We start from the raw sequence: 130,221 nt of genomic DNA, 5'->3' as shown, positions 1-130,221 counted from the left end.
ACCGAACCATCCGAGATATGGAATTATTGTCTACGGTCCTAGCGTTTCTCGGCTCGTTCGCATCCAAACGTGCTTACAGATTTTCCTTTCTACAATCTCAATTGTATTTACTATTATTTTATCGAATTATTAATTTGAAAATTTTTAGATAATTCGTTTTCTGCAATCTGATTTATAGATAATATACAATTATTTTGGTAAATTTGGTATTTGAAGATTGTTAGATAATTTGTTTTGTTCAATCTGAAATATATTTAGATGTTCTAAAATTATTTTTGTGAAGATTAATTTGAAGGACAGTTGATATGTTTATGGGGGATGAGGTAGGTCTAAGGGATGTAAAATAAAGAGGGTTGTAAAATGCTGTGTAAAATGGGATATAGAAAGGAGGACCATACTTGAGAGTGTGGACTCAATACTGTGTTATGTGCACGAGTTACAACCCTCAAGACATACCACATATTCAGAAAAGAGTACCGTACCTGACAGTGTAGACTCCACATGCTCCTCACACGAATTACAACCCCAAAGCAAAAACTCCATACATCCAGAAGAGAACGATACCCGACAGTGTGGATTCCACATGCTCCTCACACGAATTACAACCCCAAAGCAAAAACTCCATACATCCAGAAGAGTACCATACCCGACAGTGTGGATTCCACATGCTCCACACACGAATTGCAACCCCAAAGCAAAAACTCCACACATCCAAAAAGAAGTACCATATCTAACAGTGTAGACTCCACATGCTCCTCACACGAATTACAATCCCAAAGCCAAAAGTCCACACCTCCAGAAGAGTACCATACCTAACAGTGTACCATACCCGACTCCACACGCTCGCACGAATTACAACCTGACAGCAAAAAGTCCAGACCTCCAGAAGAGTACTATACCAGTGTGTTCCACGCATAAATTACAATCGGAAAGAAAGAAGTGCCCATATCCAGTAAGAGGCATGGACCTCTTTATCCGTCGAAAAAGTAGTCTGGCAGACGGTGGTGTTTCTTTCAGACGACGAAAAAGAAGAGTACTGAAAGGCGGCTGGTTTCATTGGTGGAAACACGTGTCTAGGCGACATCAAACAACCGGACTCGCGTCTGAATAAAATTGCCGCGATCTTTCGCGTTGTTACTGGCAAGGGTGCGAGTGGTTGGTGATCCGTGGCGGGTCTTTGTTTGTCTAGCGAAAGGGCGCGAGAGGGTGAGAAAGAGGAGCACTCCGTTAATCATTATCCAAGGGTAAGTCGAGAGGCGAAGGAGAAGCCTCCTTTGAGGCCGGACCACGGTTGCTCTGCCCGGAATTCCAGGGCCTCGGATTACAATTTGGCGAGTCCAGGGCGAAGGGAGAGTAAAATGGCCGCCGGCGGTAGGGTAGTTTTGCCGGTCGTGGGGTGGCTACGAGGGTGGCTAACTGGGTGGTCGACAAGGACTGGAAGGAGTAGGAAGAGAAGCTGGAGGTCGGTAAAGGGGATAGCGGTGGCTGAGCACTGGGGAGGTAAAGGGGGGAGGCTGATGCTAGCCACAACCCCTTAAGGGTCGAACGAACCCTTGCACTACCACACGGAGGTCCAACAACTCTCTCCCTCTACCCGGTGTTCTGAAATATTGCATCTTTCAAATTATTACCTATCACATTTCTAATTATTACTTAAATTTTATTTACTCAAATCATTACTTTGATGTTTATGCAAGGATTTTCATACAGAAGACAGATGGTGACTGTTTTAAATATTTATTATGAGGCGAACCCCTTCTTACTTTAGTGTTTTGCATGTTATCTTTCAAATTTGAGAATTAGCACTAAAATCAGAGGATGTTTATGCAAGTATTTATTTTTATATCGAATGTAGATGAAATTAAGTTGTTTCAAATATTTGATACAAGACGACCAACAACCTCTTGACCCTTTATTGGCCATATTGCATTTATTTTGAAGAGCCTTTAATTAATACTAAACTTCTTCATAATTATTCCATATCAAATTCCAACACTTCCATCTTTTCTCTCGAACCACGTATCCACACTTCGCCATTTTAACCCTCTATCGTCGGCTCGTTCGTATGCGCGCTTAACGACGCATTTATGCGTCATCCATTTCCAGTACGTTAACACTAAATCTACCATAATATATACTTAACACAAAATTAGAAATATTGTAGACAAATAGACGACAAAATATATACGCATTAATTATGTCGATAAAATTGAACAAAGACTTCAAGAATACTATCTCAACAACCTCTGGAGCTACTGAATTTTAATATACTCACTTTTTGAATAGTAAAATGATAAACTAAAATGTTGAGATAAATACTGTAGTATCAATTAATTTAGAGAATCATGATTAACCTTAATAAAATATGATAGACATTTGCATAGAATCACAGCAATAAAATTTTGTGATAAAAATCTGAAATCTGAAACTAACCATCTTAAGCATCCCTCAAGTAATACCATTTGGTATTGGTTCATGTTATTCTTCCCAGGTTAAAATATATTAAAACAGGCAAAGAAAGTTGAAATATTATGTTAATCTAATATTGTGAAATAATTGACTATGTGCATGATTGGACTTGAACTCCAAATCAGCGTTTTGAAAATTCGAGTAAAATTGACCACAGCTGAAGTGCGTCACGGGTGCGTCACCAGTGCGTCACGAGACTAGTCAAATTATTGCAAGGGGTTAAAATAAGAAATTTGCAAAACACTTGATCAGATAATTTTAGTACGAAAGACCCAGAATAGTTGAACTCCAAATCAGCGTATTGAAAATTTGAGTAAAATTGGCCACAGCCGAAGTGCGTCACGAGTGCGTCACGCATTCGTCAATATAGTGGAAGGGGTTAAAATAAGAAATTTGCAAAACCTTTGATCACATAATTTTAGTACGAAAGACCCAGAATAGTTGAACTCCAAATCAGCGTATTGAAGATTTGAGTAAAATTGGCCACAGCCGAAGTGCGTCACGAGTGCGTCACGCATTCGTCAAAATAGTGGAAGGGGTTAAAATAAAAAACTTGCAAAACCCTTGATCAGGTAATTTTAGTACGAAAGCCCCAGAATAGTAGCACGAGACACCCAGTATGCTTTCCCATCCCAGTTCCACTTGTCGTTTCTCTATCCCTTTCGGGTTTCTCCACATCCGTGTCCTCCTCTCTTTCCGTTTTCCACCGTTCGCCAAAGCCTCTCCTCCTCGCTCCCTCTATTCGTCTCGTTCTCTTTCACCCTCCCTTGCCCCTCGTGTCCCTTGCCCCTCGAACAACCATCATATCTACAGCCACTATACCCACCACCATCACCGCCACCACGGTACGAACACCTACCACGGTTACTCGCGTGTCCCAGAGAGAGAGAGAGAGAAAGAGAGAGAGGTCCGCGAAGGGAGTGGTATCGGAGAGAGACCGAAAGAGAAAGATGCGAACGGGTAGAGGTGGAAGAGCGAGAAAGAGGGTCAACGAGGGTGCACGAGAGAAAGGAGATCTCCTCACCCTCCGTAGGGTGGGCGCACACGGTAAGGGTGGAATTTTAGAGACGGGGATAGCCTTAAAATACACGCAGTGCGAAATACCGGGCGTGAATTAGAGTCCGCGAGTATACACGCCGCTGTGGCGAACGAACGGACGAACCTTCGGAATTTTCGCCAGCCGCAAACCGAGCGAAACATCCCCGAAAGCGCGGACCAACCTTGTATCGCGACTGAATTCCAACAACGTTGATTGTCACACATTCCAAGTCACACGATTATCAGACGTCATCGCTCCCTTTTTCGCGAAACGTTTGATGCATTTTAAGGGTTCTGAAGATGCAGTTGCAAATGAGGAACGTTCTAACGATTCATAAATCTCTTATACATAATCACAAGTTATTATCTCTTACGTAGAATACAAGATATTGTCAAATGTATATAAAATTTGTTTGAGACGTTTCACCACCAATTTGCGAGAATCAAGATAGAAGTCGCTATAGCATAATAATTAGACTCTTAACGAGGATACGAAAATCGTAAACGCTATTAAACGTATAAACGCGGTTTACGGCGAGGCGTTAAACATCAGAAAATGTCAGCTTTGCTTGCGAAAGTTCAAGGAAGCAGATTTTAAAGTTCCAGTGAAAGGTCTATTAAATTCACCGCCAGGAATTTGAGTGCGGAGATTCGAAACATTGCGAAAGAAGTTTCGTATGATACACAAATCATGAAGATTATCTTCTGTGATTAACTATGATGATTATCTATAAAGATTATCTGTTGTGATTGACTATGATGATTATTTATAAAGATTATCTAATGTGGTTAACTATGATGATTATCTATAAAGATTATCTGTTGTGATTGACTATGATGATTATCTATAAACATTATCTGTTGTGATTAACTATGATGATTATCTACAAAGACTATCTGTAAAGACTATCTGTGAAGATTGTGTATGAAGATTGTTGATAAAGATTGTCTATGAAGATTATTTGTAAAGATTGTTCTTAAAGATTATTTATGAAGATTGTCTACAAAGATAATTTATAAAGATCATTCATATAGAATATCTACAAAGGTTATATAGGAAGATTATTTTTAAAGATTATCTATGAAGATTATTCATAAAGACCATTCATATTGAATATCTATAAAGATTATATAAGAAGATTATTTTTAAAGATTATCTATGAAGATTATTCATAAAGATCATTCATATAGAATATCAATAAAGGTTATATAGGAAGATTATTTTTGAAGATTATCTATGAAGATTGTTCATAAAGATCATTCATATAGAATATCTATAAAGATTATATAAGAAGATTATTTGTGAAGATTATCCATGAAGATTGTTCATAAAGATCATTCATATAGAATATCTATAAAGATTATATAAGAAGATTATTTTTGAAGATTATCTACGAAGATTATTCATAAAGATCATTCATATAGAATATCTATAAAGATTATATAAGAAGATTATTTGTGAAGATTATCTATGAAGATTATTCATAAAGATCATTCCTATAAAATATCTATAAAGATTGTATAGGAAGATTATTTGTAAAAATTATCCACAAAGATTATTAATGAAGATTATCTACAAAGATTATTCTTAAAGATCATCCATACAGAATATTTACAAAGATTATCTATGAAATCCGTATACAAAGATTATTCGTAAAGATTATCCACAAAGATTATTTATGAAGATTATCCACAAAGATTATTTGTAAAGATTATTTACAAAGATTATTCACGAAGACTGTAAATAGAGATTTTCAGTAAAATAGAATACCGGAAGGTTGTGATATTCGTAATCTCATGCGAGGTTAGAAATTGTTCGATCGAAACACGTAGGTCATGGAGACAAATAGGGCACGTCAGGTATCAAAAGCGTAGTTTGAATTTTAACGCGTTCGATAGAAACGAATCAATGCCGGTATCAAGATTTTTAGCGAAGGAAAGTTCCAACCAACTTCTCATTCAATTATAAAGATTTCCATCGTGATATCGTTATTAATCGCGTTTACAATATCGAGCTCCGTGCAACTGTTTGGAAGCGAAAAGTACTGGAACTTTCGAGACAAATGCAAATGTTCTCCTTCAAGGAGCCAACCCCGAAGAAAAAGTTGCGAATAATTACTTGTTCGGGCTACGATGTCGATTAAATCAATGGTTTATTTTACTCGGTAATTTCGTTCACTTTTATTTGCCGCTTTTATTACTTCGTTGATAAGTCACGAATTATGGTGAACTTTGATGGAAAAGTTCAATTTTTTGAGGTTAACCATTCGTTCTTCTTTAAGTAGGATTTTACTGATCGATTTTTGAAAATTAATTCATGTTTTGTCTTACTTTGATTTATTATATTTTTAAATAGTTGTCTAATCTGGTATATTTTATACTTTACAATAGTTTATTATTGTAATAATTCTGGATTATTAATATACATTTTATGACAGAAAGGAAATGATAGAATTCAAATGATAGAATATTTTATCCCCTCAGAAATTTTAATATTAATACAAGTAATGTAATATTTACACTTGAATTAATAATACAAGTATCAAATTTGTATCACGTTAACTTAAAAATACTACCAAAATTTATATACTTATATGCTTATAATTTTTATAAGCTGTAATTTTAATTTTTCCTAGAACATAGACATAATCATCAAAGAACATGAGAACTCATCATCCGAGTACTAATTACTAAAAATATTTCCCTAATTAAATAATTAATATACAATAAGAAGTGTAAAATGCGTGAAAAGAATGTAGCACAATGTTCTCAAGTAAAAGCGTCCTCGTCGAAGTTGAAAATTCGAAAGCAACTCCTTTCATTCGAGACGTTCGAACGAGCCGTGCACGCAACGGTATACCGGAAACGTGGGAGGAAGCGAAAGGCGGTATATTTTTTTTCTTTCTTTCGGTGTCCCGTCGTCACGAGTCAGCTACGATACCGCACGGATTTAACTAATAAGAGCAATTAGCGCCGAGGGTAGTAACTAGAGGTGGTTTGCCCGCCATGGCATGTCTCTCGCCTGGCGGTCGCCTCGGTCAATACCCACCGGACAAGATGGCCGACGCCCACTCCAACACAAACTCAAAGTTACATACATTTATGTACTCAAATGTATAACCCACCCCCTCCGGACGGAGGTTGCCTTTCTCCTTCCGCCGGTTCAACCCTCCCGGTCGGTCTCGCCATCCACTCGGGCTACACGGACACCGAACTTCATCATTATTATCTCGCTGGCCTGCTGCTTGCTATCTAAGCTTTCCCGGGGTACGTGAATTTTGCAAAACCCACCACTACTTTGGACCCGTTGACGACGACGTCGATGCGGAACACCTGCAGCTCGACCATGGAAGATTAACGAGTCGATTGGCTCACCGTCAAATGGAATCGTTACAACCTCCTCGAACGACATTTTCCTTATTTCATTTTCCGTTATATCAACATTTCATTCTTCATTCCATTATGCCTTCTGACGGCCGATTGGAATATGCAGATCACCTTTTTCGGCGATGACAATTTTATGAGGTGCGGTACGTTATTACTCGCGTTATATTGCCACGCGTTGTAATCGCCGCGCGTTATATCACCACGCGTTGTAATCGCCACGCGTTGTATCGCCACGCGTGGTATTACCGCGCATTGTATCGCTACGCGTTATATCACCACGCGTTATATCGCCACGCGTTGTAATCGCCACGCGCTATATCACCACGCGTTGTATCGCCACGTGTTGTAATCGCCACGCGTTGTAATCGCAACGCGTTGTATCGCCACGCGTTGTTATCGCCACGCACTGTAATCGCCACGCGTTATATCACTACGCGTTGTAATCGCCACGCGTTATATCACCACGCGTTATATCGCCACGCGCTATATCAGCACGCGTTGTAATCGCCACGCGTTGTATCACCACGCGTTGTATCGCCACGCGTTGTATCGCCACGCGTTGTTATTGCCACGCGTTGTAATCGCCACGCGTTATATCACCACGCGTTGTATCGCCACGCGTTGTAATCGCCACGCGTTATATCGCCACGCACTGTAATCGCCACGCGTTGTAATCGCCACGCGTTATATCACCACGCGTTGTAATCACCACGCGTTATATCGCCACGCGCTCTAATTAACATCGCTGTAATCGCAAAGTTTTCTAATTAGTACGCGCTATAATCTCGACGCGTTTGATACTCCTGTGCTGTAATCACAACACGTGTAAAAGAATACTGTATTGCGCATTAGATCGTTACATTGTATGTAATGTATGTTGTGCATTGTATATGTTGTGTTATGGCGTGATCGGTGGCGGGCATCGAGGCCAACCGAAATTCCGAGCGACGATCGGCAGTTGTCATCGACGTTGTCGGTGGCAATAACGGTGAGAAAAAAGACATTCGATAAAAACGTGTTACGACGTGCACATCGTGCACATTGCCTTCCGTTACTTTTTCTTTATTAAAATATATATACAATTTATTAACCGTCTATAACGAGTAACGCCTTTTTTATTCATCCTGACAAGACTATTACAATTTCAGAAGTGGGATCGTGCTCGTATAGAACTTCCGTGTGTGGTTAATATATGTATATGTGTATATAAAGTTTATTGTTTGTTGAATCGAGTTATTTGTGACGATAATTAATAGTGTGGATTGTGCTGGTGTAAAGTGATCGACAAAATGGTGAATCCCAACGATTTAAAAGTGGTACAGTTGAAGAAGGTATTGCTTAAGCGGGGATTATCCACTTCCGGAGCAAAAGTTGAACTAATTAATAGATTGCACCAAGCAGATCCGAGTGGCGATTGGATAAAAGACGCTAGTTTATTGCCGGTTGAGGACATAGGACAAACCGAAATTATGGAAGATGATGTAGTAAACGCGTCTGCGTGCGAGAGTCACAATCCTCGCGAGAGTAATGAAAGAATATCCGAAGAAAATCTTCTTTTACGGGAGCTTAGATTGTTGCGACGTGAAAATGAACTTTTGAGAGGTTCGCCAAGGTCTACTACTTCCGCAACAGAGACAAAAATCAGCATAAAAGCTGTTAGTGATTTATTAAGTGACTTTGACGGCCTCAGCGAACTTTTCTGTAATTGGGAAAGGCAAGTTAGACTATTGTGTACAGCCTACAATCTTGAAGATAGTGCGGCGAAAATTTTGATCGGTACAAGACTGAAAGGGCAAGCTCTAAAATGGTTCCATTCGCGGCCAGAGCACATCGAGATGGATACTAATAAATTGCTGGAGGAGATGAAGAAGATGTTCGGAAGACGGGAAAGCAAATTAGTGCTAAGAAAAAAATTCGAAGACAGAGTTTGGAAGCCAAATGAACTTTTCAGTGTTTATTATCACGAGAAAATTATTCTCGGTAACCATGTGCCCGTTTCTGAAGAGGAAATGGTTGACTATCTAGTGGAAGGGATACCGGATAGGCAACTCCGAAACCAAGCCAGGATCCAGAATTTTCCATCAGCGCAGGACTTATTGGCGGCATTTGAAGTCATAACATTAACAGATGGAAGAAATCGGCTGCCTCGTGAGCCGGCGTCGGCGAGCAAAGCGGAAACGAAGGAGAGCAGACCGTCGTTCACGCCGAGCAGGAGCAGTTTTCCTCGGGAGGACAACACGTGGCAGACAAAGCCGAGGTGCTACAATTGCAGCAGGTACGGGCATTTATCCAAGGACTGCAGAGAACCCCGAAGAGAGAAAGGTTCGTGTTTTCGATGTGGTGAAATGGGACATACGTACAATGAATGCAAAGGTAAATCCGAACATAAACAAGTAGCTTGTGTGGACAGTATTCGTAAGTCGAGCGATGACGAATTTATGAAAACCGCTATTTTTGAATTAGGAGATTCGAGAATGCAATCTGTAGTACAGTTAGATAGTCGTATTGATACCGGCAGTCCGATTAGTTTTATTAAAGATTCATTTGTTCCGCGATATTTGATAAATGTTACAGATATTACGAATAAGACGTTTTGCGGGCTTAACGGTAGTAAATTAGAAATAGCCGGGATCGTAACGGCGAATATTAAACTTGGTGCAAATAGGCAAGACGGAGTAAATTTATATGTCGTACCGGAAAATACTATGGCGGCTTCAGTAGTGTTGGGCAGGGATGCTATTAAAAAATTCGATTTAAAATTGACGGTACCTTCGGCAGGCGGGGTGGATGAGATAATTTCCGAAATTTTAAATATCGATACGCAAGAAACTCTTACGGAGAATACTGACACTTTATTGATAAATTCAGCTGCATTACAAATTGACCAGTTACGTTTGAAAAATCTATTTACGGCAGAATACGTACAACCTAAACGTCCTGAAGAAGTGAAAGTCAAAACTGAGCTAAAATTAGTAGTAAAAGATCTAAAGCCATTTAGTTTTTCTCCTCGTAGATTATCATATGCCGAAAGAAATAGTTTACGTGCAATTTTGGATAAATTATTGGCAGAAGGGGTGATTCGCGTGAGTGAATCGGAATATGTATCACCCATTGTACTAGTAAAGAAGAAAAATGGTGAATTTAGAATGTGCATTGATTATCGTAAATTGAATAAACATCTTGCTAGAGATAATTATCCGATTCCACTTATTGAGGATCAGCTGAGTGTCTTAAAGGGAAAGAGGTATTTTAGTTTGCTTGATTTGAAGGATGGATTTCACCATATACCAATTGCCGAAGAGTCCGTCAAATATACCTCATTTATTACTCCGTTTGGCCAATTTGAATTTACGAAAATGCCTTTTGGGTTGAAACCGGCACCGACAAAATTTCAGAGATACGTGAGCGAAGTACTCGATGAATTAATTCGAGCCGGTGATGTAGTAGTGTATATAGACGACTTCCTTATCGCGACGCAGACTTTGGAGCATCATTTTGTTATTTTAAAGCATGTGTTTAAACTATTAGTAGAAAATAAGCTTAAGTTAAGAATTGATAAATGTAAGTTTTTATTTACCGAGATTGAATATTTAGGTTACTTGATTAATGAGAAGGGAATTAAACCCACCGATAAGGGTATTGACGCAGTGCTGAGATTTCCGATGCCTAAAGTTACTCGCGATGTACAGAGTTTTCTTGGTTTGTGCTCGTATTTTCGAAAATTCATAGAAGGTTTTTCAGTAATAGCAAAACCGTTGTACGATTTGTTAAAAAAGGATGTCAAGTTTAAATTTGCGGAGGTAGAACTTCGGGCATTCGAGACTTTGAAATCGAGGTTAGTCGCAGCTCCAATTTTGGCAATCTACGATCCGCGTGATTTGACGGAATTGCATTGCGATGCTAGCGCATTGGGTTTTGGCGCGGTACTTATGCAAAGAAAAAATGACTTGAAATTGCATCCTGTATTTTATTTCTCTAAGCGAACGACCGAGGTAGAGAGTAAGTATCACAGTTTTGAGCTTGAAACTTTAGCCATCGTATACGCACTCAAACGGTTTCGAATATATTTACAAGGAATTCAATTCAAAATAGTTACCGATTGTAATTCACTAAAGTTAACGCTACAGAAAAAAGATATTAATCCGAGAATTGCAAGATGGGCGTTGGAATTGGCTGCTTACGATTATACGGTAGAGCACAGACCAGGAGAGAAAATGAAACATGTAGATGCATTGAGTAGATCGGTTGGAATTTTAATTGTAGAGGATAATTCGTTTGAGCATAAATTAGCTATTTGTCAGGCCCGGGATAAAAAAATAAAAGAGTTAATGGATAAATTGAGCAAGAATGAAAATTCGTTTTACGAAATGAGACACGGATTAGTGTATCGGAAAAAAGATGCGGCATTACTTTTTTATGTACCGGAGGAAATGGAGAAAAGTGTCATGTTTCGATATCATGATGAAATGGGTCATTTGGGGGTGGAGAAAACACAAGACACAATATTTAAAAATTATTGGTTTCCTAATGCGAAACAAAAAATCCAAGATCACATAAGAAATTGCATGAAGTGTGTTGTGTATTCTCCAACAGCGGGCAAAACCGAAGCTGTGTTGCATGCAATACCGAAGGAGGACATTCCGTTTGTTACTTTGCACATCGATCATTTTGGCCCAGTCGATAAGCGACACTTGATAAAGCGATACGTATTTCTTGTAGTTGATGCGTTCACCAAGTTTGTAAAGTTGTATGCGACGAAAACAACTGCTACTTCCGAAGCAGTAAAGTGTCTTTCTGATTATTTTAATAATTATAGTAAGCCGAAATATATTGTGTCGGACCGTGGGTCGTGTTTTACATCTCAGGAATTTAATGATTTTTTGAACGAGTGTAATGTCAAACATGTATTAGTAGCGACGGGTTCACCACAAGCAAACGGGCAAGTGGAAAGATTTAACCGAACAATAGCACCTATGTTGAGTAAATTGACTGATAACGACACTGGGAAATACTGGTACAAAATACTATCAGATGTTGAATATTGTATTAATAATACTGTTTGTAAATCTACGGGCGAAACCCCAAGCAAATTGTTATTCGGCATATCTCAGCGCGGTAAAATTGACGATGAAATTAAAGATTATTTAGACAAGTTCGAGATTGATAAAAATAGGGATTTTGAAGACGTAAGAAGCAAAGCGGCTCATAAAATTACTGCGTCACAAAATTATAATATACAGTATTTTAACAAGAGGCATAAAAGTCCTCATGAGTATCGTGAGGGTGATTATGTAATGTTGCGCAATTTTGACACTACTGCGGGGGCATCAAAGAAATTGATTCCGCAATTTAAAGGCCCGTACGTTGTTACGAAAAAACTTAGAAACGATAGATATGTTGTGGCAGATATAGACGGTTTTCAAAATACACAGAAAAAATATCAAGGTGTATGGGAACCTAAAAACATGCGACCGTGGATAAATGTAAATACATATGTCAAATAATGTTAGTAATTAGAATTAGATTAATGCATGTGTTTATATAATTTCGTTTAATGTTAAGGTTCTTCTTTTTAGTGTAGCGTAGCCCGAGGACGGTCTATCATCAGGATAGCCGAACTGTAAAAGAATACTGTATTGCGCATTAGATCGTTACATTGTATGTAATGTATGTTGTGCATTGTATATGTTGTGTTATGGCGTGATCGGTGGCGGGCATCGAGGCCAACCGAAATTCCGAGCGACGATCGGCAGTTGTCATCGACGTTGTCGGTGGCAATAACGGTGAGAAAAAAGACATTCGATAAAAACGTGTTACGACGTGCACATCGTGCACATTGCCTTCCGTTACTTTTTCTTTATTAAAATATATATACAATTTATTAACCGTCTATAACGAGTAACGCCTTTTTTATTCATCCTGACAAGACTATTACACACGTAGTAACTGTCCCGCGCTATATCGCCACGCATTGTATTGCCATGCATAGTAATCATCGCGTGCTATATAGCCACGCATTATAACTATTAAACGAATGATCACGCGTTATTCCTACGTGTCATTACCACCCGTTATATTGCCACTTACTGCATGAAAAATGATGTCTAACAAAATTTAAATATTCGTCCAAAAATATAATTAGTACTGCAGTCTCATTAGAGAACTCTTAATAGCCTTAAAGAAACTTCAAAATTTGATGAAAGTTCAGGTAATGACATCTAAAAAATTTCTTTAAATTCTACAATTTCCTGCTTCTTTCAATTGCAAAGATTTCTTACAAAATTCGTCCTCGTTAAGCATGTACAGTTATACATACAGAATATATACACCGTGTAATGCAAGTAAATTACACGTTTTCCCAGTAAATTGCAAGTGGATTCGAAAGGAAAAATTTTTAACGAACATGCAAGTAACGGGGGGATAGGGTACCTCGTTAGGGTTAGATGTGTCCATAAAGAGAGCCGTCGACCAAGCACGTCGAAGCGGTCCTCGATTGGTCAGCAGAAAGGGGTGGCAAGCCCACGCGTGCTATTGGTCAAAGCCACCCTTCTAACAGGCGAATACTGACCCTTCGGGGGTGGATTTCTCTCCCTTGAAAAATATCGGCAATCTTTTGCACCCCTGGTAAACGAGCGGAAAGTAAACGCTCGGCTAAGTTCGTGAAACGTATGCGGATACTTTAGCTGCTCAAAACTGATTCGTTTCGCTTTCCATATTTTTCTTTTTTCCCTTCCTTTAAGTCGGTATAATTTAGTATGAAGACGTTGAATTCGACGCGATTCAATTCTGAGAAATTCAATTTTATAGCATTCAATTTTTCACAGTTCAAATAAACGCGATGCAATTTCATGCGATTCAATTTGGTATAATTCAATTTGACGTGATGGAATTTTATGTGATTCAATTTTACACAATTTAATTTTAGTTTATTCAATTATAGTTGGTTCAATTCAATGTATATGTTATATTGCCACATGTTACATTGTCACACATTATATTGCCATATGTTACATTGTTACACACTATATATCGCCACGCGTTATATTGCCATGTCGCACATTACTACGCGTTACGTCGCTACACCTTATATTACTACTCTTAATATCATCTCACGTTATATTGCCACGCTTTATATTATCACACGTTATATCGCCATGTCTTATATCGCCACCAATTGCATTGTTATGTGTTATAAGACATATGTTATATTGTCATAAGTTTTATTGTTACACGTTACATCATCACATGTTATATTGCCACTCGTTATATCATCACGTCTTATATTGCCACTCGTTATATCACCACGTCTTGTATCGCCACGAGTTGTATTATTATGTGTGATGTCGTCATATGTTACAGTGTCACAAGTTTTATTGTTACACGTTACATCGCCACACCTTATATTGCCACTCGTTATATCACCACGTCTTATATCGCCACTCGTTATATCACCACGTCTTGTATCGCCACGAGTTGTTATTATGTGTGATGTCGTCATATGTTACAGTGTCACAAGTTTTATTGTTACACGTTACATCGCCACACCTTATATTGCCACTCGTTATATCACCACGTCTTATATCGCCACTCGTTATATCACCACGTCTTGTATCGCCACGAGTTGTATTATTATGTGTGATGTCGTCATATGTTACAGTGTCACAAGTTTTATTGTTACACGTTACATCGCCACACCTTATATTGCCACTCGATATATCACCACGTCTTATATCGCCACTAGTTAAATTATTATGTGCTATCTTGTCATATGTTATATTGTTACAAGTCGTATTATTACACATTGCATCACAACACCTTATATTGCCACTCGTCATATCACCATGTCTTATATCACCACGAATTGTATTATGTGTGATGTCCTCATATGTTATATTATCACAAGTTTTATTCTTACACGTTACAACACTACACCTTATATTGCCACTAGTTATATCACCACGTCTTATATTGCCACGAGGCAATATTATTAAGCGTTACATCGTGACACGTTATATCGCCATTATATCATTACGTGTAGTATTATAATTCATTTAATAACCAGGACATAATTATTTTATGAATATCCACTTAATTAGGCGGACGTGGCAAAAGAACGAGGCGTCCGATCAACAGCCAGGTACGACAACACTTTCCCAGTTTCTTTATCGGAAAAACGGGAAGTGGGTGCCGCGAACGACGGAGTATCGGCAATAATGAGATTGAAATTAATTCGACGTGGCTGCTGGTCGACGAGATATTCGACGATAAGATAATTCAACAAATTTGCCCAACTAAGCCTCGGATTTTCGTTTCGCGGCCGCGTTACCGTTCCATGAAATATTACCCTCTTCAGCTTTTTTCCTATCCCCTGCACACCATCGTTCCCTTTTTTCTTCTCAACGAAGATGTTTAACGCTTCATCGCGAAAATGATTCCGGAATCAGAATCACCGAGAGTAACACCGGGTTTCGTCGTCGAGACGAATGAACATCGTTTAATCTTTTACACCGGGGAAACGAGACAGCCTCGTGAACGCAGCCGAACTAATCCAGCGCAATTGTTTTCGTCCATGTTGACTGCTTATCTGGCTTAACAGCCGACTAATTCCACGATCTAACGAACTTGGAGTTTCGTGACTCCTCCACGGTAGTTAACCCCCTCTGGTTCCAGAGTTTTTCAGCCCGCGCCCCCGGGCACCGGGAAATGAACACCGGACATTTAGATACAACGGGAACAACGCTAATCGCTTCACGCTCGCGAGATCATACGTGTCTACCTTAGATAGAGTAACGCTCGCTGCTTAAAGGGAAATAATCGAGCTAAGCGCTAGCTGCGATCTTGGAGAGTAATGTTCACAGATAAATCTTTGGCCGTCTCTGAAATTGTTGGGATCGCGCCGAAATCGGTTAATTCTCGTCTCGTTCTTTTGCATGATCTAATTTTAGCTTTGGTACGTGCGAATTGTCAAAATTATTATAATTTTTTTATTATAGTTAAATAACATTTAATATTATAGTTAGTTCACTTTAACATTTAACATTATAGTTAACATTTAACTAAACATTATAGTTTCCTAAATTTTTTTTAAATTTTAACTAATGCAAATTGTCATTCTTCTAATTCTGACAACTCAAAATTTTTTTAACAAGTTTTTACAAGTTTATACATTTTTATATTTAGGACAATAGCGAAATAAATTGCAGAAAATTGTCTTTTAGAAAAATTTAAAAAAGTAACAAATTGTAACACTGTGAAATAAAAATTGTAGAATCGATCGATAATAAAATTGCGAGAATAGAATCGGAGTTCCGATGGAAATGTCTCTACCGATGCAGGGGTTCTAGGTTCCAGCCCTAAAACCGGATCGCAAGGGCGTAAGTTTTGTGAGGTAGTGTACCACCTATTAGTAGGCAACCGTGTGTTACATCGTCGCCATGAGAGTTCAGGTAGCTCAGGTGCGAGCTGCAAAGAGAAAATCTACTTCACAATTTTAAAGTTACTTTTAGCAACACCATTATAGTATCGACTGAACGATACACTCGAAATTCGGGTAGAACATCCAAGATTATTCCAAGGCGAAAATCGATAGTTTAATTCGAGCACGGATCTGGTTTGGTTAGTTTCGGGATGCATAATGTATAATTAATTAACGGATACATTCATTACAGAATAATTTAGTTTGTTTAACTCGTGATAATTTCAGGTGGTAGATATTTCTTGGTATCTTATCTAATTTAATTTTGGGGACTGTTTAAAATTTTAGTTGATGTGCGATTGTAGGGGAATATTTTAAATTTTAGTTTATTAGGATTAATTGCGAGTAAGTTTTGATATGTGTTAAATTATTTGAGGAATTATTGATCGATTAGGTGAGATTCTTTGTGAAAAGGAAAATAAAATTGCAAGTAATTTTTTAGTCATTTGTAGTTCGTCTTAAAATATTTGTGAGATAGTTTAGAAGATGATTCATAGGAAAATTCATTAGATGATTCATAGAAAAATTCATAAAATAATTCATGACATGAATCATAGAAAAATTCATAAAACAATTCATTAGATGATTCATAGAAAAAATCATAAAATAATTCATGAGATAATTCATAGAAAAATTCATAAGATAATTCATGAAATAATTCATAGAAAAATTCATAGAAAAATTTATAAGATAATTCATGAGGTAATTCATAGGAAAACTCATAAAATAATTCATTAACTGATTTATAGAAAAATTCATAAAACAATTCATTAGATGATTCATAGAAAAAATCATAAAATAATTCATGAGATTATTCATAGAAAAATAAATAAGATAATTCATGAAATAATTCATAGAAAAATTCATAAAATAATTTATGAGATGATTCATAGAAAAATTCATAAAATAATTCATGAGATGATTCATACAAAAATTCATAAAATAATTGATGAGATGATTCATAGAAAAATTCATAAAATAATTCATAAGATGATTCATAGAAAAAATCATAAAATAATTCATGAGATTATTCATAGAAAAATAAATAAGATAATTCATGAAATAATTCATAGAAAAATTCATAAAATAATTTATGAGATGATTCATAGAAAAATTCATAAAATAATTCATGAGATGATTCATACAAAAATTCATAAAATAATTGATGAGATGATTCATAGAAAAATTCATAAAATAATTCATAAGATGATTCATAGAAAAATTCATAAAATAATTCATTAGATGATTCATACAAAAATTCATAAGATACTTCATAAGTTACATCAAATATAAATTCATCTTATAGTTTGTCTTTTAAGATTTTTTAAAGATGGCGGTCATTCTGCAATCCATTCAAAAAAATTCATAAAAGAATTTCTAAATATCTATACAAATATTTAATTTCAATGTCCCAGACATAAAAAGCAATTTAAAAAATTCCTACATCGGAACCTCCCTTTCCACTCCCACATCACATTCCCTAAAAAGTTCAGCCACATCTGCAAGTTTATACTTTTGCCGCCCCGATCAAAAATTCCTCATCAAAAATCCAAAGGCTACACCAGCGCGCGACGCTATCAACACATCAACCCTATAACCCGTGGAAAAGTGTGTCACGATTCTGCAACAAAATGTATACCCACTAACCATGAAGCAAAATCCAGAGCCCGAAAAGGTCGTTTCATGCGAGGATCAAAGAAGACTGTTCCAAAAGGAACGTACAGGTTCAATCTTAAAAATTCGCCAAAACCTGAACCACGAATAGTTAGCGAAACGTTTGAATGACAAAGAGAAAAACCGTAGAGGGTGTTCTTTTTTATCGCGACAACCTCGCGCTTCTACGCTCGCCGGATGCGGACGAAACGACGCCGGAAACGTGGCGGGGGTAGCGTTTGACATATTTTGTCCGGAAAACCGACAGATCAGGGACGAAAGCGGCACACGAGAAAGGGTAGGGTTGGGAGACCGAGTACAGGGCACCTCTGCTTCTGACGTGGAGATTAGTGTCCGCCATTGTGGTGACGTCACCATAGTTAACACGCATTCAAAGCAAACCGTCGGTGAAACTATTGACCCGCGAAACAGCCGGCGTTTTGTGTCCGATTTCGCGATTTTCTTTCGATTCGATGTCGAACGAGGGTCGAATCGACGTTGACAAGATGGCCGGTTGACCGGAAACGAAGAAACGACTCGTCAGTCGTTTACGGCGGTTGGAGGCTGCAACGTGGCAGAAGTCGGTACCGGTTGACAGATGAATGTGCACGGAGAACAATGGGGTCGGCCAAAAATTAACGGCATTGTCTTAACTTCGAATTCGCATGGCGGCGGGTGTTTGCTCGCGCCGAGTCGATTACCACGAAACAGGGAGGCGTGCATTCAGAAGAGAGCTTTCCGGGCTTTCGATTACACGACCCACCACGATGGATTGTCCTCTGTGTTACTGCCGGATTTCGAACTTTATGACGTGTAATTTTCGCTTTGACGTGATGGGGATGTACGGGTTTATGGCTTGTACCCCAAAAATATATGTACTGCTCTAGTTAGATGATTTGGAGTATTTTATTTTTTGGGGGTAACTCTGTTGTATGGTATGATCAATTTAGGTGAAGTTAATTAACATGATTAATTTTATTATTGACTGTGTCAGGACTTTTGCATATTATTCTTAAGGAATTTAATTTTTGATACGTATACACATGTGGATACATTCTTGAAGATCTTTTAACATAAATTAAAATCAGTTTTTTAGTTGAGTCAGATGAACATATGTGAACTTGATATCTTTTAAATACATGTATTTGTAAGCTTGATAAAATGTATATATAAATTAGCATTTTTAAAAAATTCATATGTGAAAAAATCCTTATATGTGAAATATATGCAATGCACCCTTAATGCAAAATAATTGAAATATTATAAGTATTTGTTAAGTACAAAATACATGTAATGTTAGCACTCTTAATGAATGCAATATTAGCACCCTTAGATAATGCAAAATAAATGTAACGTTATCACCCTTAATAAATGAGAAATAAATTTAACATTGACACTTTTAATAAGAGCAAAATAAATGCAATATTGCCACCCTTAATAAATGTAAAATAAATATAATATTGACAGCTATAACAAATGTAAAAATAAATATAATATTAGCACCCTTAATAAGTGCAAAATAAATGCAATATTTCCACCCTTAATAAATGTAAAATAAATATAATGTCGACAATCATGACAAATAAAAAATAAATATAATATTAGTACCCTTAATAAATGCAATATTTGCATCCTTAATAAGTGCAGAATAAATGCAATATTAGCACCCTTAATAATTGAAAAATGAACGCAAATAGCACTCCTAATAAATGCAAAATAAATATAATATTAAAACCCACAATAATAATAAAAAAAATGTCCCCACCCTAAAAATTTTAACAGAATACGTCAGCACCCTTAATAAATATGTCAGCTAAATATATCAGCTCTAAATAAATACAAACTAAATAAGTAAGCACCCTTCCTGAATGCAACCAGAAATACACGACAGCATTTCATTCGAAACCCAAAGGTGATCATTTTTACCTGAGCCGCATCCGTAGTTGCCCAACAGTAACGTAAGATGGCGTAGCGTATTTCTAACGAGGGTTCCACACACATCTTCCAATAAATTTAACGAACGTCCTAGGGAATCGAGCAATGAAAGAAAAGAACCAGAATAATAGCTCGATTATCCAAACGGAGGAAAGGTGAACGATAGTTGTCGGTCTTCGCACACGCGAGATGCGTTGCGAAAGACATTATGCAATAAACGTAATAAGCGTCCAATAGCAATGCCTTGGAACGAGTTAAACAATTTATATAACGAGCTTTCTATAGCCTACAGAGGTGTGTCGAGATCTAACGAGAAATAAACCGTCGATCTCCGCGATAAACGATCGATTGATGTTCAAAAATCAATTATTTGAAGCGGTCGCATTTGTCGTATTGAAATTGGAGGGACAAATTTGTGGGAGAGTAATTGGTTTTTGGTGATAATTGATTCGGTTATTTTGGGATTTTGGGAATTTTGGGAATTTGGGGATTTTGGAAATTTGGGGATTTTGGAAATTTGGAAATTTTGGGAATTTTGGGATTTTGGGAATTTTGGGAATTTTGGGATTTGGGGATTTAGGGATTTACGGATTTACGGATTTGGAAATTTAGGAATTTAGAAATTTGGGAATTTAGTGATTTGGCAATTTAGGGATTTGGAAATTTAGGAATTTGGGAATTTAGAGATTTGGTAATTTAGGGATTTGGCAATTTGAGAATTTGGAAATTTAGGAATTTGGGAATTTAGTGATTTGGCAATTTAGGGATTTGGAAACTTAGGAATTTGGGAATTTAGAGATTTGGTAATTTAGGGATTTGGCAATTTAAGAATTTGGAAATTTTGGAATTTGGGAATTTAGAAATTTGGGAATTTAGTGATTTGGAAATTTAGAAATTTGGGAATTTAGGGATTTGGCAATTTAAGGATTTGGAAATTTAGGAATTTGGAAATTTAAGGATTTGGGAATTTAGTGATTTGGTAATTTAGGGATTTGGTAATTTAGGGATTTGGAAATTTAGGAATTTAGAGATTTGGGACTTTACAAATTTAAGGCCATAGAAATTTGGGGATCTAGTGATTTCTGGACCAAGTAATTTGTGATACAAGTATTTGGGTATTTAGAAATATAGAAATGTTGGTATTTGGTGATCTAGAAATACACGAACGTACTTGGGAATCTAGGAATATAGGAACATATCTATTTGTTAATCTAGGGATTTCTGATCACACTAGTTAATCTATAGATTTGCTATTATAATAATTTAGAGACACAGAAATTTCAAAATCTGAAAATTCACGAATTTAAAAAATTTGAAGTTATCAAAATTGAAAAATGGAAAAATTGAAAAATTAAAAATTCTACAAATTCCATTTCAAAAATTAAGAAATTTGAAAATATAGAAACTTGACAACTTGAAAACCCAAAACCTCGAAAACCTAAAAATTAAAAAATTGCTGAACAAGTATTCTCGAAAGAGGACGATGAAGGGTACTTTCAATAAAGAGTCGATATTATTTAAAAACAATGTGGTTTATTTGAATCGCACAAGACATACACCGTATCTGCTATGTTTAATAATTACGGACATCCCGGTGGTAAAGTTGGCAAAACGCGAACGTCCTAATTTCTCCAGACTTTGCCCCCGGGGACGCCTTGCTCTTTTTTTATTTTTATTCGTATTGCCTTAATGTCGATCTTCGGTTTGTTCTTTTCGTTTCGTTTTCTTAAAATTGCTCGAAACCAGGAGCCAGATCGAAACCCAGCGAGATACTGCCTCTAGAAACCGAGCTTCGGATTATTTTACCCTGGATCAGAAGATTTTGTTTCGCTAAAAATCCAATTTCCCTGCTACCGACACCTCGCTACCTTTCCTTTCGAATCTCGCGTCTTCTCTCACTTCCTGTCGCTTACTATATATTATAGGAAATACTTCGTATTACTTTTTTTCATCTTTTATTTACCTTTATTTTATTTAACTGTCTAGATACTTCAATTCGCTATACTTCCGACACGCTTGTCTCTCTTTTTATTATTTTTTCCTCTGGGATTATCTTCATTTTTTTTTAACGCGGTTTACCCTGTGTAGAAACGTCAGAAATCGAACACGGAAGCGGTCGAACGAAACGACGGGTCGATGCTCGTTTTATCACTTGGATTCGAGAGATGAATTCTAATTTTCGTATGAAATTTTCGCCGTTTCGTTCGACGGCTTCCCGAGTCGATCGCCCGTCGCGAGATTTGCGTGTGTCATCGAGTGTTTTCTATTTTTTTGTTCTTTTTCTTTTTAATATTTTATCCGCTTCGTGAGGCAGGGAACTTGGTCCTGTGTGGGATGAGTTCGAATAAGAAAGACGAGAGATACTTTTGGAACCGAACGTGCCTTCGTTCCGTACAGCTTTCTTCTTTGCTATATTTGCAAGCTCTCTTTCCTTCGGTTTTTGGGGGGACTCGTACGGATAGACTGCGTGGTGCGTTTAGTTGAAGTTGAAATTAAGAGAGAGGGAGGGAAATGATTTAGTGATATCGAGGATTAGTGAGACGAGGATTGGGGAATTTTTGAATTTGAGAATTTGGGAGTGTAGAAATGTGGAAATGTAGGAGTATGACAATTTAGGAAGAAAATGTAGAAGTATGAAACGAGAAAGTAGGAATTTAGGAATGTGGGAATTTGAGAATGTAAAACTTTTAGAATGTGAGAATTTCAGCATGTGTAAATATGGAAATTTGGGAATGTTGAATATGGGAGTATGACAATTTGGGAATGTGTGAATATGGGAGTATGACAATTTGGGAATGTGTAAATATGGGAGTATGACAATTTGGAAGTGTGAAAATTTGGGTATGTGGGAATTTGGGAATGTGGAAATTGGGGAATATGGGAATTGGGGAATGTGGGAACTGGGAAATGTAGGAATTGGGACATGTGGGAATTGGGAAATATGGAAATTTGGGAGCGTAGGAATTAGAGAATGTGGGAATTGGGAAATGTAGGAATTGGGAAATGTGGGGATTGGGGAGGGTGGAATTGGGGAATGTGAAAATTTGGGAATGTGGGAATTGGGGAATTTGGGAATTGGGAAATGTGGAATTGAGGATGTGGGAATTGGGGAATGTGGCAATTTGGAAATGTGGGAATTGGGGAATGTGGAAATTTGGGAGTGTGGAATTGGGGAATGTGAAAATTTGGGAGTTTGGAATTGGGGAATGTGGAATTGGGGAATGTGGAAATTTGGGAGTGTGGAATTGGGGAATGTGAAAATTTGGAAGTATGGAATTGGGGAATGTAAGAATTTGGGAATGTGGAATTGGGAAAGATGGAATTGGGGAATGTGGAATTGGGAAATGTGGAAATTTAGGAATGTGGAATTGGGAAATGTGAAAATTTGTGAAATTGTAATCCTAAAAATTCCAAAATTTCCATACTTTAAAATTTATAAATTCAAAGTTTCAGTTCTCCCATAATAATTTCCCATATTCAGTCTATCTGTACAAATCCATCTACATATTTTATTTCCATAATAATTATTCATGGATTAAACGTTCAAAAAGTTCTCCGGAAGAATGAAAATTCCATCTGTCGATTGTACCATACAGTAAACTCTCCTTATATTACCAAATTAACAAGACTTCTCTTTACCCTTTACTTTCCCAACTATATTACTTTACTTTCCCCATTCATGTAGTACTCCAACCCATTATAATTCAATTACAAGAATTTCGCACCCCTTCATCCCTTTCCATGGCGATATAACAAGAGACTCTTTTTAAACCCTCTACTCATTAGTCACCCATTATACACTTCTCAAACTGTATTTATTTCATAATAATTGAATTATAAGAATTATCTACCCCTTGCCATATACGGCGATATAACGAGAGATCCACGCACCTCAACCCACACCATAATATTCTCAGAATATTAATCTGAAATGTTCATCCACATTAATTTCATATTTATGAAATATGGAATATTTATGAAATATGGAATTCTATTCCGAAAAATTGTCAACCCTCAATGGCGATATAAGAAGAGTAAACCGTCCCGACAAAATGGACGTAAAAGTTGGTCACGATTAAAACGTACGCATGAAAAAAGATTGGATACGATTGTTAGTATGATTTATTTTATTTCTCGTTCGAATGATGACGATATTCGTCTGCCTTATTCTCCGCCCGGTCCACCTCCCTGTAATTCATTTCTGTGTTTCGTTTTCTCTTTTGCTACGGGCAGTGCCATTATTTACAATAATATCGTATAAACGGAGCCTGGCCATGTACGTATTTCGGAATCGATCTAACAAACTTTTCATCATTAACTAGATAACGAGATTTCAGTGTTTTTTTTTTTCTTTATCTAGAGCCGTACACGTCTAACACCGAGACAACTATCTTGATATGAGTTTTTCATTTCTCTCCTCTCTCGCGGATACATTCTTTCTCTTCATTGTCACTCGCACCGGGAAAAAATCTTTAAACTCTCGTTTATTTGCCGCACGCACACGCACACACGCACACGGTTTTAACGAAAAAGAGTCGAGGGACACAGACACACATCTCGCTCGAGTTACTCGTTAAATCTTATTGCCTAGATCATCATCAAAAATTTTTTTTTTGTTTAGGAACAGTCCCCTTCGAAAAACGTTTACAACGAGGCGTTTAGGAAAACGAAGCAAGGAGAAGAATAATAGAGTAAAGAAACGGAAATTATGTACGATTTTTTTTAATATTTAATGGAACGCAAAAAAATAAGGAAATGTTTCGACAATGGTCGCTCGCGAATACAAAATATACCTCAGTCTCTTCGGCTTTCTAAAACGGAAAGGAAAATAATAATAATATTAAATCGATCAACCATCATGGCGCCTCGTTGATGGACGCGACGAGTTTCGCGGGATCGATGGATCCTTCGTCTCGATCCTGCGAAATCCGATCGCGATCCTCGGCGACGACAATAAATACATATAACCAACGAACAAACTCGCTATAATAGCGTCGGGACGCTATCGTGCCCGCTCGCGCGATGAACGACGTCACAGGGCCGGCGAAATACTTGGACGAAATTATTGGAAGGCAACGAAATTAAATTTTTATATTTTTGAATAAATGAATTATGCCGCGTGAGACTTCTGTAAGAGAGAAAAATTTACAAATTCCATAATTCGATAATTTAGAAAATTCACAATATAAAAATTTAAAAAGTTGTATCGCAAAATTTAAAAACTCAAAGAATTACAAAAATTGAAAAATTTGAAAAATCTGACAGATTTGAAGAATCTAAAATATAATTTTTCTTACTCTCCCTCGCAGAAGTTCAATAAAAACTAAACGAGAAAATGGCGGCAACTTCGTCCAATCACAATAAGTCGACTCTGCGTGTCGCGATTTTCTCGCCGTTCGAAATTCGCTTTTGACACCGTTTCCGTGGTGGTTGTTCAAAACGTCTCCATCGAAAACGAGTTCAAAAGCCTCGAACAAATCGAGGAACACTCGATGCGCGCGAGCGCGCAACGATACAGCGATCGCCGATAAACCTAAACAACTTTGGCATTTTCTTAACCGTTTAAAACATCTTCTCGATTAATAATTTAATAATAGCGGGATAAAATAATGAAGACGGCGTTTGCAGTCGCTGCAATCGCTCGGATAATAGTGACAATGAATAATAGTAATAATAATAGCAATAATAATAATAAAGTCAATAATAATGACAATAAAGACAATAATAATAATAAGCAATAATAGAAATGGTAATAGATAATAGGTAATAAAGAGAATAATAAATGTATTATTATACAATTTTTTTTATATAGGATCGAGCTAGAGCTTAGAATCTATAACGCAGAGCCGTTGTCGGCCATTCGCTGTACACATCAACGTACATCGAGTACTATTATCGATACGTAACGACGGGGGGGAGTTGAGGGTTGATTTCGAGTATCGATACTCGCGTATGTACACACAGGATATCGACGAAGTCGCTGGTTATTCTTTCCCTCCGCGAAACAAAAATGTAACGTTTTTTTTTTCTTCTATCCTTCCGGCGTCTTTTTTTTAAACAAAAAAGACGCCATCATCGATCGACGCAATGCGGCATCTCGGGATAACGTACAAAAAGGATTCTGCCTTCGTTTCCTGTTTTCTCCTCTCGTTATTAAATTACGTACAGAGTGGTTGCAGCTGTTTCATATCATATAACGTAATGTACATATATATACACACGCGCACATACACCTTTCATACACACACATATATACATATATTACGTTATACAGTATGCACGTATATAATACATCTATAGTTATTAAATAAATAATCTTCAGATGCGATAATAAAGTCACTATGTTCATTATCCTGTATATATAATATATATATGCATGTATATATATTATATACTATATTTATATTCTGTATAATTCTCTTCTGTATTTATATTTATATTTATATTTATATTCATATTTATATCTTTATATATATATATATTTATATATTTATACTCTTTATTTATGTATACATATATGTATATTCAGTATTTATAGCGTCTTTATTTATAACTATTTATAAGGATTAATAGTTTAAATAGCTGTGCTGAGACTCGCAAAGTGGTAACCATTCGTTTCGAGCAGCACCCTGCTCGTCATCTTCCTCCATCTTGGCCGAACCTTCCGGTTCGTTGATCGATAGGACCCTCGTGGTTTTCATCCAATTTCTCGAGGTCCGTTTCGTCGTTGCTCGTGTTCCTGCTGCTGGGACCGTTTCCAGGTCTCTCGGTCGACTGTCTGCACCGACCTACCACCTCTCCTGGTCGCGAGAGGACGACCGTGGACGTTTCAGGGAGATCCTCCAGAGTACGCGTGCCTCGGACGACGGCATCGTCCTCCAACGGTACGTTTAAGATCGTTCCTGGTCAATTTAGGATTCGCCTTTCGCTTAACTCTGCCTCTGTTTCTCTCCCGAAGAAGATCCCCTCTTCAGTAGACTGGGTAGGGTGGCCTGTGTGGCCACAGTGGCGGGATCGGCGGTAGGCTTCCGTTCCAAGATCAAGTGTCCTTGGTACTCAACGAAGAGTCCTCGTCCTGGCTACCAGGGTACGGCATGCCCAACTTGGGGCCCTGCTGCACTACCACGACACATTTCCTCATGTGCTTCTCTAATGTGCTGGGCACCGAGAACGGCATCTCGCAGAAACGACACTTGTACGTGTCCTTGCCGTGTCGACCGTGCGTCTTCATGTGCCTCGTCAGCTTCGAACTCTGGGCACACGCGTACGAGCACAACTCGCACTTGTACGGTTTTTCACCCGTATGCGACCGCCTGTGTACTGTCAGATTCGAACAGTTCTTGAACACTTTACCGCAGTACTCGCACGTGTCGTTCCTGCCGCTGCGCTCCTTCTTTAGCAGCGGGCTGGGCAGACCCTGAAGAGCGAGACTGGAGGTGGTGGCCTTCGACGCCTTACGGAATTCGTTGTTCTCGAGATAATGGGGATTCGGTAGCCACAGACCGCCAAAGTCCGGCCCCGAAGACCTTGGAAAACCCTGGCCGGAGAATATGTTGGGCGTGGTCGAGGAGTTGAAGTTCGTAGGTGACAGGGCGCTGTCCTTCTCCTTGTTGTTGTTCAAAGAGTTGGTCAAGTTGGACGGTGGCTCGGTCTTGATGAAACCTCCTCGATGGTTCTCCTGCAACGCCTGTCTGTAAGCTTCAGAGTACTGAGCGATGTTGCTCAACCCGAACTTCTCCATCAGGTCACCGACCAGGCTGGCAGGCTTCTGCTCCACGCGACCGCCGCTCTCCTCTCCGCTTTGACCTTGAGTGGTGCTGAGATCCTCCGGGGTGTTCTCCTCGGTGTCCTCCCGGTCGGCCTTCTGTTCGTTCTCGTCCGCTTCATCAAGGTCCATGTTCTCGTCGCAGCTGGAGCCATCGTCGGGCACGGTCTCCACGCTCCCTTGAGGACTGGCCGCGTTCAGATTCTCCTGATGCTCTTTCCTCATGTGTTTCCTGAGCTCCGCGTAACTCGCCACCTCCATTTCACAGATCTCACACCTGGTGGGCGTCGTCTGGCCGTCCTGCGTGTTGTCCTGCTGGTACTGTCTCTCCTTGTCCCGGTGACTCCTTCGGTGCACGATCAGGTTCGACTGGAAGCGAAACTTCTTATCGCACACCTCGCACGAGTAGATGGTCTCCGACGCGGAGTCGGCGATGATAGGCGTGGACGCCACCGGCGGACTCGTCTTCTCGCTGTCCGTCGAGTTGTTGTTGTTGTGGTGACCGACCGGGCTCTGGTTGTAGCAGGGCGGCGAATTCTCCTTCTGGTGATTGTTGTGCGTCAAGATCGTAGGGTTGTTCGAGGCTGGGCTAGGTGGTTGCACGGGTTGAGCATGGTTCTGGACCGGCGGTTGTTGCTGTTGCGACTGCTGCTGCTGCTGGACGGTACTCGCCACGGGCACGGCCGGTACCGGGGCAGGTGGGTTCGAATTCGTCGTGGAGTTCCCGCTACTTGGAGGAGCCGCGCCTAAGGACGGATTAGCGAGGCTCCTTAGGCGCGCCGAGTAAAAATCCAGGTTGGCCTCGAGTGGTGGAGGATGCGCCTGACTGGCGAGTGCGCGGCCGTGCGACAATTCGGCCAGGTTCGCCAGGTTACGGGCATTGTTCAGGGAATCCAACGAGCTACGAACAAGCGGATCCCCGAGATTCAGACCGTCCATGCCTCGAAGAGGATCGCCCAGGTTCTGGATGTTCCTGGTCGCGGTCTGCAGCTCCTGCAGCCCTCTGTACCCGGCCAGCGGATTCAGGGCTAGGAAGTCCGGCCTGAACATCGGCGGGAAACTTCGTTCCAGGTGCTGAGGTAGCCTTAGAAAACTGTGCAGCGGATCACCGACCAACGAAGCGGACGATTGGAGTTGCTGTCGTCCCCCGCTGCTGCCGCTCGACGTCGTCCCACCGGACGAGTTGGCAGCCGACGAACTTCCGGTTGACTTACTGCTCAGATTCAAGTGGTTCGGAGGACTTAGGTGGTGAGCGTGCGTCGGCGTCGGCGTCGGAGGACTCGGCGCCGGTGTGTTCGACGAGGAGTTCGTCGACGACGACGGGGAGGTGTACAGTCTCGCGCCGTGGACGCTCTGCACGTGCTGCAGCAGCTCCCATGCCGAGGATAACCTTCTGGAACACTGCGAACACTGTAGCCATCTTGGTTCTGTAACAGATAAATATTCTTGCGATTAGATTGCTGTTTAGGGTTTTAACTTGTATAAGATATATAATATGTCATGTGTTGGATGTCATATGTGATTATTTTGTGATGTCTGGATCCTTGTAGGATTTCCAGGTTATAGAGTTCTCAGGTATGAGTAGTTGGTACTCTACCTGAGTAGAGTCTACTCTAAGACTGTCTACTTTAAGAGTAGATAGGTCTAAAAATTGTTAGGCTTTAAGGTAGCCACATCAAATGTTATTAGACTTTGAAGTATCTAGTCTGAAGTATCGAGTCTACAGTTACATATGGGTCTGATATCGATCTACATTTTCTATAAGTCCTCGATCCCACAATTTTCAAGTCTTGTGATTTCTGGGGAATGGTTCCGTATTTATAAACTTCGAGCACAGGGGTGAATTCGCACGACACCCCAGAACAACACGGTTCTAGACGATTACGCGGGCGATAAGTTGCCACAGCCTGTGGACGTTCCACATGATCTTTCGCCGGATGATATATGGCGACGCAATAAAAAGATTTCTCGTCAAAGCCCCGAGGGACGACGTTGCGGGGTCGCACGTATTCGCGTGCCGCCCTGCCGTCAATTTTCGATGGCCGCCTTAATTTCGCGGAATCGGGATAGAAATCGGCTCCGTCGATTGAATTCGGAATTCAAACGGCGCGGCTGTGTCAAATTGCGGGGGCTTAAAATATAATATCCCCTAGACTAGACGGGATGGAAGAAGGTGGAGGCGATGGGGTGGATCGTTTGCCGCCGCAGCCCGGCTGAAACTGACCCTTAACGACTTCTCGACCCTCGCGATGTTGCTGCGGGAACGACGGGTTTTGAATTTCAATGTTTTTAATCCGGAATATCAGATTTTCGGCCATTTTTCACGCTCCGCGGAGCTGGGGTGTCCGTGGGACTTTTTTCTCTTTTATTAATTCAAACACCCTCTCGGTCACATTGCAATGGTCTCAGCATGTGCTTCTTGCGGAACACCCTTAGGTCTTGAAAACTTCGTGAACACAAGATGTCTTTGGGAAGCATATTGTGGATGCGACGATTAAGGACGTTTGTGAAATTTAGGGGTTCCCTAATTTATTTTGAGGAGTTGCGAGCTATGGTTTTACAGAATTACTACTTTTGGTGTAGTCTATAAATGTACAAAGTTTGAGTCAAATTGACAGTTCCAACCTTGTGATGTCCTCTTGTTAATATAAAATGCTTCCTAAGCTAAGGTATATTCTAAGATATATTTCCAACTGGACGTTCTTATTTAAATTGATGAAAAATAGACACGAAACAATTTAGAACATCTCTGATCCAAAGTGAGCTGTCGATGAACCACAATTTGTTATATTACATCAATTATATCAACAACTTCACCAATATTTTGAGGGTATTTTACGTAACAAGCCACCCAGAATGTCTGTTTTATTTAACCCATGTACCAATCACGTTGCTAAAATTGTCCTATTCTCTATTTAAAACCATAATCACATTTCCGATATGTGGAGACATTTGGTTAAGCGATGCGATATAATAAACGTTCCACGTCTGCAACGAAATGAGAGACCGCGACGAGTCTGAACATTCGGGAGTATCTTTCTTTTTGACTGTCGCGTTTATGGCAACCATGTTTGCGGTTTAGAAAGGAAAGAGTGTGTGTGATTTGTAGCTGAGAGATTGTGTCTTGTGGTCTGCTTGAGAGCCGCTTTGATCGTGGGCGATTTGTTCTTTAGCCGGTTTGATTGAGTTGTTAATTTTCTTTGAGATTAAAAGTTTCCCATATTGCTTTCGAAAGTTGCAAATGAGTTATTAGAACGTGGTCTCTCAATTTCTAGGTTTAATTTATCAATTAATGTCACGTACAAAATCAACGCAAATCAACGCTCGTATATCAAAGTTCATTTATGCAATATAGTATGATGTATTTGAAAGTTGGCTATTGAGACTGTTTACATTGTTCCTAAATGACGAGTCAACGTCTTGAATACAAAGTATGCGCAGTAGTTAACCGTTCGTAATAACCGTGCGCAGTTGAGCAATTATATTTTATTTGACAATATTTATCGTCTGAACTTTACTGCGCATGTTTATTGCTTTCCATTATCGACTGCGCATATGTTTAACGTTCAAGGTCACAGTCAAAACACTGGTGACTTCAGTAAATCTAACGTCAGAATACTGTCCCTACTGAACCACATCAAAATTACAAATTAGGATATTTGTTATCATTTTTTTTTTGTCAAAAACTATCTTATACATTTAATATTTAAAAATACATGATATGTTTATAAAAGTTCAAGAGTTGTATAAAGAAGTGAAGGTAATCTTTCGAAGAAAACGTCGAAAGATTTCATAGTTTTAAATAAAACGGCAAATCGAGCAACATTTCCCTGATTGAAAGAAGAAACTCGAAAGTATTGTTGAAAAGAAAAACTTTCCAGTCAGGATCGAGCATCAGGTGGCGGGGTAAGAGATTAAAAGGTTCGAGATCGTCTCTCCCATATTATGCCGTTTCAGAATGATTTAGCAACGAGAAGAAAAGTCAAACGGAGACAAAAGGCCATGGAAAAATAAAGCGGTCCTAATTAAACGGCTGTTCGAGATAAGGGGAGATCTTTGTCACGAAGAAAGTCTGGCAGAGAGTTTTAAAGCCGAACCTTCGCTAAATAAGTCTTCGCATTTTACGAAACTTCGACGCACCTCTACGTTGGATTGCACGAAATTATTATGGTGAACGCGGTGTTTCGATCGATTTGAGAATTTTGGGAATTTTGGGAATTTTGGGATTTGGGAATTTTGGGATTTGAGAATTGTGGGATTTGGGAAATTTGGGAGTTGGGACATTTGGAGTTTGGGAAATTTGGGATTTGGGACATTTGGAGTTTGGGAAATTTGGGAGTTGGGACATTTGGAGTTTGGGAAATTTGGGATTTGGGACATTTGGAGTTTGGGAAATCTGGAGTTTTGGAAATTTGGGATTTGGGAAATTTGGGATTTGGGAAATTTGGGATTTGGGAAATTTGGGATTTGGGAAATTTGGGATTTGGGAAATTTGGGATTTGGGAAATTTAGGATTTGGGAATTTTGGAATTTTGGAATTTGGGAAATTTGGGAGTTGGGAAATTTGGGATTTGGGAAATTTAGGATTTGGGAAATTTGGGATTTGGGAAATTAGGGATTTGGGAAATTAAGGATTTGGGAAATTAAGGATTTGGGAAATTTGGGATTTGGGAAATTTGGGAGTTGGGAAATTTGGGATTTGGGAAACTTGGGATTTGGGAAATTTGGGATTTGGGAAATTTGGGATTTGGGAAATTTGGGATTTGGGAAATTTAGGATTTGGGAAATTTGGGAGTTGGGACATTTAGGATTTGGGAATTTTGGAATTTGGGAAATATGGGATCTGGGAAATTTGGTATTTGAGAAATTTGGGAGTTGGGACATTTGATTTAATTTGTGCAGATTTAGAATATAGAGATCGGGTAATACAGAAATGTTACTACATAGAAATTTACAAATATAGAATTTACTAATCTAGAATTTTAATTTCATAACATTTACAACACAATACCATGATAAACCTTCATTCAAACAAAATAATACATCACTAAAACTTGCTATTGACAACAACCAACGTCTCTCCCTTAAAATTCATTTAAATTTCGCGGTACTTACGCCGAAAAATGGCGGCCGTCAATCGATATCGTTATTTCCTCATTCGCGGTTCCCTAACGAGCCCTATTTCTATATACCAATCAGAAGCAAAGTTTTCAGCGAATGTTATTATTCTCTGAATTCCCGGAAAAAAGTTGATCAACGATCATTAGATTTCGAAGTATCGATAACTGTAAGGAACGAGGTTATCCGCGAGGGATCACGGAATTTCCCTCTTTCATTCCGCGAGCGTTTGTTAGCATAAACGCAAGCGTAATCGTGGTGAAAGGTCAGCGAGGCGGAGAAGAAAAATCTGTCGCCCACCGGCAGCCTCGTTATTCTACTTAGCACCTTGTTACACACGGCGATATGTGTTCCATTGTGTTATTGTCGCGTGGTATCCTATCGCTTATGAGCTTGACGTACCTCCGCTTCGTTTCTAATTTAATTTAGGATTCATTGTTTACGTGTCCTATTGTCGCTGGCATCCACGTGAACGTGATTCGTTTATTGGACATCGCTGATATTCATGTACCACGCAGCTTGCATCACCGTCTTTGCTTTTAGACACTTTTTGGAACCTCGTTCACCAAAGAGATTTTCCTCTAATCGATATTTTTTCTGATTTTATTATTAGCTTTATTGTATCACTGTTAAATCGGTTAGAATTTTTTAATGATTAGGTTACTCCTTCAGGAATTATTATGGAGCTCCAAATTCATTAAAAGCAGAAATATAGTTAATTTTATCTGTGTAAAGGCAATTTTTTTACTGTGAATTTCTTACTACAATTTCATTACAAGATTCTTTTCATTAACACAAAATTTTCCACTAATAATTCAAAAGTCGAAAAACCCTTAATTTGAGAATTAAAAGAAAATTAAAAGAGGGGTTGAAAGAAGGCATAAAAAAGAACGAACACAAGCAGGAACAAAAGAACCGTAATTTACAGCGTGTCGAAATTAGAAAATGGGAAAAAAGGGGCGAGTCACGCAAACGAGGGGTCAAACCGTGAAGATTCGGCATATTGTTTCGCGGCTCGGTTTCCTTTATGCCCGGAAGTGGAAAATATTGCCGAGTTCCCCCGAGTTTCTAGAAAGAAGGGGACCGACATCGCCAAGAGATAAGCAAGTGCCCCGGCATAATAATAAAGGTGTATCGATTCACAGTCGAACGCCTTTCATATGCAAACGTCGCGGCTGGCCATCCGTTAGGATTATTTCTTTAGATTTCCACGATCCTCTCATACGAGAGAGATGGCTAGCGTCCTCCGGGAGACGCTCGCGATATAGCGCCATTGATCATGATTTAAAGAATCGACTATGCGGCTCGGTTTAAAGGAAACGTGGAAAAAGGCGGGTGTAGGGAGAATAATTGTGGTGGGTTTTGAGTGGAAATTTGGGAATTAATTCTGTTTTTTTAGGGAGACTTAATATGTATATATTAAGGTACGTTTAGTATGGTGATTATGTTTAATGGAATTGTTTAGTATTTTTGTAGGGAATTCTTAATTTTTGAAATTTTATATTTTTGAATTTCAATGCTCCCAAATTCCCTCATTCTCAAATCCCAAAATTTGCAAATCTCAAATTTTCTAAATTCCAAATTTCCCAAATCCCGAATTTCCCAAATCCCTAATTCTCCAAATCTCAAATTTTCCAAATCCCAAATTTCCCAAATCCCAAATTTCCCAAATCCCAAATTTCCCAAATCCCAAATTTCCGAAACCCCAAATGTTCCAACTCCCAAATTTTCCAAATCGCAAATTACCAAAATCCCAAATTTCCCAAATCCCAAATTTCCCAAATCCCAAATTTCCCAAATCCCAAATTTCCCAAATCCCAAATTTCCCAAATCCCAAGTTTCCCAAATCCCAAGTTTCCCAAATCCCAAATTTCCGAAACCCCAAATGTTCCAACTCCCAAATTTTCCAAAATCCCAAATTTCCAAAATCCCAAATTTCCCAAATCCCAAATTTCCCAAATCCCAAATTTCCCAAATCCCAAGTTTCCCAAATCCCAAGTTTCCCAAATCCCAAGTTTCCCAAATCCCAAATTTCCCAAATCCCAAATTTCCCAAATCCCAAATTTCCCAAATCCCAAATTTCCCAAATCCCAAATTTCCCAAATCCCAAATTTCCCAAATCCCAAATTTCCCAAATCCCAAATTTCCCAAATCCCAAAATTCCCAAAATTCCCAAAATTCCTAAAATTCCCAAAATTCCCAAAATTCCCAAAATTCCCAAATTCCCTTCCAAACTAACACCGCCAAAAAATTCGTCAAAATCACACCAATGTCAAAAGACCATAAATTGTACATCACAAGATGAAATAAAAAAAAAGAAGTATAAATCTCCCCATCTATCCACGACGGAAGGTTAGATTCCGAGTATCATGGGATCAAACGAACAATATGGCCGTGCACGAATCTTGGTCCTTGGTTCGCGATAGTGACCGAACGATTTTCCTCAGAAATTGCTCGACAAATTGGCCCACGCGACGTTTACGGGCAAATCGTTCGGAATGCCATTGTTTAACGACGAGACAGGCCCTGGTCATCCTACGAATACTTCCTTTCAACCCTTTCACGGAAGATTTCACACGAAACTTACCTACCCTTGTCCACCGGGGTGCAGACACTTTTCGCAAAATAATTTTACCTATGCAACCTTCTTTATACGCTTCTCTTATCGATTTATTTTTATTCGACTTATTCTTGATTTTTGAGAATCGGTTAAACTTAATGAAATTTTAATTTCAATTTTTAACTTTGTGAATTTTTTTTTATTTTTGACTTTGTGAAATTTTATGAAATTACTGTTTCAGTTCTTGATGCAGTTTTGGGGGGTTGTTATTAAAATTGAAATTTTTAGAGGTTGAATCGTGTAATCAATTTTAAAGTTAAAAGTGCCAACTCCAGACTTGCAAGTTCGTTATTTCGCAAATATTTCTCATGTTCATTTTATTGCATAGGCCGAATAATAAAATATTTCCATAATTTTGCAATAAATATAACGAGAAATGTCTGAAATCGGTGTCCCGGAATGAAACCGTGTTTCTTTCGAATGATGCATAATCCGGCTGACGATACTGATTAAAATCGCCCACAATCTATCTACCTGGATACGATCCGGCGCACGTTGCCCCTTTTAAGTGCAACCCTTGTACGTAGGACAAAGTGCATACGCCGCATACGTTGGCTAATCGATATTTTAATATTGTCACACGCCATTCTGGATTAAAGGCCTTTGTGTGTGTCGTGACGTCACGGGTGGCAGATGTGCTCCGCAGTTTCAAAAGCTAAAAGATTTTCTCCGCCAAACACTATACGCATGTTTTAATAAACCTTCTCTCGCTTTTCATCAACATTTTTTATTAACTAATTTTTCTTGTTATCTTAATTTTCAAATTTTCAAATTTCTATGTTTTCAAGTTTCTAAATTTTTATATTTCAATATTTTCACATTTCTACATCCCTAAATCCACCCCCAAAATTTTCCTATTTGCTATCTAGCAATTCTTGATTGCTAGAAATCCAAATGTCCCTTTTTCCAATTCCTAAGTTTCTCAATTGTAGTTCCTAAATTTCTAAATTCCTAAATTCCAGCTTCCCAAATTTCCTTATGTGCAAATCCCTAAATCCCCAAATCCCCAAGTTCCCATAACTTCAAATCTCAAAGTCTCTAAATTCCCCTATCTTCCAAATCTCTAAATTTCCAAATTCCTAAACTCTTAAATTTCCAAATCCTCAAGTCCCAAAACACCAAATCTCAAAATCCCTATATTCCCAAATCCTAAAATTTCAAAATTCCAAAATTCCAAAATCTCCAAATTCCAATATCCCAAAATCCCTATATCCCCAAATCCCCAAATCCTCAAATCCCCAAATCCCCAAATCCCCAAATTCCAAAATCCTCAAATTCCAAAACACCAAATCTCAAAATCCCTATATTCCCAAATCCTAAAATTTCAAAATTGCAAAATTCCAAAATTCCAAAATCTCCAAATTCCAATATCCCAAAATCCCTATATCCCCAAATCCCCAAATCCCCAAATCCCCAAATCCCCAAATCCCCAAATCCCCAAATTCCAAAATCCTCAAATTCCAAAATCCCAAAATCCCTAAAATCCTTCAGTCCCAAAATCCCCAAATCTCCAAATCCCCAAATCTCAAGTCCGAAAATCCCCAAAACCCCAAATCCCAAAATCTCCAAATCCCCCAACTTCCAAACCCTCAAATTCCCCCAAAATCCTCAAACCCCAAATCCCCTAAAAACCCTCACACCTCAAAAAATCCCCCCAACGTGTCCCTAGAATACACTTTCTGTGGTCACTAAAATTTCACTACGAATCCTCTCGTACGTTTATGTCTCCCGTTCCTTCGCCCGACCGCAGACGTCAAGAAGGACCCCGTCCATTAATTCCGGTCTCTAATAAACGAACAAAAAGAACAACCACCAGTCGCCAACGTTCTTTCGCGACAGCGAAGCTTTCAATACTTGCGAGTCACGAAAATATTGCTCCTCTAACGCTTATCCCTTTTGCAAACTCGCGCGTTATTGCATGTTGCTTGCTCGACTTCGCCAACAGTTCGAGAAGCAATCTTGCTTGAAACAAGACGAAAGAACAAGCACGTTTATCTTGGCTGTTTCGAGGCGTTTCTTGCACAGGTATATTGAAACATCGCGTCGTTTACTTGTAGAGTCTTTGAGTGACACTTTAATTGTCTTCTTCACGAACTTCTTCAACGAGAAAGAAGACAAATGAACGAGGGAGGTAGTTTTCAAAATATTTTCGCTTCAAGAGAAATAAAATACAGGGTAATGGGTGAAAAATGAAGTTTAGTTTGAAGTTCTGGATTCGCTGAGTAATGTTTAGGGTAGGTTAGGTTGAAGTTGGGGGTGTTTGGTCAGGTTTGAAGTTTCGTTTGATGATTTACTTGGGGGGTGATTTGAGTATTTGGAAGGGGTTGCAAATTTAAGTGTTGGGAAATGAAATTTTTGGGTATGATATGTGACAAGTTTTAAGGGGTTGAAAATTTAGAAGCTGGGAAATAAATTTAGAAACACGACATCTAACTATTTGAAGGGGGTTAAAAATTTAAAACATGGAAAATGAAAGTTTAGAATATGATATCTAACAATTTTTAAGAGGTTGAAAATTTAGAACTTGGAAAATAAATATAGAAACACGACATCCCACAATTTGAAGGGGGTTGAAAATTTAAAAGATGGCAAATAAAAATTTAGAACATAATATCTAATAATTTTGAAGGGGTTGAAAATTTAGAAGTTGGGAAATAAATTTAGAAACGCGACATCTAACAATTTGAAGGGGGTTGAAAAGTTAGAAAAAAAGATAATTTAACGAAGAACCTAAAAAATTTCACGAAGAACCATAAAAAGATGTGAGCAACGAAAAGACTGATCAGAGCAAGGATAAATTGATGAAAAAGCTCGGAAAGAAAGGAGGACGTCTCCGTTGAAAAATCCTTGGCGTTCTTTCGGTATTGGCACCGTCTGTCTCTCCAGTGTATCACTTTTATGTCGCGCTCGTTGACTTCCTTCCGCGGCCCAAGAAGAGGGAAAGGAAACAGCGAAGAAGAGAACGGAAGGGCTGCAGGACCTCGAAACCCTGAGATACAACCAATTCGCAAGCAATTCTCGGTGCGCCTCGGGCGGTCCAAGAGGACGACGCTGGTCGAGAGGGTGCGCGAGAAAGAAAGATATAGAGAAGAAACGTTCGGAAGGGTCGGTGGCAGAAGCACGGAGAAAAGCCGAGGAAAAAGCTCGGCCACGAACGAGAATTAATATTCCAGACAAACGTGACAGATAGATCAAATCTGCATCCCACCGGGAACACCGGTGTCAATTTCGACGGATTATCGCTTCTTGTCTCCGCTTCCTTTTCTTCCACCCTCTGCCACCCCCTTGACGTGCACGCTGACGTCACTTTCGACGAATAGTTTCACCTTATCTTTCGCCGCTGAAAACTTCCTCTTATTTGTTCTGTCGATCTGCTTTTCTACGATTGATCCGTGTGCTGTACTTTGATATCATGCTTCATAGGGGTATTTAAACGTTACCACATATGAGGTTCAAACGTGAGATCACATGAGGTTCAAATAGAGTGTTAATGTTGGTCTGACTCAAATGACAGGTACATCAAAATGGAAGCTGAAGGGAATATTGAAAAAGTACCCACATAAAATATACCCTACTCCACATAAGCATATAATCCACATGTCCATCCAGTACACATATGAGGTTCAAACGTGAGATCACATGAGGTTCACACAGAGTGTTAATGTTGGTCTGACTCAAATGACAGGTACATCAAAATGGAAGTTGAAGGGAATATTGAAAAAGTACCCACATAAAATATACCCTAATCCACATATGTACGTAATTCATACATATGTCCATCCAGTACACATATGAAGTTCAAACGTGAGTTAACATGAGGTTCAAATAGAGTGTTAATGTTGGTCTGACTCAAATAACAGGTACATCAAAATGGAAGCTGAAGAGAATATTGAAAAAGTACCCACATAAAATATACCCTAATCCACATATGTACGTAATTCATACATATGTCCATCCAGTACACATATGAAGTTCAAACGTGAGTTAACATGAGGTTCAAATAGAGTGTTAATGTTGGTCTAACTCAAATGACAGGTACGTCAAAATGGAAGCTGAAGAGAATATTGAAAAAGTACCCACATAAAATATACCCTAATGCACATACATACATGATTCACATATCCATCCAGTACACATGTGACACACCAATATGTATCACCACAAAATTCAAAAAATCAAATAACTAAAGAAAATTACATTTTGTCGGTATGACAAAAATTGTCACAACATAAAAAGAATTAGAACATAAATCATAAATGGACAGCATAAGACACTAAACACGCCATTCGCAGTTGGCATTAAGAGACTTCGAAGGGTTAATCCTGGTCCAAAACCGCATTTCACCGAAACCGAGTGATTAATGCAAACGATCATAATTATGTAACAGCTTGTTGATCCCGACGCACCGGTGTCTCTTTAAAATTTCATCACGGTCCGTGAAACTCGTGGCGGCCCCCCTTCTGGTGGTTGTATCGCGAGAGTTAACCCCATCCTGAGCACGCGAGAGAAAAGCCCGTTCTCTTGCTCATCCCCCGACCCGTTCGCGACAGGGTTGTTCCACGGATAAGCCCCTTCTCGTCGCCGTTTTTGTCCAGGTTTTTTGTCATCGACCGGCCACGTCCAAAAGCCCAATTAGAATCGTCCTATTGTTTGGCCACGTGGTCCGCACGAGCCTACACGTACAGGAAACGCACACGCATGCACGCGTCAATTCGTTCACCGGTGTATCTCGTCAGATTTCGTCGCGCGTGTCCAGGTAAGGATCATCGAACAGATTGTACCTCGGATCGATTTTTATCCGTACCGGGATTTTAGTGGCTTTAAATTGCCGTAAGTGTCGATCGCAGGGGGATAAGTGTGTGAACCTACGATATTGGATACGATTAGGTTATATTAGGTACAATTTAAAAAATTTTAGAATAGAGAATGTTACATTGTAACATTACAACGTAGGAAATATTTTTAATAATCTTGTTAATTATGAAACTAATGATGAAATTGATAAAATTAACAAAATTGACAAAATTGACAAAATTGACAAAATTAATAAAATTGACAAAATTGACAAAATTGACAAAATTAATAAACTTGACAAAATTGACAAAATTAACAAAATTGACAAAATTGACAAAATATTAATAAAATTGACAAAATTGACAAAATTAACAAAATTGACAAAATTGTCAAAATTGACAAAATTGACAAAATTGACAAAATTGACAAAATTAACGAAATTAACGAAATTGACAAAATTGACAAAATTATAAAAATTGAAAAAAGTGATAAGATGGACAAAATATACAAGCTTGAAAAATTTCACAAAAATTGCAAATATTCTTTGTAAAACATATCAGCTCACATGTCACATACGTCACACATGCAACAGAATAAAACCACAAAGATTAAATTTAAAAAAAAAACTGATATCAAGTAATTCCTCTATAATTCCTCTCCAATGAATCAAACTTTAGTAAAGCATTGAACTCCGCACAAATGTTTAGCTGTCTGTCGTAATTGAGACTTACGAGTGTTACATAAGAAACTCCGCATCGTCACACCGAACATAGGCAATATTTGCAAAAGTTAGAACAATGCTAATCACAAGAAAGAAAACAGAGGAGTGTCCAGTGATTCTCATTGAATATCATTTTCCAGTTACACCTTCATCGTCTGTCTATTCGTGTTTTTCTCTGCGATGCAAAGTAGGCGGCCGCAGGTAAGCGTCGAGCTAAGAATCTCAAAGGCAGTGCTTTAGATTCATCAAGGGTGATGAATTTCGCATGAATTTCGTTTGATGCCGTCGCCGTTTCTTTCAATTTAACCGGAGCGAGAAACAACGATCGTGTGGTGTTACGTTGACCAACGAGTGCGAAATTAAAGCTGCATTTTATATCGGGATGATTGTGGAAATGTTGAGTGAAGACGAGTGGGAGGTGTTTGTTATGTTGCAGAGGATGGGGTTTTGGGAGAGGATTTTAAGGGGTTTAAGGAATTTGGAAATTTGGGATTTTGGGAATTTTGGGAATTTGGGAATTTGGGATTTTGGGAATTTGGGATTTTGGAAATTTGGGAATTTGGGATTTTGGGGACCTAGGGATTTGGAGATCACAAAATTTCGATATTTGGATTTTTGGAAATTTAGAGATTGGGGGTTGATAGTTTGGAAATTTAAAAATTCAGAAAATTCCAAAGTTGGGGGATTTAGAGATTTGGGAATTTGGAGAGTTGAGAATTTGCAAATGTGGGAATTAGAAAAAATTGGAATTTGGGGAAATTGGAATTTGGGAAAATTGGAATTTGAGAAAATTTGAATTTGGACAAATTGGAATTTGGGAAAATTGGAATTTAGGAAAATTGAAATTTGGGAAAATTGGAACTTGGGAAAATTGAAATTTGGGAAAAATTGGAATTTGGGAAAATTGAAATTTGGGAAAAATTGAAATTTGGGAAAAATTGGAACTTGGGAAAATTGAAATTTGGGAAAAATTGGAATTTGGGAAAATTGAAATTTGAGAAAATTGGAATTTGGAATTTGGGGGTTTCAGAACTTGGTAACTTGAGAATTTGGGGATTTGAGAATCTGTAACCCTAAAAATTTGGGGGATTTGAAGACTTGAAAATTTGAGAACTTGCAACCCTAAAAAATTGAAAAATTTCAACACCCAAAAATTTTCAAAAGTTTAAAAATTTGAGAATAGCAATAAAAAGATATAAAAAATAAAAGTAATCGACTTTTCGTGATAAACTAGAACATGGAGGCTTCGACAAGCGACAATGTGGCATACGATCAAAATAAGGGGGTCGCTAGGGGTGGTGGTTATGGGGGCAGGTTCACCCCAATCCCCGAGCAGGCTCTTTAAATTCAAAAATCGAATCTACCACAGTATTGTTCGTGCTCGTTGAACCACGATCGACATCACATGGCAACTGTAACTGTATTTTAAAGCTCCCTTTTTCCATTTCTTTCTTTTTTCTCACCCTCTGAGCTCGATTTTCGACGCAGATGATAGTGTTTGACGGTTGACAACTTTGCACTAGATTTTATTACACTGGACTTGTAATTTTATATTGGTTTCACTTATTTTATTTGAAACACTAATCTTTGTGTTTATTTATTTTAGGTGATTTCATAAATAAATAAATTAAAATCATATTCAAATAAGTTAAAATCATATTTAAGAATAGCTTCAATAATTTTATTTGATGAAACCATTTTTGTAAATAATTCTAGAATTTTATTTTATTAGAATAATTTAAAAAATAGTGTCAATTTTATTTGACTCAAATATTAATAAATTGATTTGAAAACAAAATAAAATAATTTTATTCTGAAAATCATGAATCAGCGTTTTAAACATAAAAATTGATATAACACTACAATAATTAAATATTTCACTTATGACAACACCGAACAATGAAATTTATGAAACAATTAATTAGGTTCATCGAATAAGATTAACAGAAAGGTCATAATTCCTTTCCATGTTCCATTTTAATTGACAGGGCAGAATGTGAACGAAACAAGGTTTCATGGTTCGTCACAGTGATTAGAAACCCATATGAAAGTGGCGGTATTTGTTGCCGGAACACATGTGCTTTATTTATAGAGATTACCTTGACTCGAAAGACCTAACTTGTAGCGGAATATGTGAAAACATCACGAGGCCTCTTTGGTAACACGTGCATCGGCTTTTAGTTCGTTCAGTATTACCAACCAATGTTAACTCGATTTCCGTATCAGTTTAGAATGATCTAAACCACTTCGCGACAAACGACTTTCCATTGTGTAATATTCCAGGGAACGTACGTATATATGGAATATTTATGTCTGATAAGTTGGCAGCTGGAGTAGTATGATCAGTATTGCTTTTGACTGCCAACTTATTGGATGCGGTGTACTTCAAGGGTACTCATTGACAAACTATCTCATTTTGTATATTATGTATCAAATTTAATTTAGAGTGAGTTTAAAAAATATTCTATTGTACAAGAATCTACATATGAGTCCCATATAGTACATTCTACATTAGCCTTCAAATTAATTGCAACATATTCATGAGGTTCATTTAAAACAGGTTCTATTTTGTAACTTTACATGAAACTCATTTAGAACGTCTCTCATTTTGTAATTATATATCAAATTTAATTTAGAGTGACTTTAAAAAATATTCTATTGTACAAGTATCTATGTATGACTCCTATAATATGTTCTACATTAGTCTTTAAATTAATTGCAAAATATTCATAAGGTCTATTTAGAACAGGTTCTATTTTGTAACTCTACATGAAACTCAAATTAAGATTCATAATAAATATTCTATTATATAAGTATCTACATATGTCTCCTACTGAAGCATCACTTAATTGTCCTAATTAATTACAAAATATTCATGGTACCCATTTAGACCATGTTCCATTTTGTAAATATACATCAAGTTCAACTTACGATGTCCTTAAGAGATACTCTACTGTATAAGTATCTACATGTATGCTTCATACGAATTTATCATATGCTAACTAGAATACTGTTGTACGACAGACATATTGAATTTAACCTATGCAAACTTGTGGTATGATAGAGAGTACTGTTATATGACAGACATATAGCTAACCTACTCAAACTTGTCATATGATAAATAGAATAATGTTATATGACAGATATATAGCTAACCTACTCAAACTTGTCATATGATAAATAGAATACTGTTATATGGCAGACATATAGTATTTAACCTACTCAAACTTGTCACATGATAACCAGAGTACAGTTATATGCCAGCTATATGTATAGTATCTAATCTACTCAAACTTGTCATATGATAAATAGAGTACTGTTATATGACAGCCATATAGTATTTAACCTACTCAAACTGGTCATATGATAACTAGAGTACTGTTACATAACAGCCATATGTATAGTATCCAATCTACTCAAATTTGTCATATGATAACTAGAGTACTGTTATATAACCGCCATATAGTATCTAACCTACTCAAACTTGTCATATGATAATTAGAGTACTGTTATGTGACAGCCATATGTATAGTATCCAATCTACTCAAACTTGTCATATGATAACTAGAGTACTGTTATGTGACAGCCATATAGTATTTAACCTACTCAAACTTGTCATATGATAAATAGAGTACAGTTATATGACAGTCATATAATAGCCAACCTACTCAAACTTATCTCATAAATAGAATACTGCTATACGACATACAGTACCTAATTCCAACTTCTTTAATTATAAATAAAGTCATTAACAATACCTAATACCTCCAACTTCTTTAATTATAAATAAAGTCATTAACAATACCTAACACCTCCAACTTCTTTAATCATAAATAAAGTCATTAACAACGAAAAATGGGTTTGAATATAAAAATAACAAAGAAACATAAAAATAAACTCACCAGAATTGACAGTATTGGTATCAGCATCGACGGACTCGGTCTTGGGCTTCTTCGGAAGATCTTCTTTATCCTCTTCGGAAGGTTCCGTTCGTCGCTTAGGTGTCGAGCTGGCGCTAGCCTTGAGCTCGATGGGACTTCCGGTATCCGGACCCGAACCCTGAGGCGTCGGAGGACTTTCGAGTCTACCTCCACCTCTTTTATTAATGGGCGCCGAAATACTGGGCACCGAATTCAGCTTCGAGTCCTGATCGACGGTTTTCAATGCGAGCGCGTCCTCAGGGTCTGAGTCTTCCGGCGCCGCTGTCGCCGGTGGACTGTGGCAACCCTGAAGAGTGCTGCGACAGTGGTTCACCTTGTGCTCGATGAACCGTACGATCTCGCCAAGGGGGTACGACACCCTGCAACCCCCGCATTGGACGGTGTCTGGTGATGTGGTGCCTTGCGAGGTTTCCGCTGTAAACAGAACGTTTGGTTTTTGGTTAGATATGGGGGTTGATGGTATATTATTTTTTATTATTTTATGCTTAAGGTATTTTATATTATTGTTACTTTTATTGTTATTATTATAGTAATATTATTGGTGTAGCAATATTATTACTATAGCAAGTGTAGTGAGCACATTTGGTTTTTGGTCAAATATGGGGGTTAATGGTATATTATTTTGCATTATTTTATGTTTAAGGTATTTTATATTATTACTATGGCAATCTTATATTATTATTACGTTTATTATTATTACTATAGTAATATTATTGATATAGAAATATTATTACTATCGCAATTGTTATGACAGTGAGAGCTCATAAATTTATAATAAAAATTACAGTCTCATCTCTGTACATACATCATCCATATTAAAGTTATAAAATAGTACAACAAAAGTTACAGTGTTGTTCACATCATGTGTAGAAATCACATAAAGTATTTTAGGTTATGTTAAAAATCAAGTATTGCAGCAAAATGTAAACGAGGATCGAAAGAAGTTCTTCCATATAAAAAATGTTTGGTTTAGTGTTTTACTCTTTACGACATAGTCCACTAAGTGTCCAGTTTTAAAGTCTTGTTAGCCACATGTTTCAGAGACTAAACAGACCCCTTAAGAATGGACCAAAACTGTAGACACTTCAGGACAACACTTCAAAGTTCTTTTCTTTTGGAGCCCACCTACGAAATTTTGTGTGTTGGTCAGTTCCACACGTGTTTGACATAACCTCGTAATTTGGTGGCGCCACAATACATTTTTTATTATTTTGTAAAATTTAGAATTTTAGTGACTACAAATAGTATTATACTACTACACTTGTAGCATAATAAATCACATTCTTAAATCCTAAAAAATTTCGAAATGTATAAAACAATGTGATAATATAAAAAATTTGTAAGGTCATAATCTTCTTCAGCCTCCCAAAAAATTATAAAATTCATAAGTAAACAATGTTATAATATAAAAATATCACATTCGTAAGCCACATAAGTGACTTTCCACCCTCCCAAAAAAATGAACAAATTTCTAAATAAATGACAATATAATGAAATAAAAAAAATAACTCGTACTGTCATCATTTTCTCTTCAACCCCCCTAAAATTTAAAAATTCATAAACGAATAATAGAATCACCCTCACACCTTCACAATAAATTTCTTCCCTAAAATCCCCAAAATGTACAAAAAATCCCCTAAAAAAAACTTGTAAGGTCATAATTCTCTCCCCCTCCCAAAATAATTAAAACAATTAACAAAATACTAAAAACCCAGTTCAATAAATTCGTCCACGCAAGACAGCCAAGAAGCAATAACTCAAAGGCGTCTTAAACGTTTCCGCAAACGCGAAACGGCAGCACGTTGCTAATCGCGTTTCATAATTAAATCGCGTTCACGCAAATACATCCGCGAGCGGGCATCGTGAATCGTGAGCTTTCGGTGGTTCGCGCGTCGCCGAGGAGGTTAGGTGGGGTTAGGTTAGTTGGAAATTTGGTTAGACCGAGGAAAACGTACGTTCTGATATAGAGATCTAATTTCCTTCTACTCGACTCTTATAATTCACCGTCGTTCGAGGGTCTAAGGTCCCGGGGGTCAGCCGCAGACGTAACAATTCACTTTTAAGTGTCCTCCAGTAGAACCGCTGACAGAATTCCTCTCGCTCTCTCCTGTCTTCTGCTTATACTCTCCATTAACATAGAGATTGGCAGCAGTTTCATACATCGATCTCTCTCACGAGAGGCAACTAGTGTAGGGGATGGAGAGTAGTAAAAATGAGAGAGAGGTTCAACTCTTGTTTTCTATGGTTCTTTTGGATGTGGATTTATTTAATATATTTTTTTTGTTTGGGGAAATGGTATGTTGGACTTGATACTGATCATAGATTATACTGTTGACTAATAGAAGTACAATGGTAATATATTGAAATAGTACTATGGGAGATCAGTGATTAGGTACAATAGTGAAGTTATGAATGTAATGCATTTTTATGGTAGTAAAATAGAAGAATTATGAAGGTCATATGATATTAGGACAATAAAGAGGTTAAAAGGTAAAGTGATAGAGCAGTAGAATAATAAAATAGTGGAATTATTAAAATGATATAGTATGAGGAGAGTAAAGTAGGAAAATTGGAAGATAGTACAGTGAAGTGGCAAAATAGAAAAGTAGCAAATTAGTAAAATAGCAAAATATTAAAATAATAAAATAGTAAAATAGCAAAATAGCAAAATAGCAAAATAGCAAAATAGTAAAATGACAAAGTAGAAAGAAATAGTAAAGTAACAAAAGAAAAAAATAGCAAAATAATAAAATACTAAAGTAGTGAAATAGTAAAATATTAAAATATTGAAATAGTAAAATAGCAAAATAATTAAATAGTTAAATAGTAAAATAGTGAAACAGTGAAATAGTAAAACAGTGAAATAATAAAACAGTGAAATAGTAAAATAGTAAACTAGTAAAATAGTAAAACAGTAAAATAGTAAAACTGTGAAATAGTAAAATAGTAAACTAGTAAAATAGTAAAACAGTAAAATAGTAAAACTGTGAAATAGTAAAACAGTAAAACAGTAAAATAGTAAAACAGTGAAACAGTAAAATAATAAAATAGTAAAATAGTAAAATAGCAAACTAGCAAAATAATAAAACAATAAAACCCTAAAATAATAAAATAATAAAACAGCAAAACAGTGTAATAACAAAATCATAAACCATCAAATTAAAATCGTAAAATCATCAAAACAACATAATAATAGAACATAATAAATAAAACTGGTATTGCCTTAACGTTTACCGCCATTAATTCTAATAATCCCACAAAAAAACAACACCACAGTTCGCGCAAATAAATGTACACCATAGCGCAATAAATTCGTTTAAATTATCGCTTTTGTTCGTTTTCAGTTTCTTTCTTTTATCTAATGGAAGTAACTTCGCGAAGTTTATCGTTTTCTTTTCCCCTCTTTCCGACTATTTTGTTTCGAAAGTTTGTTTGAGGCTGCGGTTCCTGCTTATGAATGTTCTTGTTCTTCTTTTTTCCATGTTTTCATGGGTGCGCGGACACCGTTCGATTCTTTCTGGGCGGAGCTCTGGCTGACCACTGGCCAGCGCGCAAACTCCGATTCTGATTGGACATTCAAACGCAAACATAAATTTTATCGCTTTGATACATTTCCAATATATCTCAAATACCCTCAATCGTAAACAATAAATACTCAGACTTGAACGTTTCACACTTTGAGTCTCTAAAATTATAATACTCTGAACTCTGAATTTTCAAACATTAGTGATAAAAATTCAATTATTCTGAGATTTGATATCCAAATCTTAAATACTCCAAATTTTGAGTACACAAAGCTGTAATACTTTAAGGTCGACATACTCTAAATTTTAAATACATAAAACTTGAGAACTTTAAGGTTGACATACTGTAAATTTTAAATACATAAAACTTGAGAACTCTAAGGTTGACATACTGTAAATTTTAAATACATAAAACTTGAGAACTTTAAGGTTGACATACTGTAAATTTTAAATACATAAAACTTGAGAACTCTAAGTTCCAAATGCTCCAAATTCAAGTTTAACACTCTATCTCCAATATCCTATATTAGTCGTAAAATATTCAAACATGCAAAATATATAAAAAAGTAACGTTTCACAGTAAAGAATTACATCCTCATAAATTACAAATTCAAGTTCAGATGAAAGAACAGATCAACAGCACGAGCATAAAGGCTACCTACACAATGTCCCATGTCGTCAATTACAGTAAATAGCACGGGAAAAGAATTTCAAGTATTTTCCATTGAAAAGCGATTTTACTTCTTCGCGCCAAGATAAGCATCGTGCTGAAAGTACTATACAACATTGTCGCCATCCTTCCAACAAAACTTTTTCACGATTCAAGTTTCCCTGTCGCCGGAAGGACGTATATATACCTGAGGTGCTCAGGAAATGAAACATTCGCGAGATTTTAATCTATGTTACCAGATCGATATCGGATGTAAAAAAGAACTTCGCGATGAATGGATCTATTGATGAACATTCGAAAGGTTCGTACTTAGAAAGATTCGAAAATGTCGAGAAATGTTGAGAGTGTTTTAATGAAATTATAGGGTAGAGTATGTTGATGTTTTGGTAAGTGTGGAGTTATGGAAATTTTGGTATTAAAATTTAGGGGGTTTGAGTTTAGGTTATTTGGGGTTGGGAATAATTTAGGTTAGGTTACTTGGGGTTGGGAGTATTTTAGGTTAGGTTATTTGGGGTGGGAGTAGTTTAGGTTAGGTTATTTGGGATTGGAAGTAATTTAGGTTAGGTTACTTGGGGTTGGGAGTATTTTAGGTTAGGTTATTTGGGGTGGGAGTAGTTTAGGTTAGGTTATTTGGGATTGGAAGTAATTTAGGTTAGGTTATTTGGGGTTGGATGTAATTTAAGTTAGGTTATTTGGTATTCACAGTATTTTAGGTTAGGTTATTTAGGGTTGGGAGTAATTTAGGTTAGATTATTAGGACTTGAAAGTATGTCACTTTAGAATATTTGGACTCTGGAGTATTTCAACTCAGATTATTTGGACTTGAGAGATTTCAGCTCAGATAATTTGGACTTGAGAGAATTTCAGCTCAGATAATTTGGACTTGAGAGAATTTCAATTTAGGTTATTTGGACTTAAGAGAATTTCAGTTCAGATTATTTGGACTTGAGAGAATTTCAATTTCTTGAGAGATTTCAATTACTTGAGAGTAATTCAGTTTAGGTTAGTTGAACTTGAGTGTACTCCAGCTTAGGTTATTTAGACTTGTGAGTATGTCACTTCTCAATATTTGGACTTGAGAGTATTTCAGTTTAGATTATTTGAATTTGAGAGAATTTCAGCTTGAATTATTTGGCCTTGAGAGTATGTCACTTCAAAATATTTGTAATTGAGAGTATTTTATGTTATGCTATCTGGACTTGAAAGTATGTCAGTTTGCATAATTTGAACGTCAGAGTATGTCTGTCACTTCAAAATATTTGTAATTGAGAATATTTTAAGTTATATCATTTGTTCTTAGAAGTATGTATGTTTGGATAATTTGTACTTCAGAGTATGTCTGTCATTGTATTTTCGGTTAGGTTATTTAGACTTGAGAGTATGTCAATTTAAATTATTTGGACTTCAGAGTACATCAATTAAATTATTTGGACTTAAGAATCTCACAGCTTAGAGTATTTGACTTAAAACTACTCGTAGTCTAAAGTATTTTAATTACAAATACGGTTCACGTCCTTAGAACTCACAGTACTTTAATCACAAGAACTCAGAATTCACAGTACTTTAACTCCAAGTGCACCAAGTTTATAATTACAGTTGCCTAGAGTACTCCAACTACTTCAAACTATGCAACTTTTAATAATTTACAAGCCAAACTATACAAAATCCTACCAGATATAAATATAAGAAGTTCCAAGCAACAACATCCCCAAATAAAAATTTCCCTCATCCCCCAAAAGAAACCGTCCGTATCTCAGTAAAAAAAAGAACACAGCAGTAAATTTAAACAGTATAATAATACAGTTAGGATGGTCGCAAGCTCATCGAGAGGCGAAGTTGGAAAGAAACGTCGAAAGAATGGAAGAGGATCGAGCGTGCTTGGATAAAGAACGAGACAGAGCCGGGTTCTGAATGGGCCTCTTCGGGTCCGTTATATTCGCCTACGATTGAAAAGCGGTCGCTTAGAAACAAGAGACGCGCGACCGGTCGTTAACGACAATGGGCTTTTGTTTTTTCGGGGGCAGATGTTGGACCGAAACTCGGTAGCTGCGACGGGTACGATCGTACCCCTACGGGTCCACATAAGACCCCGTGGCTGAAGGTGAGCGAAGGAGGACCGACCGACACGTGTCTCTTCGTCACTTCGTGTATCTCCCTTGTACGTACCTATATACGTAAGCAAACGTATATATACATGTGTGTGTGTCTATCGAACCGCTTGTCTTCCTCTCTTGTAACCTGTCCGCAAACCGGTCGAAAGGAGATCTGGCCGTGTGTCGTCGACTATTTATTCATTTAGCTGCGTCCTGGCACGTTCCGTTTAGGTTTGTTACAATACTGCCGATGACATTCGAAGTGAACTCTATTTACATTATCTGTGTACGCTCGTTGATTTTCTGGGGGTTTTTGTGCGTTTTATTTTGGTGTTGTTAGTCGTTAATGTGATTAGGGTTGAACGCTTCTAGCTTGCATTTGGTTGCTCGTAATTATTTTTATGTATTATTGTGTTGCTGGATTCTTGGATTTTTACGCTCTTAAGTTTCTACATAGTGTAGCTTTAGATTGCTATAACCTCTGCATTTTTAGGTATATTCCTAGATTATGTCAACAGATCTTTGAACACTGAGATGCTTAAAGCTTTAAATTCTATCCCCAGATCTCTACGTCCTCAAATTCTCGAGCACCTATCTAAATTTCTCATGGTTCCTACACCCCTAAATTTCTACATCCCCAAATTTCCACATCCCCAAATTTCTACATCTACAAACTCCAAAATCCCTAAACCTCTATACTCCCAAATTTCCACATCCCCAAATTTCTACATCTACAAACTCCAAAATGCCTAAACCTCTATGCTTCCAAATTTCCACATCCCCAAACATCCTCCACCTGTAAGCTACTATACCCCTACATTACTCTCACACCCCTACGTTCCTCTAAATATCCCAACATATAATATTCCCCTAATATTCCTAAATACTCCTAAATTCCTAATATTCTCTTCACATGCTCTTCTAACTAAACCAAACTCTACATCTCCAAATAAAACTGAACCCAAACCACATAACAATAAAACCAGCAAAAAAGATAATGGACGATTCATCTACAGTTCCACGAAGGTCCTTAATTTCCTTGTTTTCGATCCCACTTGGAAGACGTAGGAAGACACAGTGGCCACAAGTGGGAGGATAGGAGAAGAGTATACCGGGAGAATAGCGGAGAAAAGATAACATAAAAATACAATATTGCCCCGCGAATGTAAGTTGGATTGCTTACAAATTGGCCCATACATCTGTAATGCCTCGATCACCGTATATATATATACATATATATAAGTATATATCTAGTACTGTACCCTGGTGGCTCCCTTATTGCGAGAGACTTGGTAATTTCCATCCAGGAGTGGTAGGGCATAGATACGCGTATGGGAATCACTGTAGGAAACGTTCTGAGCTTATTAGTCGTTCGCATTAATTTTCTTTCTGGCTCCTCGAACGGGGAAGATGAAATGTCCGGAACAGAGTCGCGCGATTACTCACGGCAGATATTAAATCTTACGTCGTTTCTTTTCGTCAAATCTTCCATTTTTTAGTCTCTAATGAAACTTTATTTTCTTGGAAATTTTAGAGATATAGAATTTAATAGAAATCTTAGGATTAGATATATAAGCTTAGACATAGTAGATGCCACAGTCAGTGGTTAGGTTAGGTTAAGTTAGACTAGGGTTAGGTTAGGGATATAGGTATGCAATGTCGAGATGCAGTTTGTGCAAATTTAGATGCACAATCTTTTGAGATGTAGGGGTTTGAGTATGTACACATATGAAGTGCAGAAATTTAGAGACATACAAATTTGAAGATATGAATGAAAGATACATATAAATGAATGAAAGGTACATGAAATCTACAACATAATGTACTACACGATAATACAACATAAATCTATAAAATATAAAAGTACAACAAACGTAAAATAACAAAATACGAAATGATTGAAGTTATTTCAATAGATGCGTGAAATTTAATTGTGAACGTTTTCTATAAATTGTTTCGATAGAATTCGAGAACGGTGCATTTTTCGCGTGTACGCGTCGGGGAACGATACAAACGCGAACACAGATAAACGCGAAGATAACCCGAGGCGGTTTCCTTGTTAGGACATCCGTCCTGTCAAAACGTCCAGAGGACACATCGAAGCAATTGAATTACGATCATCCCCAGGGCGAGTTCCGACCGTAACCAATAATTCCATTATCCATTAGTATTGGGTCGCAGCAATTTCCTTCTGCGAGCGTGGCTGCGTACGTGGCGCTCGAAATACAGAGAGAAGAGAGAGAGACGGGGATCAAGAAACGGATAGATTCCTGGCACACGTCGCGGGAATATCGAACCGCACCGGGATGCAAGGATCCGCGATATCCCCGATAATAGAGTGCCGTCGATGAAGCCGACGTCGACGTTCGCAAAAAGCGAAAACCTTCTTCGTTTATGATTCGGAACGTTCCATCGGAAAATCTTGACAACCATTTCGCGGTGGTTCATGGGTATCGGACTGGTGGGATTTTAGAAATGTGCTAACACGTTGATTATTGAATTTTTAATTTAATTTTACTCTATTAAATTTGTGGCAAATATTATTGCAAACTAGACAATGTTGAAACAAAAAGGAATTTTGAAAAGTGGCTTGTAAATTTTCATAGAACAATTTTATGTGTGCACGAAATTTAGTATAAGCATATGTGTATGAAGTTTAGTATAAGCATATGTGTATGAAGTTTAGTATAAGAATATGTGTATGAAGTTTAGTATAAGCATATGTGTATGAAGTTTAGTATATGCATATGTATGTGTGTGAAGTTTAGTATAAACATATATATGTACACTGAAGTTTATCATATGCATATGTATGTGTATAAAATTTATTACAAGCATATGTATGTGTATGAAGTTTAGTATAAACATATGTATGTGCACCGAAATTTATCATATGCATATGTGTGTGTATGAAATTTATTACAAGCATATGTATATGTAAGAAATTTATTATAAACATATGAATATGTATGAAGTTTAATGTAAGCATATGCATGTGTATGAAATTTAGTGCAAGCATATATATGTGTATGAAATATAGTAGAAGCATATGTATGTATATGAAATTTATTATAAGCGTACGTTGTGTATGAAGTCTAGTAGAAACATATTAATAGGAGTATAATTATAATCTATTACACGTGATAAATATCGTAAACCTCAATAATCATCAATCTACCAAAACTAACCCTACTAAATCTCAAAACGCTCATAAACAAAGAACATCAATTAATTTATCCATATTAATCAACTCAGTTTACTTCAATCCTTTCCACACCACATGACCCTCGACACCTCTAAAAATGATTCAAATAAAAATTACCATGAATACACATCTTCCTCAATATTTCTTCCAGAATCACTTCCCGACGCACTGTTCACACTATCATAGAATTACACAGTTTCTAACAGAAGTCTCAAAAATGAATAATCACGGTTTTCCTCGCGAGCGTTGTTTACGTAGGTTCGCCATTACGCGTACGCCGGCAGTTTCCATGGTGCGTGTCACCATGACCGTAGAGAACGCAGCGACATTCTATCACGCAGTCGACGATCGATTATCGAACGCATCGTTCGATTTTCCGGTAATTGTCTAAGCAAGCGACGGGTAAAATCTCGATCAGCAGGGCGGAGATCTGGTTTCTTCCATGCTCGGATGCTGACTGGAGCATGGGGGCCCGTAAAGGGCCGGCCAAGGGCCCCGACAGGATATATCAAAGGAATAGAAAGGACCTACCGGCGCGTCCTTCGACTGGTGGGGGAAATTTTTATACGAAACCCCCATCTTTTTTATCCTCTTTCTCCTCTTTCTCCGTTGCCTGCCCCGGAAACCCCTTCGACTTTCACGGGGTGAGCCGTTTTTAACCCCTCGAGTTCGTCACGAATTCGCTCTACAAAGAAGCCAAAATGGCGGTACTTTTTTTGCCTTTGGACAACGACCCTTTCGGAGATGAGAAAAAACGCTTTGGATCGATCGAGAAAAAATTGGGTCTCCTCGATTCTGGATCGTTGCGAGAGGATCTGGTTCGCTGTAAGGACCTCCTGTTTCGTCGAAGCTTTTCACCTTCCCCGTATCTTTGATCGCTTTTTCTTTTGAAGGACGCGATGTTCGGGGTCCTCTGAACACCCGGGAACGGGAGCAGACCTAACGGGTACTTGTTTTCGAATGGAATCGAGGTCATCGCTGTGCAGCGGATAAATGCCCCGGGAAAAGGAAATTCGAGGAACAAAAATTGGTTGACGTGGAGGAAAATGCAGCAATTTGAGAGCAAGATGGCGTATAGGGTTTTAACGTCTTCAAGTTCTTACAGTGGTCATTTTGTTGGAACTAAAAATATTTTCTTAAAGACGCTTCTCGTTGAATATTAAGGGATGCAGCTGATTTTTAGGTGGCAGGAATTGTCATGCTTATATGAGAAGTTATATCAAATGGAAATCATGTTTTAAGAAGATGAAGTATTATATTTTTTTAATAACAGTTTGTTAGAATTCTGTAGATATTTTCCTCTTATTTTATGCTTTCGATTAGGATTTAAGGGATGAGGTTGATTTAAGTGACTCAAATTGTCAGGCTTCTTTGAGAAGTTTTATCAAATGGAAATCATGTTTTAAGAAGATGAAGTATTATATTTTTTTTATAATAGTTTGTTAGAATTCTGTAGATATTTTCCTCTTATTTTATGCTTTCGACTAGGATTTAAGGTATGAGGTTGATTTAGGTGACTCAAACTAAAATGCTTTACTGAAAAATTACATCAAACGCAGAAATCATGTTTTAAGAAAATGGAGAACTTCTAAACTTCTATTATAATTTTTGATAGCACATGGTTGTTTAAACTTGTCGAGATATTCGAGAACTCAGTAATCTAGAAAATTTAGCAAGTTCATTTAGCAATCTAATCTCTAAAAATAAAAAATTTGATGTTTGAAGAACCTACTAAATTCGAACATAACCTAAAAATTTGATAGTTCAATAACAAATTAAAAAGTCGATACTTGAACAACTCTATCAATAAAACCCTACAAATGCAAAAATTGGAAAGTTCAGAAAGAAACCACCAAAAGCCCAGAGGTTAAAAACTGAGAAAAGCAAGTTTCTCTAGACGACCTTATCTGATAGTATCCGCCATATCCCGTTCACCATAGTAATCGTAATCATGAACGGTTTCATTGTCTCAGCTAATCAGTCGGTATCTCGGCCGAAAACCTCGAGCTCCGGAAACTCGTCGTTTTCTCACGTATCACGGAACCGCTTTTCCTGCGTCGTCTGCGATCAGATACGCGCGAAAAGAAGTCTTCCCATGCTCCGAATGAGTCGCGCATCCCGTTGACCGCAGGACGCCCGAAAATTGTAAACCGTTCGGAAATCAATCCGTTCATCCAAACGTTCGGGTGTTTTCTTGTCTAGAAAAGTGCGTTCCATCCGTTCCGCGGTCGGCCAGGCGGTTATGAGAAATATGAAATCTGGTTCTCACGGGCCGTGAATGGGTACACGTTGCTTCGTCTTTCTCTTTCCCGCCGGTTTCCCACTCACCGGGTTAGATCCTTCTCTGTATCGTCGCTCCACATGCGTATCGTGGGAGGATCTCTAGTCCCGGGGGTCCTTTGTGTACCGGCAGCAGGACATTGTCCATTGAGCACGGCCAAACAGGTCCTAGAGAGCTGACCTGTCCCCTTTTCAATCGGGCTGCTTCTTTCAAGGAAAACCCCTTTCCTGATTTTTTCTATCAAAATAAATCATGTGGGTACAGTTAGCTGCGGTCCAGCTGGCTGGATGCATATAGACGTGTGTGTTTTGTGGACGCGCGGATTTCGGATTCATACCGACATCCTGTCACCCGTTGCCCTTTCGGAGCCTTCCGGGAAATCGATGATTTTCGATGTGGTTGTTTTATAACGGCGGTTTTTGGATGCGGTTGATGGGTTGTTGGAGATGGATGTGATGTGTGGGATTGAGAGGGAAAATGGGTGAGGAATGGAAGTTTGGGGCAGTTGTGAAGATGTGTGTATGGTCATATGTGAAGTATGAGATGAGAGAATATGTGGTTTTAAAGTTACAAGTTTTCCAGCTGAGCTGGGTGTGGATTTAGGAATTTGGTAATTTGATGGAAAGGAATTTAAAAATTTAGAAATGGTAAGTTTGTTATCAAAATTTGGTAATTTGGTCATTTAGCTGTTTGGTCATTTATGCATTTGATCATTTTGTTAGTTGATCATTTGTGCATTTGATCATTTAGTTATTTGGTCATTTATGCATTTGATCATTTGTTCATATGACCATGTGGTCATGAGGTCATGTGTTCATTTGTTCATATGACCATGTGGTCATGTGGTCATGTGTTCATTTGTTCATTTGTTCATATGATCATTTGGTCATGTGTTCATTTGTTAATATGATCATGTAGTCATGTGTTCATTTGTTCATATGATCATCTGGTCATGTGTTCATTTGTTCATATGGTCATCTGGTCATGTGTTCATTTGTTAATATGATCATGTAGTCATGTGTTCATTTGTTCATATGATCATGTAGTCATGTATTCATTTGTGCATCTAGTCATGTGCACATTTGTTCGTATGGTCATTTACCTATATGTTAATATGGTCATGTGTTAATTTCCCCATATGATCATTTAGTCATTGAATCACTTCTTCATTTCTTCAAAATTTATAAACTTAACAAGTTGTCAATCTGATAATATCTGTTTCTAAATATTTATCATAAATTTCAAACTTTGCATAGAACCTACTACAAAATCTGAATATGCACATACTACTGTGTTAACCAAAAGCTGTTCTTGCACAATTATTCCTCGCTCAAAAGGAATAAAATACAGTAAAAACGATAACTCAATCAATATTGGTACTCCTGCAAGGTCTGCATAAAATAACGTTGCAATCTTCGGTTACCTCCACTTTGCGTCGAATTTTTAACATCAAATCGAGTTTCACGGTAGTTTGTCGAACAAAATCGGTCGAAAGGTGCACCCAGAAAATTTGACGCCGTCAGCTCCTTTTCTTTTACCAAATCTCCTAATGAGCACATTTCTCTGCGAACACGACTGCTTACTACCTTTTATTCCCTCCATTTTTTAAACTACATTCCTACACCTTTCATTTTTATCACATAATCAGCAATTTATCTTCAAATATCAGAATTACTATGAAGTCTAAGAGGCATACAATTCTTATATTCAAAGATATAAAGTCTTAATATAACCACAATCCTATTTTGTTTAAAAAAAAATATTAGACTTCATGTACTATACTATTTCTCAAAGTAGTAAAGTATAAGAAAATTGTATTCTATATTTTTGCCTAATTTTTTTCACGTAAATCCTTGGTTATTCGACCATTTTAAAAATATTCAGTACAGCAGATAATTTCACAACAAATTTCTTTTGTAAGCAATAAATCAATAAATATAAAAGGGTATTATTATTATAAATTTTCAAGAATCAGTCATATAGAATAATTTTGGTAGAAATATCTTCTTAGAGAATGTAACTGTAGCATTAACGCGAGCTCAACGAAAGACGTCCATATTTAAAATTCGTGTCCCCTGTAGGAAACAGCGGAAGAGTGTTCGTATTGTCCGGTAGCTCGAGCGTTCTCCTTCTGTTTTCCCGTTTCTCTAGCAGGCCAACGTCGGTTAATTAGAAAGTTCGGTGGTAAAGAGAGGAAAGAGGCAAGGAGGGGCACGCAGTTTCGTTGTTACATTATTCAGAACGTCCTACCCCGCGAAACTCGCTGCTGCTCGCCGCAAAACATCCGAATGTAAACTTTTGACAACGCGCGAACACGCCAAGTGCCGAAGCGTGTCACGCGAAATAATTAACGATCGTACGAATTTTCGCGGCACGGCGAATTAACACGCCCGGCCACCGTGGCTTTCGTTCGTTGTGCTCTCGTTGTTCCCGAATTTCGTACCGGGATAACTCCCGAAAACGTTACGAGAACTCGACGACGCGTGCGGATCTCGACATTTCAAACACGGTGCGAATTTTTTTCTGGGAAAGATATATTGTTAGTGAACGATCGGGATTGTTGGAAACTTTTGTCAATTGTCGAGTTGAAATTTTGTGATAGGAAATTTTGGGTTAAGGGATGTTTGATGTGTTAAAATGGGGAGCGTTGCAAGGGGATGATATAATATTATTTTGTTAAATTATGTACACATGAGAGGATAATATTTTGTTGTATGATGTGGATATGAGGAGATAATATAATACTTTGTTGCATGATACACATATGAGAGGATGATATAGTATTTTGTTCTATTATGAATACATGAGAATGTGATATAGTTTGTTGCATGATGTACATATGAGAGACAATATTGAATTAAGTTACTGTACTTGTTATGTACATATGAGAGAATGATATTGTGTTATTTTATTCTATTTGATATGTACATATGAGGTATGTACGTTATGTACATATGTTATGATGCATATGTGTATCACATACATATATGATTAAGTTTACATATGCATTACTATGTATATTTTATTATATTATACTTAATGATGTATTTTATCATACACACACATATGTGTATTATGTGTGCACATATGAAGAGATATTGAATTATGTTCATACAGAGAAATGATATTGTATTTTATTGTATCATGCACATATGAGAATGTTTTATTATATGATGCATATGTGTATCACATACATACATGTGTACATATATGATTAGGTTTACATATGCATATTATAATGATGTACTTTATCATATACACACATATGTGTATTATGTCTGCACATATGAGATGATACTATATGTCCTCATATTTTATTATCTGCATATGAGAAGATAATATTGACTCATTTTATTATGTACATATTGGATAATATTACTATGTTGTGCACATATGAGAAGACATTATTTCATACTGTTATAATATGTTATACACACATGAAGATATGATATGGGACTATTTTATTGTACTGTCTAAATGTGACTGTAATATGTATAGTCAAGTATGAATATTCTTTTATATTTAATACATTGACTACCACATTGAAACAATTGATAATTGCAGTAAGAATTATTTTCATGTTTAAGAAGTCTCATAAAATATTTTCATAATCTCCTTACATTTTTCATAGCCACAAGAATATATTCAATTATTCCAATCTCTATAGTAATTTAATTGACATATGCATTAAATTATCCTACATTTACCAAAATCGACCTCCACCTAAAAGTCTCTCCACGACAATCGAGCACAGGAAAAGGAAACTCCGATTCGAGACGCAACTTTTGACCAACAAGGATATCTGCTCGAACGCGACGAGCATCGTAGCGAGCGTGTAAAAAAGTAACGGGCTAGAGGAAGCGTACAATGAGATAAGGTGAGAAAACGAGGGACCCGTAGTCATGTCCGGCCATTGCTTTCGCGTGCTGAATCCGGAAGTGAAACAAGAAGAAGAAAAACCGGCTGGAGGGCCAGTCATCGGCTTCGACCAGTGACGTTCGTCGTTTTCGCTCGCACTCGTTTCATTGGCCAGCCAGGACAAAATCGCTCAGCGGGATAGCTGCTTTTTTTTCGCGAAAAAATCGGGCCCTGCTTCGAACCAGAGTGGGATTGTCCGAGATAATTCATTGTTCAGGGCTGGACCAATTGCCGTGGTCGATCCACGGGGGGCCACGACCGGCTTCGACAACGTTCGCTTCGGCAAAAAGTAATCGGGGGTCAGGTTTTTTTTTCAGATGAATTCATGATCGGTTGTAAAGAGTCGTTGTTGGGAGGTAATGTGTGAGTGGCGCTTTTTGAAGGAGAGGAGGTTTATTAGAGGAGGTTTGTTAGAAGAGGTTCATTAGAGTTTTATGTGGATTCAGGAGAGATTTGGGGAATTTGGGATTTTGGGTGGATGTGGAAATTTGAGGATGTAGGAATTTTTGGAAGGTGGAGTTTTGGGATTTATGGGTAGGAGAGTTTAGGAGATAGAGATTAGAGGGATTTGGGTGATGTGAGAGCTATGGATGTGAGAATGTGGAGTTTAGAGATTTGGGGATATAGGTATTTTGGGAACTTGGAATTTTTTAGGTTTGGGGATCTACACATGTGAGAATCTACGAATTAAAGATTTGGGGACATAGGTAGTTTGGAAGCTTGGAATTTTGAGGTTTGGGGATCTACACATGTGAGAATCCACGAATTAAAGATTTGGGGACATAGGTAGTTTGGAAGCTTGAAATTTTGGGATTTGGGAATCCACATATGTGAGAATTTAAAAACTAGAGATTTGTGGACATAGGTAGTTTGGAAGCTTGGAATTTTGGAATTGGGGGATCTACACATGTGAGAATTTAGAAACTAGTGATTTGGGGACATAGGTATTTGTAAAACCCTAAATTTTAGAATTTGATCATCATATGTTTTACACACATGAGGATTGAGATTTGATGTTTTACACATATGAGGATTGGGACTTCATATTTTACATACATGAGGATTGGGACTTCATGTTTCACACATATGAGAACTGTATTTTGATGTTTCACACATATGAAGTTTGTGATTTGATGCTTTACACATATGAAGATTGAGACTTGATATTTTACATACATGAGGATTGAAACTTCATGTTACACATATATGAGGATTGAGACTTCATGTTTTACACATATGAGGATTGTGATTCGATGTGTTCACACATATGAAGATTGTGATTTGATGTTTTACACATACGAAGATTGGGATTCAATATTTTACACATATGAGGATTGTGATTCGATGTGTTCACACATATGAGAACATAACATCTAACGACTTGACAAAAATACTTTGTAAGTCCTTCAATTTCTACATCCAGAAGTGTATGAACCTTCGAAAGTAACTAAAAATATTGAAGTAAATTATTTCCACGCATCCCACCCGATATAAGCTGTTTGAGAAGCGCGCGTGCGTGTAAACCACGTGGCGCTAAACACGCGGACCTAGACCCTTCTATAAATACGATTTTCTGGAGACCAAGTTCAGGGGAACTGGCAGTAACGTGTTTTTAGATTTTCCAGTCGAGTCAGAGGTTAGGATACCGTGAGCAGGTTATGCGTGATCGAACTCCACTTTGGTGCTATTTCACGCGAAACATGCAATTAACTTTGTGATTGCTGTGGAGATTGTCGGTGATCGGTATCCATTTACTGTTGCATGTTATTATTGTCATTGTGACATTAACTGTAATATTTCCTCTTTAATTATTTTACCGAACTGTGTTATGTCCATAATAGGTGTTGATATGAAGGCATTATGAAGATTAAATTAATATCAATATAGAACATTAATTTTTGTTAATGTTTTAGTAAAAAGTAGTTTGGAATCTTCCGATTATTTTGTTAAGATAAATGAAGGATTTATCAAAAAATTGTAAGACTATTTATCTTTTTATGAAAGTATTTAATGTTAGAAGTACTAAACTTGTTATTTGACCAATTCGTAAATTTTGTTTAAATTACAAAATTTATTAAGATGATTTTCCTCAACGTTTGGTCTTCATCAAAATATAATACAGTACATTAATTGTACATCGACAAGAATGTATTAATTTATATTTTATCCTTTGTTTATATATTTTCCTATTTTACTACATATTTCAAATTACGTGTCCATCAAATGATAGACATAAATTAAATTTGTAAAAAGTGTCTCAAGAAGTCAAAATTCATTTACTTAACACTAAAAGTATTAAAACATAATTCATTCAATCATACAAACAAAGTAGAAAAATTAACACACAGTAAAGTGCAGCAATTAATTATCTACCTCTCCAAAGAACACAGACAACCTCTCCAAAACACAGAAATCCAAAACCACCTCCCCTTTTGCACCTCGAAACAAAACCCCCGTGTCCAACCACCCAGTATTCCCTCTCATAAGTGCACTCCTGCACCCTCTAAATGTCAATAATCCTCGAAGAGTCCCAAATCGTGTCAACAGTCTTCAAAAGGTGTCAACAATCCCCACCGGGCTAATTAGCGTTTAAATCCGCAATAACTGTCCTGAGAAAGCAAAAAAAAAACAGTGACAATAGAATCGTAAGGAGACAGGGCCAGGTTGACCCTCGCACCCTGTCCAGGATGGACCACGGAGGGTTAGGCAAGTGTAAGGCGCTCCGAAGTGACCCTTGGTCAGGTAGCGAAAGAGGAGACTCCCCTAACTGACAAGTGAAACGACCGACAAAGAGTATAATAATGCGAGCAGATTATCGGGACGAAGGGTGTTCGCACCTTGGAAGGTGGCGCTCGGACAATAGTGGACAATGGAGATGGAAACCGACACTGCAAACAACATAAATTTTCTTTGGACGCCTCGCATTATGCCCGCTGCCTCGGACATTTTATGCTCGCCGGTCAGACTGTTTCCTTTTCCTTTTTTGCAGAAGTGCACCGAGGGGACAAATAACGCGGCTTTCTTCGGGAATAAGCCCGTATTCAAAAAGCCTATTCCGGAGTGCTTGTAAGTCCATTATTGGCTGGAAGTCGAGAAGCGTTTGTACCACCCCTGTTTGAGCCCTCTGGTTTTCGTGTTGTGCTACCAGTTACGTACCCTTCCACAATTTCGAGTTGTTTCCCGGTCAAAGGGTATTGTTGGAGCAATATTTGTTTTCGGTACTTGCGCGGAGATTGTGGTGAGAATTTTCGAGTTTGGGGGATTTTGCGGGGTTTGTGCAGGGGTGGGATCTTGTGTGAATGTTTGAATGAATGTTCAAATTTTTTAATTTGTTAAATTTTTGAATTATTAGGTTTCTGAAATTTTATAATTTTCTAGTTAAAAATTTGAAATGACTACCCTTCCGGTTTTCAAATTTCTTTGATTCTCAAAAATAAATTTCTTACACTATTATGTTTGTAGATTTGCAATTTAATGAATTTTTAAATTCCTATATTTCTAACTTCCCAAAAGTACAAATATCTCCAAATCCCCAAATTCTAATAGTTCCCAAAACTTTGCACATCCTAAAATCCCTGAAATCCACAAATCTCCCAAATCCTCAAATTCCCCAAATTCTTCAAAGTTCCCAAATCTAAAAATTTCCTAAATCTCAATAGTTAAAAAAATGTTAAACATTTCCAAATCCCTAAATTCTCCTAAAACCCCAAATCCCCCAAAACCCCTAAATCCCTCAAAACCCCCAAAGCCCCCAAATCCCCAAATCCCAATAATTCCAAAAATTCCCCAAATCCTAGTAATCCCAATAATTTGAAAAATTCCCCAAATCCTAGTAATTCCAATAATTCCAAAAATTCCTCAAACTCCAGAAATCTCAAAATTCCCCAAATCTCAGAAATCCTAAAAATCACAAAATATCCCGAAATCCCAAAAATCCCAAAAATCAGAAAATCCCAAAATACCCAAAATCCCCAAAATCCCCAAAATCCCAAAATCCCAAAATATCCCAAAATTCCCAAATCTCCAAACCTCAAAATATTCAGCCCCAAAAATTCCCAAATTCCCCAACTACATAAACAATATTATTACGTAATTTCACATGAAATATCTAGAATAGACAAAGGATAGAAGTTTTTGCGTTTTGAGTCCCATTTTCGTGGATCCATCGAGCAAGCCAATAATCCAACCGGTCGTCGTTCGCGAAACGAACCCGATGACATCGTATTTCAGCCGAAATTGCCGAACAGCAGATTGGACGGACGATATACAGCCGAGTTCAGGAAAGATAGCGATGCTGTATCGACATCGTCCGTCCTGGGGACAAGGATTTAAGGAGAGCCACAGCTCGATGGCTAATTAATTTCTACTCCTCGTTGCGGACGTTTCCTCCTCGTAATGGATTTAATTACCTTCGAGATTCGAAGTCGACCGAAGAATTACGCGATCGCCGTGTGATTAAGTCTTGGATTCAGAAGTAACGATGGAAAACCGACCTTACTACTTTCTTATCTTATCGGACAATTATTAGGAAATAACACCGAGACGTGTGCGACGTTTTATTAAATTTTTTGAAAAGTTTTCAAATATCGAATTCGCGTAATCTTTAGATTCAACAGTTTTTAGATTTTCAAGTGTTTAAATGTATAAATTAAAAAATTTCTGAATGTTCGAATGTTGGATTTGAATGAAGGAAAAGTTTGAGGGAATTGATTTTGTAAAATGTTGAATATTTTGAACACGAATGTTATGGCAAACATTACTGACCAACATCGTCAATTATTATTAATAAATATACATTAGTATACATTAGTATTAGTAACAATTAAAGAGTAAATGAACTAAACCAATAAAATTAACTTCAACTATCTAAATCATATTTAACCAGCTCGAAAATGAATTAGCCAACCTAACCTCTAAATAGCTAACTAATTTTATTACATAACACTGAATCATCAATTCCCTGTATAATACTCAAAATATTACACAATAACATTACAAACTAGCATAACATCAAAACATTAACAACAAGTTCGACGATAAAATTTGCAGCGGAGTATTTGAGTAGAACGATAAAACTGTTGTTCACGAACGGAAGAGACTTTGTTGACCATCGGCCTAAGAGTGAGCCTTGGTCTGACAAATTTATAAGCCGGATCAAAAGTTGCAAAATGTAAACGAGACCGAGACAGATTCTCGGATTTAAAAATCGAACTGTAATAAAAAACGACCTCGAAAAATTTTTATATAAAATTGAACTACGATTAAGGGATCACGACTAAAGGATTTAATGAAAAGATGATCTCTGTTAAATCATCAATGATCCTAGTTAAACTAGGAAGAAAGAAATGGAAATAGAAAGCGAACACGGTGATTAACACAGTTGTGAAACAACTGAAAGAAGTTATCAGTTGGACTGTTTAAAATGCTGGTCATTCAACAACAATGGCGCGTACTTTTCAGATACCGCAACTTTCTCCTGGCATTTCCAATGTTTTCGTGTTCAAACAATTCTCTGCCACGTGCAGCGGTACATCGGGTTATAATTGGATCTTGGGAATAAATTAGTTATTTTGTTTGAGGTGATTTCGGGGATAATTGAACGCGTAAACGATGGAGGTGTCTCGTAACGTCAATGCGACACGAGACAATGGGTCGGTGGCGCCATCTCTCCCGCCTGTATTCTCATCGATTCTTTCCAATTTTCAAAAATGTTACATTCTAAATTTTGTTACGGAGAAATAGATGGTGTCTGCTACTAAAACGAAGTATTCAACCCTTGTGTTTCGTTGAGGGATTAAATTTCTTAAACTTGAAAATTTTAGACATCGAAATTTCTTAAAATCGACAGATTTCATAAACTTCTTAAACTTGTCAAAACATGTAAAAAATATAACAAAAATACAATGAAAAAATTTATTGAATCAACCACTAAACTTCAACCCTTGAAACCATCAACCTAAGCAAAAATATAAAAAAGAAATTCCACATTCCTGCGACAAAAACGGTCTACCTTTGTGTTTCTTATTTGCAAATTTCTTAAGCTTCAAATTTTAGAAATTTCTTAAACTCGTCACATTTCAAACTTCCTAAACTTGTCAAAATGTATAGAAAATATAATAAAAAAATCTATTACATCAACCATTAAAATTCGACCCTTGAAACCATGAAACTAAGCAAAAATATAAAAAAGAAATCTCACATTTCTGCAACGAAAGCGGACTATCTTTGTGTTTCATATTTGCAAAGTCCTTAAGCTTCAAATTTTAGAAATTTCTTAAACTCGTCACATTTCAAACTTCCTAAACTTGTCAAAATGTATAAAAAATATAGTAAAAAGAATCTATTAAATCAACCATTAAATTTGAACCCTTGAAACTATCAAACTTAGCAAAAATATAAGAAAGAAATTCCACATTCGTACACCTTTCGCGCAACTCTCATCGCCTCAGACCATCACCTCACACGAAGATATAAACATATAAAAAATATAATAAAAAAAATCTATTAAACCAACGATTAAGCTTCAACCCTTGAAACCTCAAACTAAGCAAAAATATATAAAGGAAATTCCACATTCGCACACCTTTCGCGTAACTCCCATCACCTCACACGAAGATAATCCCACAAAAATGTACATTTCGTTTCGCAAGCATCACCAAGTAAAATGATCGTACAATTTAAGTAATCGTTACCCCGAAAGAACTTTCGATAACCAGCATTACGTTTACATAAACGTAATAATTCAGTCGGCGATCTTCCGGGAGTCTGTGAACTCCATAGCCGGCGATGTCAGTAGAGACTTGTCCTCCTGGCCCGTAAAAGATATCGCCATTAGCGAGACTCGTGTTACCAAGAGTTTTTGCGTGGCTCGCGTGCTTCTGGGATCAAAAGTCGATCCCCGGGTTGCACGATCGCGCTTCTCTTACCTGGCCACGTGCTGGCTCTTTCGTGGCAGATAGCGCAATAAGGACGGCCAAAAACGAAAGGACAATGAAAGGGTTTCGCCACGCGCCCAAAAGGTTAATCTAAGAAATCAAATCAAAGTAGTTTTTTGTCAGGGAACGGCTTGCTAGATGACGTCGTCGAAAGAGGTTTTACGTTTCCTCGATGAACGAGGAGGGAAAAGGGTTAATGCTGGATGGTCTTCCGACGGGCCGCATCAAAGACAATATTTAACGCGCATATGCCGTGCACGTGCCGACAGGGGCGCGTAAAACTCACTTTGTTTGCTAAATAACATCCTCGAAAGTGCCTCGATATCCGAGTATGCCCGAGCTTTTGCACGGACCGCCGTGGGCTGCCCTACTGTCTTCATGCGGGCGTAATTGCGTCAATTAATGGACGATAACATTACTTTCACACAGAAAAACTTTCGATATTTTTATGTATTATAAAACAGTACATAAACAATATATAAATTGTGCAAACACAGTGTAACAGTATAAAGCCAAGTCGGGTTTGACCGCCATCTTTTAATTCGATGCTCAGAAGATTTTTAAACAAATTTGAAAATTGGGATTGTAATTTCAATTCATGTAATTAGTTAACCAAATACAGTTAGTATGAATGATACAATTAGTGAAGTAGTCTAAGGTGATTAATGTAATACAATTAGCGTGAAATAAGTAGTCAAAAGTACTTAATGTAATACAGTTGGTTTGACGTAATTAATGTAATGCAATTAGTCTAATATAATTCTTGTAATACAATTAGTTTAATACAATTAGTCTGACATCATTAGTTTAACATCTTAACAACTGCAATAATTATCTGCTTCCTACTTGCGGCAATATAACGAGAGCTTGCTATATTTTCATTCTCAATAATGAAAAATTTATTCTTCAAGTTCCGAAAAATTGTTTGAAACTTGAAAAATTCTTAACTTAAAAATAAATCAACTGAAAACCAAATAACTGTCTCAAAAATTAATTGAATACTCTTCTTAAATTTATTGAATCCTTATTGAATAATTCTAATTAACTGAATAATTCTAATTAATTGAATAGTCCTAATTAATTGAATATTCCAATCAGCATCAAAGCTAAGTAAACACTCAGAATTGAGAGTAAAGAGTTAAAAAATAGATAGTTAAACGAAAGTCCAAAAATCAGAAAATCGTTAAATTACTTTCTGCTTGTGTTCGAGCGTTTCGCCCGAATCGATGCTGTTTTGCGTTCAAACAGCAGCTGCTTCATCGTTCCGTGGACAGAAGCGTCATCTTCGAACCGTGTACACTCGATACACGATTCGTATCTTAATTGGAAATTTGCTTGTTCAGATAACAGATCGTTACATCGTAGAGGTTAGGTTTGATCGTCGATCGTCGACGCGTGAAGAAGATTAATTTAGGAACTTTGCAATCAGTAACAAGTATAAATTATAAAATTATTACGAGTATAATATTACTGTAAACACCTGAAAAAATTGAAACACTTATTTTGGGATATTTTTTGATCGTTTTTACGATATGCAATTTACTTAATGAATATACTATTTCGATGAATGTATTTTCAATGTATTTCAAGTTGGATGAAGTACGTAAACCGCGATGTTTGTAGTCTATCGAGTAGAATTCTTTGAGAATCATATTAATCACGATTACTGTCACATTCAACGCCTACAGAACATTTCTAGGATTGAAGTGTTAATTCTTCTGGGTTTGTAGCAATTTTCTAACAATGTGAATCTATTAATCAATATGAATCAATTGATCGAATCAATCTATGGTGATTGTTCAATTTCTTTTTTACAAAAGTTGGATGATTTTAGAAGAAGATACGGAGGAGTGAATATCTATTAACATTTTCAACATGAACATTTATTACCATTATCGGTATGAATATCTGTTACCATTATCAGCATGGATATCTATTACCAATAGATATTATTGAATATATATTATCATTATCAACATGAAATTTTGAGTACCTAATAATATTAGCGATACAAGAACTTGAATATCGACTTTCATTGTCAACATGAAGGTTTAAACATCCAATATTATTATTAACATTAAAAATTAAACATCGATCATCATTTTCAATATACAATATTCAATATCTAATATTATTATCAATATGACATTTTGAAAGTTTATCATCATTATTCACTTACAATATTTAATATCCAATATTATTATCAACATGAAATTTTTAATATTTATCGTCATTATCGACATGCAATATTTAACATCTAATATTATTATCAACATGAACTCTTAAACATCTACTATCTATAATAATATGAAGTTTTTAATATCCAATATTATTATCAACATGATATTTTTAATATTTATCATCATTATCGACATGCAATATTTAACATCTAATATTATTATCAACATGAACTCTTAAACATTTATTATCAATATTAACATGAAGTCTTTAATATCCAATATTATTATGAACATGAAATATTGAATATATATCATCAAAGCTTAGACGTCTCATATAAATGTTAACACGAAACCTTGAATATCTAATATCATTATCAAGTGTCGGATATCTATTATCGTTATCATTATGAAATCTTGGATATCTATTATATCATTATCAACCTGAAATTTTGAATATCAATTACCGACATGAAACCTTGAATATTATTATCAACAGAAAATCTTAAACATCTAATATCAACCTGAAATCTTGAATATTCTTCATGATTATCGACCTGAAATCTTGAATATCCTCCATCATTATCAACCTGAAATCTTGAATATTCTCCATCATTATCAAGCTAAAATCTTGAACATACTCCACCATCATCAACCCAAAATCTTAAACATCCTCCACCATCATCAACCGGAAATCTGAAACATCCTCCACCTTCATCAACCGAAAATCTTGAATATCCTGAAATCTTGAACAGCCTCCACCATCATCAACCCGAAATCTGAAACATCCTCCACCAACATCAACCAGAAATCTTGAACCCAAAATTTCAAACATCCTCCATCATCATCAACCCGAAATTTGAAACATCCTCCACCTTCATCAACCCGAAATCTTGAACCAAAAATCTTGAACATCCTCCACCATCATCAACCCGAAATCTGAAACATCCTCCACCTTCATTAACCCAAAATCTTGAACATCCTGAAATCTTCAACAGCCTCCACCATCATCAACCCGAAATCTGAAACATCTTCCACCAACATCAACCAGAAATCTTGAACCCAAAATTTCAAACATCCTCCATCATCATCAACCCGAAATCTGAAACATCCTCCACTTTCATCAACCCGAAATCTTGAACCGAAAATCTTGAACATCCTCCACCATCATCAACCCGAAATCTGAAACATCCTCCACCTTCATCAACCCAAAATCTTGAACATCCTGAAATCTTCAACAGCCTCCACCATCATCAACCCGAAATCTGAAACATCCTCCACCAACATCAACCCGAAATCTTGAACCCAAAATCTCAAACATCCTCCACCATCATCAACCCGAAATTTGAAACATCCTCCACCTTCATCAACCCGAAATCTTGAACCAAAAATCTTGAACATCCTCCACCATCATCAACCCGAAATCTGAAACATCCTCCACCTTCATCAACCCAAAATCTGAAACATCCTCCACCAACATCAACCCGAAATCTTGAACATCCTGAAATCTTAAACATCCTCCACCATCATTAACCCGAAATCTGAAATATCCTCCACCAATATCAACCCGAAATTTTGAACCCTAAATCTTGAACATCCTCCACCATCATTAACCCGAAATCTGAAAGATCCTCCACCAATATCAACCCGAAATCTTGAACCCAAAATCTTGAACATCCTCCACCTTCATCAACCCAAAATCTTAAACGTCCTAAAACCTTGAACATCCACCATCAACCTCTAATCTCCAACATCCTCCCCAATACCAATCTCCCCATTCGAAACAATACAAAATTGATCAAATCACCGAAGGATAAAGTTAACCGAGATTCTCCGACAAAATAAACATCCGTAGAAAAGATAGAAGGGATTGTTGTAGGAGGTTGAAGACCGAGCATTTTTCTGCATGTCGCGTCAAGATAAATGCAATTCCCGAGGTAGAACGAACACCGGGAGCGAATTCTACGTGTCACCGTCAAAAACGAGCGACTCGAGCACGTCAACGTCTCGGCATCGAGAAATTCGCGAGACCGTGATTTTAACGGAATCGAAAAGCGATCGTGTTCAACGGCCATCTATTTACTTCATTACAACGTGTGCCGAAGGAGGCGAGAAGGCGGATGATCGCGATGTAAACAGGACTCGTCCGTTTTCGACGAACAGGATAATCCGCATTTGCAAACATTTCGAAGCCTCTCGAATCGGACCGTCACTCGACTTTCAATCTGACCGTTAGATAAATATTCGGTCATATTCGAATGTTCGGCCGTTTGGAAATCGAAAATGTGTACACAAAATTACGATGGAGGAAATTAGAGAGGTTGGTAATTGGTGTAGTAATAAAGTATAATAATAATGAAAGTATTATTATAAATTAAAAATTTGAAAGTTTGAAAACTTATAATCTATGAATTTGTAATCTGAAAATTTGCAATCTGAAAATTTGGAAATTTGAAAATTTGTAATCTAAAGATTTGAAAGTTCGAAAACTTGTAATCTAAGAATTTGTAATCTGAAAATTTGCAATCTGAAAATTAGGAAGTTTGAAAATTTGTAATCTAAAGATTTGAAAGTTTAAAAACTTGTAATCTAAAAATTTGTAATCTGAAAATTCGCAATCTGAAAATTTGGAAGTTTGAAAATTTGTAATCTGAAGGTTTAGAAGTTTGAAAATTTGTAACCCAAAAATCTATAATCCAAAAATTTGTAACCTAAAAATTAAAAAATTTGAAAACTTGCAACCCAAATATTGAAAAGTTTGCAAGCTACCAATTTAAAAATTGATGTTCCAAAAATTTGATAACCTAAAGTATAACGTAAAATACGTAAAATATCTAAAACCTAAAACTGCTTAAAACGTGAAAAGTTCAATAAGCACAAATGAAGATCTTAGTCATCAGAAACGACTACAATGTACAATATAAAGTGAACTAAATGAATAATTAACAATTGCAAATTTCGAAGCGAAAAATGGCACGTGGTTTTATAATGGACTGAAAACAGACAATTTATTGTTAGCGCCAGATGATCGAAACAGAAGATGAATTTGAAAACACTTGATTCGATCATTATAATGTTGTTATTCCTAATAACATTGTTCGCGTTTTCATTAACAGGTTTGTCGCCACATCAATTACTAGCGATCGATATTACGAATTTAATTCGGTCAAATAATTAACGACCGAATGCAGTAGGACAGTTCTGAATAAGTTAAGACTGTATCAATAATTTTGCGTTGCAAGAATCGGTATTTTAGTATCGATGTACTAGATACGATTATCAATTATGATCAATTTATTCTTCAATGAATATTACTTTTTTTATAGGAAAGACAGGAATTTTGATGTTGAGACTGTAGTTACTGAAAGTGGAATATCGATGTTTATTAATACATTTACTGGTGAATACAAATAATACGTGTTTTATTATTTAACGAATAAAAGAGAAAGGATGTTAAAGAATTTCTCAGTGAAATTAACAAGCTTATATTCAAAACTTTTTTAGTCAATGAAATTTAGATCAAATTTTAAAATGCAATCAAGTATTTAAGTCAAAGCTATTTTTCAATTTTCTGTAAAATTTAGAAAGGATTTGAACCCTAAAATTTACATTTGGAAAATCTGTCAATTTCTTCAAAATATTAAACGCAGAGCTTAATTTAAGAAACGTGATGTTTCAAATAATTAAGATTGCAATATATTCTATATATTATCATTTTGTAGCAATCGACATATTTTAACGACCTGTCATGAAGCTTAAGTTTCCGTCTGAATCCCCAAAATTAGTAAGACTCCATACATAAATAATCCTCCGCATAATAAATACCGGACAGCTCCATAATAGCAACGAAATACAGCGAAAATAATAAATAAGATTCGTCAAAAATAGAAACCATCTAATGAAACTTTCAAGCAGCTTGTCATTCAAGCCTTCTATTCTAGTGAGCTGAAATTGTCAAAAAATGGAGGAGACCGATCGACTCACCTTACCCCTGTACGAAATAACCACGTCATCTTTAATCGCGAGCTCGAAAAACGTCGGTTTCGAGGCGTATCCGTTCGTCCAGCGATTTCACAATTCCATACCAGACATGCGTACGTAGCTCGCGAGCCTCCACTCCTCTCCCGATCGGACCACTCTCATCGACACTGTCCTAGCCTCTCGATCACCGTAGCCACCAAAAATCACCCCAAAGCCTAACTTCCGCCCTGCCGGTGGTTTCCGGTACCGTGAGTACCGGTCTCGCGAAACACCTGACGAGACGTCGACAAAGGACCATCGATCGATCTGGATCTTCGAGCGGTCAAAACGAGACGTTCGGAAGCGTTCGGGTCGCGGGGTTAATTCGCGGTGCAGAAATATTCCGGTATCTTTTCGCGGCGGCGTCATCGCGCGAACTAAAGAATATCGCAGTTGTAATTAAGAAAACGGAGCCGCCGCCGCCGTCGCTGCTGCTGCTTTCCGTGGAGGCGAGGGGGTGTTGGAGGGCCGAGGCGGGCGGGGGTAGGGTGCACAGTCGACAGGGGGGTGTTCGGTGTCGGGGGTGGAAAAGTCTGTGAAAAACGCGCGCATGACAATGCCGCCCCTCCTTGTCCACCCCACACCCTCGGCCTGGCCTCTTCTTTCTCCACCTTCGCCTTGGCCGACTCCTTTCTGCCAACCCTGACGGCGAGGGTAGGGGCGGCGGTGTCGGGGACTAATTAAAAATTCAGCCGGCGACGAGTTCTTCGAAGACGTTGGCCTGCTACCCCGCATTTACCGCCCGCCCGCCCGCCCTCCAACTTTTCATTCATTCATTCCTATCCTCGCCTTTCTCTTTCTTTCGCCCCCTTCTTCCTCTGCTTCTTCTTCTTCTACTTCTTCGACGCTCTTTCGCGTCTTCGCCAGACGTCCACGCGGACCCGCTCTCTTTTATTCTTACGCGCCACGCGACCGACACCGTCCTTTCTTTTTTCCACGCGCTTTTTGCCACCCTCGCTTTCAACGGATTAAGGAGGCGAGAAGGTCGAATCAGAGAACGAGGACGATCTCACAGATCGATCGGAATTGATTGATTACCAGGAGCTTCAAGGGTGTCCTATTTTAGTACGGTTTAAGGGTAGCATCCAAAGGAATTACAACCCAGCGAGACAGGTACCGCTCGATTTCGCTCGACTCGATTTATGACGATTTCGTACCTGCATCTCGACCTCGTGTAAATTACAGAGATTTGTCGACGATCGTTCTCAAGACTAATCTCGCGTAATCGATCCAACTCTTTCAATTTTCGAATCTAAAGTAGACTTCGTATACAGAACTTGAACAATGTCGAAAACGACAAAGTACACTTCGACACTTTCTTCCTCACCAAACAAGTATACAACGCGAGTTTTCACTCGAATTTTCAGATCGATCGTTTCACAGAGATCACAGGACTGCTTTGAAACAGGGGGTCGAATTAAACGAAGCGGGGAATCTAGACTAGAAAGAACGCGATTCGAAAAGTTTTTTAAGCAACAAGCGATCACAGGACGGCCCGGAAACGCGTCGGAGTTTCCGAGAAATTGTTCGGCGCGAGAAGTTTCACTCTACCTTGGAAGTTTTCGACGGGAGCCGAGGTCGCGTGGTTCGCGAACCCGGCGCAAAATCCAAAAATAATGACACGCGAGAACGAGAGCGCGAACTGGCAGCGACGGGCGCGAATCTCGACCGGTCGGCAAACAACGAGCGCGAATTTTCTTCGGGTTTTATTTATCTTTTCACTCACCTTGCGCGATCCTGACCGCGGGCATTTTGATCCTCATGGTGACGTTCTCTATCTTCGCGTGTCGTCGCACGATCTATGCTCGATGTTTCCCTCGAACGTCGTCCAGGACGGAAGGTATCTGTCGATTCCCGAGTTCCTTGGAGTTTTCACACGTTTTCCTGCAGGGGAGGCGAGAAGAAAAGGGGGAGGCGACGACCACGTTGGAAGGAAAACAGTTCCTTCGGCCGGCGAAGCTCGCTAGACGATCGTCACGCTTCTGCCCTCCTCCCCCTCACTTCCGCCCCTCGCTGTTGTTGCCCCGAAACGAGTCCATCCGACGTTTCACCTGTTTCCACCTGGAACAACTGTTTCACTTGGCCGTCGATTACTCGTCGTCGCTTTCACGGATAAAACTGAACCCCAGTACGGGCAACACTCGTATCCCGATCGGCACCTGGTCGACGACCACCGCGTAACTGACGATCGGCCGGACACGCGCGTCTTCGTCAACTACTGTTCGTCCTCATGTTCCTCATCGGCACACCGCGTCGCGACGCACATACACCGCACCGGGTAAGAAACGCGAGGGAAAAATGTTACCGAGGCGCACAGCTGCGACAACCTTTTTCACGATCTAACAACCGGTATCATTCATCGGTGCTCCTCCATCGTCCACAAATCGCGCGTAGTTGCTGGATCGCCGGTGTCCGTCGCGCGCGTATCATCCGCGGAGAGTCCTCGTTCGGAAGCACGACACGCACGCAACACTTCTTCGGATCGGTCTGTCCGCTCTGGTGACGCACTCCGGTACCGAACTATCGTGGTCCGTCACGCATCTCCGCGTAGTACACCGTGCACCGGGGACGTGTTAGACGACGACGAAGACGACGCTGGTCCCTCGTTCTTCCGGCTAGGAGGATCACGAGTGTCCCTCGGGTCGTCCTCCTCGACGACCTGCTGTCCCGTGCGTCCTGACGCGCGGATGCTGGATGCCTGCTGCCGGCGTGGACCAGAGCGACGATGGTCCAGCATGGGTCGTATCTCTGAGTGGACTGTGCCGGACGGTGCGCCTAGTCGTGCCGTGCGGGACCTGGTGTGTCGGGCACTGCGCTCGCTTCGGACGCGCTCGGTTCGCCTCGGCGCCGAGGCCGGACACCCCACGCGCTCTCGGGGTAGTTTTCACCCCCGGTGGTGGGGGTAACCAGCTATGCCGTTCTCCGTCACGCTCGCGCGAGCCGTCACTGCACACTCTGTCGCTCCGACGGATGGCTGCTCCTCTCTGTCCGACTCGGGCGCTCCGCGATCCACACTCTCTCTCGGGCTCCCTTCTCTCCCGGCGTGCAGTTACACGCGCGGCTACCAGTGTACGTGCGCGTACGTAGCCGCCTCTCTCTTCCTCCGGGATGCCTCTCGCTCCGACACCCGGTTACCCTGTGTCCGCCTCGATCGTGCCTCTCTGTCTGGGCCAGGGTCTCGACGCGAGTTTCGCGCGGTCGGGGGAACAGTTTTCGCCGGAGACGCGATACTCTCGTGGCTAGCTGACATCGGGGTAACCGCGCTTTTTTTTCGACGCATCCTCCCCTCTACTCTCGATACACATTTTTTTTCCAAAGATTCGACCGCTATCGAGGCGGACGGTCGTTTTTGGGACGACCGATTAACTCGACTAGCCGGGCGTTTAAATTACCGGGGTAATTTCTACGCGTGTTGAGGCCGGTTGGAGCGGCGCCAGCCTTTTGTTGACGATCGGTGTCACATTTGTTATGCTCGCGTTATGGACCGCGAGGGAGGAGGGTCTAAGGGACCGTCATTAGGGTCCTTCCTTTTCTGGGCCCTCAATGGGACGGTGTGTTTTCGTGGTCGTCGACTTTTGTGACAGTTGAGCTCTTCGGATATTTTGGATGTCGATTTCGACGCTGGGTATTGATTAGTAATTTTTTAACGGTACTCGAATCGTATCCTTTATTATAAAATCTTTGTTATTTTAGATTCTGTATCTAAGAATCACTAACCCAAATTCATTCGCCTTTTCAATTAAACGATTCAATTAAGCTTTACTTACAGAGTTCCTAAGCTTTATTTAAATGGTTCTATTAAGTTTTATCTGAATGGTATATTAAGTTTTATTCAAATAGTTCCATTAAGCTTTATTTCAATAGTTCCGAATGATAGAACGTCCCGTTTAAAAGTAGTCATTTGACATATCGATATTACAAGAATAGGATTCGATGTTCTCATTTTCTAAGTCACTTTTCAATTATAATGTTCGATAGGAAATTAGTGATAATTCTGTTTAATCTCTCTATTATTTATCTTCATAATTTTTTACAACTGTTCAAATGAAAATAGGTGTATTCTCTCTATTTCACCGTTAATTACGTTCCCTATTAGTTCAAGTATATTACCGTACACATTCATACATTTTTTATGCAATTAGTGTCTTTAGAGATACATATGTACCTTACAAATTATTTTATTGAAATCTGTTCATTATTCTTAACTAATACTTTAATGGGACATTAATATGTGAAATAATAAATAATTCACTTTTAATTTCAAGGTTCTAAGCTTTCGTATTCATCTCGATTCGAAATTATTAGAAGCAATTAACAAATGAGTTAATATAAGAACTATTGAGAGAGTTATCGGACTAAATGTAATTTTCATTAATAATCTTTATGCTAAATATTCAATACCCACTTGAGAAGACAAATTATCAAAAGATTTAGGAACACCAATATCTGCAAAAATTTGTACAGATCATCTTCAAACGATCACATTCGATAATAAAATTTACCTTCAAAATTTTAATTGCTCCCAAATTGAAAAGGTTACCCAAGAAAGGTTAACTTTAAATTGACCTCTTAATCGTCTTAAAAATTTTAATTAATAACGATTCAAATATCATGACGATGTTTTACGTATGTCAGGAGATTATCATAATCGAGAGGCGTAGAAAAATAAGCTAAACGAAGACGAGCCTAGAATGTCCGCCTCTAATTCGACTTGTAAAACGAAATCGATCCGAGGCAGCTTGGAGGATCGCCACGAACAATGATCGCGTCGATCCGTTCGTCGTTCCCGACACCATGGATCCTCGATCACCGATCCGTTCCTCCCGTAAACTTCCCGTAAACACGTACAGCGTGTAGTCGCAGAGAAAGTGGAGTAGACGAGTGTACGCAAGGAGGTACCTGCTCTCTCACATTAATTATTCCGTGACTAAACCCTTCATCCATGGTGGGATCGATAGCCTCGACGCGGATCTTTCCACGGGATTACTCGCCCAAGGATCTCGATCGAGATATCCAATCAAGTCTAACCTTATCCTGGATTTCAATTTTCGTCCCGCGAAATATCGCCAACAAATACATGCCTCTACTTCGGATGAAATTAAAGGATATAACTTTACAGGTTACCGAAGACTAAGTTCACTTGCTTAGGTATTAAAATTTATTGTCTAAACTTTACAGTTTAAGGATTACTTTATTGTTTAAAGACGAAAGTTGTAGAATTTGCTGTAATGTTTGATAAGATGTAGGATTTTAATTTTACGTTGACGTGATCTTTCGGAGCATCGTTTCCCAGGCTTCGGATCTGAAGTGACTTTTAACTAACCGGAGAAATTATCTGTTGCTGGTCCTGCAGGCTCAGGGGTCCTGGACAGTGTCCCTGGACCTGTCGACCGTATCTCGGGCAATCTGTGGTTGGGGTGCGCCGCGACGTCGTGCGTCGACTGTGAACCGCGTTTCCGTTTGCCTTTTCCTCTTAATTTTCTCAATGAACGGTTCCCGTTCAGATTTCTGGCCTCTCCCGTATCGAGATTTTATTCCATCTGGTACGAATTTGAAGAAGTGTGATTATACAAAATTAACACACTTGTGGTTCTCAAAATTGTTTTTGACAACGTCAATTTTTGTACGAAAATACATGTTTTCGAGTATTTGATTTTTAATATGATACTGATTGAAAATTATTTTCGTGGTTCCGAGTGTGAAATGTTTAGTAAGCTGTATCAATTTCGATGAACGTTTTCATTTAATAAATAAAAGTGGTAAAAATACAGTCTTCCTCGATTGAATCGATCTTCTGATTAAATAAGAGAGGTTGTCGGAATCAGCTGAATGAATGATTGAAAGTTATTCTTTTAACACCTGTTTAATCTATGATTTCGTTAAAAAATGTATACGTGTCATGATATTTCCTCTTGTTTCTGAAATATGGATATGACTGTTAAAGGAATTCAATCATAGATTTATAAATAACATGCACATATACTAATTGGTGGTTTCTCGCCTCGTCGTTCATTTGCTTTGATTGAACGCTTGTTTATTCTATTTTCGGCGATCGAGTTGAAAGAAATTGTCTAAACGAGAGAAATAGAAGTAAATGGACAATTTAATTAAAGCAGGAAATTGCGGGATACAATTTTCAAACATAAATGTAAATGTGTAATCATCAAATATTACGCGTGGAGTAAAATTACAGTAGACTCTCGTTATATTGCCACTGATGAAATTATAGCAGGAAAAGATATTTGAATAGATATGATATATTAGATTTGGTTAGATATGATATATTCGACTAGTAACAGCGTTTTTTACTCTTTCATAGAGTGGCGATATATCGCGAGGTGATATAACGCGAGGTAATATAATGCGAAGTGATATAGTAAGGGCTGTCATAACGTGATGTGATGTAACGAGAAGTGTAATAACGTGAAGTTGTATGGTGGGGGCGATATACCGCGATGTAATATAATGGGCGGCGATATACTTCAAGGTGATATAACACGAGACGTTCAACGCATTGAAATACAACGTATAGGTAGTACAATGTATTGCATACAATATGTGCCATATAACACGTGCAAAAAGTACATTCGGCGATATAACACGAGGAAATACAAGACGTGTTAATGCTACATTTATTACTTCATCTTGTGGTCATATAACTCGTACCAACTTAACGCGTAACATTATAACTCATGGTACTACAATTTCTGCAATATAGCGCGTGGCAATATAAAGTGAAATAATGCTATACATATTAATTTAACTCTTGGTTATGTAATACAGAGAAATTTAACTCACAACCATATACAATACCACTGTATTACAACTGTACAACATTTGACCATAAAACATCCGGCGATATAACACGTAACAACTTAACTCGCGATATATCGCAACTTCGAATAGTAATTCTGCTCCAAAAGTTCCTCAAAAGACATTAATCACGAGAACCAACGTAATCAACGCCTAACCACGAAACATGCAATATAACACGAGACCTCGTAACTCGCGATTTATCGCAATATTTTCTACAAGACTTAATTCCATCGTGAAATTGACTCCAAAGACGCAGTTCAGGAGAAGAAACGCCCGTTAGATCGCGCCATCAGTTGATTGGTCAGAATAATAGAGACGCGAAAATGTTTGCGAATTTCTAAGCGCGGAATCCGTCGCGCTTTGTATTTATCGTCGTGCCAGATAGATCGTATCGGTTGTATTCGGAATGCATAAGTTATCAAGCCTGTTTATTACAGACGTGCACGCTATAGTGCGCGGGGCTGGCCTGTGCCAGGAGAAATTCCAAGTGCATCTCTCGTGTGTATCCCTAGAAAACGCAGCGATCCGTTGACCCGTGTGAAACTCCCACATTCATTACCGTGGGGGGCACTGTGTTTCAAACGAACGTCCGCAAGTTCAGACGATTTTTCCTCGCGTCTTAACCCGTGGGTTTCTACGATTCCACGGCAACAGGAAGAGGTCTTATACGGTCACTCCTCCGGTGCGAGACTGCGCTGCTTCTCCTGCCTCGTTTACAACGCTTTGCAATATTTTTAAACGCGTCAACTCGCAACGCGCGATGTCGCTTAGATTTTTAACATTTCTCTCTCGATGCTTATCATCCTCTTCAGACTTAACCAAACATCAACGCAATCTCCTATCATCGGATCTTAAATAGAAAATAAACATCATAGAAATTGGCGGGAAATTTGAAATTCATACCAATCCTATAGAACAAACTATTACAAATTTCTAATCAGAATTTTATTTCCATTAGAAATAATTCGAATAATCATCGAAGAAAGAGCTATGCAATGTGTCCGTAGGAAAGCAGATTTTATTCGTGGAAAAATATGTACTCGATGCAGGCAGCCAGACGAACATCAGCCTTTAGATACAGCTAAAGTTATCTTCTTTCGATTACTCCCAACGCAACAATTCCAACGATGCATAAAATTCCGGACAGTCGTGTAAGAGGACTGCTCGGTCGATTTCTTTATTTCGTGTGTTACGATCCCGAGAGCGGTGTCGCTTGCGCCATGTGTGGACACGTGTGCCATTTAGCAGCACGACCGCCTAGTTAAGTCAAACAGCAGGCCGCGATAACGTTAGAATCAAGAACGTGGCCTTCGAGCAGGCACAACTTACAGTCCACTAACTCATCCGCCATTTTACTTCAATTCTTCTTCAAACTCCTATTTTATGATCCTCCGAGATAACTATTGTGTTTACTGCTGTAATATTCATTCTTTGATACCGATTTCTGTGGTATCTATTGTAATGGTAGTGTATTGTATGTGGCAGTATATTTTTTTTTTATGCAATTTTTATTTATGAGATGCATAAGTAGGTTCGTTAGATGGGTAATGTTTTAGTGGATGTATGGTAGGAGTTATATTCTAGGTTTTTGATATATTGTCAAATGTTGTATGGCCATGCGTTGAATTATTAAGCGTTGAATTATCAAGCGTGGAATTACCATGCGTTGAATTACCACGCGTGGAATTACCACGCTTTGAATTACCACGCGTGCAATTACTACGCCTTGAATTACCACGCGTGGAATTACCACGCATGGAATTACCACGCGTGGAATTACTACGCCTTGAATTACCACGCTTGGAATTACCACGCATGGAATTACCACGCCCTGAATTACCACGCGTGGAATTACTACGCCTTGAATTACCACGCGCGGAATTACTACGCCTTGAATTACCACGCGTGGAATTACCACGCATGGAATTACCACGCCTTGAATTACCACGCGTGCAATTACTACGCCTTGAATTACCACGCATGGAATTACCACGCGTGGAATTACCACGCATGGAATTACCACGCGTGGAATTACTACGCCTTGAATTACCACGCGTTGAATTACCACGCATGGAATTACCACGCGTGGAATTACTACGCCTTGAATTACCACGCTTGGAATTACCACGCATGGAATTACCACGCCCTGAATTACCACGCGTGGAATTACTACGCCTTGAATTACCACGCGCGGAATTACTACGCCTTGAATTACCACGCGTGGAATTACCACGCATGGAATTACCACGCCTTGAATTACCACGCGTGCAATTACTACGCCTTGAATTACCACGCATGGAATTACCACGCGTGGAATTACCACGCTTGGAATTACCACGCATGGAATTACCACGCCTTGAATTACCACGCTTGGAATTACCACGCATGGAATTACCACGCCCTGAATTACCACGCGTGGAATTACTACGCCTTGAATTACCACGCTTGGAATTGCCACGCATGGAATTACCACGCCCTGAATTACCACGCGTGGAATTACTACGCCTTGAATTACCACGCGTGGAATTAACACGCATGGAATTACCACGCGTTGAATTACCACGCATGGAATTACTACGCCTTGAATTACCACGCATGGAATTACTACGCATTGAATTACCACGCGTTGAATTACCACGCGTGGAATTACTACGCATTGAATTACCACGCGTTGAATTACCACGCGTGGAAGTACCACGCGGTGAACTACCACGCATGGAATTTCCACGCGTTGAATTATCACACATCGAATTATCAAGCACTGTATTACCACGCGTGAAATTACAAAACTCTTCTATTACAAAACTTGAATACTAAAAAAAGTTACTATCATCACCAATAACAAAACAGTACCAGTTCAGCTATAGCTTAAAAATCCTCTGCTCTCCACCTGGAAAAGCTATCTAGAGGGGACATTAAGCTCCCTCACTTCCGACAGATGCGTACGAGTAGAAAGCTCCGTATAGGATCCACGAAGAAATCAGTAGGGTCCTAACGCGTTAATTTCGGACACCCGTTACAGGGAGACGAACGTCCAAAGGGTGAAAAAACGGTGCGTGGACCATCTTGGTGACGATGCCCGCACGGTTTCTCTTTCTCTATCTATCTCCAGCCCTAACAACGCATCCTGTTCGGGGTTTTAAAGATTATTTTTACTTCGGGACAAAAAAGATCTGTCTGGCGACTCGGCGACTCGTGCACATGTGCCTCGCACCAACAACGACGACGACCAAGAACGACGACGAAGAGGACGAATGGTTTCGGTGCGCTTTTCGTTGCCCGCGTCCAGCTCTTCGTGGGAGTTTATCGTCTCCTCTCTTTTGCTCGTGTTTGCCCTCGCGCTTTCGCCCTGTCCCTCCCTCCGGCTTGTCGTAAACCAAAGGGACGAAGATAAAAGCAAACGCGTCCCCAAAGCGGCTGCGCGTCGCGTTGGTATATCGGTGACCAGAGATGGTCAAGAGGTCGCTTGAAAACCGCACTGCAGCCTTCATGTCTGCTTCGGAACGTCATGGATACCGCAATAGGTGCTCTTTGATGAATCTGGATTCGAGGTACAATGTGCACTTGGATCTTGTCATTTTGTGACTTTTTGAAGTCTTTCATTTTTATGAACTTGTACATTTTTTGACTTGTTTGAAAAGTTGTGTAGTTGTGTGGATACTTTAAGTTCTTCTTGGCGAGACGCATATGTGACGCACTTACAGCTCAAGTGTGACAAACCTTACTTAAATTTTGAATACTATGCAAGTTGTAATTTAGGTCCAACTATAAGTTGCATTATCAAGGAACTGAATATAAAATAGTTACATTTTAATTTTTTTTTGTTGGTTTTAAGGTTATAGCCCTGAATAGTTAGTCTTGACTGACGCATCACTTCAAGAGGTTAAGTTAATGTTTACAGATGTTGAAGTACCTTTATTCTCAAATGTTTGAATTTAGAATTCGAGATCTGGAATTCATAAATTTCTTAAATTCTTCAAACTGTCCAAATGTCGTACATTTCCCACATTTCTTAAATTTCACTGATTTCCTAGATTTAATTTCTGTATCTCCACATCCTTACGTCTCCACATTCTCAAATATCTAAACTCCAAATTGCACTACTCTCAAATCAATAAATTTGCAAATATTCTTACAAATTTACCAATAAAATATCTTCTTGTTACTACACTTCCCTCAAGGAAACCAGCTCTGTTTTCAACAGTACTATACGTAATCTCTCGCAGGTGCGAACGGATTCCCTCGAATGAAAAGGGGTTTCGGTCAGTTCGATAACGTCAGATTTCAGTCAGTTGACACAGCATTTTTCTTTCACACTAGGTGTATTGTCAACGGTAATACCGTTTCTGATAACACTTTCTTGAGATGTGATATGATGTAAAGATACGCTGTACTCGAAATATAAAGGTGTAGTTAAAATCTGCTGATTAAAAATGATGTCCGAGGTCGACATACTAATATTCTACCTATCAGATGAAGTCAGTAAAAATCATTATGAACATTTCTTGTAGAATGAACATTTTATGGAAACAAGATATGTTCGTTCGAATTTTTATGATTTTTGTCATGATTTTGTCATTGAAGGTCACTTTAAGGTTATCATGTAGAATTTGTTTTAAGATCTACTATAATAGTGTATTAAGAAATAATATATTACATGTTTACACTTGAAGGTATCTTCGTTGGTAGACAACTTTGAAGCTTACTGATTGAAAAAGTTTACTGAACTCTTCTTAGGTCATTTCTCCATTATTTAATTCTAATATTAATATATGTTGACACTCCATTATTATATGTCGATATTAAACAGGCTGTTGTCTTTCACCATGTGTGTACATCATATGTGTAACACTATAGACTCAGTCAAAATGCACTTATTTCAAATTAGTATATCAAATCAAAGGGTGAGTGTCATTTTTCTACAGAGGGCTAAATTACAAAAACTACATGATAACTCTGAACGTCATAGGTAAAAACGATCTTGTAAACAAAACTCACAAATTATTATATTCTATCATGTTCCATAATTTACCAAGTACCTTTGTCCTAACACAATTTTAAAAATTACATTCAATATACAATTTCTAAAATTCACAAAAATGAAAAATCCACAACAACACTCTATATAATCATTAAAAAAGAATTTGTATTGTTACAACAGCTTTATTGTCACTCAACTTGCTATTAAAATAAAGTTATCAAAACCCAACAGTAAATGCTACTCGCATGAATCACAAGAATGTCCGGCAGTAATTCGCGAGCCCGGAAGTTCTCCAGTGTTGATGCGTTCACACGATTTATAAGGTCTTGTGTCGGCCGTGATTTTTCATCGATACCGCGCCAAAGAAAACATGGAAAACCAACCCGTGTTCTCTTGTTTCTCTTACCAAGGCGGTTCAACGACCCCCGAAAAGACGGGCAGCGGTGTCACCCACCGATCGAGCAGCTGCAACTTTCCGCTGTAAATTAGTGATCGGCCGTGCTGCAAATTTTAAGGAAGCCAGCCTTTAAATAGCCGGGTTACGAAAATCTGGCTGAAAATATCTTGGCCCGTCGACGAGGGGAGGCAACGATTTTCCTTCGTTCCGTTACGTGTCGAAATGTTCGTTTCTGGAAGAAACGTAGAGGTTAGGCTAGGCTTTCGAAAGGACGAAGGCTAACCCTTCGGGAGGATGGTCCAAACACCCTTGGCAAGGGGTCTACGTGGTTATATTTGGTGACTGCACGCTCTTCGACACATGCCGCATTGGCGTAGAGCGAGTGGTCAATGTTTAGGGCTTTTTGGGAATTTGGGTTGTGGTTTGTGGAGTATTTTGATTTGGAGTTCTGGGAGTTTTGGGAATTTTGGGAGTTTTGGGAGTTTTGGGAGTTTTGGGAGTTTGGAAGGTTGGGATTTTGGGAATTTGAAGGGTTGAAAGCTTTGAATTTTGGGGATTAGGTTTAGATGTTGGAATTCTGGAAATTTGTAATTTGGGGATTTTAGGGATTTGGAAGGGTAGAGTTTCGGTATGTAGGAAGGGTTGGATTTCTCAATTTTGGGAATTTCAGGGGTTGAAAGCTTTGAATTTTGGGGATTAGGAGGTTCCGATGTTGGAATTCTGTAAATTTGTAATTTAGGAATTTTAGGGATTTGGAAGGGTAGAGTTTTGGTATGTAGAAAGGGTTGGATTTTTCAATTTCGGAACTTTAGGGATTTGGAACTGTCGAATTTTGGGATTTTGGGAATTTAGGACGTTGGAAATTTGAAAATTTGTAATTTGGAAATTTTAGAGATTTGGAAGGGTAGAGTTTCGGTACGTAGGAAGGGTTGGATTTTTCAATTTTGGGACTTTAGGGTTTTGGAACTGTCGAATTTTGAGATTTTGGGAATTTGGGACATTGGAAATTTGGAAATTTGTAATTTGGGAATTTTAGGGATTTGAAAGGGTAGAGTTTTGGTATGTAGGAAGGGTTGAATTTTTTAATTTTGGGATTTTGAGATTTTGGGACGGTCAGATTGTGGGATTTTGGGAATTTGGGACGTTGGAAATTTTGAAATTTGTAATTTGGGAATTTTAGAGATTCGGAGGGATAGAATTTTGGTATGTAGAAAGGGTTGGATTTTTCAATTTTGGAACTTTAGGGATTTGGAACTGTCGAATTTTGTGATTTTAAGAATTTGGGACGTTGGAAATTTGGAAATTTGTAATTTGGGAATTTTAGAGATTTGGAGACGTAGAGTTTTGGTATGTAGGAAGGGTTGGATTCTTCAATTTTGGTACCTTAGGCTTTTGCAACGTTCAAATTTTGGAATTTTAGGAATTTCGAGGGGTTGGGTTTTGGTATGAAGGAAGTGTTGAATTTTAGAATTATTGAACTTTTAAATTTTTGAATATTGTATAAATGTTGAATTTCAAGATTTTAGGAATTTGAGACGTTGACACTTTTGAAAGGATTTTGAAATTTTTGAACTTTCAGATATCGGAATTTTAAGCTTGAAATTTCTGAATTTTTGTATTAGGAAATTGTCGAATTTCATAATTTGAGTCTCTAGAATTTTTTGTTAACCTTGTTATTTTAGTTTAAATCTCCAAAATTTCTTAATTTCCCCTCAAGTCAAAAGCCAGAATTAAAAAACCACCTTTCTGTATTATTAATCCGTTTCACGGAAATGGCACGCTAAAAATGACGCGTCTAGCCCATCAATTAATTACACCGAATTTCTTACGCATTTATCTTCTTCATCTATAACAACAAAATTTACTAAAAATCCACCAACTGCTCTTAAGATATCATTTCAAAATAAAGTCTTCTAGAATCCAATTCTTTAATAAAAAATTCATATCTCTCTCTACATCGTATCTACATTGAAATCCAATTAAATATATGATTACTTAAAACAATCAAAAATAAAACATTCTGATTCAAAACAAAATTTCGTCCCCAAACAAAAACATTCTTACAGTAAAATCTCTGTAAAAGGAATAAACTGTACTTTTGTATTATGAAAGGACTTCATATTTAATAAATCTGTGCTACATCGTCAAATGGAAGAATTATTAGGACGCCGACTGTCACAGTTGCAAATTTTGTTAAGTAATACTTTTATTTTTAACATATGTTATTAAATATTCGAGCAATACTACACTCGTAAATATTAGATTGTGTTATAACACATTACTTTATATTATATTATATTCATCGTCCCAAGTATTTTCAGAGTATCAAATTCTTAAATAATACAGATGATAGATTCATATGGAAATTTCTGTGCCATGCATATATGGCTGACGTGGCCATTAAATGTTAACCCCTTAACCTACAATTTTTTGAACAAGTACAATGCACATAGCTATTCAATTATTATCTGAACTCAATTATTGTGAACTCAGTTATTATATTATTGTCTGAACATTGCGATAATAATTGAATAATTATCTGAACTCAATGATTATATTATTGTCTGAAAATTGCGATAATAATTGATTCGCTATGTGTAATGCACTCGTTAAAAAAATTGTAGGTTAAGGGATTAACACTTTCAAACAGACCAATGTCCAAATATTAGAGATAATTCAAACATTACGATCACTGGGGTTATTAAAATTAATCTCGAAATTCAATCCTGTTGAAAATATTAGGGGTACCAAAAAGTAATCAAAATTTTGTTTGCTGGCGAAAAATATTTATTTATTAAAGAAATCTTAAATCAACAAAATAATTTCCATCACTTTCTAACGCTTTTTGCCAGCGTAAAGACAATTGTTCCCTTCCTAAAAAAAGTCCTTCGATTTTTCATAGAAAAACTTTGAAATCGTCGAAGAAATTTTGATAACTTTTCGGTACCCCTAATATCAATCTTAATATCAATATCAGAAAATTTCAGTTACCTCCGTCACGTATGGTAACACATAAGGGGTTAAAAGCGCAGGTCCACATCTCCCAAAAAGTCCCGCTGACCCAGAGGCAGATTTTTTCCCATGTCCAGTTTTGCATAAAAAAGTTCTCACCCTGTCGGTTCGCAGAGATCGACGGGGGTTGAAGAGCGTGGTAAAAGTAAAAAAAGAAGTGCGTGACTCTTGGGGGGTTGTCGCAGCACCGATTTGCTAGGTGGATTCCTTCGATGATCGTGTTCGAGAGGCGCATACGAACGTGCGACTTCCGCGATTCGAGGGGGTTGAGGGGCACCCTTGTCTGTTTTTTCTGTTTGTTTTTTTATCGTGGCCTCTGGGGAAACGGAGGAAGCGGAACCTGGATGCAAGGACGGAAACACCTTGTGCGATGGTAAAAAAACGAGGAGAGGGGCAGGTTTCGAGGGTGAAAACGGGGAGGGGTTTACGGTACCCGGAGTGGCACAGATTCTCCGACAACGGAACATGCGAAGCTCGAGGTGGAATAAAAAAAACACGAGGAGAAAAAAATTAAAATACTGCTGGATGAAAAATTTCCCTTAGCTTTTTCGGAAAATCTCGCGACTCCGTGAGAACGGACACTGTTCTTTAAAAAACACGGGGTTTTGAAATGCCACGGGGTTACGGTATTATAAACGTATATCCTCAGTTTTTTCGGGATTCTGTTATTTTGTTATGGTCGATGGTGGAATTTGAATTTCGTGCGATTTTCCGTTGCAGGAAGTTTAAGGGTTGCTGGACAATTTTAGTATATTAGAAGTTTCACACGAGCTGGGTAAAAATATAGCGAGTTTATTTATTTTACAAGTTTATAAATATGTTGATAATTTACTGATAATTTGTTGATGAAATTTTTTATAAATTTTGTTGACAGGTTTACAAACTTAAATCTACAATTTTAATTTACAGCTTCATAAATCACAATCTACCCCTTTAATTTACTATTTTATAAATTTACAATTTTAATATAGAATTTTATATACATAAGTACAATTTTAATTTACTACTTCATAAATCACAATTTACTCTTTTAATTTATTACTTCATAAATTAAAAATTTTAATCTAGAATTTTATATACATAAGTACAATTTTAATTTACTACTTCATAAATCACAATTTACTCCTTTAATCTACTACTTCATAAATTAAAAATTTTAATCTAGAATCTTATATACATAAGTACAATTTTAATATACAATTTTAATCTGCAACTTCATAAATTTTAATTAACAATTTTGATTTACAACTTCATAACTTTAAACCCTTGAAAGGTTCTATGTAACGCAGTTTAAATAACCCCTTGCTCTACGAGTCATGCATGTGCGTCAGACATATCAAACAATTATGTGCAAGAGAAGTTAAAAGAGAGGTTATGTTCATACTTGCAACTCGATGTAGTTGATCGTACAATCTGGACATAAATTGTCTGTAGATGTTCATATATTTACAGTCCTATTTATTTATAGAATTTATATATTTGCAGTCAGGACATAAATTATACACAGTCTAATTTTTAGTATGGAGACTAAATTTTTAATCTAGAGTCTATTTTTACATAATCATAAACTTCGACCACTCATAAAACTTTTTCTTTCACCAATGAACACTGACTTTTCTATAAAAATCTAGATGCAAAATTTCGTCCTGCAAGAGTTCTTTCATTGGATAATGTCTCAGACCCATAGCGTCCCATGACACGTAAGCTGGCGCAACCATAGAAGCGATGAGGCAAAAGTGGGACTTAAGCCGTTACCCCAGGCCGATAAAGCTTCGGACTCATCTTCTCCTTTCTATATGTTCCTCTCCTTTTCCTGGCCATCCTGACGCGCATCCTTCTTCCTTCTCACCCCTCCAGTTAACCCCTCTTGCGGCTCCTGCATCTTGGCCGCCCCTTCCGTAGCGGCAGATGGCCGGCCAAGGGGTAAGAAAAAAATCCTAGGGCCCCTGCCAGACAGAGAGGGAAGAAAAGAAGTAAAAAAAAAAACGCTGCGGAGACGAAGGGAGGAAAAGGAGGTTTATAAAAAGCGATCTGGAAAAAAATAGACAGAAGAGGGGGACGCCGGGGGCGATGGACCACGTGTGTTCTTGAAAATTTCTCGTGAGAGCCATGGACCGAACAGATTCGTCCTTTGATCGAATTTCGACCATTCATCGATCGGCCCTCTTTTACCGATTACTTTCTTACGGGGGACATTGAGATTTCGCGGCAATGTTCTGTTGACGAGTGACATTTACTCTTGTTTCATCTTTTCAAGCCCTTTAGTGTTTTGTGGATGTACAGTTAAGGGTGAATTTAGGTTGTAACGGCAAGTATGGCGAGTAGGTGAAGATTAGTTGTTGATTTTTAAGGGTTGTTGAGGATTTAGGTAGTTGGGATGGTTTGAGAATTTGGAGATGTAGGAAGTTGGGGAGCTAGGGATTTGAAGGACAAGAAATTTGGAGAACTTGGGATTTGGACAAGAAGAAATTTGGGAATTTAGAGATTTGGAGAAGGAGAAATTTGGAAATCTAGGGACTTAGAAGATATGAAACTTGGAGATCTAGGGATTTGGAAAAAGAAATTTGGGGACCTAGGGATTTGGAGAAGAAGAAATTTGGGGACATAGGGATTTAGAAATTTATCAATAAAGGAAATTTGGAAATTTAAAAATTTGGAAAACTATAATTTGGGAATTTGGCAATTTAAAACTAGAAAATTTGGAAGTATAAAAATTTAGTAATCTACAAGTTTTGAAACTTGAAAACTTAAAACCTTAAAACCTTAAAACCTTAAAACCTTGAAACCTTGAAACCTTAAAACCTTAAAACCTCAAAACCTTAAAAGCTTAAAACCTTGAAACCTTAAAACCTTAAGAACCTTAAAACCTTAAAACCTTGAAACCTTGAAATTTAAAAAATGTGAAAATTTGCAACATTAAAAATTAAAAGCTAATTTCCTTACTAAACAGTTCGATAACTACCCTAATTAACTATTTTAACAGAATTTGACAGTACACCATCCAATTTCATAAGAAGAACTTCGGTACAATTGACACGACCATTCATCATGTACCATAATTGAAGCCCACAACAAACGGCCATAATTCCGAATAAGAATCATATAAAAGAAACATTTGTACGAATGATTTTATTGCCTCTCCGACTACATTGTGTAGCTACATTTCACGAAAACGCTTGTATAAGCATATTTGACTGACTAGTCTAGTCATTCTTATGGAAACTAGCTCGAAACATTCAGATACGAATATCTCCGTGGCGAGTTCCCTTCTTACCGTTTATTATTATCCTACGATCGATAGCTTAAGTTGATACTATGCTAATACTTCGAATTAATTTTTCAACGTAATTTTATCTGATGTTACAGAAATATTTTCTATGTCTTCTTTCTTCTTCTTTAAATCTGAATTTTTGTAACTTTATTATTTGAAATAGATGATAATTATACAGAAAGTTTAAATCAATTCTGATTTTTTTATAGTTTTTATCATTTTTTTAAAAATTGTTTTGTAAGAGATATTATTTGACAGAATTAAATTTGTGCAATTTATTACTTTGGGCAAAGTATCTCAAAATGGAAACATTCTTCATTTATGTATGTTCTCAAAATGGATGCATTCTTTATTTAGGTAATTAAACACATACATAGGTACTCATATTAATTCACACAATTATGGAACATTTTCTAAACGCTACAACGTCCAATAAAATTGACCAACATTCATAATTTATTGATGTATTAAAGTTACTACAAAATGGAGTCCATCTACATAAAATGTCTTCGTCATAACCTTAAAAATATCTACTCATAGTAATGTCTAAACACAATGATTTCCAACAGAATTGACAAATATTCACAATTCATTAGCGTGCACGAGTTATCACAAAATGGTGTCCATCTACCTCTGAAGACATCTATTCATGATTTTTTAATTCTACAGCTTCGAACAAAACTGACCAATATTCTCAAGTTATTAGTGTACAAAAGTTACCACAAAATGGTGTTCATCAAAATGTCTTCATCTACATAACCTTAAAATATCAACTTACAATAATTTCTAAAAAGAATAACTTCCAACAGAAGTGATCAACATAATCGTACATGAATTACCACAAAATGGTGACCATCTCTGAAGACGTTCATATATTCTCAAGTCTACAACCTGAAGCAAAACTGCCTCCTAATTTACTAAAATAAATAATCCTAATTATCCTAAAATAAGGAAACCAGCTCAAGAAACATCACTGTCCAGAGAGATAGCCGTCCACGATCGAAATTCGGTGCTTACGTCCGTGAAAGGAATAGCAAACCTTTCTCCATTTTATCTCCGAATCTCTTTCGCGTAACTGTAAAGGACCCGTAAGTGGCGGCCCTGTCTCGGATGACCCGGGAATAGATCTCAGGTAGAAAAATCGAAATTCGTAAAAAAAGGAAGCAGGACTCGAAGGGTGGCGCACAGGGTGAAGGAATGATAAAGAGAGACGAAACGTTTCTGGACGCAGGCCAGCTGACCAACCGTGGGAAGAGTAGGTGATCCCGTTCCTTTTTTTTCCGACGGATTCGAGAAAATTACTTTTAAATTGGCGAGCCACCGAGATCCCTAGATGCATCCGAACAGGTAGATCGGTCAGATGCCGGACAACGTTTCCGGAAATCGTTTCGTCTGGAAATTGGTGACTTAGAACCTTTTTCTGGACCTTGTTAACGCGTGAAACGACTTCCACGAACGATTTGTTGCCGGGTTTTGCCGGGTTTCTTGTTTGTTTACCTCGTGATTTGCTGAGTTTTCATGAGATGCAGAAACGAGGGCTATTGGATTTTGGTTGTGGAACTTGTAAGATGTGGAGGAGATGGGAGGTGTCTTAGGTGATTGGTAGTTGAATTAGATTTGGTGTAATGTGCAGTTTGGTACTTTGATGTGGAGACTTTGGGAGATTAGTGATGAGTGCTTGAATGCTTGTGAGTTTAGGAAAATCAAATTTCCTAATTTCCTGCACCCCAAATTTGAAAATTTCTAATTTTCCAAATTTTCTAAATTCCTACGCAAACCTTACAATTTTTACATTTCTGAATTTTCTTAATTTCCTACACCTCAATTCTTAAAATTCCCAAACTTCAAAATTAGCAAAGTCCTCAAAAAATCACCCAATCTTAAAACTTCTCACATCCCCATTACTTACCTCCCTATTACTTCCCCTAACTTCCTACTGCATAATTTCCCAATTTCCCTTTCTCCTCTTCCCTATCTCACCGATTAACGAATTCTACACCGGACAATTTTGCAACGTCCCCGTATCTCTTTCAAGCAAGGAGTATTTTAAACCGTAGAGTAAATAAACGATATCTCGGGCAGTCACGAAGAATTCGGGAAAAGGAGACGCTTTTCTCGAGCGTGACATGTGGCCGTTTCGAAATAAATTTTTCCGTCGAGCATCGACGACGACGGATCGTCTCCTCTCTCCTGTTTTCACTCGTTTGCCCCATCTTTCTCGACTCTCTTCACCCTCCTCTGTCTCTTCTTTTCTCTCTCTCTCTTTGCGTGTCTTCTGGCGCCCCGTTTCGTCGACTTTCTTTCGAAAGGGAGGCTATGCATTTTTCGGTCGCTTAAAAATAGGTGATCGCCGCAACGCGAACTGGCCAGAGGTCAGTCACTCCTTGGGCGCAAGACCGCACAGCAAAAATAGCCAGCAAAACGGAAAAAATAATTTCCTCCACGACTGAAATCGCGAATACCCGACTCGTGACTACGAGCTGGACGTTATTGCTTTCGTTCTGTTTCTTCTTACCCTCTGTGCACCAGCTGATTCTTCTGAAGTATTCGTGTTTTAAATTTGGTACTTCGGGTACTTGTTCGCGGTGGATATTGTATTTTGTTTGTTAGTTTGTTTAGTTTATTAGTTTGGATTTTAGTACTAGTTTATTTACAGGATTTTAGTAGTAGTTGGTTTACAGAATTTTAGTATTGGTTTATTAACAGGGTTTTAGTACTTTTTGAAGAATAGTTATTTAATTGTAAGAAATTAATAAGTAGTGATGGGTATGTTACCCATCAGGTATGGGTATGTTACCCATCACTACTGTATTTATATTTTTTGTAACTTTCGATGCTGTCACTGTTGTATAGTAATTCAATATTATTACTTTTCGAAGAATAGTGAATTATTTAATTGCAAGAAGTGAACAACTAGTGACGGGTATGTTACCCATCACTACTACATTTCTATTTTTTTCTAATTTTCGGTGCTGTCTTTTACACTCTTGTATAGTAATGCAATAAAGATTTTATTCTGCTGTTACTATTACAAAAATAACAAAATATTTAATTGCATAAGATTTACAACACCTCCTGACAAATGTATTATTCTTTTCAGTTATATTTTTGTTTTAAATTCAAAGTGTATTATTTAGTGATTATGAAGTATGATAATATGAACTAACATATGTAAACCGTATTAATAATAATTTGGTCCAATCTAGTTGGTGTAATACTTGATATGGTTGCCATAAGCTTTAGGACTAGATATTTTTAGAGCCACAGCGCTGGTGATTCCTGATGAATCATTGAAAGTAAAATTCCTAAATTTCTCAACGCACAAAGGCACTATTAGTTGAGAGATACAGTAAAACTCAACAATTATTTGTCTGGGCTTTATTACATTATTATGTCATATTATCCTATTTTTATATTATTATGTCATTGTATTATTATGTTACATATATTACACATATTAGGTTATTGTAGTATTATATTATACATATCTGACATCTTAACATCTCTTTAAATAATTGTCGAAAGATTACGTGTCATTATCAATATACATATTAACATTAACATATGAACCCTTTGTACTGAGAAGATGACTCACACTATTCACCCTGAAATAAATATTTGTTCACTAAATCTACAGCGTTAAACATGAGATGTACATAATGAAACAGACAGTACTCAATAATAGAGAAATAATAATTTCTACAAAATTCACCCAAATATAAAATATCAGAATTGCAACTTGTCAGCACTAAAAGTACCTTCAACAGCAAAAAATTAATACTTCCAAACATTCACAAAAAAATCTGGTCCAATCTCCATCTCTCTTTGAAAAAGTATTGCGCATTGATGTTTCCGTTGCCTCAGCGGGCCCCGAATTGCGAGGTCCGAATCTGCAACGTCAGTACGGTCCGATTTTTCACGGTGCCGATGCCCATTGTAGAGGGCGCTGCCCGGTTGTCATATTTGCCTATGATGGACGATTCATCGGAGAAAAGATTTCACGACACGGCAAACAGATTCCGGGGATGACGTGCGAGTTTCTCATTCAGTAACACGGTCGCACCACATTTCGGCAATTCCACACCGATCCCGATGATTATGGTCGCAGAAGTCCGAATCGGCGAGTCCAATCTTCCATGGGACCAGCTCACTCTTTTTTTCTTCCTTCTTTCTTTTCGCTTCTTCGGCTCGTTGCGGAAGAGCAAAGGCCCGACCCTAACAGCCCTGCTGCCCCTCGACGCAACGATAGTCGAAAAATAAATCGTGTCGTTCGTCTCGTTCGTGGCATTCCACGAAAATCTGGCCCCAGCATCTGGACATTTCTATCTTTGAACTGGAATTTCTTGGTGATATGTTCTTCAAAAAATTACATCTTTCTATTAAGAACGCTTACATTAAAATTCCGTTCCGTACGTGTTGAAACATCTCTTTGTAAACTGTTAGAAAAAGAGAATATAATAACACTTTATAGTTTCTTCAAAACAAAAAAATGAACATTTTCTATGTTTTTAATAAGTTCAACATATGGTACCAATTTTTTAAATGTATTAAGACATTGCTGTTAATATAAACTTGACTACAACATGAAACTGTAAAGTGAACCTTAACCTGAATTAACTTAATCAATGTTAACTTCAATTTGATCTAACATAACCTAATTTAAATCAACTTTAACATGATTACATTTAACCTAACTTCACTTACGTTTATCACGTATTAAGCTAGCCATAATCTGACTTAAACTGATTTAATGTAAGTTCATTTTAACTGGACATTGTCTAACATAGGTTCAGATAAACTTGACTTAATCTAACCTAACCTGAGTTTACTTTAAACTAATCTAATCTAACCCAAGTTCATACTGACTTAATCTAACCTAACCTAAGTTCCCCTTGACTTAATCTAACCTAACCCAAATTCATCTTAACTTAATCTAACCTAACCCAAATTCATCTCGACTTAATCTGACCTAACCCAAATTCACTTTGAGTTAATCTAACCTAACCTAAGTTCACTGTAACTTAATGTAACCTAACCTAAGTTTATCTTGACTTAATCTAACCTAACCCAAGTTCACTTTAACGTAATCCAACCTAACCTAAATTCACCATACCTTGACTTGATCTAACCTAACCTAAATTCATCATACCTTACCTTAATCTACCCTAACCTAAATTTAACTTAACTTAATCTAACATAACCAGAACTTCCCATAACTCAATCTGACATAACCAAAGTTCACCTCAACTTAACCTAACCTAACTAACCTCTCCAAAAAAAATACAAAAAAGTAACAGATTCGAAATTCTTCTACAAATACTACAGGTCGACAGTTCGTACAAAAATGGAAGGGAAAGTCAGGTTTTAAACCTGTGGCATGTGTGCATGTCGACACGGATAAGTTGCAGTTTCTATGGGTTAACCCTTTAACCCCACGATGCACGCAACACCGAGAGAAACTCCGGCACGAGCAACACATCTGTTGCATGTGTAATTGTCCCTGGTTTCTTCGATAATGTGTACGTTTAGAGGATAACTGAATGAAATTAACGTTGTACGAATTTATTGACCGAACGTATCAAGGTTTAAATCTTATCGATTTGAGGTGAAGAGGAAAAGAAATATTGATGCAGTTACGAAGAATTTAGTCGCTTTTTGTTTTGAAACTGATAGTTTCTGTGTCTGTGGGATTTTGACAAATTTTGTTAAGTTTAGTTTAGTTATTGGATGTTTTTTTGTAATTATTTAATTTGTAAAATTATTTAGGAAGAATTAAGAACATTATGAATATTTAAGAATGTTAATTTTGAAAATATCAAATTAGCAGTTTATTGGTAGTTGTTACTATACTGCTTAACTAAGAATTCATTTCCTAACTAATTTTATTCCTGAACTAATTTTATTTAAATATTTTCGCACGTTTCTCCAACTTTTTCCTTATAAAATGCACCCTTTTTTGGAACTCGAAATTGTCAGTTAAAGCAGATATTCCTAGGACAGTCCATCCCGTTGTAAACAACTACCATACAAAATACTGAAAGTTCGAATAAACTTGAGAGCACGAAACATCCCCTGACACATACTCTCACGGTCCTCTTCATCATACAACATTCATGAGAGTTTAAAATCCAAAACTCCGCAAAAGCTCACGCAAAGAGCATAAAATATCACCTGTACATTATATCCTCCACTCGCAACGATGTCCCTAATTAAAGTCTGCCAAAATTAAATTAATTCTACTGAAATTCAATTAATTCTCACGGGTTAACCACCTTCGAAAATTTTGTACATTTCATAGTTCACATTTTTTAAATTATTTTGAATCACTAAATTAAAATAGAATATCTTGACAAACATATGACATGGAATTTTTGTGTAAATATACTGTTCTTAAATAAAATAAAAATCATTAAAAAATAAATAGAATTAATGTATGCAATACTAGTTTAAAAAATATATGATAGTAGATGTTTGCAAAGATGTTTACAAATTTTACAATCAATTATTGTTTAACACTAAACTCATTAAACTTTGCAGAGACATTTTTGTCTTAAAATCAAATCATTCAAACACGATATTTTTGCAATAAATGACTACCTTTGTTCAACACGTTGCTCTTCCAAATCTGAAAATGCAGTAAAAAGTTGGAAATTCCACCCCGGAAAAGCAGTAATCGCGATGGTTGATATAAATCACCGTTAGCTGGCCTTTGTCCGTCATTCATCCCGAAAAAAAAGGGAAGAGGAGAAAGAACAGGAAGAAGCAGTAGTGTCGATATCCGTAAGATCGGAACGGACAAATCGTCCAGGATAAATTTCCCAAAGGCGTTCTCTTGTGTTCTCGTGCACATAAGGCCATATAATAAAGGGCGCAGCGTCGCGGTGGCTTAATCGTTTTACGGGAGCAAACGATCGGAAGCCTGAAAATGATCGGGCCCGTAGCTCGGCCAAGGAAAGTACGTGAACCTTGCGAAATTTTCGTTTACACAGCCGTGCCGCGGCCTCCAGCCCGTATATCAAAAGTTTAATTGAATTTTCGGACCGAGGCCTGCAGATTAGGATCGTCGTTCCGAGATCCTGAAGATCCTGCTCTCTCTTATCCCCTTTATCTACTACCCTCTTGCTGTATTATTCTAGCTGCCCAAACGAGAAGCCAGTTCATGCAGTTACATTAATATTCTACATTAGTTACATTAGTATTAGTACTTTTTCTTATTTTGGCAATTTATACTTGTTTTATGGAGAGATTTCTAGGTTAAAAATATTGAGAGATTTTATTTTAATGATACTGGTACGCTTTTGTCAAGTTTAGGGATGTTATACTTATTTTATGGAGAGATTTCTAGGTTAAAAATATTGAGATATTTTATTTTAATGATACTGGTACACTTTTGTCAAGTTTAGGGATGTTATATTTGTTTTATGGGGAGATTTCTAGGTTAAAAATATTGAAATATTTTATTTTAACGATACTGGTTCACTTTTGTCAAGTTTGTAATAGGACTTGAACTAAGGAGGTACAATAGCTTTCTTTTGCAATTATAAATACGATATATAGGTTAGTACGTTCTGTAAACAATAATAAAGACAAGAAGAAATAACAGAGACAGTCTACTAATATTAATATGGTAACTATATGTGGACTACACGTAAACATTAAAATTGACATAGTCTACCTACTCTTATATTGGAGGACTCAGCATCAGACAAAGTTAACCTCAAAAATAGACAGCTAGACCCACAACATACCTGACATTTCAATATTCTTTATTCATTTTAACACTGCAATTATTAAGTAGCTCTGAGTGATGCAACTGGCTAATACTTGTAGGTTAAACAGCTAAAATATTCATTTCTTTAAAACAATTATTAATAACATACTTTTGTATGTTCCTCAGAAAGTGTTCTTTTGTATTCATTTCTTCAAAACAATTATTAATAACATACTTTTGCATGTTCCTCAGAAAGTGTTCTTTTGTATTCATTTCTTCAAAACAACTATTAATAACATACTTTTGTATGTTCCTCAGAAAGTGTTCTTTTGTATTCATTTCTTCAAAACAATTATTAATAACATACTTTTGTATGTTCGTCAGAAAGTGTTCAATCTAATGAAACTTGTAGGTTAAGTAGCTAAAATATTTATTTTTTCAAAACAATCACAATAACATATTTTTGTGATCATAATTCTGTCATCAACACGAAATTGTTCTTTTGTAATCAACTCTTAATCTGATCTAAATAACCACGCTTTTTACGAAAATGTATTCTTGTTTTGATATTTTGAAATTCAACGTGAAGAATGATGATTAACAGCCGTTTAGTAAGCGTGATAAATAGGGTAGTAGTTTCCAAGAAATACGAGAATTTATTCGAAGTACGCGACCCAATAATGCTCGACCTTCCTCTTGTCAGCAGAACTCGCCTGGATATTTGCATAATTACGTGTTTTAATGTACCCTACGGTCATGAGGGTCAGATCGAATTTATCTCATTGGCCCTCACCTGTCCTACACGATGCGGGCCACTCCGGGACAACTGACCACCTGTACAGTCGTGGCAACAAAAAAATACTGGAACAACCTGAAGAGCTTGTCGACGACGGCCATCAGCAACAACTTAATGGCTCACGAACAATCATGTTGCACCTAATGGATTAATTAAATGAGTGCATTACTTACATCGGTTAAAACTGCTCCCTCGAGAAACCTATAAAGATAAATTGAAAACGATAAAAACGGGGACAAAGAACGTTCTCTTGGAATAAAACTGTAACTTCATACATTACAAAACTAATTTCATATAAAACTGTAACTATACAATATTACAAAATTTAATTTTAAAATTGTAACTTTACATTGTTAGATAGTAAGTCTTCATATTTCAGATATATTTGTAATAACTGATATATTTATTCTTGTTTATTTATTCATATTTGGAAATATTCAGCAAATGTTTGAGAGTTGTGTTTTAAATGAAAATTTTTCTATAACTTCATGGAAATTATGTAATAATTTTAAGCTCAAACAATATAATGAAATTTAATATGTTCAGAACATATGAGCAATTGTCTGTGGATTTAAGGAGAAAATGTCAGAATGAAGTCCATGATTAATTTATTAAAAAAGAAGAATTTTCAACAAAATACACCTTAAGCAATAACGTAAATTTACATAAGAGAAGAGGTAACATACTCACATACATAAATAATAAATATAATATACATTGCTAAATACATACATCAATATCTACATATATCAATATTGAACCCACAAACTTTATATCACATCATTGTCTCAAAATTTTTTAAATATACCTAACCTAATAAATTCTTCAGCTAAAAACTTCCTCTCAAAAATACAGTTAATTACCAGGTCATTTATTCGAATAATTACACAAACGATCTCGTCAGTAACTTCTATGCAGGTCCAATTCTCGCGTCTCGCCAGCGGCAATCTCGCAGCATAACCGATTACCTCCTCCATCATCCCCGATAATCATCCTTCATCCCTGAAAATTATATCATTCCCCGCGTTACGAAGCCGCGATCGCATAACGTATTTCGCGAAAAAAAAACCACGACACGCCAGATGGTCTTGAACAAAGAGTGGATCGTCAGAGGTGGTTCTCTGGATATCTCCGACGAGTGAGACGCGAGTCTGTGGCCACGATGACCCATTCAAAAACGACAACGATCCCGCAGGTCGTAGCAGCCACGCGAAACAATAGAAAAGCCATAACTTTCTCCGCACGGTCGTGGCTACATCCTGTGTCGGAGGCGCGGCCGAAAAATCACGCGCATCTCTCGCGATCCTGCCGGGTCTCCCGGACAAATCGTCGACGAAAAATCGTCGACAAAAATAGAACGGAGAAGGATTGACCAACATGGAGGTAAATTCGGTAGGCAGCACCGTTACCGCCGGCTAATCAGAAAATTGAATCGTCCTCTCTGCTGGATCAGCAGCCACTCTCCCACCATCTTTTTCACCATGCTCGATTCTATCGTTCCTTGCTCTTTTTCTTCCTCTTCGGTGCTGGACTGTACAGTCACGAGCAAATCTGCTTTACTAGGGATAATATGGCAAGCAACGTGGAGATCGTTTCTTGACTTTTAGACATTAGAGATTTTTGGATATTGGAAGTCTGGAAGTTTGGTTAGGTATTTGGACGTGTGGATATTTGGGGATGTGGAGGTGGAAATCTAGGGATTGGTAGTAAAGGAATTTATGGGATATGGGATCGAAGAATTTGGAGACATATTTGGATGTGTTGAGGTTTGGGTTCTTTGAGATTTGATATGTGGATTTGGGAGTCTAGAAATTTTGGAGGTTAGAAATTTGGGAGCCTAGAAATTTGAGAGCTTAGAAATTTGGGAGGTTAGAAATTTGGGAGCCTAGAAATTTGGGAGGTTAGAAATTTGAGAGCATAGAAATTTTGGAGCCTAGAAATTTGGGAGGTTAGAAATTTGGGAGCCTAGAAGTTTGGGAGGTTAGAAATTTGGGAGCCTAGAAATTTGAGAGCCTAGAAATTTGAGAGCCTAGAAATTTGAGAGCATAGAAATTTTGGAGCCTAGAAATTTGGGAGGTTAGAAATTTGGGAGCCTAGAAACTTGGGAGGTTAGAAATTTTGGAGCCTAGAAATTTGGGAGGTTAGAAATTTGGGAGCCTAGAAATTTGGGAGGTTAGAAATTTGGGAGCCTAGAAATTTGAGAGCCTAGAAATTTGAGAGCCTAGAAATTTGGGAGGTTAGAAATTTGGGAGCCTAAAAATTTGGCAGGTTAGAAATTTGGGAGTCTAGAAATTTGAGAGGTTAGAAATTTGGAAACCTAGAAATTTGGGAGATTAGAAATTTGGGAGGTTAGAAATTTGTAAATCTATGGATTGGTAATATAGAGATTAGTTCAAAAAATTGTCCCATGTCCCAATCCGAAAGAAAAGCGACGTTGCACCCGAGTGTACGACCCGCATGTCGTTACGAGACGAGAGGCCGAATGTGTCCCCCGTAACGCGTGTCCGCTCGCTTCGTCTCGTTTCCTCTCGCGTCCCGCGGCATCGAGAGCCACGGTCACAATGGGGACACATGTCAAAACAATTGGCACACAGGTGTATCGAATTTACCGAAGAAAATGCCGGAGGACGGCCGAAAGAATCGTGACGTTACGTCATCGGACCCGTTTCTTGCATCAACGATAATCCACTTCGTGGTGCCTCTTCATTTTCTTCCATGTAATACGGAACTCGTATTTATCGATCGGTGTGTTATAAATAAAATAAATTCCATTAATAATGTAACAGTCAGTTGCCTCTAAATTTGATTACGAAATGCGAAAATAAATAAATTTTAATTATTTAGTTACTGAGTTCTCGGACGATCAATATGGCGTCGCGTCAGGTGTTGAAGTTTGTACGTAACCTTTATAATTTTTGTCAGAAACGTATAGGAGAGATTAGTGAAATGGTAGCAGTTGTATAATTTTATTAAATTATATAATAATATCAGTAGCTGTAGGAGTATTATAATAGCTAGCATAATATAACGTATGTATAATATGTAATTATATAATGTATTATATTATGTGTATAATACTATGTAACATACTATGTATGTATAATATATAATTATGTAATGTATTATATTATGTGTATAATACTATGTAACATACTATGTATGTATAATATATAATTATATAATGTATTATATTAAGTATGCGTATAACACTATGTAACATACTATGTATGTGCAATATATAATTATATAATGTATTATATTAAGTATGTGTATCATACTATGTAACATACTATGTATGTATAATATATAATTATATAATGTATTATATTAAGTATGTGTATCATACTATGTAACATACTATGTATGTATAATATATAATTACATAATGTATTACATTAAGTATGTGTATAATACTATGTAACATACTGTGTATGTGTAATATATAATTATATAATGTATTATATTAAGTATGTGTATCATACTATGTAACATACTGTGTATGTGTAATATATAATTATACAATGTATTATATTATGTGTACAATACTATGTAACATACTATGTATGTATAATATAATTATAAAATCTATAATACTACTAATCAATAAAAATATGAATATCAACATATACTACACATGAACACAATAACATTAATAGCACTAATACTAGCAACCAGTGTATCCATATCACCGTATACACCAATGTATACAAATCAGCATAAAACCAACCAGCCATATAACATAAATAACAATAAATATTACAAATGAACTATCAACAGTAACATCACAGATCAGTAAAAAATGTCTCATATACAAAGAACAAATATTTAACATCATGATTCATCTGGCACGAAGTTACTCTTCAAAATCGAGGAACACATAACGGGTGATGGGTAACCATATCCACAAATCGAAAGGATTCATCGATTCATTCTAGGAACAGGCTGAATGGCCAACGATTCGCGTGTCTGTTGCGAGAGTCTCGATCGTTTCGAGCATCATCGGCGTCGAAAGTTACGATTATCGTCTTTGTACTCGTCGCGTATCGGCGCGTGTACACGAGCCTTCACGTAGGAAGACGTTACCATTGGCGATTGTCTTTGCCGCGCGGAGACTCGAACGAGGACAGACTGCACGCGTGCCAACGAACCAGACAACGGGAGAGACGAGGAACGAACTATTTACGCGAAAACCGAGGAAAAGGACTCGAGGAGGACGTGGGAGTAACAGCAAAGAGGAAATGAAGGGCAGAAGTTGAATATTCAAGCGAGATTCGATGTCTCGAGATCGTAGCGACTGTTTTCTGGTTTATATGTTTATGCAGTTTTTATAGGAGGAAGTTCTAGATTCGATGGAGACAAGTTTTTAGGAGGTGAAATTTTTGGATTTGTGAATTTTATGCATTTTTGGGAGATCAAATCAATTTTGCAAAATTTTTAGCTGAAATTTTTGGATTTTTATTGAAATTTGTTGGAGATCAAATTTAAACATTTGCAAATTTATATAATTTCTAGCTTGTTAAGTTCAAAATTTTTGTGCTGTGATTACAAAATTACCAGAATTCCCTAGCTTGCTATTTCTGAAATTTACAAAAGCTTACATTTCCCAAATACTCAAATTTTAGCTTAAAATTCCTAAAATTCCTAAAATTCCCCAAATTCATAAATTCCTCAAATTCTCCAAATTCCCCAAATTCCCCAAATTCGCCAAGTTCCCCGAATTCCTCAAATTTCCCCAATTTCTCAAATTTTCCAAATTCCATAATTTCCACCAATTCGTCAAATTCTCCAAATTCCACAGATTTTCCAAATTCCAGAATTTCCCCAAATTCCCCAATTTCCCCAATTCCCTAAATTCCCCAAATTCACCGAGTTCATCAAATTCCTTAAATTCCCCAAATTCTCCAAATTCCATAATTTTCCCCAATTCCTCAAATTCCCCAAATTCCATAATTTCCCCCAATTCCTCAAATTTTCTAAATTCCAGAATTTCCTCGAATTCCACAAATTCCCCAAATTTCCCAAATTCTCAAATTTTCATCTTGTAAATTTTCTTCAATATCCAATTTCCCCAACACCAAAATTTGCAACAAATAAAATTCCCAAATTCCAAAAATTCACTTCCCAAAATCCCCAAATCCTCATCTTCTCAATTCCATAATTTCAAATTACCGTAATCGGCAATTTTCGTGTGATACAATATAATATTTCAGGTTCGAACAGTTATTCCGACTTTTACGATCCGTCGAGTCCCCGAAGAACATTATCGGTGACATTTGTCCGCGCCGGACAAAACATGTTCCGGTCCGGTAGGATGACCCTAACGCCGCGCCTTTTGTCGAGCGAAAGGTATCCAGCCGACCCGGCGTGTCTTTGTCATTATATAACGCCATTGTGGCCACACTTGCCCGTCGTGGAAGTCGACTATGCCTTTGCATATTATTAAAATGACGATGATTGTCATTTTTCTCCCCTCGGCCCCTCCCTACACGCTTGCAGCCTCCTCCTCCACCTTCGTCTCCTCGAGTATTCCACCAAGCGTCTCTTCTCCTCCTCTCCGCCGACACGCGCGCCAGTTAAACGCGCGTTCAGAGCGTTTTTAGTTTGGGAATGGACAGATTGCATGTGCTATGGAGAATGATTGTTGAGACAATTTTCAGAATTTAGTTTTGGAAATTATGGCATTTTGATATTTGTGGATTTAGGGATTTAGGGATTTGGAGGTTTTGGAGGTTTTGGAGGTTTTGGAGATGGGATATTTGGAGGTTCAGGAATTTGGGAATATGAGGGTTTATGGATTTTAGAATGTGGGGATGTGGGTATTTAGGAGGAGGAAAGGTTTGGTATTGTAGGATTGGGGATTTGAGAAATTTGGGGTTTGAGGATTTTGGAATCTTAGAGTTTTGGTATTTGAGAATTTCGGGTTTGAGAAATTGGGGTGTGAAAATTTGGGGTTTGAGAATTTTGGAATTTGAGAATTTGGAATTTGAGAATTTGGGGTTTGAGAAGTTTGGGATTTGAGAATTTGGAATTTGAGAATTTTGAAATTTGAGAATTTGGAATTTGAAAATTTGGGATTTGAGAATTTGGGATTTGAAAAATTTGGGATTTGAGAAATTTGGAATTTGAGAATTTTGGGGTTTGAGAAGTTTGGGATTTGAGAATTTGGAATTTGAGAATTTTGGAATTTGAAAATTTGGAAATTTGAGAATTTAGAATTTGAGAAATTTGGGCTTTGAGAATTTTGGAATTTGAGAATTTTGGAATTTGAGAATTTGGAAATTTGAGAATTTGGAAATTTGAGAATTTGGAATTTGAGAAATTTGGAATTTGAGAATTTGGAAATTTGAGAATTTGGAATTTGAGAAATTTGGAATTTGAGAATTTGGAAATTTGAGAATTTGGAATTTGAGAAATTTGGGATTTGAGAAATTTGGGATTTGGGAATGTGGAATTTGTGAATTTTGAAATTTGAGAATTTGAAATTTGAGAACTTGGAATTGGAGAATGTGGAATTTGAGAATTTTGAAACTTGAAAATTTGGGATTTGAGAGTTTTGAAATTTGAGAATTTGGAATTTGAAAATTTGCCATTGAATTTGAAAATTTCACCAATACTATACTAATACCATACTAACTATCATTTGTTATTACATACAAATTAACAGAAATTAGCTAAAGGAATTACACAAAGTATTTATATAATTTGTTAACATATAATGATTTGTTTGAAGCGATAGCTTCATATTAAATGAAGTGCTTTAACATCTGCTTTTGCATCACTGAAATTTGTCAAGTTATGATTGCCTTTGAGCTCCGTTTCATTGTACACTGCAGTAAGAAACTTGTTGGGATCCATACATGTTGTTGTTACGCTGTAGCTTGATGTTTGTATCATCTACTTGGAGTTAGTAACGAATGCATAACATGTCTAGTATCTAGCGTGTATATGATATGCATGCTTTGCTACCCTTTTACCAAACTGCTAACTTATCACCTAATTTACCTAAGTTATCTTAAGTTACCTTGATAACATATTTATTTATTTCACCTTTGTATATTGCATTCGAAAAATATAAATAATTCTTTGTGTATTTCAACGTCTTTCTATATTGCATTCGAAAGATATAAATAATTCTTTGTGTATTTCAACGTCTTACTATATTGCATTCAACAGATCAAATAACACATTTATCTATTTCATCTTCCTCTACTGCATTTAAATTATCTTAATTTATACCAAGGTAATTAGAAGTTAATTACTGATAAATTATTGCGCAATTCTAAAGGAATACCGAAACCTAAGATTGTTAGTAAAGAAGATAAAAATAAAAAAAAGAAAGTGTTACAAAAAATCGAGGTTTGAGATTCATCTCGAGCTTTGTCTAATTGCAACATATCACCATACCGATCACGATCTAACATACTCGAACTATACTTCGTACATGTCTCTGATTCGCACCCACCAATTGGAATGCAAAAGGTGGTAAAAACACGGTCTCAGTCTTGTCTCGTTTATCGAGTTTTATCGTAGCTGGAAAATGGTCGATTCTCGAATGCGTGATCGTTCAACGTTAAGCATCTAGTTTGAAGATCTCGTGGATTTCGATTCAGTGCTGGGTGAACCAATACACAAAAATTTCCAAGCACCTACATTTCTAAATTTTCGAATACTCTAATTTTCTAATTCTCAGTTATCAAATTTTTAATTTCTCAAATTTTCTATTTTTCCAATTTTCAAGGTTTGGAATTTTTACTTTTTTGAATTTCTCAGCTTTCAAATTTCTAATCTGTAGATTATCCAAATTTCCCAAATTTCCCAAATTTCCCAAATTTTTCGTATTTCCCAAATTTTCCAAATTTTCAAATTCTCCATTAACCCCAAAATTCTCCAAAATCTCCCAAATTCCCCAAATTTTCTAAAATCCCCGAATTCTCCAAAATCCCCAAATCTCCTAAATTTCCTAAAGTCCCAAAGTTTTCCAAATCCTCAAACTCCAAAATCCCCAAATTCCCAAATCTCCAAATCCCCAAATTCCCAAATCTCTAAATTTCCAAATTCACTCGAGCTCTACAAAGTCCCCCAAATTCCCTACAAATTCTCCCAAATTCCCTAAAATCCCCAAATCATGAAACTTCCAACCCAAGCCCCCAACTTTCTAAACTCCCCAATATTCAACTCGTCAAAGGTGCCTCAAAGTGTGAGGATCGTTTAGGGTCCCCTAAGACCTTAATCCAGCACTGATCGTGTGTAACGTGTCCTGTCGATCGAAATCGCTTGAAAATTACGCGACCATTCGCGGTCACCCGTTCTCTAATGGCGAGCTACGATATCATTGGGACCGTGGACTCTCTGGCTGGTTCGTGGCACGAAACGAAACCGCGAGAAGAGGCTACGTTCCGGGTAACGTACGAGGTGATCTTTCACGATCGATCTTCACGAATACACACGTGTACACGTATGTGTAGCGGGGCATCGTGTGCCCCCTCGACACTGTGCCTCTCTTTCTTTCTTTCTTTCTTTCGTTGCCGAACAATCTGTATATCTTTCTCCGTTTCTCTTTCTCTCTTTCGCTTCGTACGCTCTGATATTCAAATCGCGGCGGAACGCTAAGCCTGCTCTTAACGGTACGAGATCCCGCGGCGTTCATCTCTTCCAAAATCGTACAGGGAGATCAAAATTTCTTCTCCTTTTATTGCCGTCGTAGCGGACCGTTTTTCGATACTGCCATTTTACCACGTTCCTTTATGTTGTAGCGGTGAATTGATTTTAGGGATGTTTTGCGAGGTATTTTGGGGGTTGTTTTTAGATTTTTATAGTATTTGTGTGATTACATGTGTCATGTGTTTGGGTGTAGGGATATTGGAGAGTAAATTCAAAATCTAAAATCACAAGGTGCATAAATTTAACTTTAACCACGTTCAACTATCCACTAATAACTTAAATCGCACATTAATTCAATCTTCGCTCTCTGTAGACGCTCCATAAAATAACACCCACTTAACACACCGAACATCAACCATTCCCTTAGAACCCTTCACAACAGTCCATCCTTCATTAACGCTTTTCATCATCCACCGAAATCCACCCCTGCAGAACAGGTGTCCGTGTCAGATTATACCTGGCGGTTTCTTCAAACCTGTTTATTGTCTTAACCTTTCACTACATCTTCAAATTTCTATTTCTATTATTTTTTAGAATTTAAAGAAACTAATTTTGCTTTGTAATTGATGGCTGTTTATATTGTTTATAATGTACATGATGGCTGACTCGTGACGCACTCGTAGGTGATCTTAATTGAATTTTTAATAAGCAATATGAAGTGTAAATAGTCCACATAATCAAACATCCCCAAGTACAAAATTGACATGAAATTTTAACATTCTTTATTTTTAATATTGTCACAACTTTAATATTGTCGCGTGATTACAAACTTGATATTAGTACTAAAACCGCTAAAATCTCTAAAGTAAAAAATCTAAAAAATGATGAAGTAATTATACCAACAGTATAACTAAGAGAAGAGGTAAAATATTTAAAGGTCCGAAGGGTTAAAATGTCCACGTCCCACCCCCGGGAGCTGTTTTTGCGGCGCATAAATTTGCATTTGTTCATCGGGGTAAGAACGTGTCTTCGAAGGGTTGCGGAAGAAAATGGTGGTTGTTGCTCGAGGCGAGAAAATATCGGTCAACCGAGGGCGCAGCACGCTCGTCGCCGAGGAGGCTGCTTAAAAATTCGGACAATACTTCCCCGGGCGTCGGGCTACATTTAAATGTATGTATTCATACGCTCTCGTGTATTGCTTTGACGAGAGGTGTGGTCAAAATTATTCAAACTGACCCGGACTCCTTTTTTTTTCCTCTCCTTTTCGTCTCTCTCTCGTTTCCTTTCGGTCTGGGACACTTTCTAGCGGAGCGCCGTGTGCGCTGCACCCACGTACTTCTCTCCTCCTCGCTCCTCCTCCTCTTATTCCTCTTTCAATTGTTACCATCTTTCTCTCTTGTTCCTATGCTGTTTCCTTCTTTCACCTTGCTTGTTCCACCTCCTCCTCCTCCCGTGCTCCTCCTTGCCGCTTTCCACCCGTTGTCTCGCGTCATTCTCTCTAGCCATTGTCCCGTCACGTGGTGTCGAATTCGAGATTGCGAAGCTCTTCGATTATTTCGCGGCCGATGATCTCACGTCTTTGCGATCTACGTGCGACGACAATCATTTCGAGGACGCAGCGTTTTGGGATTATAATGGAGATGAAAACGAACGGGGAGAACGTTTTCGAGTTCCGATTGGTATCGAACGGTGTACCGATGGAGAAACTTTCTACGCTACGAGTTTCTTGCATAGACGATCCTCCGTGATCTTTTTTTTATTAGAAAGTGCTGCTTGATTGATTGCTGGGTGACCTTGCTAATCCGTCTTCAAATTATCGGCTTTGTTCGGATTCCGATATTTATTTCACTCACTCATTATTTTACCCCTGGTGCAAAATTATAATTTTTTAATTTTTCTCATTTTTTTTTTACGCTTCTATATTTTTAAATTTTGAGTTTTCAAATCGTAGCTACATTTGTTGCACAAGCGTCCTCTGCTTAAATTACTGGAGACTGTTTTTATCAGAAATTATGAAATGAATCTATCGGTTCCTAATATATGCGCTGTCTAAAACCTCCTTCATTATAGACTCCATAAAAATTAATCATATCGTACTCACACTTATAACCTAATCATAAAAATATCAACACTCAAAAAGTCCTTCGTCGAACAAATTAATGGGTCCGTAAACGAGAGGTTCGTAATCGCAAAGTTAATCGAGAGATTTGGCAGACACCAGAGAGATCGTAGATCGAAATAAAATATGATACCGTTGCCCCGGGCAAAAGATCGAATAATTACGGGGTTTCGTTGGGATTCAATTACGGTCAATGTTCCGAGCCGATAGATTCGAAGAGGGAACAGACAGCTTCTTCCTGATTTGAATCCGAAACGAGGGCGAACGAAGGACGGGAGCTGCGAAACCGTGATGGAACCCGATTGTCGCCCACCCATCCAAATTTCTACCCACATATCGTGAATGGACACGGACCAAGCTGTCCTCTCTATGCCGCGGCATGTTTCTGCCCGGACCAACTATGACATATGGGTAGCGCAAAAACCACCAATGCTGATCGATTGGCTACGCTAACCAACCCTCGGTATTCTATTTTTCCGACGCGTTTCTCGATGCCCACGATCCTTCTGCCACCTTTTTCCTGTAGGAATACTGGGCCGAACACGTTTCTATTTGTTGCGGTTGCCTTCCTTTCGGACGCGGTAGGTGTTTTACCTTTCTGACGCATGGGGTGCGTCTTCTATATATGGCTCTGACGCACCAGGTGCGTCTTCTCTGTACTTTTTTGATGGGTAAGATACTTCTTGTTTTCTTATATCTTCTGATGCATAAGGTGCGTCATTTTGTCTTGTGTATTTTGGACGCACAGGGTGTGTCTTCCTTCTACGGCTCTGACGCACCAGGTGCGTCTTACTTTTCTGTGCTTTTTGATCCTTAAGATGATTCTTGATCTCTTGCAACTTCTGACGCATAAGGTGTGTCATTTTGTCTTGTGTATTTTGGACGCACAGGGTGTGTCTTCCTTCTACGGCTCTGACGCACCGGGTGCGTCATACTTCTTTGCACTTTTCTGATCTGTAAGGTGTTTCTTACTTTTTTTGTATCTTCTGACTCATAAGGTGTGTCATTTTTCCTCCTGACGCACAAGGTGTGTCTTGCTACCTTGTGTCTCTCTGACGCTCAAGGTGTGTCTTGCTACCTTGTGTCTCTCTGACGCACAAGGTGTGTCTTGCTACCTTGTATCATTCTGACACACAAGGTGTGTCTTACTTTCTTTTATCTTTATGACGCATAAGGTGTGTTTTGATTCCTTATACCATTTTGACGCACAAGGTGTGTCATACTTCCTTGCATTTTTCTGACGCACTAAGTGTGTCATTCTTCCTTGCATCTTTCTGACGCACCAGATGTGTCATTAACCACGTTAAATCACCTAACTTTTATCTCAGTATCTTGACACATAGTTGAACGACTTAGTTCATCATCTTCTGAAACAACTAACACTAAAACCACCACTTTCAAATGAATAAAAAATAAACAGATAACGAAGAATACACAATCGTACCAAAATCGTATAGTATACAATATGAATTAAAGTCTGAAATGATTTTAACCAATTACCAATAAGTGTCATTGAAAAAGAAAGGAAATCAGTTTAGCCAGCGTCCATTCCTCGAAAGCGAGGCCGTATCCGATCGATCGGCAATCGCGTCCGATATATCGAGTCCTACAAACGACGTCTATAAAAGGTCCCCCGTTTTCCATCCGTCATGCCCCCTCCCTCCTCGGTGCCCTCCACGGTGCCCTCCTCGGTGCCCTCCTCGGCGTTGATCTGTTCACCGTTCCGCAGGCCTCTTAGGCCGCATTCGCACGATCCTCGATGCTGGGCCACCTTCGCCACGACCTCTCTCGATGCACCTACGGTGAAGGTTTTAGCCTGTGTCGTAGGTGGTCGGCACGACTGTACTGCTGCCTCTTCGGACATGTCGGTGCAGGGACCCTAGCGTTCCTGTACAACCGAATGCAACATACGATACTTTTACATTTGCGGGAGATTTCGATGTTCATGGATTTATACACTTTTGGGACGGTGGTTTCATTCTTCGGTGTATGCAGATTTGTTAATTGAGGTCCCTAGATTGAGACATTGGTAAGTTTCAATCAATCAGGTTTTATTTCTAAAATATGGAATCTGAGGATCTCAAGATTGGTAGGTTAGAAAATTTCAAAATCAATTCTTATATTCCAAACTTTCGTAGTGTACAATCGATTGATCTACAAATATCTAAATCTTCAAATTTCGGGATTCAACTATCACTAGATTAATATTCTGGGTCGATAGATTTGAAAGTGTCAGCCACCCAAATTATTGGATTCAAAAACACCAGGTATAGGAACCTAGATGAATACCTAATTGAAGGAATCAGTAAATGTAACATCCAAAGTTTGAAAATTAGAATATCAATAAATATTAACTTCTAAATTCTTAGATCTAAGAATTCCTAGATTAAAGGAAAATTTCAAGGTTGCAAATTCCAACACCCTAAATCCCTAAATTCCACAATCCCACAATTCCAAAAACCGAAGTCCCTCGACTTGAATGTATCAGATCATAAATCTGTAATCCCAGGATCCCAAAATTTCTAGTTTGAAAAATCTCAAGGTTCCAAATTCCAACACCCTAAATCCCTAAATTCCACAATCCCATAATCCCACAATTCCAAAAACCGAAGTCCCTCGACTTGAATGTATCAGATCTGAAATCTGGAATCCCTGGATCCCAAAATTTGTAGTTTGGAAAATCTCAAGGTTCCAAATTCCAACACCCTAAATCCCTAAATTCCACAATCCCATAATCCCACAATTCCAAAAACCGAAGTCCCTCGACTTGAATGTATCAGATCATAAATCTGGAATCCCAGGATCCCAAAATTTCTAGTTTGAAAAATCTCAAGGTTCCAAATTCCAACACCCTAAATCCCTAAATTCCACAATCCCATAATCCCACAATTCCAAAAACCGAAGTCCCTCGACTTGAATGTATCAGATCTGAAATCTGGAATCCCTGGATCCCAAAATTTGTAGTTTGGAAAATCTCAAGGTTCCAAATTCCAACACCCTAAATCCCTAAATTCCACAATCCCATAATCCCACAATTCCAAAAACCGAAGTCCCTCGACTTGAATGTATCAGATCTGAAATCTGGAATCCCAGGATCCCAAAATTTCTAGTTTGAAAAATCTCAAGGTTTCAAATTCCTACATCCCGAATCCCTAAATCCCCAAATTCCTATATCCCGAATCCCTAAATCCCCAAATTCCTACATCCCGAATCCCTAAATCCCCAAATTCCTATATCCCGAATCCCTAAATCCCCAAATTCCTATATCCCGAATCCCTAAATCCCCAAATTCCGTCATCCTAAATCACTAGACCCCCAAATTCCTATCTTCCAAATCCCTAAATCTCCAAGTCCCTAGATCCCCAAATTCCTACAAAGCAGATTTGTTGTTGACTGTACGTGGAGCAGAAACGCGTATATGCCAGGCGATAGCTGGACGACGGTCACTACTCATCGCCGTGAGCCGGGAGCCGAAAGTTCATCGGTACGGTTAACCGGCACGGCACGCCACGGCACGGCTAGGCACGGTTCATTTCTTTGCTTCTTCCTTCTCCTCCTTTCATCCTTCTTCGGCATCTAACTACGATCCTTCCTCGGCCGCTTACCGACTTAACTTATCGCACCGTTCGTCGCCGTTCGGGGCTGTTACGGATAGCGTGATGTTATATTTTCTTCTTTAAATTATCGTACTTTTTCAAAGCGACAAATTTTCTCATGCTAGGAAGATTAAAAGGTGATAGTCTAGACAGTGTGGACAGGTTGAAAAAGTATTTTCGAAGGTAATTTCTGGTGGTTGAAGTTGTGAGGAACGATCTGCACTAATGATGCACATAATGATACACATACATATGTATATAAAGGATGTATATAAATCCTACCTAACCTTACATATTTTCATGTAATGTAACTTAATCATACCAAAATTGAAGCTAACTTACATTAAATTAACCTGACCTAACCTTAACTTCCCATCATGATTTAATGTACCTTAATTCAATATAACCTAAATTTAACCTAACCTATACTAATGAACTACAAATTGCAAAAAATTCCCCACCGATAAAATTTCATCTTCGGCAATATAATCAGAGTCACCACTTGTAAAATTCTCCACAGATCAAAGTTGTGAACACATAATATTTGTAATTAGCTAAAAATATAAAATGTTTGGAATCTGGAAGACGATATAAGAGAACATAACAGCATCGAGCAGCAACAAATCTTCGAAAGGAAATCGTGTATCGCACAGAAGTCGCATTATTTTTGATCGTTCACACCTACCAGGAACGGCGTGGAAACAAAAGGGGTTGTCAGTCAGTCATAATTCATTTTCGAGCCCGAACGCAGGCATTTCGGATTCAGCTTCCACGAACGACCCACGCAGTTTCGATCGAAGAGGCGTTCGAGACGAAGGGTTAAACCGACTGTTCTACGTGGAACGTCGCGTGTTTTCACCTACAAATATCCTTGTACCGGTTAAAGCACAGGGCGCAACAATATATACGTGTCCTTTAAAACTAGAACTCGGCCGACCTATACAGTTGGCCGTTCTGGAGTCAAAGAGTCAGCTAAGCTGGTCGGCTGCGCTAAAGAACGAGGATAAGAAGAGGACGGTGCCACGCGAGAAGACGAACGAGCGAACCAGAAGAGGAGGAAGAGAAGAGGATCAGTCGGTGCTGCTAGGAAATGTGAAGATCGTGTTATGTCGTAATGAGAATGTATGGTGGTTCGAAAATGAGAATAGCTGATAATTAATCGGACGGGGAAAGACAGGATGGTGAATGTAAGTTGCACTTGTGTTTAATGAAAGATAATAGGAACTTTTACCTATTGATCATGGATGATAGATCAGTTTTTATTAGATCGCTCTTCTCATAATTGCGATATTTAAATTTATCATTTTTAATGGGCTGTTTTGGGGAGATATATTTTTAGTGATGTGTGGATTTTAGATTTTGAGACTTTAGGGAATTTTGGGATTTTAGGATATTTGGGGAATTTGGGGATTTGGGGATTTGGGAATTTGGGAATTTGGGAATTTGGGGATTTGGGGATTTGGGGATTTGGGGATTTGGGGATTTGGGGATTTGGGGATTTGGAGATTTGGGGGATTTGGGGATTTGGGGATTTGGGGATTTGGGGATTTGGGAATTTGGGGATTTGGGGAATGTGAGGATGTGGGGATTTGGGGATTCGGAGATTTGGTGATTTGGAGATTTGGAGATTTGGAGAATTTTGGGATTTTAGGGAATTTGGGGGATTTGGAGATTTGGGGAATTTTAGAGAATTTAGGGAATTTGGAGATTTGAGAAATTTGGGGCATTCGGAGATTTAGGGAGTTTAGGGAATTTGGGGAATTTGGAGATTTGAAGAATTTTGAAATTTGGAGGAACTTGGGGATTTTGAGAAATTTTAGAATTTGGTGATTTGAGAAATTTGGGGAATTTAGAGTATTTGCAGAATTTAAGGGATTCGGGGAATTTGGAGTATTTGTAGAATTTAGAGAATTTAGGGAGTTTTGAGAATTTTGACGATTTGAGGAATTTGAGAAATTTGTGGGATTTGGGGAATTTGGAGATTTTTGGATTTTAGATGGTCATTTAAGAATTTGAAAACCTAAAAAATTTGCAAATTTAGTTATTTACAAATCTAGGAATATGTGTTTAAATATTTGAAAAATGAAGAATATTCGACTATGTAGAACACAAAACTGAAATTTCAAAAACTTCACTATCAATTTCATTACTATTAAAAATCCTTCTCAAAATCCTTGGTAAAATTTGCATCCTACAAAACCTATCTCAAGAATTCAGAAACGATATCTCCACAATACAATTACAAAAAATGATCAGAAGTGCAAACGAAAGTATCGAAGCACTATATTCGGCTGTAGTCGATCCTGAATCAAGTAGCGATCTTTTAACCGTTCCGTTGGAACGTGTCGCAGAAGTCCCGACAGCAGCAGCCGCTAGTGGCTCTTTACCTCTTTAGCGACGTACGTCGTACGGGCCGACCGAGTTCGAGTTTTAAAAGACGGCCGACATAACACACGAGAGAGTCGTGAGCGAAGCAGAACGTTCGTTCAGCAGGCTCGAGTTCGCCGTGGCTAGGCTCCCCGATATATAGGGCAACCGTACAGTCTCACGGTTTCTGCGAGCTATTCATCTGCATACTCTCCGCCTTCGCCACTCCGCTTCACTCCGCTTCACTCCGCTTCGCTCGGCTTTGCTCGCCTTTTCTTCCTCCTTCGCTCCTATCTGCTGCAACCCTATCCGCGCGAAATTCATTCGATTAATTGTTGATACGAGGCTTTTTTAGTCTTTTAGTAATAGTCTTATCGAGGGGTGTATCGAGGCAGGTGGTTTGAGGATGGAGGATAGAGGATGGGGGTAGGAAGTTTTTATAGGGGGAGTTTTTGTAGGGGGAGTTTTTGCAGGGAGAGTTTTTGTATTGGGGTTTTGAGAGTTTTGGAAGTTGCAAGATGGGGGATTTGAGAGAGAGGAGAATTGGAAGGGGAGAGAATTTGAGAGTTGGAGGATTTCGGGATTTGGGGTTTGAGGATTGGGGATTTGAGAATTTGGAGAAGTGAGAGTTTCGAGATTTCAGAATTTGGGATTTGAGGATTGGGGGTTTGAGAATTTGGGGCTTAGGAAGTTTGGGACTCGAGAATTTGGGGCTTAGGAAGGTTGGGACTCGAGAATTTGGGGTTTAGGAAATTTTGGACTTGAGAATTTGGGGTTTAGGAAATTTTGGATTTGAGAATTTGGGGCTTAGGAAATTTGGAACTTGAGAATTTGGGGTTTAGGAAATTTAGAACTTGAGAATTTGGGGTTTAGGAAATTTGGGACTTGAAAATTTAGAATTTAGGAAATTTGGGACTTGAGAATTTGGAATTTAGGAAATTTGGAACTTGAGAATTTGGAATTTAAGAAATTTGAGATTTGAGAATTTGGGGTTTGGGAATTAGGGATTTGAGAGTTTGGGAGTTTGAGAATTTGGGGTTTGTGAATTTTGAAATTTCAGAGTTTGGAATTTGAGAATATGGAATTTGAGAATTTGGGATTTAGAATATTTAAAATTTAAGAATTTGGAAATTTAATAATTAGGAGTTTGAAAATTGAGGGTTTGAGAATTTGGTGTTTAGCAAATTTGAAATTTGAGAATTTTAAAATTTGAGAATTTTAAGATTTGAATACTGGGGGTTTGAGAATTGAGGGTTTGTAAATTTTGAATTTGGTGGAACTCTACCCTCCTCTACCCTCTTTGCTTCACCACCGAACCTAACCTAACCAAACCAATAAAAAAACTACTTAGTACACCAACTAATATACTAACCACTAAAAAATTTAATTCCAAAGAATTCGTCTACACCCTACCCCTCATCCACCATTTCAAGCGGATCATCGAGAGTCTACAAGCTTAGCAAGAGTATCCCCGCGGCGTCGGCAGGACTCGCCAGAATAATAGAAGTAGGAAGCCGCCGGGAAAAATCGTCAAAGCACATTACACGAAATCACAATGTTTAATGAAAATTGCGGGGCATGCGTTACTCGAGGCTTTGATGCCTCGAGCGTGTTGGAGCGGACAACTCCGACGCGGATAAACCACAGAGAAGTTTGTCGCATCGTGTAGCCACGGCTTCGACCGAATCGTGACGCGGCAAAGCGGTATTCAGATTGCGCTCTTAGCGGTTTTGCCGATTTTTTACGCCGCGACAAAAGGGGGACTTCTGTAACCACTGGTCAGAAGCTATGGCGAAGGCACTGGCAAATTAAGTATTGTTAGATTGTTGAAAAATTAGATGTTGGTTATTTTATTTTGTTTTGGGAATTGTTGGTTTGTTGGGGTTGGAGAATTTATGGAGAGTTTGAGAGAATAGGGGCAGTTGAGGGAGGACAGGGGTGGATAGGGAGGATAGGGGTGGTTTCTTAAGATTATGTTTGATGTCTCTTAAATAATGCTTTTTGTCTAAAGAATAGATTAAGATGGACATATAAACATCTCATATCAAGTTTCAACCCCTTGTCTCATCTGGGGTAGTAGCAAAGAAAAATTGAAATTACACTTTCTGCTTTGTTTTTCATATTTAATGTTGTATGAAAATTTTGAAAAAATTAAATAGTACATTAAATAATACAATAAAGAAACATTATATAGTACATTAGTTAAAAATGAATAGTTATATTAGTACATTATTACCATATTAATATACAGGTAATGTTCTTACATCTCCAATAAGAGTCTTCTTGCATTGTACCTAACCATTCATTTTTCATAGCCACAGTTTGCAGTAAAAAAATCTGAAAAAATTCTGTAATATGTGCTACTGTTTTCTTGATATTCTAGAATTTTTTCAGAATTTTTATACATCACGAACTATCATCTAAAATTGTTCAGATTTTTTATTTTAGTTCTCCAACCAGTACCTGAACCTATAGGGGTTGAAACTTCATATAAAATATTTTTGCACTGCAAATTTCAGTTCAATTTGAACAATGTAACCATCCCTCAACCTAACCCTAATCCCTCATCTATCAGAATAAAACGAATATATAATTTTGAAAGTATAAAAAATATCGCATCCGTATCTGCAACGAAGTTAATAGAAAAGCGTGAAGGAAGAACCGTTTCGTGTTATCCCGGGCCTCTGTGTTCCACTTGGCTATAAAGGATTTCTATTCGCCGTGGCTCTCACATATGAGAGACCGATGCCTATCGAGATGCCACGGTATCCTCTGCCGTTTCGATCGTTACCGAAACGAGATCGTTATCGCGATACGGATGCGCGATAGATCTGCGTCGTTGCTGATTTCTGCGTCACGTTCAAGGATGCGACTCGCAGCAAATTCACAGCCGAATGTTAACGGCTCGTTTACTCTTATCGCCGTTTATATCATCGCTATTTTTTTACGGTTTTATCTCGGCCTGATTAGCTTGGCCTCCTACGAGACGCGAGAATCATCGCCGGTAGCTCAGGGAACGAGGTCTCGCGATTTCTTCACGCTCGTTTCGGCTCGATTTCATTTTTCCGAGGATATCGTTCACTACTGCTTTTTGCTTTTATCATAGGATACTAGGATTAACTTGAAGTGAAATTTTTTTACAGCATTATGCATAGTTTTATATCATAATTTATAGCTTCAAATAGTAAGAATTTTTTTAGTTAGATTTAGAGATAAATTTTTAGTAGTATAGGTGATCGTATGGAAGTTTAAACTTCATATAAGGGTGACAAGGTAAAGTGCTTGTTATTGTAATTTTACTGTATGGGTTGTACTTTCGCATGACAAATCCTTTACTAAGTTAGGTAACATTGTAACAGAAAATAATTTTGAACTAGAAAGTTTACCGAATTCAAGTTTCAAGAATTGTAAAAATTCCACTCGAACCCATCACTACTTTTCAGGTTCGCACGGTGAACAATTTCTTCTTATAATAAGACATTACTCTTGCAAAGAAAACTTCCTCTAGTTACAAGTCTTTCGAAATACAAAGCTTCAAATTCAAGACTAATTCAAATTGAAGAAAATTCAGTTGTGGTTCGAACCCATCCCTACTTTGAAGATATGAAAATAACACTGATAATAGAACTGTAAATCGAGTATCATCATAACAAACTTTTACATCAGTTCCTAAAATTTTTCCTGCTGAATAAAATCACCTTAAATTTCAAAATTGCACAAAGCTTCAAAGTCGACTTCCCAAACTTTGGATTTGAAGGCAAACCACTTTTGAGGTTATAAGCTGCAGAATTTTGTCGACGTCACTGCGAAACAAGATCACTTTTAAGTTTCTAAAGTTTCGGGAGTTTCGAAATTGTACAAAGTTAAATCCAAGTTTGTGGAATGTAAAAATTTAGTTCAAACCCATCCCTATTAAGGCTAGAGAGGATATGAACAATATGAAGTATACGAACAAACTACCACTAGATCGTGATAACAGAACAGATTGATACTTGCATTTGATAAATTGTTAATTGAACTTGCAAATAGTTGTAAGTCATATATGTTATAAATCACATACTTATATGAGCTTGAACAATGCTGACATTAGTTCTAAGATGTTACTCCTCATATGTTACTACGAATAAGATACTTGCTGAATAAAACCTCGGTTTTGGAAATTATTTGGTTTCGAATAAATCAAAATGGTTTTCCTAATGTTTAAAAATTAGTTTCTCTGGAAAAATTGCAGACTGCTTAGATTTCGAAGTAGACAAAGGGTATAAACGCCATTAGAGCTGGTTCTAAGAGGCGCAGCCTCGGCATCGTCGGACATACATCTCGCGGAATTGCGACGGCGGAGCAAAGCGGCGCGGACTGGCTGCCCGATCCCTAAGCGAAGTGAAAGTTAGATATGTGTGGGCACGGGATGCGCACGAATTCATTTTTTCGGCCTCTCCGTGCACTTTTTTCCAGCGTCGCGGCATCAGTTCCCATGTATACCTCTCTAGCCTATATGGCCGGCGCGCGATATCTTCTCTCGCACGAACACACGTACACATACATCGACGACTTTGGCCACTCTCTCTTTCTCTCTCTCTTTATTTCACCTCCTCTGTTCCCGGTGTTCCGCCGGTGCACGTTATTCCTACGTCTACAACGCGGTTGTCCTTCTTGCACTCGCCGGTGACTTCCATTGCTGCGACGACGTAGAAGAGCAACTTGTACAGCTGGTACTCCCGTGGCCTGGCTCTAGCCGTGACTTATCGGCTCTATGCACCTTAGACGTGTCCCTAGGTCGGGATATCGATTCCGGATGACGCGAAATCGACGAACGATACCTGGCTCCCGTGGGATCGACGGGAGCGTAACCTTTTAACCCTTGCGAGATAGAGCTGCTCGATTTCGATAAATCAAAATTTCTGTTCATAGTTTTTACAGTTGAATCTTTTTACTCTTTTAGTACCTTTCTTTTTGGACTTAAGGTTTTTGGATTTTCAGTGTTTTTTTTTTATTTAAAATTCTTCTTGTGCTACTCTAGAAATTTTTACACATAATTGTACTACTCCTCCAGGACTTATTTTGCATAATTATAGTACTCTTTCAAATAATTCTTTTACGGAGTTATAATATTTTTTTAGGAATTCTTTTAAATAATTTCACTACTATTTCAGTAATTTTTTTATACATATAATTATACTGTTCTTTCAGTAATTAATTTTATATAATTATGCTACTCATTGTACTATAATGCTGTTTTATAAAAGAATACTTTTTTATATTACTTTCTCAGCTGTAATGTTCTACTACTATACTACTATTATATTATACTAGTCTGTTATTGTATTATGGTATTTTGTAATTTAGTTTAAAGAGGTGGTTGTCATAATATAACGATGATCGTGTTATCATGTAACTATGCAACTAACGTAGATTTACGACATGGTTATATCGTGTCCGATAAATTGCGATGTTCAATTATGTTCTTCTTCTATAATTATAGCCTGAAGAAATGGAAGTGTCATAAAGTGAAATAACTTAATATAGGAAAATGCAACCTTCACCGCATCATAATTGGAGGGAAGATATAACCGAGTGGATTAAAAGGAAATTTAATGAATCTCGTATTACCACCATTTTCAAATTCCTAAATTTTCGATTTTAACTTTAATTATCGAAATCTTTCAATTTTCATATTTCCAATTTGTGAACTTTTCATATTGAGTACTCTTTAAATTCCTAAATTTTCAAATCCCCAGATGAACAAATTCCCCAAATCCCCAGATCTACAAATTTCAAAATCCCTAAATTTCTCAAATTTCCCAAATTCCCCAAATTTCTTAAATTCACGAAATTTCCCAAATTTCCCAAATCTCTCAAATCTCCAAATTCTCCAAAACCCCAAAATTCTCCAAATCTCAAAAATTCTCCAAATTCCCTAAAATACCCAAATTCCTCAAATCTCCGAATCCCCCAAATGTCCCAAATTCTCCAAAACCCCAAGTCTCCCTAAAACCCCAAAATTCCCCAAATCTTCAAATCTCTCAAATCCTCCAAATTCCTCAAATCTCAAAATTCTCCAACTTCCCCAAATTCCCCAAATTCTCTAAAACCCCCAAATTCCACAAATCCCTAAATCTTAAAATCCCCAAATCCCCAAATCCCCAAATCCCCAAATCCCAAAATCCCCAAATCCCCAACTCCCCAAATCCACAAATCCCAAAATCCCCAAATTCCTAAAATATCAAAAATTTTCAACCAAACTATCACCCAAATTCTCGCCAACTAAACTTCCCAACTCAGTTCACACGTAGCTACATTTCACCATGGTCAGTTCACATCAAGTACACGATTCTATCGACAATTTATAGAGATCAGCCCGGCACAAAGTATTGTTCGAGGCTCGCCATTTCCAGGTGACGCGAAATCGTGGCTCGTTATCGAGCGTTGCGATCGAGATCGCTAGTTGGAAATCTTTAGGACCGAAATTTCCTGCTCCAGATCATGGCGTCCTACCATGTGGGTATAAGCGAATCCTGGCCAGAAGAATGCACGACCTTTCTAATCGATGTAGGCAATCCGTCTTTTCTCCTTTCGTGTATGCCCACTATATCTTCTCTCCGCCTTTTTCTTTTCGGTTGCTTCTCTCCGCGAACCGGAGAGATCTACGGACTCTTCTCCGATTGAAATCTTCTAACGCTATCGTTCGAGCTGCTCGATTATATTCCTCATAATCGAATGCTTCGACACGCTGGCGAAATAATATGGCGTTCATTAAATTTCCTGCAAATGGTTTCTGTACTTTCAATTTAATTTTGATACGCTGATTGCGTTTTCATGTGTCGAGTTATTTCTTCGAGGCAGTGCAACTGTGAGTATCATAAATTATATAATAAATCATAATTATATGTATAATAATTTACAATTACTAGGATGTAATAATTGTTCTCTATCTAATAACCAAAAATCACAAAAGCTTCACAAGGTCCAATAAATAATTCAATCTTCAAAGTTCAATCTTCAGTCTTCATTAATCTTCAATCATGTTACTCTTCCTAAACAATATTAAGGAAAAAATAAATTGCTGTATAAAATATGTGACGAGAAATTAGGTAGAAATTTATTACAGGTCTGTATATCGGCTCGCGTGATACGTTTATTTGAAAAGAAGAAGGTAACAAGTTTCCAGGAAGGAATGTGTGCATAAGTAAGCAACGTCGCGATACAGGGAAACGAATTACGAGATCGATGTATGCAGGTACTTCGTTTGTAACTCTCGGTTATCAGCTGGTTGCACTTAAAGGCTGCTAGCACACGCTCGTAGAATCGATTGGTGGCGACGCGAAATCGATGAACACCGGCAGCTCCGTGGGATCGAGATCACGCGAATCGAATTTTCCTACGGTACTGTAATACTTCCAACGTTCGATCTTTGTTCTATTTCTATCGCGATCGATCTGCGATACCACAAGAAAAATTCTTAATTAATTCTTTGCGAAAGGTGACACATATTTGGTTTAATAGCACTACTAATTTTTAATTACATTACACAAAATTAAAAATGAAAAAATTTGAAGGACCAGAAAATTGGAAACCTTGATCAAAAATATATGAATGTCGAAATATAAAGTTTGTCAAACGAATCCTGTATTTGTAACATACATGTAATACACACATGTACAATAATAACCTAACCTAATCTAACTTAACTGACGTAAAATGTAACTTTCATATATGCAACATCACAATCTTGAATATATTCGCGGATATTCAGCTACTCGATCTCTCAATTTCGTGGCCACTTCCCGAAGCAAGCTTTTTACAGCATTCTTCTTCCTTAACCGAGATGTCGTTCACCTCGAACTTGGAGCCAGTATCATGATAGATAAGCAGTTTTGGGACGCGGCTACGTGAAAAGGGGCTACGTAGAAACGTGCCTCGAGAAATCGAGATGTGTCGCGGCGTTCTTTCACGAGGCGAGGGATTGACGAAAACAATAATGTACAAGGGTGTGAGAAAGCTATCGATCGGCTAACCGAAACAATGGCCTCGCCTTGGAACGTAACAAATGATCGTCTTCTTATCTGGGAAAGGATGAACAACGTCATGGTCAGCTTTCTTTGCAAAAATACTCAGTTTTGGTGATATCCCCAGGAAACCCTCTATCACTTCTCTTCTTCCTTATATCTCATTTTCTTTGCATCTACAATACTTTGTTTGTGTATTTAGTGACTTTGTTTGAATTTATTTTGAATATTGTGTTGTCATGTTTTTAGGTTAGGTTCAGATTAAATTAATTTCAAAGGTGATTCTTTTTGTGAATTTTGTAGAATTGTGTATGTAAGTGAAACATGTGAAATATTGAGGTTATGTCGTTCATTAAATTTTATTATAATACTTGACAGAAGACGTTAAAGACTCTGGAACAAAGTTGACAAATTTTCAAATTGTCAAACTATCTTTGTAACATGAAAAAAATAACAATGTGAAACAATTAAATATATTAAAAATGATGTACCATAAATGTAACAAGATGCTGCAAAACAAGATGCTGTAATATAAATCATATGAACTAGTATTGTATTTGCAGAATGTCTTTCACACACGGCCATATAGCGAGAACCCCGTGAAGAATCCAAGTAAAGCAAATTGCATCGACAAATAAAAAACGACCATCGTTGGCCTGTTACCGTTTCCATTGCATTCTCTCGACATTTATCTTATTATCCTTTCTGTAGCTCGTTATCACGGGACCATTAAATTTGTCCGGATGCAGCAGTGGCGGAGGATGGTTTCGGCGAATAATAAAGTATATACTCGTTGTGATCCAGGCACATCGAGAGGGACGTAATACGTTATCATAGAGCAAGGAGGAGGACTTACCGAGCTGGTACTCGTTGAATCCTCTCGTGTATGTACGCGTGTTCTCGAACAGTGTGCACGTGTACGTACGACGACGAATAAGCAGCTCGACTCGAAGCCAATCAGTTCGCGTAATGGAGATCGATAGCCATAAGTCGATCCCCGTGATACACCCTGTCGAACGTTATAATGCGAATCGTAGCGAGCAGACGTACCGATTCTGCCCGGGGATTCCCCCTCTGCCCTCGGCGAAACGATAATGTAATGAAATAGGCGCTCGCTCGAGTGTCGTTCAAACGGATCGGAATCTGACGTTTCCGGTATACAGTATTCTTTTTTATTAATTAATCTCTTGTTGAAGAAAGTAAAACGTTTGAAAAAGTGCGAGGTTTAAGAATTTTGGTGAGTTTGGACTCTGCAAGGTTATGTAGGAGCATATGTGGTGTATAGGGAATTAGGACATAGGGAGATGCATATGTAGGAATTTGCACATATGAGTAACTGAGTATGTAAGAATTTGGGGACGTAGGAAGATGAGTAGTAACTTGGATATGTAGGAATTTGAACATATGTGTAGATGAGTATATATGTATAGTAATGTGGATATGTAGGAATTTGGACATATGTGTAGATCAGTGTATAGTAATGTGGATATGTAGGAAGTTAGACATATGTGTAGATGAGCGTATGTATAGTAATGTGGATATGTAGGAAGTTAGACATATGTGTAGATGAGCGTATATATAGTAATGTGGATATGTAGGAATTTGGACATATGTGTACATGAGTATATGTATAGTAATATGGATATGTAGGAATTTGGACATATGTGTAGATGAGTATATGTATAGTAATATAGATATGTAGGAATTTGAACATATGTGTAGATGAGTGTACAGTAACGTGGGCACCTATTAATTTGAACATATGAGTAGATGAGTATGTACGAATTACAGAACGTAGCAAAATGAATATATACTAATTTTGATATATAAGAATGCAGAGTATAGTAACATATAACAAAAGAGATCTTTTCCAAGAAAAAACCGAAATGACCGAGGAACAGTTTTGGTATCTGTTTGATTTCTGCTGTGTATGCCGGTCACACCAGAAACCGGAAAAAGAAGGGAAAGAGGCCCCGACTGACCCGCGTGCCTCTTTGGTACCGACGGGATATACGCGGTGTTTGTACAGATAAGGGCACAGGTGGGGCACAGTGGACAGTGCCAGCATTTCATCTCCACAACGTCCGTTCATCCGTTCGTTTTTTAGTTTCAGTTTGCTCAACGATAAGACGTACGGCATCGGGGAAGGAAATTCTCTTTGTGATACCATCGGACATCTCTTTACGTATGCACGAGACCTTTGTACCGGATATCTTGTGCCTCAACTTACTCGTGTTTGTTCAAGGTGTTTCCAGTCATTTGATTTTATGATATTTACTCGTTCTCTTCACTTTTAATCATTTTCGGGGAGTTTTTTGGGGACTTGATAAAATGGTGCTTTCAAAGGAAATTCTGATTTGGTCAGATTTATTGGAGGAATGAAGCTATACGTTTGAAGCTACATTTGACTTTACATTTAATTTTACATTTGAAGATACATTTGAAGAACTTCATACTTGAAATTAAATTTGACCAACTGCATACTTGACGTTATATTTGAATAATTTCACATATGAAGTTACATATGAACGACTTCACATATGAAATTACATTAGAACAACTTCATACTTGATGTTACATTTGATCAACTTCATACTTGATGTTACGTTTGAACAATTTCACATATGAAGTTATGTTTGAACGACTTCACATATGAAGTTACATTTGAACGACTTCACATATGAAATTACATTAAAACAACTTCACACTTGAAGTTGCATTTGACCAACTTCATACTTGATGTTACGTTTGATCAATTTCACATATGAAGTTATGTTTGAACGACTTCACATATGAAGTTACATTTGAACGACTTCACATATGAAATTACATTAGAACAACTTCCTACTTGATGTTACATTTGACCAACTTCATACTTGATGTTACGTTTGAACAATTTCACATATGAAGTTATGTTTGAACGACTTCACATATGAAGTTACATTTGAACGATTTCACATATGAAATTACATTAGAACAACTTCCTACTTGATGTTATTACCAACATATTACCAACATATTACCAACTTCATACTTGATATCGTATTTGAACAATTTCACATATGAAGTTACATTTAAAGGACTTCACATATGTAGCTACATTTGACTAACTTCATACTTGAAGATGCATTTGAAACAACATCACACCTGAAGTTACATATGAACAATTTCACACATGTATCTAGATTACATTTTATATTATGTAATATATAAAACATAGAGGACTATCATTTCTATTGTTCTTATTTGTGTATCATTTTTTGACTTCAATGTGATACGATCATACAATGTGATGTGATCATATTTATTCATCTACACATGAAGTCTGTTTTGAATCAGACTATATTGGAAGAAATCCACACTATCCGAAAATGCACGAGCGATTTCCTTTTCTATTTTCCTGTATTGGGTGGTCCACACTTTAGCTCCTAATCCCGAAAGGCATTATTCGTGCCACGACTGTCCTCGGGACTTAAGGCAGTTCTTTGTCGCGAACGGTAAAAATCCACCCTCTTCTTACTGTGCCGTGGACCCGACACGGCGAGTCGCAGCTCGCGCGTGAGCAGGCACGTTACAGGCGTGAAACGATCCGTAATTTGTCATGGACAAGGCTCGTTCGACCATCTCGTGACGTGTCCTCGGAATAAGGTCACGACTCGACCTAGCCCCGATGCCAGGATGTTGTTGCCCCGAATGAATGGACCGTTTTGTCCGCTCCGAAAACCGCACCGACCATCTTTTTGTTGGCCCGCGACGCTCATCCGGATATCCTTTCACGTTTAATGGATCCGCTTTTGGACACTCTTCGAGCACACGCTAAATACACTTGCTTGTAAATAATTCTGATCGATCGTCTTGTGCAATTGTCAATCTTTTCTGTTAATCTTTAAGTTGGAGTACTGGTCATGTAGGTTTTGGATTTCATATCATAAAATGATGTGGTGGTTTTAATTAGAGTTTGATATTTTATGAGAAATGGTTAGTTGGGGGTTGAATCGGGGTTGGTTTTAATTTTTTATTTTATTTTTAATATGACAAGTGTGTATTTTTAGTGTTGTATGATAAGATAGAGGTTCTAGTATTAAGATAGGCTAGCCATGATGTCAACCTATACTCAATTTTATATTTTCAAATTTCCCGCCAGTGTATCTGGCGCCATCAGCTCTAAATTCGTTAAACAACGGCCCTCAAAACGATTCAATTTTACTCTTTTATCTGCTCCGTTTCTGAAACAGAGGAAAGGGACAAAGGTAGCTCCTCATCGAAAGCAATTTGCCAAAAGAGAAGCTTTCGTCCGTTGTTGGACTAATTCCTCCGACACAGATAAACGCCGCAAGAAAGAGAGAGAGGATCTCTTCTCTCGAGTAGCTGGCAAACGAAAACGCGGCTCTGCCTTCCAGCACAGAGAAAAATCCTGGGTCGTGTGTATTCGTTACGAGATAATGCACGCAAATATCATAAAGATAAGCAACAGAACCGCGAGAAAGAAGAGGAGGAATATCGTAGTCGGTGTATCGAGCCAAGAAAAACGAAACAGTGCATTTTTTTTTTCAACTTCTCTCTCGTTCTTTGTACAGGCCCTTATTTTTTACCTACGTCCCTCCGCGTAGCACCCCAGAATCCGTTAGGGCAGTTTTTTTACCCCCCGATCCACTGGTTCGGTCAGGGTGAAGAAAATCGTCGATCGAAACGAGACTCGATCTCTTTTTGCTTGTTGATTTTCGATTGAAACCAGAGATCTGCTCAAATATTAGGAGGAACAGTTAGGTTCATGGGAACTAGACGATTCGTCCGGTTTCGACATTTTTT

The 130,221-nt window shown here is 37.7% G+C and overlaps 1 protein-coding gene across 2 annotated transcripts; it reads right to left on the bottom strand.

The window, feature by feature from the left end:
- Positions 1-22,785: 22,785 nt before the first annotated feature.
- On the bottom strand, positions 22,786-76,762 carry Cph (BCL11 transcription factor chronophage). Of its 2 annotated transcripts, none has more exons than XM_012288187.2 (3): positions 75,466-76,762; positions 44,878-45,330; positions 22,786-29,149 (listed from the first exon to the last, which is right to left on the bottom strand). In XM_012288187.2, exons 1-3 carry the CDS (start codon positions 75,500-75,502, stop codon positions 26,997-26,999), a joined length of 2,643 nt encoding a protein of 880 aa, XP_012143577.1. In that variant the 5' UTR covers positions 75,503-76,762; the 3' UTR covers positions 22,786-26,996. The 2 variants fall into 2 exon arrangements, with proteins under 2 accessions (XP_012143577.1, XP_076395110.1); XM_076538995.1 differs by lacking the exon at positions 75,466-76,762 and adding an exon at positions 54,526-54,795.
- Positions 76,763-130,221: the final 53,459 nt, after the last annotated feature.

This window comes from Megachile rotundata, chromosome 2 (assembly GCF_050947335.1).
Source record: "Megachile rotundata isolate GNS110a chromosome 2, iyMegRotu1, whole genome shotgun sequence".
NCBI classification, from domain to species: Eukaryota; Metazoa; Arthropoda; class Insecta; order Hymenoptera; family Megachilidae; genus Megachile; species Megachile rotundata.
Note: the sequence above shows the minus strand (reverse complement) of the source record. Positions and strands in the feature narration are given on the sequence as shown.

Bases quoted from the DNA above. Each gene is read 5' to 3' on its own strand.
- Cph (XM_012288187.2), bottom strand. From the start codon at position 75,502: ATGAGGATCAAAATGCCCGCGGTCAGGATCGCGCAAG. The intron at 45,331-75,465 runs GTGAGTGAAAAG...TTCTGTTTACAG, and splicing joins CGCGGTCAGGATCGCGCAAG to CGGAAACCTCGCAAGGCACC. The intron at 29,150-44,877 runs GTGAGTTTATTT...TATCTGTTACAG, and splicing joins TACCAATACTGTCAATTCTG to AACCAAGATGGCTACAGTGT.